General features: G+C 37.4%; 2 protein-coding genes across 8 annotated transcripts; both read right to left on the bottom strand.

The window, feature by feature from the left end:
- Positions 1-22,268: 22,268 nt before the first annotated feature.
- Positions 22,269-38,810, bottom strand: ADAMDEC1 (ADAM like decysin 1). 2 transcript variants are annotated; one of them, XM_023636174.2, is made up of 14 exons: positions 38,556-38,810; positions 36,641-36,759; positions 35,259-35,335; positions 34,425-34,503; positions 32,856-32,932; positions 31,498-31,684; positions 31,210-31,272; positions 30,440-30,511; positions 29,975-30,144; positions 29,532-29,613; positions 28,704-28,834; positions 27,711-27,888; positions 24,212-24,297; positions 22,269-22,979 (listed from the first exon to the last, which is right to left on the bottom strand). In XM_023636174.2, exons 1-14 carry the CDS (start codon positions 38,641-38,643, stop codon positions 22,973-22,975), a joined length of 1,416 nt encoding a protein of 471 aa, XP_023491942.2. In that variant the 5' UTR covers positions 38,644-38,810; the 3' UTR covers positions 22,269-22,972. The 2 variants fall into 2 exon arrangements, with proteins under 2 accessions (XP_023491942.2, XP_005607745.2); XM_005607688.4 differs by having other exon boundaries at positions 22,269-22,982; positions 38,556-38,632.
- Positions 38,811-64,269: 25,459 nt separating this feature from the next.
- Positions 64,270-137,083, bottom strand: ADAM28 (ADAM metallopeptidase domain 28). Of its 6 annotated transcripts, XR_011434337.1 has the most exons (25): positions 136,789-136,991; positions 131,546-131,646; positions 125,701-125,777; positions 124,126-124,204; positions 122,952-123,028; positions 121,073-121,262; positions 117,993-118,064; positions 116,999-117,070; positions 112,307-112,476; positions 109,667-109,751; positions 98,151-98,281; positions 97,107-97,284; positions 95,684-95,773; positions 93,238-93,433; positions 89,731-89,833; positions 87,510-87,669; positions 86,740-86,820; positions 86,341-86,419; positions 78,039-78,520; positions 69,528-69,636; positions 68,531-68,609; positions 67,811-67,876; positions 67,254-67,319; positions 66,307-66,369; positions 64,270-65,755 (listed from the first exon to the last, which is right to left on the bottom strand). XR_011434337.1 is itself a non-coding variant. In XM_023636172.2 (24 exons), the coding sequence occupies exons 1-24, from the start codon at positions 136,859-136,861 to the stop codon at positions 65,735-65,737; spliced, it is 2,418 nt and encodes an 805-aa protein (XP_023491940.2). In that variant the 5' UTR covers positions 136,862-137,083; the 3' UTR covers positions 64,270-65,734. The 6 variants fall into 6 exon arrangements, 4 of the variants coding, with proteins under 4 accessions (XP_023491940.2, XP_023491941.2, XP_070112297.1 ...); XR_011434344.1 differs by lacking the exon at positions 67,254-67,319; XM_023636172.2 differs by lacking the exon at positions 78,039-78,520 and having other exon boundaries at positions 136,789-137,083.
- Between the last annotated feature and the right edge of the window lie 7,096 nt (positions 137,084-144,179).

Below are 144,179 nucleotides of genomic sequence, written 5' to 3'. Positions count from 1 at the left end.
TTATTTTAGATCTAAAGACACACACAGGTTGAATGTGACAGGATGAAAAAGATACTTCATGCAAACAGACACCAAAAGAGAGCAGGATTGACTATACTAGTATTAGACAAAATATACTTCAAGTTAAAAACTGTTACCAGAGCCAAAGATATTATATAAAGATAAAAGAGTCAATTTGCCAAGAAGATGTAATAATTATAAACATATATGCAGCAAACATTAGAGCTTCTCAATATATAAAGCAAACATTGACAGAATTAGAGGGACAAATATCTCAACCACAATAGTAGAAGACTTCAATAATTCACTTTTAATAATGGATAAACAACCACACAGAATATCAATAAGGATACAGAGGACTTGAAAAACACTATCGACTAATTGGACCTAACAGACACATACAGAACACTCAACCCAACCATGGCATAATACGCATTTTCCACAAGTGCACATGGAATATTCTCCAGGATAGAGCAGATATTAGGCCATAAAATGTCTTAATAAATATAAAAATATTGAAATCATACCAAGAATCTTTTCTAATCACAATGGAATGATACTAGAAATGATAGCTAAAGAAAAACTGAAAATCCACAATTAAGCAGAAATTAAACAACACACTCTTAAACAACCAATGGTCAAATAAGAAATCATGAAGGAAATTGGAAAATACCTTGAGGCAAATGAGAATAATAAAGAAAAAATCTCCACAAAGCCAGAGGAATAAAAGTTTACCTATAGAAGAGAAAAATAAAATTACACCTGACTTTTCACTAAGAACCATGCAAGCAAAAAGAGAGTAGAGCAAAATATTTAAAGTGTTCAGAGAAAAAACCCCACTAACCCAGAATTCCATACTCAGTGAAATTACTCTTCCAAAGTGAAGAAGAAATAAAGACTTTCTCAGACAAAAAAAAATTGAGGGACTTTGTTGGCAGTAGACCTGCCTTGCAAGAAATGTTAAAAGAAATTCTTCAGAGAGAAGAAAAATAATACAGATCAGAACCTCAGATCTACATAAAGAAAGGAGGACTATTGAAGAGGAATAAGTAAAAGTAAAATAAAAACTTTCATTTTTTCTTATTCTTAATTGATCTAACAGATAATTTGTTCAAAATAATATTAGCAAAAGTGTATTCAATTACGTATGCTTGTGTATATACATATATATATATATATAATATTGTTGCTTACATGTAGAAGTAAAATGAATGGCAGCATGATACGAGGGATGAGAGAGAGGAATTAGCATTATTTTACTATTATAAGATACACTACCTACAAAGTGATAAAACGTTATTTGAAAGTGGACTTGGATTAGTTGTAAATGTATATTGCAAATTCTAGGGTAACCTCTTAAAAAAAGTAAAAAAATGAAGTATATCTGATGCGCTAAGAAAAGAGACAAAATAGAATCACCTGAAAAGTTCTATTAAAATCACAAAGAGAGTGGAAGACAAAAACAGGAACAAAGAACAATGAAAACAAATAGAAAAGAGTAACAAACACAGCTGTTAACAACTATATCAATAATAACCTTAAATGTTTCAGTTATAAGATGAATAAGTTCTGAGGATCTAATGTAGAGTATGGTGAATATAGTTAGTAATATTGTATCATATAGTTGATAGTTGCTAAGAGAGTAGATCTTAAGCATTCTCACCAAATAAAAACGTAAATATGTGAGGTGATGGATGTACTAATTAACTTGATTGTGGGAATCATTTCACAATGTATGTGTATATCAAATCATCACATTGTGCACTTTAAATATAGAACAATTTTATTTGTAATTTATACCTCAATAAAGCTGGAAAAAAACTTAATGTTCTAAATTTACCAATTAAATTAAAAGACAGAGACTGTCAGAGTCAATCAAAAAACAACACCCAACTATATGTTGTCTACAAAAAATTCACTTTAAATATAAAGATGCGTATAGACTAAAAGTAATTGGATGGAGAAAAATACACCTTGCTAGCACTAATCAAAAGAAAACAGGAATAGCTACATTAATTTCAGAAAGAATAAACTTCAAAGCAAGGAAAGCTGTCATGGATAAAGAAGGGCATTACATTCTGATAAAAGGATCAATTCTTCAAGAAGATAAAGTGATCCCTAACGTGTATGCACCTGACAATAGAGTGCTACAAAACCTCATAGAACTGCAAGAAGAAATAGATGAATCCACTCGATAGTTGATAGTTGGAGACGTAACAATCTCTCTGAGAAATGGACAGGTCCAGGTGGCAGAAAATCCCAAGACATAGTGAAACTCAACAATACTATCAGTAAACTGGATAAAGTTGACGTCTATAGACTACTTCATCCAACAACAGCAGAATATATATTCTTCTTAAGCTCACCAAGCTTAAGAACATTCACCAAGATAGACCACATTCTGGGCCATAAAACGTACCTTAACAAATTTAACAGAATGAAAAACATACAATGTCTGCTTTCAGACCACAGTGGAATGAAACTAGAAACCAGTAGCAAATAGATAACTAGAAAATCCCCAAATATATGGAGATTAAAAAACCCATTTCCAAATAATATGTGAGTCAAAGAAGAAAACTCAAGAAAAATTAAGAAACATTTTGACTAAATGAAAATAAAAATACAACTTATCAAAATTTGTGGGATACATCAAAAGCAGTGCTTAGAGAGAAATTTATAGCATTGAATGCATATATAAGAAAAGAAGAAATCTCTGAAATCAGTAATCTAAGTTTCTGCCTTAAGAAACTAGACAAAGAAGAGCAAATTAAACTAAAGTAAGCAAGAGAAAAAAATAATAATAATTAGAGCAGAAATCAATGAAATTGAAAGTACCTATACCATACTGCCTTGGTTACTGTAAATCACAGGCAATCAATAAAGAAAATCAATGAAACCAAAAGCTGGTTCTCTGAAAAAAAAAACAATAAAATCACTAAGAGTCTAGCCAAGCTAACAAAAAAAAAGAAGAGAGAGGACACAAATTACTAATATCATAAATGAAAAAGGGGACATCATGACAGATCTCATGAACATTAAAAGGATAATAAAGGAAAACTATGAACAACTCTATGCCCACCTATTTGATAACCTCAATGAGATAGACCAATTTCTTGAAAGACACAAGTTACAAAAACTCACACAAGAAGAAATAGGTGATCTGAATAGGCCTATATCCGACAAGGAAACTGAATCAATAATTAAGGTTTACATGGGTTCACTAGTGAATTCTACCAAACATTTAAGGAAGAAGTTATACCAATTATCTACAATCTCTTTCAGAGAATAGAAGCAGAGAGAATAATTCCTGACTCATTCCTTGAGGCCAGCATTACCCTAATACCTAAATCAGACAAAGACGTTACAAGAAAACAAAACTACAGATTAATATCTCTTGTGAGCACAGATGCAAAAATCTTCAACAAAATATTAGTGAGTCCAATCCAACATTACATAAAAAGAATTATACACCATAACTGAATGAGATTTACCCCAGATATAAAAGCAGGTTCATCACTCAAAAATCAATTAATGTAAGTCATCATATCAAGAACTGGAAAAAAAAATCATATGATCATATCAATAGATGCAGAAAAAATATTTGACAAAATTCAACATCCATTCATGATAAAAACTTCTCAGTAACCTAGGAATAGAAGAGAACTTCCTTAATTTGATAAAGACTATCTACAAAAACATCGACAGCTAATATTATACTTAATGGTGAGAAACTTGAAGCTTCTCCACTAAGATCAGGTATAAGGCAAGGATGTTCTTTCTCACTACTCCTTTTCAACATTTTACAGGCAGTTTTAGCTAATACAATAAGATAAGAAAAGGAAATAAAAGGTACACAGTTTGGGAATGAAGAAATGTTCGCAAATAATATGATCATCTATGTAGAACACCTAACAGCCAACACAACCTGGAACTAGTAAGTGATTTTAGTAAGGTTGCAAGATAAAGGTTACTAAACAAAGGTCAATTTCTTTCATACATACCAGGAACAAGCAAATGAAATTTGAAATTAAAAACACGATACCATTTACATTAGCACCCCCAAAAATGAAATACGTAGATATAAATCTAACAAAATATGTATATGATCTACATAAGGAAAACTAAACAAAACTCTGACAAATAATAATCAAAGAGGAACTGAATAAATGGACGGATATTTCATATTCATGGATAGGAAGATTAAATATTGTCAAGACGTTAGTTCTTCCCAACTTGATTTAAAGATTCAATGCAACCACATTCAAAATCCCATGAAGCTATTTTGTGCATATCAACAAACTGATTCTAAATTTTAGATAGAGAAGCAAAAGTCCCAGGATAGCCAACAAAATATTGAAAAAGAAGAACAAAGTTCAAGAATTGACACTACACAACATCAAGAGTTACTATAAAGCTACAGTAATCAAGACAATGTAGTAGTGGTAAAGTAAAATAGAACAATAAGATCAATAGAGCAAAATAGAGAGCTCAAAAGTAAACTCACAGAAATACAGTCAACTGATATTTTAAAAGAGATCAAAGACAATACAATGGAGCAAAGACAGTCTTTTCAACAAAACAGTGCTGGAACAACTGGACATCCACAAGCAGAAAAATGAATCTAGATGCAGACCCTACACCCTTTACAAAACTAACTCAAAATGGATCACAGACCTAAATGTAAAATGCAAACCTATGAAGCTCCTGGAAGATAACATAGGAAAAAATCTAGATGACCTTGGGAATGGTGATGATGTTTTTGAGACACAATACAAAAGGCATAATCCATGAAAGGAAAAAATTGATAAGCTAGACTTTATTAAAATTAAAAACTTCTATTTTGCAAAAGATAATATCAAGAAAATGAGAAAACAAGCCCCAGACTGGGAAAAAATATTTGCAAAGGACACATCTGAACAAAGAAGTCTTAAAATATACAAAGAGGGGCCAGCCCAGTGGCGCAGTGCTTAAGTGTGCACATTCCACTTCAGGGGCCTGACGTTCTGCGTTTTGGATCCTGGGCGCGGACGTGGCACTGCTTGACAAGCCACTGCTGTGGTAGGCATCCCGCATAGAAAGTAGAGGAAGATGGGCACTGATGTTAGCTCAGGGCTAATCTTCCTCAAAAAAGAAAAATACAAAGAAGTCTTAAAATTCAACAGTAAGGAAACAACAACTCAATTAAAAAATTGGCCAAACCTTAAGGGACACCTCAGCAGGGAAGATATGTGGATGGCAAAAACATATGAAAAGGTGCTCCAAATCATATGTCGTCACAGGAGTGAAAATTAAGACAACAATGCCACAGACCAATGGAACAGAATGAAGAGCCCAGAAATAAACCCACACATCTATGGACAGCTAATTTTTGACAAAGGACCCAAGACCATAAAATGGAGAAAAGAAAGTCTCTCCAATAAATGGTGCTGGGAAAACTGGACAGCCACATGCAAAAGTATGAAAGTAACCATTATCTTACACCATACACAAAAATTAACTCAAAATGGATTAAAGACTTGAACGTAAGACCTGAAACCATAAAACTCCTAGAAGAAAAGATAGGGAGCATGTTCTTTGACGTTGGTCTTAGCAGTATCTCTTTGAATATCACATCTCTCCAGGCAAGGGAAACAAAAGAAAAAATAAACAAATGGGACTACATCAAACTAAAAAGCTTCTTCACAGCAAAGGAAACCATCAACAAAGCAAAAAGACAACCTAATAATTGGGAGAAGATACTTGCAAATCATATATCTGTAAGGGATTAATATCCAAAATATAGAAAGAACTCATATATCACAAAAACAAAAAAACAACTCATCTAAAAATTGGGCAAAGGATCTGAACAGACATTTGTCTAAAGGAGATATACAAAAGGCCAACAGACACAGGAAAAGATGTTCAACATCACTAATTATTAGAGAAATGCAAATCAAAACCACAATATCACCTCACATCTGTCAGAATAGCTATTAAAAAGACAAGAAATAACAAGTGTTGGAGAGGTTGGAGAGAAAAGGGAGCCCTCATATACTGCTGGTGGGAACGGAAACCATGCAGACACTATGGAAAACAATATGGAAATTTCTCAAAAAATTAAGACTAGAACTACCATATAATCCAGCTATTCCATTTCTGGGTATTTATCCAAAGAACATGAAAACACTAATTTGAAAAGATGTTTGCATCTCTATGTTCATTGAAGCATTAGTTACAATAGCCAGACTTGGAAACAATTCAGGTGTCTATTAATGGATGAAAGGATAAAGAAGATGTGGCTTATACACACAATGGCATACTACTCAGCCATAGAAAAGATAAAATTGTGCAATTTGTGGCAACGTGGTTGGTCTTTAAGGGTATTATGCTAAGTGAAATAAGTCACATGGAAAAAGGCAGATACCAGTATGATTTCACTCATATGTGGAAGATAAGAAGCAGCAACAACAGCAACAATGAACAAACACATGGATATAGAGATTAGATTGGTGGTTACCAGAGAGGAAGGGGGGGAGGTGAAAGGAATAAAAGGGCGTATGTGTACAATGAGGACTGGTAATTAGTCTTTGGGTGGTGAACATGATGTATTCTACACAAAAATTGAAATACAATGATGTACACCTGCAATTAATAATGTTATAAAACAATGTTACCTCAATAAAAAAAATAAATATTGCATTTATATTAAAACAACAATGAGCTGCACATCTATCAGAATGGCCAGAATCCCAACTGCTGGTGAGGATGTGGAGCAACAGAAACTCTCATCCTTTGCTGGGGGGAATGCAAAATGGTACAGCCACTTTGGAAGATAATTTGGTGCATTCTTACCAAACTAAACATACTCTTTCTATACAATTCAGCATTTGTGCTCTGTGGTATTTACCCAAAGTTGTTGAAAACCTATTTCTACACAGAAACCTGCACATGAGTGTTTATAGTTGTTTTATTCATAATTGCCAAAACTTGGAAGCAACCAAATTTGCCTTCAGTAGATGAACGGATAAATACACGGTGGCAAATCCAGACAATGGAATATTTATTCATTGCTAAAGAGTTGAGCTATCAAGCATGAAAAGACGTGAAACCTTAACTGCACATTACTAAGTGAAGCAAGCCGATCTGAAAAAGTCACATACTGTATGATTCCAGTATATTCAGTCATGCGTCACTTAACAGGGATATATTCTGAGAAAAGAGTCATCAGGCAGTTTCATCATTGTGCAAACATTATAGAGTGTACTTACACAAACCTAGATGGCATAGCCATACACACCTAGGCTCTATGATACTAATATTGTGGGACCATCATCGTATATGCAGTCTGCCCTTGACTAAAACATCACTATGCAGTGCATGACTGTATATTACATTCTGAACAAGGCAAAACTATGGAGACGGTAAAAAGATCAGTGGTTTTCAAGGGTTGCGGTGAGGGAGAAACAAATCTGAAGATCATAGACGATTTTTAAGGCAGTGAAAATATTCCATATAATACTATAATGATAAATACATGTCACTATACATTTGTGCAAACCCATAGAATCTACAACACCAAGAGTGAATACTAGTGTAAACTGTATACTTTGGGCGATAAGGACACGTCAAAGTAGGTTAATCAACTGTAACAAATGTACCACTCTGGTCAAGGATGTTGATAGTGGAAAAGGCTGTGCACCTGTTGGGGCAGGGGTCTATGGGAAATCTCGGTAGCTTCCTCTTAATTTTGCTGCGAACCTAAAACTGCTCCAAAAAAATCAATTCTTAAAACAACCACCACAACAAAAGCCCCTCTTTTAACCTTAGAAAGAAATCATTAAGAAAATGAAAAGGCAAGTGATAGCCTAGGAGGAACTATTTTTAATATGCATCTGACAAAGAGCAGGTGTGAATACATGAAGAATATCAGTCAATAATAGGACAAACAACCCAATAAAAAAGTCTAAGTAATTTGAGCACACATTGCACCAGAAAATAGACATAGCCAGTAAGCATACAAAAATGGGCTTAACAACATTAGTCATTAAGGATATTCAAATTAAAACAATGATGATAATAATACTACATACACAGTAGAAAGGCTAAAATTTAAATAGATTGACAATACTAACTACTGGTAAAGACGTTGAAAACTCAAATCCTCACATATGTCTGATGGGATGTAAAGTGATAATATTTTGGAAAACATTTTGTCAGTGTCTTATAAAGTTAAATATATACTGCCGTATGACCTAGTAAATTCACTCAGTACTTATCCTGAGAAATGAAAATGTATGCCCACACAAAGACTTGTACACATAGGTTCATTGCATTCATATTCCTAACAGCCACAAACTAAAAGCCACCTAAATATCCATGAATGGGTAAAACAAAACAAAACAAAACAAAAACGGATTAAACAAATTATGGTATAGCCATACAATGGTACACTACTAAGTAATTTAAAACAATGAACTATCAGGGCACATGATTAAACAGATGGGCAGTTTAAAATATGTTCACAGGTTCTCTGACCAATGTTTTGTTGGACCTCCTCTTGAATCCGGACTGACCCTGGCGGTGCACTTGCAGGCAACATAATAGAACAAAGGCGAGGCTGTGTAACTCCATGACTAGATCAGAAAAGGCCCCACAGCTTCGGCCTGGTTCTCTGACACTTGCCTTTGGATCCCTGACCTGCCATGTACTAAATCTCATTACTCTGAGGCCAGCATGCTGTGGGGAAGCCACATAGAAGTGTCCCAGCCTATAGATGTATTTGAGATCTCTGCCAATAACCAGCATCAACTATCAGACATGCGAGTGACATCGTCTCCCTGCCCTGGCCCTGGGCATTTAGTCACCCCCAGTATTTCCAGCTGAGGCCCTAAACATCTAGGGCTGTCTCCATTGTGCCCTGTTGAAATCCTGACCCACACAGTCAATGAGCTGACTAAAATGTTTCCTGCCACTAGGTTTTGAAGTGAGTAGTTATACTGCAATAGTAACTGGAGCAATAGATGGAGCGAAAGATTCTGGGCACAAAGAATACCTACTGTATGATTCCTTTTACTTGAAACTAGAAAACACATGCAATTTATAGTTATGGAAACCAGATCCGTGATTGCCTGGCACCTTGGGTGGCTCCAGGGCTGACTGCAAAAGGGCATAAACGAATGGGTAATGGAAATGCTCTGTATTTCGATTGTGGTAGTAGTGACATTTGTCAAAATTTATTGAAGTGTACCCTTAAGGTAAGTACATTTTATTGTATGTAAAGTATACCTTGATAAATTTGCATTTTACAAACAGGGACTGACACACAGAGGGAACTAGAAGCTAGAGAAGGGTGCTATCAACATGCCCAAAGGACAGTGGATTTCTGTAAACATTGTCCATCCAGGGGTCACTGAATCACTCACCACCACATCTTCAGGGAAAGATTTGGGAGGGCCAGAGACAGGCCTTGGGTTGCTTATAATATTTCAACACAAAATGCTACTTCCTTCATACTGGAATTTCAACAGTCAGGAAAAATTGGCTGTTATTTGCTCATTTTCTCCTAGAAGTTTTTGTGTTCTAACCATATTTATTTCTTTTCCATAGGAAAGGCCGGCTAGTGACCAGAGAGTAAGTTCTTGATGTCTGACAGCAGGTGTCACAATTGCCTAAGAAAAGAGAAGAATACTGTTAACATTTTCTTAATACAAAAGAGAAAAAGCACTAATCACCTTAAAATATGGCTTTAAAATGCACTCAGTATAATTAACACGTTGTTAGAATTGACGAAATAGTGAGTGCATTTTCTCCATTGACAAGGAACATGCTGATAAGCTACAGCATTGATTTAATAATAATTACTGAGGGGAAAAAGGGAACACTGCCTTATCAAGTGTGTGCATGCGTGTGTGTGTGCGTGTGTGTGTGTGTAAAAGTGTATATCTAAATATATTACAAGCAGTATCCCAGCTTTATATATAAGTGTAAAACTGTGAAAGGATGTTACCCTCAGCATCTAGGAAATATGGTAACTAGCCACACGCTATTTGCAGGTGAGTAGCACACCCCCCCCACCCCCCCACCCCCACTGCTTCCCGGTTTCCCAGACATCTGACTAGTTCAGTTTCCCTCGTGCAGAGTGTAATTCTGTAGGCTGCCAACCAAGTACCAGTACCCCTGCTAGTCAATGTGTCAAGAAGACTGGAGAATTTTGAGGCCAGAGCAGGGCCTGCGGTAGTGAAGGATGGTAGTGGGGACTGGGTATTTGCTGATGGACAGGGGGCAGTACCCTTCTTTTCATTTGCATTCTTGGGTGGTTAGAAGGGAAATAAGGAACTCTCTCTGCTGCCTATAATAGGAGCCTGCAGCAAGTGCCTACTGTCCTGATAGTTGGTCCATAGTAGGAGCTCAATAAATACAGGGAAAGTGCACCAGCCGACAATCTCTGGGCAAGGACCATCCCAAACCTGGGGACAGACCATGAGAAACTTCATCTCCCAGGGGTCCATGGGAGCTTTTATCTTCCTTCGCTCAAATTCTTAGACAGTCCCTTACTATCAAATATCTTTTGAATGTATTTTTCTTTTTTAAAAAAGTAAATTAGTCCTCAGTTTATCATACATCTCTGCACTTAATTCTGGGCCTCTCATTTTGGCTAGACCATCATATTCCTTTTGATGAATATTCCTCTGTAAGACAAGAGGTCTATACATACTGTGGCAAAGAAAGATGTCGTCCGGGTGTCTGAGCAGTGAAAAATGTCCTGGCACATTCTAGATAGGAGTACTTCGTCCTCAAATTTACTATTTCTCTTGTACTTCTATTTATTCCACATAGGGAAGAAATACTAGCCTATACAATCAAACAAATACATAAACAATAATAGGGTAAAACAGAAAGTACAAATTCTATAAATGATCAATTACCAACGGCTATGGGATTTTCCCACGGAGACTGTCCCCTCCAGGGTACAGGCTGGAAGACCCCTTCTCTACATTGAATTACTGGGCCAATGCTGTTCCCAAAGCAAAAGAGAGATGAGGCCATTGACTTGGACGATGGGGCAGAGAGAGCGATGGTCATATCAGCCTTGTTCTGCGTGAAAGGGTCTTGGAATGGGACAGGAGGGTCATGACCTAGTAGGATTAGGGAAGAGGGAGGCATCAGGATATGGACCAGGGCCCACCCAGACGGAACAAGGATTGGCGGTGACTGAAGCGGCTGCACAAACTGATTTAGGAACAGCCACTGGTGTCTAAATACATGACAAGTCAATGAAAAGCATTGGGGTTTGCAGTCCTGTAGACAACGTACAACAAGAAAAAGCAAGGGTATCAGATTAGCAGGAAAGAGCTCCTAGAATTAATGAGGTAGTTTAGCAAGGTCATGGATAGATACATAGACCAATGGAACAGAATAGAGAGTCAAGAAATTGACTTTCACATATATACTCCATGATTTTTTTGGTCTTACAAATCCATCAAGGAAACTCAATGGGGAAAGGAGAATTTCTTTCAACCAGTGATCCTAGAACAACTGTCTATGTATATACAGAAAAAGTGAACTTTGTATCTTACGTAACATCACACATGAAGATTATCTTGAAATGCATTATAGGCCTAAATGAAAAAGCTAAAATAATAAAAGTTCTGGAAGAAAACATAAGAGAAATTTTTAGCAACCATAGGGGAAAAAGATTTGTTAATACAAAGCAAACAACAAGCATAAAAGAAAAAAATACCATAAATTAAACTTCATTAAAATTAAAAGCTTCTAACTTTGGAAGATAACATTAAGGAAATAAAAAGGCAAGTTCCAGCCTGGGAGAAAAAAAAATATATATATGTAAACATTCAGTTGGCAGATATATATGGATATATAGATACATTATCTATCTATCTATCTATCTATCTATCTATCTATCTATATATATATATAATGAGACGATAGCTTTCCCTTTGAGTAGATGGGAAAGAAAAAGTTTGATGAACCCTAGGACAGGAGACACCATGGTTGGACTAACTTAAATCTTCAGACGGAGCACAGGAGGTGTCCTAGAGATTCCCGGAAGCCCATTAAGTGGAGCGTCCGCCTGAACGGGCTGAGCAGGGTTCCCTCTGGCCGAGAGAGCTATGTCACCTCTGGGCCTGCTAGTCTGGGGACGAGGCCTGAATGTTGGAAGGCTCTGACACATGTCACTCTGGAGCAGGGGGTCAGCCCAAATAATCTGCAACGCAAACTCTGTCTTCTAATCCACTTTTTTTTCATATCTCTGGAAAATAAACCAGCATCTCCACAGTATTTGCCCTTTCCTCGTGTTCCTGACTGTGGTCAGTACCCCCTGCACAGGCTCCAGGGACAGCTGTGTGCAATCTGAGAAAGCTGTGGGTCACTCTCCGGGTGACTCAGGGCCACCGGGCCTGGTGCATGAGCATGTGGGGCTGGGAGGTACATTGGCTATGCCAGAGGAGGCTGTTCCCGGAGCATGCGTGCCCCTCCATCGCCTGTCCTCCTTCAGAGACTCTTCTTAGGTAGAAAACTGGTCAAACCCGAAATGAATAAGGAAGAGGGTCCTCACAAAGTCTGAGTCCCAAATTTAGTTTCAAATGAAAGATAGAAGCAAGTGATTTGGATGAAGGCGAAGTCAACTACTTGCTCATTCAACACTTGACAAAAGAGCAGTTGCTTCTACTGAGTTGAAAGGATAAAGCTCAGCCAGGATGCGGCTTTCAGCCCCAGAAGATCTACTTTGTTAAGATGGCTTGAAGGAAACAGATTGGGCTGGTAATAGAGGCCACAGAGAGGACTTGGTCCAGGGACGGGTCCTAAGCAATTTCTCTGGGGACCTGGGTTTCTCCTCTCTGCCACGGTCGTATTCTATTAACCCAACACACCCCGAGGCCTGCAGTAAAGGCGTTCTCTGAGGGCTGTGTCAGCGCTGAGGCCCTCTAAGGCCACAGAGGATTTGGACACGGGCTCTGCTGCTGTACGCGTCACGGCCACACGAGGGCGCGAAGGCACTAGAAACTGCCCACAAAGGCCGAAGTCCGCTTTGAGCCGACAGACCATGCCCCTCTACGCTTCCAGATTTCAGACTACAGCCCACCCGCCCTTCCTGGAGTCCTCAGCTCGGATCGACAACAGCTCACTGGTCACTGCCCCTCCGAAGCGGGAGAGAAGCGGAGGAGCCTGAGATGCAAAAACAGGGAAAGGCGAGACGTCCCTGCTCCAGGAGGCCCCGGGCTCAGCAGACCTTGCAGGGCCCCTCTGGCAGCACCGGCCCGAGGCCGCTGGGCTGAGGACGTCGGCGGTGACCCGTCCCCGTGCCCGCGGCCTGGGCTCTGAGTCAGAAGCATTCCTGAGAGGGTCTCCTGCAGGGAAGGAAGAGCCTTTCCTGCCAGTTTACGGGGAGGGCCTTGCAGATGGTTCACACGTGGGATTTTGGGTGATGAACAGGGATCAGAAACTGAGAAAGAAAGCTCACTAGGTAGTAAAATGCAATCCCTGCGTGGAAGTAAAGAGGAGGCAGGAGGCGGCTGGGCCGGGCACCTCGAGACGCAGCAGCCCTTTGGGCCGGAGTTCGTCCGAAGAGCAGAGAGCGGCCCGTGGGGAAGCCGGCTGTATTTATGTCTGTGTTTTACACTGCGGGTTATTTCTTGCTGTTGTTAAGTATGCTGTAAAGTTAGTTTTTAGGAAAAGCACTTATTTAGCCCTGCTAAGGGAAACCCAAGAAAGCAGCTTTTGTTTTTCATTATTTAAGAACCGTTTGTAATAGGAAAGGAATAACGGGACCAGGAATTGCCGTGGTGGCTCCACAGGAGAGAGAGTGGCCAGGACAGCCAGGCGCTCTCTTCACAATACTTGAAGAGTTATGGCTTTTTCCCCTTCTCCCCGATTTCTCACTGACTTCTTACATCCCACGGGCCTTATTATACCTGAGAAAAAGCACTTCTCCTTTTACCTCCAAGATGGGCAAGGGGACTCTCTTCCTCTTACAGGTTTGTTTCCTGATTATTGTCATTTATCTATAAAGATACCAAAATCCAGGTTAATCTGATTTCAGAAACAACAAGGGTCTGTCAATTCGGGGCTGTCACTAGGTGCTGGTGGTTTTAGGGATGGGCAAAGCTGAAAAGCTGTAATAGTCTGATATTTTGATATTTGATGGCCAAAGTGGGGAATGATTTTATAGTCACCTGGAACAGAGTGGTGTCCGCCTAGAAAGAGTCTTTTCTGATCCATCTCTTGAGGAGGATGGATTTCTTAAATTCCCCCCTCTCTCTTTCCTCCTGTCTTCTGGTGAGTGTTTTCTGACCCTCTGTTGCTCTGCTTCCATTTGTTTGTTGACTAAGTGCGTGATCACAAGGAAGAGAGGAAAAGGAAATGTAAGGACTGATTCCAGTGTTTCAAGGCTTCCTGAGACACACATTTGAAAGGAGGCTTTTTGCGGGGAAACAGTAGTAAAATCCAGTCTCAAATGTTGCATTTGAGATGAAAGCCAGGCTATTAGAAACCCTAAGTAACTAGGTTTAACTGGGGCTCCACTGAGTCAAGTTGATAGTTGATGCCTTCTGATTTGGAAGGGCGGCAGGAAGAACAAAGGGCTGAAAAATTCACTTTTCAGAGTGAAAGTAGGAAAGAGAGAAGAGCCATGGTTACAGCATCATGGGATATAAAGGAGAAGAGTTTCCAAGCAAGATTAACAATTTCCTCAGCTGCAGAAAGTAAGACAAAGCTCAGAGAAAGCCAGCAGCTTCTGGTAGTGAGGAGCTGTGGGTGGTTTTGGAAAGAGGAGATTCAGCAGTGCAGTGGGGTCAGAAACGTGATGCCCAGGAGCTAAGGAAGGACCAGGCGGTCAAGAAATGAGGTGATGACTGCAGAGTGTTCTTTGCAGAAGTCCCTAGAAATGTAGAAGATGGTCAAGGGAGGTTCAGGATGGAGAGCAAATTTCTTTTAGGTCAAAGAGAGCTTGACACAATGTACATAAATGGTCATTGCAGGAGGGAAGCAAAATGACAAACTAGTGATTTGTGTTTTTTATACAAACACGCCAGTATTATATAAATATTTTATTTAAAATTATTATTAAAAATTCATAAAATATAAATCAGTGAAACTAAACATTTAATATATTTCAAACACTCCCATAAGTGTTTACAGTGCAGAATGTTCTTTTGGCCGCTACTGGTTCTCTGCTTCCTCCAGCTGCAGGGACCCCTCCAGATTGCCCTTGGGTGTAGCTGGTCAAGGAAGGCTCTGGGTCCTTGCCGCCCACTAGCTCCTCTCCATGTAATTTTCAGGACCACTCTCAGGGAAGCTCCTCTCTGGGCAGAGGTTTAGACTTGATAGCAGTTTCATTTCTTTCCTTAGCATCAGTCAAACCTGACAGGAAGGCTCTGCTCTCTGCCTAATTCCTCCCCTTCAGCGTGTTGCCTGCTAAGAGTGACCCTCACACTAGTTCTCTGTTAAGCCTTTCTTTTCTTGTCTTTTCGTTGGGGGAAGAGCGGAGGAAGGGAGAGGCAAAGGACAACTGAAAACAGAGGAGTATCTGGGAGGATTGTGGTGAAGGTGTTAGGAATGGGGACAGGGGCAGGAATGGGGCAGGGAGGGAGGAGTAGTTGAAGGGAGGGCCAAGAATGGTGAAGAAGATTGCTGACCGCTGAAGCCTTTCAAGCAGAAGGAGTCAATGAAGAGGGGAATTCTCTGAAGAAATCTGCATGGAAACAATCAAGAAAGAAGTGGACAGAAAAACAGAACACAGGTGGAAGAGTTTATGATGGAAAAGAAGAGGAGTCATGCTCTCGGAGGCAGCACTGGTGGAACAGCAGATGGCCCAGGTGTTGGGAAGATTTGGTCCTGGCTGGGAGGATGCGGACCCAGAGGTGGCCTGAAATGCCGGTGAAGGAAGATTTGAGGAATGGAATTCCCCCCTGATGCTTCAGTTCAGCTCCTTAGGAGGAGCAGTCCTTAAAGGAGAAAAGGAGGGAGGAGGAGTTAACACAGCCAATATGGTGGAATATGTCAGAAGTTCAACATGAGAATGATTAGAGAAATGTTGAAAGCACTAAGAGCCCTGCTGTATTTAGCATGACTTTGTGTTAGCCCCATTGAACAGGACCTTGCAGGCAATCAGAGAAACGGAAGATGATGACACCCAGGTCAGGTGTGACTAACATGGCAAAAGCCTAACTGGAAGAGATGGGGTAGAATGAGGAGGGCGGCACTGAAAGGTGAATTGTGGGATTTCAGCAGGGTAGCAAAATCCAGAGAGGGAAAAGGTAGAAAGAATAAGAAGGTCAGCACATAGAAGCAGGTCATATCACAGGAATGGACAGAAACAGGAGCGTGTGAGAAAGTAAGGCAGAAACAGTTGTAGAAGGCAAACTCCAGCTTCAAAATCTTAGAAGGAAGTCCTTTTTAATTGATGGCATTCAAGGCATGCTGAAGAGGTGCTCAAAGGGGTGAGATGAAGGTGGATCTCCCTGGTTTTTAGGGAAGTATGAAATGTGTGAAGTTAAACATGTCTGAACGGTTATTGTGTTGCTCTTAAGAAATATTAGAATGTAAAACGTTAGGGAAACACAAGGCAGTTTCTTAATTCTCTGCCTTAGATGGAAGGGTGTTAGAAGTGTCTAGAGAGCACTGAGAGGTACAGTGAGTGACTCTGTGAACACCACAAAAGAAGGAAAGGGGTAGAAGAGGGCTAGATCTAGAAATCATAAAGAAGGGCCAGGAGAAAGCCACTCTCCTCTTCCTCCTTTTGGTAGATCATGACAGGAAAAGTGAGGCCTTCTTTGAAGAAGGCTGAGAGAGATGAGGTGGAGCCAGACCCTCGCTTGTCCATTTCCCGAGGTTTCTTACATGCTGTGATGTGTGATGGAGAAGAGGATTTGGATGCTGAGGCTTTAATGGACTGTAGATCTGATATTCTGCAGAAAAACCTCCTGAGCAGAGAAGACCTGGCCTTGTGCAACACTCTTGTGCCAGAGTTGATGGTAACAAGCCAATCTAGGCGCCTTCGGGTTCTCTCCTCCTCCTGTTTTCTCTCTCTCTTTCTCTCTCCTTTATTTCAATTTTTTCTCACTTCTCAGGAACAATTGAGTCTTCAACAGACTATTACCACAGTACGCCATATTGAGTCCTCAAGTCTGGTTGCTTGCCTAGGCCTGTTCACTGGCTACGTACTTGCTTTCCACAGCTGCCCCCTTACAGGCTGGAATGCACACTTCAGGAGGAAAATAAAATAGTTCATTTTCATGTAGCATTTACCTATTTCTGTAGTAAAATTCTCCCACCACAGTCCATTTCAAGCTACCAATGTGACATCACTGAACACAGAGTAAGAAGAGGTGACAGTATCACAGTTATCTAGGATGTCCCTCACAGTTATGGTAGACCTAAACACCCAGAAGAGCACAGGTTAGTAAAATGGATAATAGGAAGTGATATGTTTTGAGTCTGTCCTTTGCTTTTGTGACGGTTAGTTGTATATGTCTACTTAACTGCACCACATGGTGCCCAGATTAAATAGTATTTATGATTGTGTCTGTGAGGGTGTTTCTGGATGAGATCAGCATTTGAATCAGTGGATGGTAAGGGATGTTGCCCTCCTCGGTGTGGGTGGGCATCATCCAATCTGGTGAGGGCCTAAGTAGAACAAAAGGCAGAGGAAAGAGAAATTCACCTCATTTTTTCTTCCTGCCTGCCTCCTTGAGCTGGGATATCTCATCTCATCTTCTCCTGCCCTTGGACTGAATTACACCGTCAGCTCTCCAGGGTCTCCAGTTGGCAGATAGCAGAATGTGGGACTTCTTAAGCTTCACAACCATATAAGCTAACTCCTTATAACCTCTCTCTCTCCTTCTCTCTCTCATATGTATAATAGATATATGTTCTGTTGCCCTGGAAGACTCTGACTAATATAGATTTTAATATAATTTGTTTAATTATAAACTTATGTGGGTTGGTTTTTAGTAATGGCTGTGTTTTACAACCCACTCATAGTTTTCCTGAAAATTTAACAATTGATACTGACGAGCCAGTACTAGCTGTCTCCAGCTACCACTGCCTATCATCCTTGCAACTCAGGCAGTTGTGCTATAAGAAGCCTCTACCCGAGCATGCAGTAAGGGAGAAACATGCCTACAGAAACCTTTTCTTTCTCAGAGAAATTGGCTGGAAGTTTGTATCAGACCAGTGGACAGTGGTGGTATCAACAAGCGATGCCTTGGGCTGTAGCACGGCTATCAGCAACATCCGACATGCAGCTTCACCTGGAATACTGCTGGTGCCAAACACACGAATACGGGTAAGGCAAGGGGTGGGGACAGCCAACAGCAGAAAGCAGGGCTCTCTGGAAGGCTGTGTGTTTAGAATTATAAGCTCCTATTCTCCCAGCATAGGCATCAATGGAAATTTGAGTAATTTTTTTGAGTAATTGTTAAAAAGTATTTAGGGAAAGAAAGCTCAGGAGGAAGTCTGATCCTCTTGTGTGACCGGCCTCAAGTCATTTCATTTTGGGTATTAAAAATGGCCTTCCTGAGACATCAACAGTAATACAATAATAGTAGGGGACCTCAACACCCCATTAACACCAATGGACAGATCATCCAGACAGAAAATCAACAAGGAAATTATAGAATTAAATGAAAAATCAGATCAGATGGACCTAACAGATATATATAGGACACTTCATCCAAAAACAGCAGGTTACACATTCTTCTCAAGTGCTCATGGAACATTCTCAAGGATAGACAATATCTTGGGAAACAAAGCAAGCATCAATAAGTTCAAGAGGGTTGAAATAATATCAAGCATCTTTTCTGATCACAATGCTATGAAACTAGAAATCAACTACAAGAATAAAGCTGGGAAAGGGCCAAAAATGTGGAGACTAAACAACATGCTACTGAACAAACAATGGATTATTGAAGAAATTAAAGAAGAAATCAAATATTATCGGGAGACAAATGAAAATGAAAACACATCGTACCAAATTATTTGGGACGCAGCAAAGGCAGTCCTAAGAGGAAAATTCATTGCAATACAGGCTCACCTCAATAAGCAAGAAAAATCTTACATAAACAACCTCAAATGACACCTAACGGAGTTAGAAAAAGAAGAACAAACAAAGCCCAAAGTCAGTAGAAGGAGGGAAATAATAAGAATTAGAGCAGAAATAAATGATATTGAAACAAAAAAGACAGTAGAAAGGATCAATGAAACAAAGAGTTGGTTCTTCAAAAAAATTAACAAAATTGACAAACCCTTAGCCAGACTCACTTAAAAAAAAAGAAAGAAGTCTCAAATAAATAAAATTAGAAACGAGAGAGGAGAAATCACAACAGATACCAAAGAAATACAAAGGATCATAAGAGAATACTATGAAAAACTATATGCCAACAAACTGAACAACCTAGAAGAAATGGATAAATTCCTAGACTCATTCAACCTCCCCAAACTGAATCAGGAAGAAATAGAGACTCTGAATAGACCAATCACAAGTAAAGAAATAGAAACAATAATCAAAAACCTCCCCAAAAATAAGAGTCCAGGACCAGATGGCTTCTCTGGAGAATTCTACCACACATTCAAAGAAGATTTAATACCTATCCTTCTCAAACTATTCCAGAAAATAGAGGAAGATGGAGCACTCCCTAATACATTCTATGAAGCCAACATCACCCTGATCCCCAAACCTGACAAGGACAACACAAAGAAGGAAAACTACAGGCCAATATCACTGATGAACATAGATGCAAAAATCCTCAACAAAATTTTGGCAAACTGAATACAGCAATATATCAAAAAGATTATACAGGGTGATTAAGTGGGATTTATACCAGGGACACAGGGATGGTTCAACATCCACAAGTCAATCAACGTGATTCACTACATTAACAAAATGAGAAACAAAAACCACATGATCATCTCAACAGATGCAGAGAAAGCATTCGACAAGATCCAACATCCATTTATGATAAAACCCTCAATAAAATAGGCATAGAAGGAAAGTACCTCAACATAATAAAGGCCATATATGACAAACCCACAGCCAACATCATACTCAACGGACAAAAACTGAAACCCGTCCCTCTCAGAACAGGAACAAGACAAGGGTGCCCACTTTCACCAGTCTTATTCAACACAGTACTGGACGTGTTGGCCAGAGCAATTCGGCAGGAAAAAGAAATAAAAGGAATTCAAATAGGCAATGAAGAAGTAAAACTCTTGCTGTTTGCAGACGACATGATCTTATATACAGAAAACCCCAAAGAATCCATAGAAAAACTATTAGAAACAATCAACAACTACAGCAAAGTTGCAAGGTATAAAATCAACATACATAAATCAGTAGCATTTCTATATGCTAACAATGAACTAACAGAAAAAGATCTCAAGAACTCAATCCCATTCATGATCGCGACAAAAAGAATAAAATACCTTGGGATAAATTTAACCAAGGAAGTGAAAGATCTATACAACGAAAACTACAAGCCCTTCTTGAAAGAAATCGACGACGACATAAAGAGATGGAAAGACATTCCATGCACATGGATTGGAAGAATAAACATAGTTAAAATGTCCATACTACCTAAAGCAATCTACAGATTCAATGCTATCCCAATCAGAATTCCAATGCCATTCTTTACAGAAATCGAACAGAGAATCCTAAAATTCACATGGGGCAACAAAAGACCCCGAATTGCTAAAGCAATCCTGAGAAAGAAGAACAAAGCTGGAGGCATCACAATCCCTGACTTCAAAACATACTACAAAGCTACAGTAATCAAAACAGCATGGTACTGGTACAAAAACAGATGCACAGATCAATGGAACAGAATTGAAAGCCCAGACATAAAACCACACATCTATGGACAGCTAATCTTTGACAAAGGAGCTGAAGGCCTACAATGGAGGAAAGAAAGTCTCTTCAACAAATGGTGCTGGGAAAACTGGACAGCCACATGTAAAAGAATGAAAATCAACCATTCTTTTTCACCATTTACTAAAATAAACTCAAAATGGATCAAAGACCTAAAGATTAGGCCTGAAACAATAAGTCTTCTAGAAGAGAATATCGGCAGTACACTCTTTGACATCAGCTTCAAAAGAATCTTTTCGGACACCATAACCCCTCACATGAGGGAAACAATAGAAAGAATAAACAAATGGGACTTCATCAGGCTAAAGAGCTTCTTCAAGGCAAGGGAAAACAGGATTGAAACTAAAAAACAGCCCACTAGTTGGGAAAAAATATTCCCAAGTTATTTATCCGACAAAGGGTTAATCTCCATAATATACAAAGAACTCACAGGACTCAACAATAAAAAATCAAATAACCCAATTACAAAATGGGCAGGGGACATGAACAAACATTTCTCCAAAGAAGATATACGGATGGCCAATAGACACATGAAAAGGTGCTCATCATCACTAATCATCAGGGAAATGCAAATCAAAACTACACTAAGATATCACCTTACACCTGTTAGAATGGCAAAAATATCCAAAACCAAGAGTGACAAATGTTGGAGAGGCTGTGGAGAAAAGGGAACCCTCATACACTGTTGGTGGGAACGCAAACTGGTGCAGCCACTATGGAAAACAGTATGGAGATTCCTCAAAAAGTTAAGAATAGAAATACCTTATGATCCAGCCATCCCACTACTGGGTATATATCCTAAGATCCTGAAATCAGCAATTTCAGAAGCTCCATGCACCCCTATCTTCATTGCAGCATTATTCGCAATAGCCAAGTCATGGAACCAACCTAAGTGCCCAGCAACTGATGATTGGATAAAGAAGTTGTGGTATATATATACAATGGAATACTACTCAGCCATAAAAAAGGACAAAGTTGTCCCATTCACAACAACATGGATAGACCTTGAGAGTATTATGTTGAGTGAAATAAGCCAGACAGAGAAAGAGGAACTCTGTATGACTCCACTCACAGGTGGTAGTTAACATATAGACAAAGAGAACTGATCGGTGGTTGCCAGGGGAAAGAGGGTGAGGGGAGGGCACTAGGGGTGAAGTGGTGTACCTACAACATGACTAATAATAATGTACAACTGTAGTTTCACAAGGATGTTAACTTTTATAACCTTAATAAAAAAAAAAATGGCCTTCTTTCCTCGTCTCCATTTAGTGATGCCTGGCTGTTGGTGCCAAAACCATTCAATGACCAGAAGGAAAACAGTCTAATTATGTGAGGCTTTAATACCTAACACAAACCTACAACGAAGCTAAGAAATATTCATTTTTGAAAACAACCACACAGAAAATCCTCAAAAAGTTGTGTTTTTATTCATTGCATTATGGTTCATTAAATCAGTAGATGAATGAAGCATTCCTTGATGACTCAGTTGAAATGTAAGCAATGCAGACTTTTGAAAATCATTATATGTAATAGTAAAAGATGTGTAAAGGATTATGCATGGTAAAATAAAAATTTTTATAGTTAATTAATCTTGACATGGTGTAGAAAAATGCCACACTCCTCAGAGCAAGGCCCTGGGACACTATGGAGGAATAAATGGCACATGACCTCGGCTCTCCTTTCTTCCGCTGAAGGCCTCGCTCCTCAAGTGGTCGGGTTTTCTCATGGGCCATCTTAGCAAAATGAAAGCGGGGTTGAAATATAAGTCACTGTACTTTTGCAATCCCGGATGACTCTGCACGATTCAGCGGTGCATTGTGAGGTGTTTTGGTCAAAGGCTAATTTCTTGTGTTCTCCAAAGAGCAGAGCTAAACAATAGCTTCACGATCCTTAAAAATACATTAAAGATCAGGTCTCAGAAAACTGGCACCTTCTCTAAGCCCATCTGTCCCTCTGTTTGCTGGACTTGTAAAAACACGGCAAGGATATTGAGAAGTGCAAAGCAAAATATATCGAAGTGCAAAGGTGAAAATACACGATTCCCGGGGTGTTTAGATTTCTTGACTCTTGTCCTGGCAAGCAGCATCTCGCTGAAGTAGATTTTTTGATTCAGTCTCTGCTTAAAAGAAAAAAAGTTTGGAAGCCATGGTTATTATACATGATTATGTAATAATGAAAATGAACATTTATAGAATTAAAATAATACTAACAACCCTACTGAGACACAATATTATTAGCTCCATTTTACAGGTGACAAAACTAATTAAATAACTTGACTCAAAGTCCCACAGTTGGCTTTGGGCAGAACTAAGAAAAGAATTGAAGTTTCCTGAGTCCAGATCCAATTTTCTTTCTATGCTACTTAATTGCAATCTTGCCCAGTAATGGGCATGCTTATCTTTCGTTCCAAGCCTCTAAAGAGTGGAACGGATACTTTTTGAGATGCTATGCTTCTGGGCTCTGTGACGGAATAAGAAGATGGGCACAATTTCCAGAATTTCTTGCAGAGGGGGTCACACCAGGGATTCAGCAGGCCATGTTAAATGGTGGCTGGTAAAGGAATGAACAATGCTCCTTATCTTATGACATTGCTGGTCCTTTCCTGAGGAAGTGACAGTCGATGGTGTTTGAGTCGATTATTCCCGTAATAGTCTCTCTGTGGGTTCAACTCCAGAAAAGATTCAGGAAGAGGGGCACAATAAATATAATTTATCCTGAGTCTTCCCCCAACTTAGGATTTTTTTTATTATTAATGACATTTTTAGTTTCAGAGACTATTTTTCACTGAAACAAATACCATATACAGATCAACTGGGTTCCCTAGCCCAACTCATGTTGGACTGTATAAAACACAAAAATAATACATAAATTATGGCTTATTGAGACACTGTAAAAGGGATAAAATCGACGAATCTGGTAGTGTGTTCTTAAACATTATTGATTTTCTGACTACCTTGCAAATTAAAACTATCAGCTCTTAACCAAGAATAAAATTTGCTCAGCAACCGAGGCTTTTTTAAAAATAAACTTTTCTTTCTCTCATCCTGGTTTGTATTAAAGTCATTACTACCTAATAGAATTTATACAATTTTAAGCACAGATTTCAGCATTCCTAGTCTCACAAATAACGAAATAGCCATTTTTTCTCATTAGTATATTAGAACAGACACAGCACTGAGTTATATTCATAATAGTGGCTTTTATTTCTTTTCAGAAATTCAGCCATCTCAAAAATGTGAAATAAATTGTGTTTTAGTGTATTATAGAACTCAGTGGCACATCTTTTTAAAATCTGAAATAAAAGTGAGAAACTATTTGGGAACAAAGAAAGAAAAAAAAAGGTCTTACATGATATGGTTCAGAGTCTCTTCTCTACAATCTGCTTCAGATGTTAACTTACAGGCCGTGGCCTCACAGCAAGGATTGGTACATTCCTTTAAGGCACACACACAATAGGAAAGTGGGTTCAGCATTTTTTTCCTATAGACTGAGTTCTGGTACAAGATGGCAATGAAATTTCACTTTTTAAACTAAATTACTCTGCTAGCAGTGGAAATGACCAAGGAAATTTAATAGTAGAACAAATCGTAGAGAGTAAGCGAAACTACTTCTTAAAAGGACAAAAATAGGATTGCCCAAGAATTAACCCCAAATAAATTTGACTTAGATGGTATTATGTGTAAATTAATTTACAACTTCAAGGGAGGATATTTCTATAGTATTTGAACTCCTTAAAGATAGAGAAAAAAATTTTAAATCCTCAATTCATTTTACCAAGCCTTCATAATTCTGATAATGAGAACTGGTAATGAATACACACACACACACACACACACACACACACACATACTGTTCGCCTTGATTAATATAAAGACAAAAACATGAGTAAAATGTTAGTAAAACACCAGTTCATTAATATCACAGCTCTCCATTACAACTATGCTGCGTTTTTTTTCACCAAAAATGCAAGCGTGTCTCAATTGTACAGAATAAAGTAATATAATCCATCATATTAAGAGATTGAGGGAAGAAAACAACTAATATTGTGATAGATGGCAAAAATTAGTTGGTAAAAATTCAGTAGCCTTTATTTGAATTATTTAAGCATATTTAAGTAAACTATGAACAGAATTTTGCATCATCATTATAAGGAAAATCTATCTGACGAACAGCAAAAATATATCTGATAAAATGAAGGATAATACAAGGATTATTTATAGTTTATATTTTTATGGAAATTCTGATAAATGCCATGAGACAAGGAAAACATATAAAAGTCTAATAATTGGAAAGTATAAATCACATTTTCATTATTTGTATGTGATAAAATTCTTGACCCGGATAAAATAGAGAATCAACTCTTGGATAAGTCACTGAGATAGCAACTGAAGATAATAAAATAAGGTCAAAAAGAGTAATAAACTAGAACCTAAAATAAAAGAGAAAACATTACGCATACTAATAGCAAAAAGCAAAACTGAAAATACTTCAGAATAAACGTTCAAAATATGCAAGAACTACAGGACTTTGTATACAACTTTCCTGAGAAACTTGAAAGGCGATTTGTCGTCTACCACAAGGCTTGAGAGAATGACAACACCCGTGGCCGTTAGAGTGACATACGAATTCACTGCATTTCAGAGTCTCAATTGTATTTGTGGGCAAACCAACAAAAAATACCAAGAGTTAAATGGAAGAATGAACACTGAAGAAGTGCCATGCAAATTCTGCCCAAAAAAATACCAATGAAGAGACTTGCCATCAAAGTTACTAAAAGACATTGTAGGGACCGGCCTGGCAACTGGTTAAGACTGCACGCTGCCCTTCAGCGGCCTGGGGTTTCGCCGGTTTGGATCCGGGACACGGACATGGCACCGCTCATCAGGCCACTCTGAGGCGGCCGTCCCCCACAGCACAACTGGAGGCACTCACAACTAGAATCTACAGCTATGTCCTAGGGGACTTTGGGAAGAAGAAGAAGAAGAAAAAAGATCGGCAACAGATTTTAGCTCAGGGCCAATTTTTTTTAAAAAAATTTAAATAAAAAGTAAAATGCATTGTATTGTTACAATTATTATAATAGCATGATGCTAGTGTGGTAATATCTAGACATATAGGTAGAATGATTATTTTTAAAATCTAGGAAAAGTCCTAACTATGTACAGAAAAATAATAAAACAGCATATCAGATCATGGAAAACTGGATTACTAACTAAAGGATACTATATAAAGTATATGTACTACTTTATGGATAAGAAAATAGTTATTTAACAATTCAGTTGTTCATTAGCCTGAAGTCTCTAGTTTTATTCAACTCTCTAGTTTATTCAAACTACATAAGAAGAAAATCAGTAGGATATGGAAATAACATAGGAGCTGGCTGATATACTTAAAGAATCTTATATTTTACGTATCATACAGAGAGTAATTCTCTCTCTCTCTTTTGTCACTTTGCTCTGAACACATGCCATTTGCCTGCTGAAATTAGAAATATGCACGATTATGAGAACCTTCAATTGTCTTCCACCCAAGAAACGATATGGGAATGTAAGCAAGTAAGAATGAGATAAACTTACGCCTAGCTTATTAGAAAGTATCAAATCATTTCTAAAATTCCATATCTCTTTATAATTAACAGATCATTTGCAATATTCTTTACAAGTGAATAAGTTACAACATGCAATCTTCTAATATAATTCAACTGCTTAAAATTTCTGAATAAATAAACTGAAGCATAGAGAGATTGTAGCCTTCCCCCTGGTCATAGAGCCGCTTAAAGTAATGGATGAATCTTGGGTTGCAACAGGCTTCACCAGTTACTAGTTTTGTATCCTTGGAACTAGTTACTTAACTGTTATGAGTCTCACTTCTTCTCTAAATTGGGATAATAAGAAAACCTATTTTTTTTGTTTGCTGTGAGTGATAAAGGAGACGGTGTATATGAAAGCATTTTGCAGATTGTCTGACACATAGAAATTCTCTCCTAATATTAATTTATTTTTTTAGTCTTAAAAGAAGATTCCTAGGGAAACAGAAGGCTCTCTTTTAGAAACCCCATGTAGAATTGCTGGCAAACATTCTATCAGAGACATTCTTTAGAGAACACCGATGTCTTGAAGGAGTCAGATTTTTATAAAGATTAGCAGAATTATAGTAGTTATCTTAGACGTTCTATGTTTACTACCCATTTTCTATGGGTTTTTGTGATTTTTATTTTTTTCTCCTTCTCAGTTTTATTTTCTCTCTGGTTTACACACTGGCTTGATGAGAGGATGCCGACTCTCTCTAGGAGAGAATTTGCTTCTAGATCTGAAGTTGTTACTGCTCAATGAATGATCAGCTGTGACTTTATGTGATTTAGGAATTTGTGACTAACATGTCCAGGGAAGATCATAGTTAACGATTTGCTTCTTAACATTGAACTTCATACAGTCATGTCATAAGCATATCCTGGCTTTTACAATGCCTTCCAAAGATGACTAAAATTAGTACTAAAAACACGGGTGCAGTTTCTTTTTGCTCTGATGCCAAGCTTGTCTTTAGAAAGAATTTCCAAAACAGCTTTTTTTTTGGTGAGGAAGATTGGCCCTGAGCTAACATCTGTTGCCAATCTTCCTCTATTTTGTATGTGGGACGCCACCACAGCATGGCTTGAGGGCTGTGTGTAGGTCTGCACCTGGGATCTAAACCCGTGGACCCCAGGCTGCCAAAGCAGAGCATGTGACCTTAACCACTGCACGACTGAGCTAGCTCCAAAACAACAGGTTTTAAAGAGAAAAGAAAACAATGTAATTCTTGTGCTGCAATAACTCTCTAAGAAATATTTTAACCATGGATATTTTCATACCTTAGGAGACCCACAATCACAATCTTCTCCCACTTCCAGAAGTTGGTTCCCACACACCGGTTGTGTTATTATATTTTCAGGAATTGGAGCTTGCAGCAGGCACCTTGGTTTACGAGATAACATGTACTTTTCAAAATGTGCACGGGACGAGGTACTGAAATCCTTCGGGAATTTTGAACTGTAACCAGAAGAAAAACCAGAAATACCATGATATGCAGTGATAAATGAACATGAGAATCTGACTTGTCTAACTATATTTATTACCTAGTTCAAAGGATTTTTCAAACTTAGTATCTGTTTAGCACTGCACTGTGTTCTATGTGGAGGGCGACAGAGTATGCATTCCATGCTAGTTGGAAAATTCTTTTCCTAGAGCCCCAGTTCTGAAGCTGGAAGGACTTTAACTCCCCCTCTGGATTCAGTACTGTCCTCATGGCCGCAGTGATGAATCTCACCATTTGCTACCATTCGCTCATCTCACCATTGAGGGCTGAGAGGGAAGCGATAAGAATAATGAACTAGTGAAAGGAAATAATCGCAAACTTAGAGGTTCTGTGGACAAATTTCTCTTTCTATTCATAAGCAGTTCAAGAGCGAGGTACGTTTTATTCATTTTTCTTTCCTAAGTCCTTGTAAGGTGCCTAGCATTAGAAGGTAATTAGTAATTATACAAAAATGGATTGATTGATTGGGGATGGAGATATATAAGAATATTGTCATCATCTTAATTAGATACATACTTTTAGAAAATATATTATTTAAAGTTAAAATTATTTTAAGTTAAAATAACGTGATCACCATACTTATAAGCTCTGTCTTGGCATATTTGGAAATCTTAAATAATGAGCCCCAATAGCTGGTCAAACCTAGTCTGGGGGGAGAATCAATGAGATACACAGATCTTGGTAAAAATATCCGTCCACTATGTAGACTGCATCTGAATTCTTTAAGACTTAAGAAATACTTTTTTTCTTTAGGGTGGCGAGGTCTCACCTCAGATATTGATTCATCACACAACTCCCAGAGGGACACTTGGTGTCATAGGGAACATCAGGCATTCCAAGGACATGACCCAACTCATGTGACATCACTGCTACAAGTGACACACTATTCTTGTTCTTAGCCTAGAAAAAATAAAAACTTCTATTACTTATTTTATTCAGTTATTTCTTAATTATTGCCTATGTTCAGTACTAAAAATAGCAGTTTGACAGGTGAAAAATAATGAGTCATTAAGCTCCTTCCCTTGTCATTGGTTATTACAAAATGTTGAGTAAATATTTGAGATGATTGGCTCCTGTGATCTAGCATTGATTCAATAAATACTTGTTGAACTAATAATAAATTTTTGGTAAAACATGGTTAAATTAGGTACTTATAGTCTTCACAGAAAGTACTGAAAGGTACCCTACTGTATAGTCATAGGCCTCCAAAAACTATTGCCATGCTGCCCATTAGTAGTGGTTGGCTGTATGACACCAACATGCACCTTCTCTGATCTCTCTGGCCATTGATACTGGGAGTGCTTAACTTGAAGCTGGCTCAGGCCACAGAGGGCATCTAGATTTCCTTTCTGTCCCAATCTCCCTGTTCTTATTCCCTAACACCATCTAAGAGGGAAGGCTTCTGGGAAGGCCAATGTAAGGAGATACTCTTTTTCATAATACAGGGAATCTTCAGTGTAATGATCTAGCAGTAGGTTCATTTCTACCTTTACTTATTGATTCAGCAGATATTCATTGTGTTAACTGTGTATAAGGCATTATTGCTGGTCTTCAAAGGAGGTAGAACCACAAGGAGCCTTACTATAAGTTTACAAACCTCAATAACAGCAACCGATGATGGGGAACATAAGGAATTCGCGGCTGCCATTCCTGCACGTCGATTGCTGGCGGCAACTCCACTGTGTGAAAGTTACAGATACGTTGTCACAATGTGAGTCTTTGGAGCTATTAACTTTTGTCAATTATGTTTTAGATTTCCCTTGTTGCCCTACCCTTTTTGTATTCTCTAGGCCCCAGAAAAGCTTCTGCTATTCCATAGCGTTATAGTGACCGCAGATAGTTATCCCACGTCCAAGAGGCCATTTTAGTGATCTGACGTGGCTCTCCAATAATCTCACAGATGAATTGCTAATGGTAGAACTTAGGCTCTCTGAAAACTGATCGAGGAGATAAAATTGAACAGAAATCCCTGCCAAGAAACCTTTGGAATAACTCTCTCCTCCGCCTATATACACCTGGGCCTGGCCAGTGGGTGCTCACCTGAGTAGCTGAGCATGGTCGTGGATCTTCTTTTTCCCCAGGTTAGAACGATGCCAATTCAGAAAGTTGTTAAAGGTGACGCCTATGTTGGAGTCCACCTTTATCTTATCACCGTCAGACCAGATTTCCATACCTACCAAGGCTACTTGAACATCTATGGTTTTATAAATCTGTGGGAAGAGCATTTTTCTTCATGAAAATGTTTGAGATTTCTTTAGTGTTTTAGATCTTTTGCTGGCCACAAGCAATGTATAATTGTATCCCACTTTGAAAATAGAAACCCTAGAAGTTGCCTTTGCTGTAGTATATGTGATTTTACCTTGATATTGACCCCGGTTCTGCCAAATTTCCCAAAACTGCTGACCTTAAGCCATTGTGACCCTCCCAACTTCTTATTTGGTGAAACCAGAGGGGAAGCCCCAGGGTCCTATGTGGACACACATGTTTATAGGACAAATATCTTACCACATTGAGTAGATTCATCACATCAAACACAAAGCTTCTTATCAAAGTTAGATTCTTCTTGTACATATTATACTGTAAAATAAAAAATGCAAAGTAGAGTTAGAATCACAAATTAAAGTGAGAAGGCTGATGGGATACAGGATTTCACATTTTAAGAAAATTTATACATTTCAATGTAAATAAACATCTATTCATTCTGTGTCTACCTTTATAAGACTGTGTCTCAACAAATTCTATTTCAAATATAAGAAATTTTGGTAAGAGAAAAATCAGGCATTCATACAAAATTTCAGTGTTTTTCATTTTTAAGTTAAATAAATCAAATTAATTTCAAAGTTTTTAAACAATTCAATATTATTAAAATTTGATATAAAGCAATATTTGCTAGTTAGAAGTACAGATTCTAGTATTTTTGTATATATTTATAATTTGCAAAGTACATATAGTTTTGTATCTACTTTATATAATAGAGTGAGAATTTTAAAATATATTTTAATAACCCATTTTTTGCTGTTTTCCATTATTGTGGTTGATTTGCTGTAGCTATCTGGTATTCGGTATATTTCCAATATCTGAATATTTTGGCAGCAGATGGATATTAAGCTAGTGTGTGAGTAAAACTATTGCTACCAAGGCAGGTAGAACAGACAAGACAACCAAGTGGACAGGCTCTGTATTTCAGCTAGAATAGTTTATTGCTTGTGTTTGCCTGATAAGAAAACTTAAAAGTTAACTTAACTGGCCAAGAAGCACACATATTTCATACTCACAAAGGCATTATCCATCACCAAAAAGAGGTCAATGTATTTCTCAGCCTGAAGAAACTCGTCTTGCTTTACAAAGAGTAAAAAAAAAAAGTTGTGAGTAATTATATTTATCCTAAAAGATTCAAAAGTTTACAGAGAGATTTCTTTCTTTTCTCCAGTGGGAAATTAAATCAAAGGATAAGTAAATAAATGACAGGCTTCACATACACCAGTCATTGCTGAGCACAGCAGTACACCATATACCACTGCGGAGACAACTGAAATCAATGATGACGGGAAAACTACACTTACCTGTGGGCTATTGAGGGACCTGGAGGTGCGAGGGAGGCCTTGTTTCCTGCCCACACTCCTCACGCCACAGGTCTGACGAGCTAGGTCTGGCTCCTCTTGGTTGAATGTGAGGACAGCGTGTTCTTCCTGGTCTGTGCTTTTCAGAGGCTTTATCATGTATGTTTGATTGTGATGTGTGAAGTAGCCCCTGTGAGATCCAGAGACTCATGTTTCAGCATTCTCTGCCACACGGAGTGCTATACGCCGACCGTCATGTGGTGAGACCACTCCCTCAAGCTCAAGCTCACACACAGTTTTCATTCATGGGCCTTTCAGCTAATTGTTACTAATTTAAGTTGTAATCATTATTTGTCAATATTAAAGTGAAGCCTCTATTATTTATCAGAGTATTCTGAACAAGAATTACCAAAATGAAGTTATCTCAATGAATTTGAAATTTACATCATGAGCTCAATAAATATTTTTCACAGTTTATTTATTCACATAGCAAACACTTCTTGGCTTATCCTAGGAATATAATGGAGAATGGAATAAAGAAGTGTTTAGATATCACGAACCCCAGAGGAGAGAACGAATGATTAGCAGATAAGCCAGAGGGACTGATTGGAAATAATAGTAGTTGAAAGAATCCCTCTTATTAGGAATAAAATTAGTTCAGAAATATGAAGTAAATACTTATGATGGAATATTACAAAGCCAACAAAGGTGTTAAAAATTACATCCAGGAAGATATTTTGTGATATGGTAAAAGGCTTATGATGTCATATGGTGTGAACCATATTGGAAGAACAACAATATGTTGCCTATTTCAACCATGTAAAAGAAACATTTGTCTATATGCATAAAAGGCTGTAAACATGGCAAAACATTAATAATAGTGATCACTCAGAGGTAAAATTTTATGGTGGTTATTTTCTTCTTTGTACTTTGTCTTACTTTCCAAATTTCCCCAATTGGCAAGAATTACCTTTGTAAATAGAAGTACCACACACACACACACACACACACACACTTAAAAATTATGTTCAACCATGACAATTGCAGGGTAGAATCTTTAAGAAAATGAAGCAGAACGGTTTCAGGGATTGGGGTGGAAAAACATGGAAATGGATCCAGACATCATCAAGGTCCCGAGTGAAGCACCTGGTTCGTACATTCCAAGGGCTGACTTCTGCCAGAGAAGCAGATAATGAAATGATGCAAGGCTGACACTTTATTCTTCACTTTAAGCACATGTATTTAGCATTTGAATGATGGAGAAAATTTTACCAAGATAGTGAGAAGACATGTCTGTAAAGACTCAGTTCTGTGTAAAAAAACGCTGCTTGATGTTTAATAGTTTTGTAAGTGGCTCTCACCTCAACCCATCACAAGCACTAATACTGGCAACAGAGTCCTTCTCATTTAGGATGTGTCCTTTATAGTAGCAGTGTTCCTAAAGTTGGAAACAAGAAATAATTTTTTTAACTACAAGAATAAATGTATCACAGTTGTGGTGAAAGGTGCTAAATTGAATATGCAGGGAATTTCTTCGAGTGGTGGCTGTGGCCAGACGAGTTCCCAGAAACAAAAACAATGAGAACCTCAGAGATGTTATGGACTGCCCCACCACTGCCCCTGGCAACACTCTGTGGTGGATGTCTGGAGTTGCCTTTCTGATGCTAATTTTCACTAAAGACCAGGGAGGTTGAACCTGAGTGGGCTCATGGTGAAAAGTGGACACTGCATCTGAGCAGTAGCTAGCCCCCTCTGATCTCCAGGACTCTCAGAGAGCTCCCAAATTTAAGGGTCCAACTTCACAACAACACTCTTGTTCTGAGTCCCTAAGACACTGTGTATCACATATCAATAAGACAAAGTACACATTTTTTTAGATTCTAGAGTCCTCAAGAGGCCACACTATCACTCTTGAGCTCCTCACAGTAACTTGTTCAACTCACTATTTTAATTGGTGTGTTAGTGGAATTCCTTTAACGGCATGAAAAATCCGGAGAATTTGTCTACAGCTAGAGATTCAGACATGGATGGCATTCTATATAAGCAAAGTAGGGGGTCACTTGTGTAGAATGATCTAAGAAAGCTAACGAATAACCTCCTGTTCAAAATAAACTGACTTGTCTCAAGGTCTGAGATTCTAGTCGTGTTTTTCTTTTTTTTTTTTTGAAGAAATCTTGTCATTAAAAACATTTTCTTATAGAAGACTTGGAAAAGGTACTGTGTTCGGGTACTGTCAGGCATTCCCACTTGAGCATGAATTAATTTATCAGATACTTTCCTTGGAGGTCAATGTTAGCAAAACTCCAGATATCCATGAGGTAAGAGTTTTAATGCGAGAAGGGAACAAATAGCCATTTTGTGGCAGAAGTCTTGTCTGCTTTTTTTATACAGACGTACATGATTGAGGTGCTAGGGAGGGTGGCTCTGAGAAACTCACTTAGTTTAGCAATACCCCATTATTGAGCCATTTTCTATTGTCTTCCTGTTCTTCCCTTGGCCACGATTCTCTGTGTCTGACTTCTAGGCCTTGACATCGTCTATAGAATGATGTTTTAACTAGATACAAAGTTATGCTAATTAAATAATTGATATTCCATTGCTGAGCTCAGGATAAATGCATATATCATCAGAAACAGCAAATAGTGGTGTGGCATTTCAAGTACCTATAAGGGAGAGTATTTCTAACCCATTGGTAAGATTATCCAGGAGAATGACTTTTGGTTGCTTCTAAAAATGCAACACTTGGAAACCTGCTACTACTCTGACCTTTTAAAATAGCTTTGATTTTTTTCATCTCTTGTCTCATTGTTCATCGATGAGCATCTTGCTTTCAAGTCCTTCAATTTTTTGAAAGTTGTCCTTGCACTTATGAATCTTCTAACGTAAGTGGCAGATTCCAGAAAGAATCCCAGAAAGCACTGGGAACTTACCACATTCTGAGGCCTTGTGGTGATTTCCTCTCCCCTGGGTGAGTAATATGTTTCAGTGTAGTCTGGCCCCAGGAGACCCCTGCAGAGAGCAAAAAGTTGCAACATACACTCAAGGTGTAATGAAGGCTGATATTCCTGCCATGATCTTCAGCACTAAAGGAATGATAATGTCTACAATGAGAAAGAGTTGACATTCTGATCCGTTAATCCTTTTCCAACGTTGGAACTCTGCTGCTGAAGCAAATCAAGACGTTAGCTATACCTACTAGATCTGAGGGAAGAAATGCCCTCAGCTACTTTTCAGCTGCAGATTCTCTATCGTCAAATGGGTTCTTTTGGGATTCTTTGTACCAAGGGCACAGCCTCCACCAGGTCTCTGAAGGGTGCTGGGTCACAAATATGCATAAAGGACCATTGTGTTCAGGGACGAGTTTACTGACTGCTATAGAACTTGGTGGAGCCCCATCCCCTGGGATCTGTCTCAAGCCTGTGGGCCCTGCATAAGCCTTGGATATGTGTTCTTATAAAAGAAATGGACAGTTGCACCAAAGGTCTGAGTTTGTCGGGGGAGAAAATATTTTCAGTAAATTTTAAGAAGTGTCAAGGAAGACAGTCATTTACATTGCATCTCTCTTTGTTTTATACTTTGCACGTGATTTTCTAGGAGGGCATCAGCCTTTTTAGATAATATTAGCATAAACCAACAACACCTAAAGCTCAATATACTTCATGTCTTCTGTTTCAAATCACACTACGTAGAGTCACAAGAAGATTCATCTTTTCACATTCTCTTAATACAATCCAGTGATTAGACTTTTAGGAAGTACGACTTACTTGGTCTTTTCTAGGTGAAGAATGACTTCTTCTCCATTTAATACAATCTGATACTGAAGTTCAGGCTCATGCCTTTCCTAAAAATATTTAATGATGTAATGATATTAATTTCTGAGTCTATCTAAAATAATTATAATATAATGATATATGTAGTATATATAAAAGAATAATTACAAATGCATATAGAATAAAAACAGTTCCCTTATGCCCTTAAACTATGTAAAACGAAACACAAATTGTACATTAAGATGGGTTTCCAAAAAGTGCAATAACTCTCTACTGTAAGTGTAATAATGCTTACAGATTAAACTAACTCTAATGTGTGAGAGAGGGATTTATCACTTGTTCTTATGTACAATATACAGTCCTGTGTATCCTAATGGGTCACCAACAGGATAAGAAGGCATATATTTTTATTACTTTAAAATCAAACCAAATATACTAAAGAAAGCCAATAAAAACCTACTAAGAATTAAATAAAGTACAAAAAATACTATTCATCCCTAAAAAAAGATGAAATCTTGCCATTTGCAACAACATGGGTGGACCTCGAAGGCATTGTGCTAAGCGAAATAAGTCAGAAAGAGAAAGACAAACACCATATGATCTCACTCATATGTGGAAGATTAAAACTACAACAGCAAACAAACACATAGATACAGAGAATAGATTGGTGGTTAGCGGAGGGGAAGGTGAGAGGGTAAAAGGACACATGGGCGCAGTGACAGATGGCGACTAGACTTTGGGTGGTGAGCATGATGCAGCCTATACAAAAATCGAAATATAATGATGTACACCTGAAATTTATATAGTGTTATAAACCAATGTTACCTGAATAAAAAGCTTAAAGAAAAATAAATAGATAATAGGCATTCAATAAACATTTTAATTTAATTTAAAAAATTGTAAAATGAGGGAAATGTTCACAACCATGTAATAGTCAAAGAGTTAATATCCTTAATTAATTAATTTTTTTAAAATCTTGTTAACTGTTGAGATAATGTTGAATTCTCCATTATAGACAAAATGGCCAAGGAAAAGGCGATCCAGTGGGGTCAGGGGGAGGAGACATGGGTTTGGTGAGTTGACAAGGAACATCTCCTTCTGGAAAGGGTTGCCTTTTTTTTTTTTTTTAACAAACTTTGAGAAATGTCCAAGCAGCTTTATTCTTTCTGATCAAGTGAAGCAGTTAGCTCTCTTCCTGCTGCTTAATTGGAAAAGCATTCTGAGAAACCCTCTGCTCTCTCCTGGACAAAGGGGAGCTGTATAGGTGGGTTTCAAGATTCAACTATTAGATGTGACATGTGACATCTCTTAGTAAAAAGGCTCTTTATTGTCTCTTCAGATGATTGTGAAATCCCACGGTCATTCACACTGCTTACCTCTTCACCAAGCTTTTCTGTCTGGTTGTTCTGTATCTCTCTTTTGCGTAAAATGTGTAGTCTTTTAGGACGAACTACTTCATAGAGTTCTAATTCAGGTGTTTGCTTCATGGCTATTGCTAGATAAAGAGAGAGAATATTGATACAAAATATTTAAAGGTTTTTGTTTTGATTTTTGCTTTTGTTGGTTGGTTGGTTGAAATGGCATGGAAGACCGGATGCCCTTTGAGAAGGTAAACGATGAGAAGAACAAGTTCCTCCTTCTACTTTAGCCTTGATAAGAAAAAAAATTTTTTTTTTTGCTCTCTCCCCTCATTCTGGAAAGACATGACAATGATGAAACAATTCTTTGGATGATCTCTCAACATATGCGAACTCTGGGCCGCCATGCTCAGAAAGGGAAAGTCTTAGATTAGAACAGAGATTACAAGAGCCAGGGATTTTGCCTGTAGTAATCCAGTTCCTTCTTCCCCTGCAGTCCTCTTCAAAATTGTGAATTTTTCTTTCAATGTTCTCAGAGATCTCTGTTTTTTCTTTTTATATCTTTTTCCCTCTGTAGTGCAACCCCTGAATACCCAGTGCAAAAATCAAATTTTTCACATACAGATAATACTTCATTCTTAGGAAAGACTCTACTAACAGTTATTTTATTTCTCAGTGCAACAATAAACAATTATGTCCTTTCTCTCAGCATTTGCCCTCAAGATTTTAGATGTCACAGAAAATCTAAAGTTTTTGCTATCTTTTGCTGGAGAAATTTTAAAGCATCAGAGAGCAGCTAGGAAAATTGTCTATAGACTAAGTGTCCTTCTTGATGCACTTGGAATTAGATTACATGGACAATTTCCTATTTTGCTTACATATAGTAGGAAAAGAACTGACATTGGAGCCAAAAGATGTGGTCTTAAGTCCCAGCTAAATGATTTTGTAAAAGTCACTTTGCCTTTCTATCAGTTTACTTATTTAAAATAGAGGTTGGTGTAAAAATTGAATAACATAAAATATGTAAAATTATTTAGCACCAGTCTAGGAAGATGGCAGGCACACCTTATCTATTTTTTTCTTTCAACTGTTCCATCATCCATATAAGGTCAGTCTTATTTTTAAATGCTCCCATTTTCCCAGACACATGTCTGTGCTTAGAGACAGTTTCCCACACAGTGTCACAGTCAGGTTGATCTTAGGAACACAAAGTGATTCTACACCGGCTGATGTGGAGAACCTGGGGGGAAATAATAAAGAAATATTCTCTCCTAGCCAGCCCCACAAAGTGCTGCTGTGATGCTGTCCTAAGAAGGAGTCACTACACATGAAAAGTTCTCCTTCAAAAGAGAATATGGATCCTACTAGTGGAAAGAGTTGTCAGATTGAAGTTAGCGTGCACTTTAATAAATTCTAGTCCCAACTTTAGAACTAACTGTTCAGTTGGTCAATTAATTTTTAATTTTGCTTAATAACACAATTATGTCTAATTTAACTCACGAATCTTCCTTGTCATTCACCTTAGCACAAGCTTTGAACAAATTGTATCTTTGGATAAGTGATTCTCTCCTTATGGTGTAGAAAATATGAATGTTATTCAAGATAATGTTGGAGATGGTTAGGAAATTCTTGATTTCTGGTCTGGAAGTTAACACTCTGGTGTCATTTGGGGCTGTGTGTTTTAGAAAATAAAATGATAGAACTAGTAGGATTATTGAATGAGAGATAAAATTTCAGAGACATCCTAATTAAATTATGTTAATCACAACGTCTTGACTATGAGGATGAAATTTATATAAACTAAGTAAACATGCCACAATGCAAACATTAATGATCTTTGGGTCATATGAGCATGACATTTTTCTCAAGGGTACTTTAAAAATGCATTAAATAATTTGACTTTTGTATAAAATGTCAGTATATTAGTGCTTACCTTGAGTTTGAATGATGAACCAGAGGAGGGAAAGCAGGACCAAAGACATGTTGGCTACTGCAGGTATCTGAGAAGTCCCACTGAGCATGGTCTCCCCAGCTGTCCAGTTTTATCTTCCACTACTTCTTTTTACAAATCAAGAAAGAAGCTAAAAACCTCAAACCTTCTTTACGAGATTAGGGAATGTTTCCTAACGATGTTAGGAAATTTCTAAGAAATTGCAGTGTCGAGATCATGAGAATGTTCCTCATCTATGAGAGGTGTTTATATCTGTGGTTACAGTTTGTTAAGAAATCACATCTGGACAGCTGCTTGGCCTGGTGCTCCTGTGGTGGTGGGAAGGTGCCAACTGAGGCTGAGATGCCCGTGCACATATTTACATACTCACCAACTGAACCATCACTATTGCTGCTCAGTATCCTTATGGAAATTGGTGTAAAAATTTGGAAAATATGTCAGTAGCCTGTACATATTTTGAGAAATTGGCACAGAGAATACGGAATCTACAAAACAAGTACCAGGCAACGTCTTTCAAGCAAACATATTATAATCTCTGTGACCTTCAGTCTCCTTATCTGTGAAAAGGGCATGATGATAGCAATACCTACCTCAAGCTCCCCATAAAAATTCATCTAACGTAACACACACACACGTAAAACTGTAAAGAAATGTGAAAATGTATATTCTCTTGAGAGTGTTATCCTCAACCAAATTATACTGCATATGAAGTAGGTTTGAAGTGCACTGTGAGTTCCACTACAGGAAATAAACGTATTTTTTTCTGATTACAAAAAAAATACTTTTTAACGGTCATAATTATCAGAAGAGTATATTGAGAAAAACAAGTTGATCACCCAGTGGCCCAACATCAAGAAATGACTTCTGTTAACATTTTGACTATTTATTTTCATCTCTTTTCTATGTACTAATAAAATAAAAGAAAAGAAATAAAAGAAAATTAAATTTCATAAACTTTAGTTCTTATTGTATAAAGGGTTTGGGAAACCCATTATTTTTTGCATCCCACTATAATATGTTTTCCTGCTACTGAATAATAAGGCGTTATTTTAAAAACTTTAGAATATTGCCTTGCATGTATATGTTATGTTTGCCTGTGTACATGTATATTTCTTTGGTTGCATTTCTGATTACTCCTTTTGAATAAATTATTAGAAATGATATTACTTAGTTTAAAAAGGTAAATCAATTTGAGATTCTTGGTATACATTGACCTGGGACTTCTTGGAGAGCTAGCACCCAGTTACATTTCCATTGATAAAGTTCTCCCAATGTAGAAACCTATGCTCTTTAACTGCTGAGCTTACTTTTTACTGATACATTTGGGAGTTTGCCCGCATCCGACTGTAAGTTTTACGGTTACCTCTCTCTGTCTGCACTTCTTTTTGTTCTTCAACATTCTTTTGAGTCATTTAAGTTTTCTCTAATTTTATATTTCTTTTGCTGGTCCAGAAGACCAACATTCTACATATATCTTATAGTGGTTCCGTTAAAATTTAGCAAAATACAATCTTAACATTTCTACCATCAAATAATATAAGACCCTGAATGGTTTAATTTATCAGCATCTCACTCCTTGCCACCTTACATGTTGTTGTCAAGTATTTTAGTTCTACCATGATGTTCACCCCCAAGTGTGTCATTACAGATGATGTTAGTCTTGTGTTTTATACAGATGATGCTATTTGAAATTAATCACGTGTCTACTACATTCTTTGCCCACAGGTCCTTTTAGCATCAGTCCTTTAAAAAAAAAAATCTCCTTTCTTAAACATATTCTTTGATAAATTCTTCATTAAAGTTTTCTTATTCCAAGAAAAAAAATTAAAAAAGTGCTTTTTATTTTTTCTTCTTTAAGGGTTTATTTATTTCACCCTATTCTTCTACGGTAGTTTGACTGGGAATACAGTTTTAGGATAACAATTAATGTTTCTTAGCATTTAGAATCAATTTTATGACTTTTTGGCAACTATTGTTGCTGTTGAAAAGTTTGCTTTTATTCTATTAAGTGGAAATTAATTTTATTAATTACACACCTAGTATTGCAAGATAAGTTAAATATTTATTGAGCTCATGCTAAATTTTAGTTTATGCTAAATTAATACTACATTTCTGGGCATTCCAAGATGACCTTCATTCTATCTTTACTATTGAGATATTCCTGCAATACCTTAGTCCAATAATGGAGATAAATCTAGAAACAGATACAGTTATACAAATGGTAAACATTATGGTTGAGGTTTGTGCGTTGTATTCAAATAGATTTTAAAAGTACATCATTTGGTGGGTAGAGAGAGTCAGATAATATTAGCTGGAAAAGAAATAGGGGCATGGGTATTCTGTGAGAGAAAACTATATGAGCAAAGCTATGCAGAAAATCATAATATGTTTGAAAAACTACAATATGTTCTCCATGTCCTGAATATAGCATAAAATGCAATAAGTATATGACATAAGACTTGTGAGATATGCAGGGGTCAAGTTATGGAGAGATAAATGCTAAAGGCCTTAAAGAAGAAGGTATATATCTGAGAAATATTTAGCTCATAAAATTGTCAGACTTTCCAATTGATTGGATGTAGCGGCTGAGGGAGATCGAGAAATCTAAAATGAGTTCTAAGGTGCAGTTTGAGCAACTGTATGAATCTTATAAATGATATCTTCCAGTTTGGTCAGTTGATGGGAGTGGCACTTTATTTACACCCCTTAAAGGAAGGAGACATGTCTCCTGGTGTATCTTCAGGAGCATAGCACCTTGAAGACAATAGATGTTCAAAAATGTTCATTGGACCTACACACCAGGAAAGAAGTATGTAAACTGAAATTTCCTGCCTGGGATACTGATGCTGTTTACTAGATAGTTGAATATGAGGCTACAAATTAAAACTGTGGAAATAACAGTGAAGAGATTGTTTATTTGATGCATCTGGAGGGATTGAGGAAGGATATGTATGTGGACCATTATAAACACAATATCCAAGAATTCACTAAACATAGAACTTAATTTATGGTCATAAAACTAAGAAATTATGACAAACATCCTGACCACAGAGAATTTTGTCCCCATAAAACTTACAACTTAACATTCTGGAATGTTTGGTAACAAAATGTATTTGATGATTGAGGGCAGATGTTTAAACATGGTCTAACTAGAAATTAAAATAGAATAGCGACATGGACAAAAATTACAATAATCCCTGAAAATGTAAAGATTTTCATATACATTACTTTCGTTGGTCATCATAATAGATCTACATAGTCAGTTCAAAGATTATGATTCCCATTTTATAGATAACTCAAAGAGGTTAAGTGAATTACTTCAAATCATCTAGAGGGTCTGTAAACCATGTCTCCCAAGTCACTGAGGTAGGAAAAGAGGTGCTTAGTGTGAGAACTGCAGTATGTCCAGTATTTTATTGCAAGAGAGCCATGATGGCTTCAACTGCCTTAAGGAAGAAGCTTATTCTCAGAATATGAGAGAATAGAAATTAGTGGATTGGTGAGAGGTTTGATACAAGAAGAGAGGGTTTAGAATAATTATTGAGAGCAATGGAAGAGGAGCTGCTACGAGAGGCAGAAAGACTATTTAGTTAGTAGCACTGATGAAATAACTACGATTATAAATCACAGAAAGAATTAAATGTACAAAAGTTTCATATTAGAGAATGGGTTAGGTATCTAAGTTTTCTGAAATGGTAGTATGGCTTGTTAGGACTGGAGTTAAAGTTTTCTTGTTGTGAGGTCCAAGAACTATAATGATAGTATACTTTTTGATCCTTAAAACTGAAAAATTGTAGAAGTATAGCAAAATTTATCACTACAAAGAAGTAACATGGAACATTATTGAAGGCAATTCTAAGTGTAGTAACATGTAAATTCCAAATCTCAGTGGCTATCCACATAATATAGTTTATTTGATATCCAATCAGCAGCAGGGGGCTCTGTTCCACATAGTCATTCAGAGACTCAAAATGACAGAGGCTCTGCCATTGTCTACATGTAACTTGCAATGTTACCATGAAAGTCAACATCCACTTGGAAAGCGGAAAAAGAGAAAGAGTGGAGCATTTATGGGGCTAGGCCTGGAAATGATGACATCACATCCTTGGACCTCCATTGGCCAGAACTCAGCCACACGGTTATGTTTCAGCGTAAGAGAGGCTAGGACAATAGTCTAGATATATGACCCAGAGGAAAGGGAAACGGGTTTGGTGAACAGCTGTGTCACACAGTTTTAATGTGTGATTGTTAGATACCATAAAGTTTTTAGTTATCAATGATGAGTAAGAATAGAAGGCGATAGCTGAGTAATATAAAACTCAAAGGAAGTATAAGTGGGAAAGCAATAGTTTTAAAACCATCTTTGGTGAATTAGTAGTTTTCCCTCTTATGTGGGAAATATGTGGAGTAGGTGAGAAATATCCCTAAAATGTATGCAAGCTAACTAGGTCATTAAATGGAGAGTGAGATTTCAGTAATGATAGATAGATAGTTCGCTTGTAGGTGAATAGATGTTGCAGTAAAGGGAGTCAGAGAGGGTTCAGTAGGATTTGCCCCTTCATTCCACCAGTATTTAGAGTTGTTCATGTTTCAGGCTTTGTATGAGGTTTTGGGGATGTGAGATTAAACAGCAGAATTGTGAAGAAAATGACACTGAACAGTAAGTGGAACAATGCATAAGGGAAAGGGAATATAGAGTAGGGTAAGATGGGGGCATTTTGGGTATCAAGCAAGGAATACCTTGAACTATAGTGGACTACCTTGTATCAACCAGTTCTCCACTGGTGATATCTTAATGAGCTAGAGAAAAAAATACACAAAATCTATTAGAAGTAATTTGAGAATAGCTAAGGCAACAAGGACTGGAAGGTCCAGGATCCCAGAGAGAAAGGAAGTACACAGAGGTGAGCTTGGCATTCCCCTCAACACTTCCCTTCAGGCATTTTGCAGTTCTTAGGTTCCTGAGTTTACGACACTGAGCAGAGTTCTCTGTAGTCTCACAACGCTACAAAGACAAAAATTGGAACTGGAGTCCTCCAGGAAGGAGGTGAGTCTCATAAATACCCCAGGATTAGCTAGGATCTATGAAAGACTGCACTCTATTAGTAAAGGCAAATGAAAAACACTCCAGCCTTTACAAAGATTGAAAATGAGCTTCTGATCACAATATACCGGACTGTGTTAAGGTGATCTATCTTGAACTGCCTGCCAGAAGAAAAGGTGCATTTTGAAAGATATACACAGTGAAATACTGGACAGCAGTGAAAGTGTACCATTTGCTACATGCAAAATCATAGATAACTATCACACACATATTTTGAAAGAAGAGAGGCTCTTTAAATCTACTGAAATGTATTTTCAAACCAAAGAAACTCACCTATGATTTTAGCATCATGTAGTGGTTTCCTTTGAGAAGAGATCTGACTGAGACCGTCAGGGCACTGTTAATGTTACGTTCTTGATGGAGGTGGTAGCTACATGGGGCATATGCCTTGAGAAAATTCATTGAGTACATCGTTATAAACTTTGTATACTTTCTGAATATGTATATGTATATTATATCGCTACAAATTTTTAAAAGCTCCTATATATGTGTATATACATATATATATTTACTTTGAATAGAACATCAACAATTTAAAATATTTAGTTTGTTGGAAGCTTGTTTTTATATTTTTAAATTCTCATTGCTACACTCTTATTTGTGCAATAAAAAAAGGCTACATTTAAAAAATACTCTCTTATGAAATTTCTGGTCTTTAGAAAAACATTTCTGGGAACCACTACACAGTTTAAGCTGTTATTATAAGGGTTTTTACTACAGCAAATTATTATAAGTATATATCATTTCAAATTTGTATATTTTATCAAGATTTATTCCTGGAAAAAACGTAACGACTTAACTCATCCCTAAGACTAGCATCTCTGATAAAACAAATATTAATTACAAGAAAGAGATATATTAAGCCTTGCCAACATGTTTCATCAGTTGAATGGTCCTATAAACCATTCTACAATTGCAATATGAGATGGCTAAATGTGTATTTCATTTTCCTTATGAAAGTATTTTTAACTAATAAAAAGATCCTGAAGCAACACAATGAAAGACAAGAAAAAAGAAAGACTATAAAAAACTACTAGGTCCTAATCATATTTGTGATTTGAACTTTTATAGAATCTACTATACTATTACCACACACAGTGATCAATTTTTCTTATTGAATATCATGTAAAGAGAATTGGATTAATTACAGTACATACTTGGTTTATAACACATTCTTATCAGTCCACATTTTAAATGTTAAGCCCAATTTTAAATAAATTGAGATTAAGATTTAATTTGTTAATGATTCATTTAATCATTGGTAAGTACCTGAGAATAACAGAAGCTACAACCTTTGACAATAGCCTACAGCGAACCAGTATCCATTTAATTGACAAATCTGCCTTCCTTCCCAATCTAAATTTAGCATTGTCTTGAATTCTGTGTTCATCATTTCTTTCCTTTCCTTTCTTCAATAATCTTACTGAATCTATATATGGTTCTACTTATCTATTGCTGTAGAACAAACTACCCTAAAACCTTAGTGGTTTATTATTATTATTATATCTCATGATTCTGTAGATCAGGAATTTAGACAGGATACAACTTATCTCTATGTCCTGACATCCAGAGTTTCAGCGGAACTGACTCAAATGGTTAGGGGCTGGCCAGTTAGTCTCTCTCTGTCTCTCTGTCTCTCTCTCTGAGGTTAGTTTTGGCTTCTTCACAGCATGGGAGACTTAGAGTAGTCAGACGCTTACCACAGTGGCTCAGAACTCCAGGGGATCAAAGCAAAAGCTGTGGGTTCTCCTAAAGCTTTGGCCTACAAATTGTTCAGCATCACTTCAGCCATGCTCCCTTGGCCAGGTCACCAAAATGCAAGAGGAAGGGAAACAGGCCCACCTCTTGATCAGAAGCATGTAAAAGTTTTTGTATCACCCTTCCTCTGTCATACTTTTCCATACACATTTTAGAATCATTCTGAAATTTAAAAAAAAAAACTTCTGGAAATTTTATTGAAATTTTACTGAAGATATAGATCAATTATTGGATATTGATAAATTAAAAATATTGTTTTCCAATCTAAGATGATGGTATGTCTCTCCATTTGTCTAGTAACTATTTCATTACAGCTAAAAAATTATAATTTTCTCTGTAGAAGTTTTTAATATCCTTCAGATTTATTGCTAGTTGCTTGGCACTATTGTAAAAATATTCTTTTAATTACTTTAGATACTTTTGTTGATATTTCTTGCTTTGTTTTTCCATATTTTATGCAACTGTTTCAGCAACATTTTTTATAAAGACTATAATTAACTCATTGAATTATCTTAGTGACTTTGTTGGAAATCAAGTGACCTATGGGTAGGTCTGTTTGCCTTTTTCTTCACAATGCTTCACTGTGGTGATAGCTGTAGCTTTGTTTAAAAAAAAAAACTTCAAATCAAGTAATATGGTATTTCCAACTTTCTTCTTTTACAAGTTTATTTCAGCTCTTCTAGAGACTTTACATTTCTACACCAATTTTGGAGTCAATCTGTCAAATTCTATAAAACAAGCTTAGTGAAATTTTCATTGGAATTGCATGGAATGAATGGATCAGATTGGTGATAACTGATATGCTAACTCTATTGAGTATTTTAACACATAAACACACATATTTCTCAGGTCTTTTCAAAAATTTCTCTCATTAATGTTTTGCAGTTCTCAAAAGGGAGATTTGGATAAATTTCATGAGGTACATTTCTAAATATTTTTGGCTTTTTGATAGTATTGTAATGAAATTTGTTTTTTAAATTTCCTCATTATTTGTTGCTAGCACATGAAAATACAACTAATGTTTGTATGTGCATTATATATATATTTATATATATATCTCCACACATTTATTCTAGAAGTTGATTTGTAGGTTCTCTAAGATTTTCTACATAAACAATCATGTCATCTGTAAAAAACAACGTTTTTACTACTTCTTTCCAAAATTTCTACTACCCCTCCCTTTTTTCTGGCCTTATTAGACTGGTAGGATCAGTAGAACAAATATTTATGTTATAGGACCAAAATTTCACCAGTAAATATGTTACTAGTTATAAGTTTTCCTTAGATGCTCTTTTACAGATTGAGAAGTTTCCTTTCAATTTGTAATTTGTTAAGGGTTTTTATCATGAAAAATGTTTGATTTTGTCACATATTCTTTTGGAATGTATTGAGATGTTTCTATAGATTTTATTTTTTATTCTGTCAATAAAGTAAATCACATTACTTGATATTTGAACATTAAACCAAGCTTGCTTCTTGGGATAAGCCCCACTAAGTTATGATGGAATATTAACTTTATGTAGTGCTACTTTCAATCTGCTGCAATTTTGTTAGGGAATTTTACATCCATGTTCATTAGAGATATTTTCCTACAATTTTCTTTTCATTTCTTTTTAAGATTGTGATATAAGAACATTATGCTTACCTTGTAAAATGAGCTGTGTAGAAGTTCCTATTCCATATTCTAAAAGAATTTCTATAGAATACTGTTACTGTGAAGTCTAGTTTCTTCCTTAATTTTGGATAGAATTTACCAGTAAAACCATGTGAGTGAGAATTTTCTTTGTGAGAAGATTTTTAATTAAAAATTCAATTTTTAAATAGATCTAGGGAAATTCAGAATTTCGTGAGACAGTTCCAGTGCGTGTTTTTAATTTAATCTTTTCATTTTGAGGTGATTGTAGTTTCACAGGAAGTTATAAGAAATAATACAGAGGGATCCCATATACATTTACACATTTTTCCCTGATGGTAATATCTTGCAAAACTCTAGCACAACCAGGATTTTGACACTGATACAGTCCAGATACAGAAACATTTTCATCACCATAAGGATCCCTCCTGTTGCCTTTTTACAGCCACATCCATTTCCCACAACTCCTACTCCCCTTTGACCCCTGACAACCACAAACCTGGACTCATTTCTATAAGTTTGTCATTCCAAGAATTTTTTGTAAGTGTAATCATACAGTATGAAACCTTTGGGGACATTTTTTTCACTCAGCATCATTTTGCAGAGATTCATCCAATGCTGTATGTATTAATAGTTACTTCTATTTTATTCTTGATTAGTATTCCGTGGTGTGGACTTATCATGATTTGTTTAATAACTCACTCACTGAAAGGCAGCTACATTTTCCTAATTTTGGCTGCTACAAATAAAGCTGATATAAACATTCATGTAATGTTTTTGTGTGACATAATTTTTCATTTCTCTGGGATAAATTCTCAGAAGTGCAATTGCTGGGTCATATGTTAGGTACATTTCCAGTTTTTTAAGGAACTGTCAAACCATTTCCAGAGTGCCTGTACCATTTTACACTCCCATCAGCAATGTATGAATGACCCAGTTCTTTGCGTCTTTGCTGCTTTTGGCGTTGTCACTATTTTTAATTTTAGCCATTCTGACAGGTGTGTAGTGATTTTTATTGTAGTTTAAACTTGATTATGATTTTGAACATGTGCTTATTTGCTGTGTATCTTCTTCTAATATATTCTTCAAATATATTTCTTCTTGAAATATCTCTTTACGTCTTCTTTCCATGTTCTAATTAGATTGTTTGTTTTTACTGTTGCAATGTGAGAGTCTTTATATATTCTAGATACTAGCCCTTTGTCAGATATGTGGTTTGCAAATATTTTCTCCCAGTCTGTGGCTTGTCTTTTCATCTCCTTAACAAGGTTTTTTGCAGAGAAGAAGTTTTTCACTTTAATAAAATCCGATTTATCAATTTTCCCTTTTGTGGATTGTGTTTTTGGTGTCAAGTCTAAGAACTCTGCCTGGCTCTAGATCCCAAAGGTTTTCTTCCATGTATTTTTCTCAGTGTTTATAGTTTTGCATTTTATATTTAAGGACGAGATCCATTTTGAGCTAATTTTTGTATAAGTTGTGAAGTTTACAGTGAAGTTCATTTTTTTTGCTTATGGATGTCCGCCTGTTCTAGCAACATTTATTGAAAAGGCTACCATTCCTCTGTTGAAATGCTTTTTCCCTTTTGTCAAAATCAACTGGGCATGTTTGTGTGGGGTATTTCTGAGTTGTCTATTTGATTCATTTATCTATGTGTCTATCCATCCATCAGTCTTTACCATCTAGATTACTGTAGCTATACAATACGTTTGAAGTCAAGTAAATTGATTCCTCTCACTTTATTCTTCCTTTTCAAGGTTGTTCAGCTATACTAGTTCCTGTGCCTTTCTTTATAAATTTTAGAGTAATCTTGTCTGTGTATAGAAAAATCTTGATGAGATTTTGATAGGAATCATATTAAACCTATATATCAGCTTCCAAAGAATTGACGTCGTTACTATGTTGTCTTGCAAACCATGAACATTGTAGGTCTCCTCATTTACTTAAATCTTCTTTTATTTATTTTATGGGTATCTTTTAATTTTCAGTATATAAGTCCTATACATGTTATAGGATCTATATTTATTAGATTTACACGAATATTTAAAAAAGTAAATGATATTGTATTTTTAATTTGTTTCCTTGTTTTTATTGGCAATACAGAGAAATATAACTTATTTTTTATGTTTATCTTGTATTCTGCAACCCTGTTGACCTTACTTATTTGTTCTAGGATTGTTTTGTAGATTCCTCGAGATTTTCTATATAGACCATCATATCATCTGGAAATAGTTTTATTATATCTTTTCTGGTCTTTTTTTTTTTTTCTTTTTCCTGTACTAGCCTTGTTGTACTGACTAGAACTTCTAGCACACTATTGAATATGAGTGGAGCAGATAACCTTGCCTTGTTCCCAATTTTAGGAGGAAACCTTGAGTTTTTCATCATTAAATATGTTATATAATTAAATACAATTTTTGTTGTGTGTAGAAGCTCTTTATCAAGTCAAGGAAGTTCCCTTCTATTCTTTTTTTTTTTTCTGAAAGTTTTCATCATGAATTGCTGTTAAATTTTTTCTCCATTGATTGATATGATCATGTGATGTTTCTTCTTTAGTCTATTAATGCGGTGGTTCATTAATTTTCAAATATTGGGTCAGTCTTGGATTCTCAGAATAAACCCCACTTGGTCATGGTGTATAATTCTTCTTGTATATTGCTGAGTTCTATTTGCTATTATTTTGTTAAGAATATTTGTGTCTACATTTGTGACAAATACTGGTCTGTAGTTTACTTTTTTGGTACTGTCTTTGACTAGTTTTAAAAAAAGAGTAAAAGAACCACATGATCATCTCAATAAATGCAGAGAAAGCATTTGACAAGATCCAACAGTCATTTATGATAAAAACTCTTAACAAAATGGGGATAGAAGGAAAGTACAACATAATAAAGGTCACATATGAGAAACCCACAGCCAACATCACACTGAAAGGCCAAAAACTGAACGCCATCCCTCTGAGAACAGGAACAAGACAAGGATACCCACTATCGCCACTTTTTTCCACATAGTACTTGAGGTTTTGGCCAGAGCAATTAGGCAAGAGAAAGGATTAAAAGGAATGCAAATAGAGAGTGAAGAAGTGAAACTCTCGCTGTTTGCAGAGGACATGATCTTATCTACAGAAAACCCTAAAGAATCCACTGGAAAACTATTAGAAATAATCAACAACTACAGTAAAATTTCAGGGTACAAAATCAACTTACAAAAATCAGTTGTATTTCTATACCCTAACAATGAACTTATAAAAGAGAACTCAAGAATATAATTCCATTTACAATCGCAACAAAAAGAATAAAATATCTAGGAATAAATTTAACCCAGGAGGTGAAGGACTTATGCAATGAAAATTATAAGACATTATTGAAAGAACTAAATGATGACATAAAGAGATAGAAAGAGATTCCATGCACATGGATTGGAAGAAGAAACATAGTTAAAATGTCCATACTACCTAAAGCAATCTACAGATTCAATGCAATCCCAATCAGAATCCCAATGACATTCTTCATGGAAATAGAACAAAGAATCCTAAAATTCATATGGGGCAACCAAAGACCCCAAATTGCTAAAGCAATAGTGAGAAAAAGGGACAAAGCTGGAGACACCACAATCCCTGACTTCAACATGTACTACAAAGCCATAGTGATCAAAACAGTGTGCTACTGGTACAGAAACAAGCACACAGATCAATGGAATAGAACTGAAAGCCCAGGAATAAAACCGCACAGCTACAGACAGCTAATCTTCGACAAAGGAGCCAAGAACATACAATGGAGAAAAGATAGTCTCTTCAATAAATAGTGTTGGGAAATCTGGACAACCACTTGCAAAAGAACGAAAGTAGACCATTATCTCAAGCCATACACAAAAATAAACTCAAAATGGATCAAAGACGCGAAGATAAGTCCTGAAACCATAAAACTCCTGGAAGATAATATAGGTAGTACACTCTTTGACATCAAACTTAAAAGGATCTTTTCAAATACTGTGTCTTCTCAGACAAGGGAAACAAAAGAAAAAATAAACAAGTGGGAGTTCATCAGACTAAAGAGCTTCTGCAAGGCAAAAGAAACTAGAATCAAAACAAAAAGACAAGCCACCAATTGGGAGAAAATATTTGCAAATCGTATATCTGACAAGGCGTTAATCTTCATAATATATAAGGAATTCACACAACTGAACAACAAAAAACCAAACGGCCTGATCAAAAGATGAGCAGAGGATATAAACAGACATTTTTTCAAAGAAGATACACAGATTACCAATAAACACATGAAAAGATGTTCAGCATCAGTAATCATCAGGGAAATGCAAATCATAACTACACTAAGATACCACCTAACACCCATTAAAATGGCTATAATCACTAAGACTAAAAATAACAAATGTTGGAGAGGGTGTGGAGAAAAGGGAACCCTCATACACTGCTGGTGGGAATGCAAACTGGTGCAGCCACTGTGGAAAACAGTATGGAGATTCCTCAAAAAACTAAAAATAGAACTACCATATGACTCAGCTGTCCCACTACTGGGTATCTACCCAAACAATTTGAAATCAACAATCCAGAGTAACATATGCACCCCTATGTTCATTGCAGCACTATTCACAATAGCCAAGACATGGAAACAATCCAAGTGCCCATCCACCAATGATTGGATAAAGAAGATGTGGTATATATATACAATGGAATACTACTCAGCCATAAAAAGACAAAATCATCCCATTTGCAACAACATGGAAAGACCTGGAGGGAATTATGCTAAGCAAAATAAGCCAGACTGAGAAAGATAAACACCATTTGATTTCACTCATATGTGGAATATAAACAAACACATAGACAAAGAAAACAGTTCAGTGGTTACCAGGGGAAGGAGGGTGGGGGATGAGCACAGGGGGTGAAGGGGAGCACTTATGTGGTAACAGACAAGAAATAATGTACAACTGAAATTTCACAATGATGTAAACTATTATGAACTCAAAAATTATGTATTTTCTGTGGTTATGAGCATAATACTCTTTATTAACTAGTCCATAATACTTGCCTAGTTGACAGTGTTGTTCAAATCTTCTATAAATATACTGTTAACATTTTTCCTGGCTATTCTATCAATTCCTGAGACAGACGTGTTAAAGCATCTACTTTGATTGTGGATTTACCTATTTCTCCCTTAATGTTTTAATCTTTATTACTAGGTGCATAACATCTGAGATTATTATGTTTTTGTGATGAATGCCCCTTTTTATTTACTGCTGTACTTCTTGTTTAAAATCTACTTTTTCCAATATTTATATGGCTACACTAGCTTTCTTATAAAGTGTTTGCGTGGTATGTCTTTTTACATTCAATTCTATCTTTATGGTAACATTGAATATATGTTTCTTGGAATATAAATTGAACTTTTAAAAATCTTTCTGGAAAGTTTTCTCTATTTGATCTCTGCAGTTTAATGATTTGTTCCTCATTTTCACCCAGTCTACTATTCATTATATCTATTTTACTCTGTACCTCGACTATTACGTTTTTTATGCCTTATATTTTTCCTTCATCTCTTTTTTATGTTTTCTTGGTCTTGTTTCATATTTGGAATATCTTCCCTTATGTTTATTATTTTTGTCTCCTCTCTCCTAATGCTTCTGCTTAGGTTGGAATCTGTAATCCAATACATTGTTATTCTTTGAAACTCATGCGCTGGCTTTTGGTCTGCCACACATGACACTATTGCTTACTCTGTTAAGGAGTGCATATGGAGAAAGGCAGCCTCAGGTGCTGTCAGCTGGAGAAGCTTAGGGAGCAGGGAGTTGATGAATCTCCCACAGGGCAGAAAACTTCAGATACCAGAAAACCAATCACAGACAGCTCTTAAGTCAGATCTTCACCCTTCTCCAGAGAAACAGCATTAAGAAGATAAACTCCTGGGGGTGGCCCATGGCATGGTAGTTAAGTTCGTGCGTTCTCCTTTGGTGGCCTGAGATTCACAGGTTCAGATCCTGGGCGTGGACCTAGCACCTCTCATCAAGCCATGCTGTGGCGGCATCCCACATAAAATAGAGGAAAATTGGCACAAATGTTAGCTCAGCAACAATCTTCCTCAAGAAAAAAAAGAGGAAGAATGGCAACAGATATTAACTCAAGGCCAATCTTCCTCACAAAAAGAAGAAGAAGAAGAAGAAAAAGAAGAAGAAGAAAAAAAACTCCTTCTTAGATGTTACCTCTTGTTGGTCTAGAGGGGGTGGCCTGAGAAGACAGCTGCCGGAAATTAGTCTCATTTCCCCTGGCTTCACACTCCCCGGGGGTTCTCTATTACCCTGATTTTATCCTGAGCCCACCAGGACTAGTTCCAGTTGCCGCAGATACAGACAGCACTGTGTGTTCAAGGCAAAGGTGGCAAGCAGCCAGAGAAGCACACTAACAGTCCACCCCTCTTTGACCCTCTCACAGACTGACAAAGCTGCCTCCTGTTCCAAGCTGAAGCTGTGCTCAGAAGTCTGGAAACGAACCTAGTCCAGAGGATTCTTCCAGTTAAGTTCTTCTGGAACTAAAGAAAAGGACAGCTGTGCCAAAGCAGCAATTTGCTTGAAACTATTGCATTTACTTTTTAATGTAAACAAGATGTACATGTTTTCTTTTCTCATTAAATTTACTTAGAATTAGATCATTCGGTTGAATAGGTCCTTCAAAACCCCTTTTAAGTATAAAGTCTATTTGCATCAGCCTAGCTTCCTTTCTTCCTCTTTGCTTCTCCATTTTGTGTTTTAAGAAGAAAGCAGAAGTCTAACAAACAGTGCCTGTGTCTTTAGTTGTGAGACAGTGTTGCATGAGGTCGGGCAAGTTGCTGATCAGGGGTTATTTGAGGTCATCTGAGTCGCTCAGAGGGAGATTCACCATCTGAAGAGAAAATAGAGAACTCAAATATAAGTTCTATTGTGGCATTATCTCCAATTGCAAAAAATGAAAGGTTCCTGGATCAGTTTAAAAGGCTGTATCTGGCAAATAAGCACACGAAAAAAAGCTCAATATCATATATCATTAGGAATTGTAAATTAAAACAACAGTGAGATACCACTGCGCACCTATCAGAATAGCCAAAATCCAGAACATGGAAAACACCAAAGGCTGATGAGGATGTGGAGCAGCAGGAACTCTCATTCATTGCTGGCAGGAAAGCAAAATGGCACAGCCACTTTGGAACAAAGTTTGGCGTGAGATACTCTTACCACATGATCCAATAATTACACTTCTTGGTATTTACCCTAATGAATGAAACTTTATGTTCACACAAAAACCTGCACATGGATGTTTATAGCAGCTTTATTCATAATTGCCCAAACTGGGAAGCAATAAAGGTGTCCTTTAGTAGGTGAATGGATAAACTGTGATATATTCAAAGAATGGAATTGTATTCAGTGCTAAAATGAAATGAGCTATTAAGCATGAAAAGATATGGAGGAACTTTAAGTGCATATTACTAATTGAAAGAAGCCAATCTGAAAAGGTTACATACTATACGATTCCAACTACATAACATTTTGGAAAAGGGAAAACTTTGGAGTCAGCAAAAGGATCAGTGGTTGCCAGGGGCGAGGGGAGGGAGGAATGAATCCACAGAGCAAAAACGATTTTTAGGGCATTGAAAATACTCTGTACAGTACTGTGATGGTGGATCCATGACAGAATGTATAATACCAAGAATGAGCCCTAAAGTGACCTATATGGACTTGGAGCAATAATCACATGTCAATACAGGGTCATCAATTGTAACAAATGTACCACTCTGGTGGGAGGTGTTGATACTGGTGGAGGCTGTGCACGTGTGGGGGCAGGGAGTAGACGGGAGATCTCTATACCCTCCACTCAATTTTGCTGTGAACCTGAAACTGCTCTAGAAAATAAAGACTATTAAAACATTTTTAAAAGCTATGTCTTTTCTGTTTGATCATGGGAATGAAGCACAAAGGAAGAAGTGAACCAGGAGCATGCTCTGCAGCTGCTCAGATTACCCACCAATGCTCTGGGTTCTGCTGCAGTCGCATATGTTTTCTTGTTTATGCTTGATGTCCTTATACAAATTTTTTGTTCAGCAGCCACCAAGAGAGAAAATGATAGTCTCAAGTCTAAGCATTGCTTCTTCTTGACTGTTTACATGCTGATTTTTCAATATTGTCTGTAGCCTTTATTTCCAATACTGAACTTAGATTTTCTTTTACTCCAGTTAAAACCCCAAAGTTTTATCAGTAGCACCAATGAAATATCTTGTGTTTAAAATTTAATTACAATGCTTTCGATAAGAAGTTGAGATTACTGAAAAACACATATGTTTTAAAATATTTTTATAATCAAATTACCTTTGCCTGATGGTAATTTGCATGAATAATTGAGATCAATAATAGGAATAGGACATACGTAGCAAATGATGCCTGAGATATTCCCATTAAATCTTTGGTTCTTAATAGAGAGTACACATTAGGATCATCTCTAGAACTTACTAAAAAGCTGATGTCTTGATTCCTTCCTCCTATGTTCAGATTCTGTTGGTACAAAGAGGGGGACTTATTTATTTATTTTTAAGTAATATAGATGATTTCAGCAGCCCTGGTGGTCCAGTGGTTAAGATTCGGCATGCTCACCACTGCAGCCCAGATTCATTATCGGTTAGGGAACCACACCACCTGCTTGGCCTGTTGGTTGTTATACTGTGGTGTTTGCATGTTGCTGTGATGCTGAAAGCTATGCCACCGGTATTTCAAATACCAGCAGGGTCACCCATGGTGGACTGGTTACAGTGGAGCTTCCAGACTAAGACAGACTAGGAAGAAGGTCCTGGTCACCGACTTTGAAAAAAATTGGCCATGAAACCCCTATGAATCACAGGAGAGCATTGTCTGATAGAGTGCTGGAAGATGAGAGGCCGGCGCAAAAATACCAGACAGAGTTCTGCTCTGCTGTACACAGGGTCACTAGGAGTCAGGATAGACTCCATGGCACTAACAACAAATGGCTGATTTCAATGCTCACCTTTGGTCAAGAATCGTTATTAACATGAAGAACACTTTCAATATTGATTTTTGACAAATGAGGAAAATTATATATAACTTTGTTGTTATTTATTTTACTCCAAACAGAATTGATTACTAACAAAATCAATATAGGGGTAAGAGAGCAAATATTGTAATACTCTACACGTAATTTAGTGACCAAAAAAGATCAATGAGCCTAGGAATGACTCTCTATACAAAAAAACTAGATTTGGGATCTCAAATAATCAATGGAGATAGAAACATTCCTAGCTAATGGTTGTGTAGTGATACAAAATATAACCAATGTCACTTAGGGTAAAGCTACTGTGTTTTCAGATATTAAATTACATCAGTGGCACATTTAGATAAGCTATAATATACATTTTTTAAAATTCCTTTAAGTACTCGGAAAACAGGTGGAAATATCTACTTTATTTGTTCTGTGATGATATGAGATCCTCGCTTGAGAAGGCGCTATTACTTGGCTTCCCAGTTCATGGTATGCAGCTTGGAAATAGTTACTCCATGTCCCCTACAGGCGATAAAAGTCCTGGGGAAAAAGTTGGGTGGATGCCCTAGCAGGAACCTATGCACTGCTCCCTGCTGCGGTTCCTGTCTTACTGGGTGCGACCAGAGCACACATTAGGGCAAGCAGCCCAGAGTCTGTACACGTGTGTGAAATATCTAAGGGATACCAGGGTGAGAGCCCAGAAAAGAGGCCAAGTCAGGTTCTCAGTTTGACCCAACAGCAAAGCCATCGCGAGAACTCCTTTCAGGTCTCAGAAGCAGGACGCGCTGTGCTCCTTCTGAGCCATTATTTTTATTTATTTGATTGGTTGATTTTGCTGTTTATGTAGTTTCATTATCCTTGTTGATAGTGTTTGCTTTTACTTTATGGACACTATAAATCTATCAGTCATGTTTACTTCTCTTGTTTACTTTTTTGTTTGTATTTACATAGTTTGGAGTGAACCTTGGAGCTCATACTTCTCGGACATGTAGGGCTGTGTGTTTGGTATTTCACTGGTCTCATCTGACGCATGGCTTCCTGATTTCTATAACTTTCTTGCTTTCCAACTCTCTTAACTGTTCCTTTTTCTTTTGTTATACTTTTCTAAACCTCCTCAATTTGTATATGCACAAATGTGTGTGTATGTTTAATGAAGGGTGGTGTATATAAAGCGACTCATTGAACATAAATAAAATGCTTTGGTTCAGTCTAACCTTGATAAACCTAACAAATCATGATTTCATATATGCTGTTGTTGACCCTCATTATCTCTCTAGAATGCCCTTTTCCTTTTTTCCCTTGTAGGCCTCCTAAACCACCTATAATTTAAGATTTAATGAAACTTCTCAGGCCCTCCCCAGGTAAACATTTCCTCTGTGTTCCCTTGTGCAAGTATTTTAGTGATTTCTCTCTATTTCAGAGATTATTTTATTTCTGTATTTATTTGTGTCAGTCTTTAGAACAAGGCTGTGAGTACCTGGACGCAGGGGAAGAGGTTAATGTTTCTCTCCCCAGTGTCAACATAGGAAATAGGAATTTTGTAAATGTTTGCATTAAAGAACAAAAGTAAATAACCAGGTAATTTTAAGTTGCACAATGCATAAATTCAGAATCTTGAATAAAGAGTTTTTGAGTACTTACCATTTTCCAGGCTCTATGCTAATCACTAGTCATAAGAATGAAGAGGAAAATCAAAAGTGATTTTCAGAAGGAGTGGACAGTCAAGGGGCATAAAATTTGACTGCAACATTAGATAAATTTTCACTAGTAACACTGTATAAAAAAAATTGTAGCCGAAGATAAAACGGAATTTCCCTTCTTAGTATCATAGTATTAAATGTGCCTTTTTGTGCAAAATAGTTTTGCTGTAGGTAGTGTAGTTGTGTAGAACGAACTACATAAAAACTTGGGTTTGGAGCACTTGGGTTTGAGTCCCTATTCTAACACTTAATAGCTGAGCGACCTGAGAAAAATCACCTATTCTCATTTTTATCTTGAATTTCTCATCTGTAAAATAAGGACAGTGATTCTTCACATAGGATTGTTATAAAGATTAAGTGAAATCATAAATGTACACACATACACACAAATTTGTATGAATCATATCACACCCTACAAATGCAGACTATTTTTTGAGGAAGATTAGCTCTGAGCTAACATCCGCTGCCAATCCTCTTTTTGCTGAGGAAGATTGGTCCTGAGCTAAGATCCACGCCCATCTTCTTCTACTTTATATGTGGGGCGCTGCCACAGCATGGCTTAGTAAGCAGTGCATAGGTCTATGCCTGGGATCCAAACCAGTGAACCCCAGGCTTCCAAAGCAGAGCATGCGAACTTAACTGCTGTGCCACTGGGCTGGCCCCCTACAAATGGAGACTTTTACTATTACCCTATGATATTCTGATATTTTTAAAAAATCATCAAGTTTACAATCAGCTGTGATTTCTTTTCTTTCTAATAGCTCTGTGGATTCATTGCTTGTTGATTTCTCCAAAATTTTAATTCAGGGTCATTGCACATGGCAGCCTCAAATCTAGTACAGTGTTTGATTTAACCCAGAAGTTCTGGTTGAAATTTAGACTTGATGTAAGAGGAGGAATCTGAATAGGAATATGGAGACAAATTCTAAAAGCACTTCAGGGGCAAGATAAAACACCAGGAAAAATAGAGGCTCACCGATAAAATATGTACAAAAATAAGTTACTTTGCCTTACATCCTGCCCAAAGATGTGTGAAATAGTAGCCTGTGCAGAGAGGGGCTTCACCCCTGACAAATCCCAGGATGGAGTGGTCCTATGGTTAGATAACCGACAGGTGTACACTATCTACTTTGCTAGACCATGGACATCTCTCTTCTTTTCTGTTTGTCTTTTTATATTTTCATACTGCCTTTACACATTTCTTAGAAAACCCTCCTTGGAAATTGGCAAGTCATGAATTGTTAATTCCATTTCATAGATGAGGAAATTTAAAGAGGCCCAAAGAGTTTAAATTATTTATTAAGTCTAAAAAGCTAGTTGTTGGCAGAACCAGGGTAACTGTCTCTGCTCTTATGCCTGTGTGTTGTCTACCTACCCAACATAACATGTTGTTTTTACTTTTTCTTAATGTCTCTTGTACATTTCCATCAAAATTTCTCGTGATTTTCCCTTGTTTCCCATTTGACACTCTTGACACTCCAGCTCTCCACTGGATCTGCTGAGCCCCACCATTGGCAAATAGGACTAAAGGAGTCTCTGCTTAGAATTGACTCCTGTCGTCTCTGTTCCAGTTATAGTCACAACATATGCCAAAAGACACACAAATCTCAGTGAGCTATTTCACAGCAGTTAAAGAATTTAGAAAGCCAAATTGGTGACATGCATTGACTTACAAGGGAAAAATGCTATGCGCTGAGTTTTAACACTTGGCCTGTGAATCAGGGGCTTTCTCAACAAGAAATGCAACAATTTTTGCAGTTTTGAGGATGAGACCCTCTTTCTCAGAAGTTACAGGATGTCCGGAGGAGACTATTATCTATAGTCATGTTGTCATCACTTCACTTCTCATTTCGATACATTTCTGAACTTCCTTAAATTATTATTCCCATCAGGGTTGCACACCAAGGATTTCAACACTGAACTGATGCAGATGCTTGATAAGGCTAAGAGAGCAGCCTTAGACATGGCTCTTCCTAAGAGAATAGCAATAACCCTGACTTAAAACATGGTTCTAAAATACTAGGAATAATGTGAGTAATTGTCAACTTAAAAATAGTTGTAAATAGTGTTTACAATTATTTGTTATAGTTGTTTTACTATTGTTACAAATAGTTTACAACTATTTGTAAAAGTGTTTACAAAAACAGTGTTAAAAAACACCATCAAAGAAGTACAAATTAAAACAAAGTGTAAAAAGCATTATTTCACTAGAAAATGAGGAAGAATCAAAACAAGGTTAATGTGAATGAGGATGTAGAGATCCAGAAATTGTCTCCAGTTGTTCCAAGCAGAAAATAAATGTATTAAAATGATATTAGGTTATTTGGCCTTAAAAAGGAATGAAATTCTGGGGCTGGCCCCGTGGCCGAGTGGTTAAGTTCGCGCGCTGCGCTGCAGGCGGCCCAGTGTTTCGTTAGTTCGAATCCTGGGCGCAGACATGGCACTGCTCATCAGACCACGCTGAGGCAGCGTCCCACATGCCACAACTAGAAGAACCCACAACGAAGAATATACAACTATGTACCGGGGGGCTTTGGGGAGAAAAAGGAAAAAATAAAAATCTTTAATAAAAAAAAAAAAAAAGGAATGAAATTCTGACACATTCTATAACTTGGATGAATCTTGAAAACATTATGCTAAGTGAAATAAACCAGTTACATAAAAGAAAAAAAATACTGTATAATCCCACTTATATCAAATACCTAGAATAGGCAAATGTATATGGACAGAAAGTAGAATAGCTGGGGTTAGTAGTAACAGGAAGTTATTTAATGTGTACAGAGTTTCTGTTTGAGATGAGGAACAAGTTTTGAAAATGGATGGTGATGTGGTTGCACAGCATTGTGGATGTACTTAATGCCATTGAACTGTAAACTTGAAATTGATTAAAACGGTAAATTTTTTGTTACGTAAATTTTCAAAAAAATAAAGAACCAGATTAAAAAATGGCCAAAGGACCTGAATAGACATTTTTTCAAAGAAGACATACAAATGACTAACAGGTATATGAAAAGATGCTTAATTTCACAAAGCATCAAGAAAAGGTAAATCAAAACCACAATGAAATATCACCTCACACCTGTTAGGATGGCTGTTATCAAAAAGACCAGAGATAAGAAGAGTTGGCAAGGGTATGGAGAAAAGGAAACCCTTCTGCACTGTTGGTGGGAATGTAAATTGCTACAGCCACTATGAAAAACAGTATGGAGATTTCTCCAAAAAAATTAAAAACAGAACTACCATATGATCCAACAATTCCACTTCTGGATATTTATCCAAACAAATTGAAATCAGAATCTGAAAGAATTATCTGCAGTCCCATGATCATTGCAGCACTATTCACAATACCCAAAATGTGGAAACAATGTAAATTTCCAATGACAGATGAATGGATTTTAAAAAATGTGGTATATACATATAGCGGAATATTATTCAGTCTTACAAAAGAAAAGAAATCTTGTCATATGCCATAACTTGGGTGAACCTGAAGGACATTATGATAAGTGAAATAAGCCAGTCACAAAAGGACAAATATTGCGTGATTCCATTTATATGAGGTATCTAAAACAGTTAAACTCACGGAAGCAAAGCATAGAATTATGATTGCTATGGGCTAAGAGGGGGAAATGGCAAGTTGCTAACTAATGGGTTTAAAATTTCAATTATGACGAAATTGAATTAGATGAATAAGATCTAGAGATTGGTCGCACAATATTGTGCCTATAGGTAACAATATTTTACCATACGCTTAAAAATCTGTTGAGGGGGTGGGTCTCATGTCAAATGTTCTCATCACAATCCATTTTTTAAAAATGTATTTAAAAAAGAAAAAGGTATGGACTTCAACATTAGGCATGAGAGAGAAAAGAATTAAATTTGAACAAGGAGATGCCTTCACAATAAACTGCATACCACAATTTTCTTCTGCTTAGGGATTTAGTTTCTATAACACTATTACTTACTTAGCATAATGATAATAGTAGTATTGTATTAGTGTTGGGCGGCAAAGCAGACCATCCAAGGCTAGTTGCTAAGTAATGTCTAAAGTTATCATTGGCAAGGGAAGGCTTTTTTCTGGAAGCAGCAGCAAGGACTAGACAAATTCAAGAGTAGATGTACCAAGATGGTTGCAGATTTTGTTGGTAGAGGCTTTTCCCTAATGAGTCAGGATCTTTTCTGGTGAGGTGGATCTCAGTATCACCAATGAGGCTGTGCCACTCCTGCTCTGGCCCTGGTAGACAGCTTTAGCTAAGGAGAAAAAAGAATCTGGGCAGAGAGGAATATGCAAGATTTGCTCACGGCCCCATCTATTTCCATATCACACTCAGAATGCTAGTGTACCAAAATTCTTCAGCTCAAGCGATGGATTCTATCATCAAAGATATAAAAGCTGAGAATATTACAGGTCCAGATGGGACTTTTAAAAAAACACAAGGGTAATATAATGGTCATCTAACACTTAGGAAATTATGGTGTTTGTGAAAGGTCAGGAACATAGTTCTCAAGTGGCTGAAGAAGGATGTACTTTTGAAAACTACTTACCTTGAGAAGCACTAATGATGTTTAGACAAAATTGGCTTTGTTAATTTAATTTTAAAAGTAAAATTCTGGAAACAAAAGGCAAAAACAGTTAATTGCTAGGTTTTTATCAAACTAAAGTGAGACAGAAAAGAAGAGAATGTTATTAAGCAAATATGAGAAACAATTGTAAAATGTCTTAAAATCAAAAAGGAGGATTGACAGTATGGAACATAATATCAAAAATTTGGAAGATACGCTTAAGGAATTCTTCAAAAGCACTGAGGAAATAGGCAAAGAAAAGTGACGGAGAACACGATATATGAGAAAACTGGATATCAGAGATCTCAAGCAGATAATCAGCACTCCTATAAAAGAGAGAAGAATAAATGAAAGAGGATATAGAGAAAAAGAAAAGTGTTAAGCTGATGGAAGGCCTGTTAAATACAGTGGTTAATTCTTTCTAAACCTGTCCGAAATATTTGAAACATTTGGTCTCTACCCTCCTTATAGTAATTATCTATTGCTGCATAGCAAATTTCCTCAAACTATACCAGCTTAAAAGAATACATATTTATTATGTCACAGTTTCTGTGTTTGTGGAATCTGGGCAAAACTTAGCTGAGTCTTCAGTTTCTCTCACAAGGTGGCAGCCGAGATGCAGCTGAGATGGGAGCCGCTTCCAAGCTCATTCAATGGTTGTTGGCAGAATTAGCTCCTTGAGGGTTGTTGGACTAATGGCTCAGTTCCTTCCTGGCTGTTGGCCAGAGGCCACCCTCAACTCCTTACGACACAGAAGTCATTATTACCAACTTAAATAATAACATAGCTCCACCCTTTCCATGATTTCTGATTGCAACTAAAACTTGCTTTCTTTTCCATGCATACTTCATCATTTCATACAAAGTTAAAAGGATTCCCCAAACTCGTAAACGGCAGTAACTGGGTGAGATGCTAAGACATATTTAGAGAAACCCTATGGTATACCAGTTGTAGAGTACCTGGGAAAGACCATAATTTAATCTGTTTCTTTAAAAAAAGTAGAGACAATAAAGCAGGCTTAGTGGCAGACCTGAGGTGGTTAATGCCTTATCAGTGGAATTCCCTTAAGTTTAGGAAGTAACAGGTCTGGTTTGGAAACAGGATTGTGAAATCAAAGTCTTTTCTTTAAACTAAATTGCTTTACAATTCAGCTCAACAGGACACTTTGTAGAACTTGGGTGCAAAGTCTTAGGTTAAGAGAATGGTTTTCCTGTCACTGTCCTCCAACTGTCTATCTCCATAAGGGACCTATCATACCTCTGCATCAGGAAACTAGTACCATTGTTTCAGAATCTACAGGAATGTTCAGGTTCCACTTCTTGAGAGCATATGTTTTATTTCTGGCTCGGGTCATATAGGTGGCTAGTTGAGGCTTCACAGGTTCATGATTTCCATTTTACCAGCATTTAAAAAAATGAGATAGGGACAGGAATTAAAACAAAACACAAAAACAGCAAATTCATAGATCCGTCACAAGTAAGATTATGGCTTTATGGGAAACAAGGATTTATTTCTGGGTTAGGGTAGGGTCTCCTGAAACCTCACACTGCAGAAAAGCTATACTTTTTAATGTGTTCTTGAGTAAACTCCCATATGGACAGAAAGGCTGTTATAATGCGACTGATCTGATAGGTGGAATCTGGGCTAGCTGGGGATTGAGCTCCCCTTCTGAGGCCAGAACAAGCTTATCTAGAAAACCACACTGCAAGGACAAATCAACTTCTTGTGGGCAAAGTCCCTCATGGAAAGGAAGGCTTACGAGGGCTAGGTCTGTGCTGGAAATGGGTAAAGCAGACCAAGTATTGAAAGTATACATAGCAGTAAGGATGGAGTGGAAAGCATGTGATATAATAGAAGCAACTACTTTATCAGATAGGATGATTTCTGTTGCAAATAAGAGAAAATCCAACTCGAAACAGTTTAAACAACAAGGAAATTTTATTCATCCTCCACAGGAAGTTCCAAAAAAGTGCGGGGTGGCTCCAGCAGTTATTAATCTACCAGTTCAATGACATCATTAAAAGGCCAGGGTTTATTCTTTTATGCCTTTCTGCTCCATCTCATTCAGAATATTAGCCCTGCCCTCATAATCACAACATGGCTGCAACAATACCAGATAGAATATCCGGATGCCAACATCCAGAAGGAGACAAGGATATCTTTCCTAGAAATTCCCCAGCATATTTCTTATCTTGGCTTATTGGCAAAAAAAATGGTGGATCCTGGGGCTGTACACTCACTTCCAAATCAACCATTGGTGGGAAAACAAGAGTATGATGACTGAGAGAGTGATAGAGATTTATCCACAAGATGGAGTCAGGATTGTCTCTTCTAAAACATGGAAAGGTGAACAAAATTGGGGTTCTGAAGGCAGGGAAAAAGGGAATTGTTTGGTAGACAACCAAGAATGTTTGTTCCCGCACCAGTCAACTAAGCTGGTGGTTGCTAAGGGCAATGTGATTCCACTGTTGACATACTGATTACTTTCAAAAAGCTGGAAATCTGGGTGTTTATGCAAGATCTCCCAATTTTTAAATATTGGCAATAAATTCAAAACATTTTAAAATTCTTTGTAGCCAAAATCATTCAGGCCAAGTAAAATAAATCTGCAGTCTAGATATGTCATGCAGGCCACCAGTTTCCAACCTCTGGTTTATGCTATTAATTTATTTAACTAAAACCTTCTCTAATTAGAAAATGAAGTTTACTTTAATCTTGCCATTAACTGAATTATACAAATTTCTATGAAAAAAATTTAATTAATAAACTTTATTCAATTGTATTAAACCTCAAATGACATAGCTAATAAGGATTACAGAAGGACATGTAGGAAAGAGATATATAAATCAGAGAATGTTTATATAATGTTCTTCTTAACAGAAGGTTCTAATTTGACAAGATAATGGTTAAAAGATTCAAGATGTTACTAGTCATCTAATGATGAATGCACAATTTTCTATCCCCTCCAGTTTCCTGTGATTCCTTGTTTTTTGTTTTCATTAGAGGATGAATTAATTTCTACCAAATGATAATATCAACGTGTTCAAAATATTAGTTAACATCACAGTAAAGAAAAGAGCGGAGGAATGACTAAGAAAGTAATCTAATTAGAGATCTCAGTTTCCCAGCTGTTTCTTTAGTCATCTTCCTTTCCATTAGCATAAAGAATAGAAATTTTAAATTCATACTAACATCCTCAAGAGTATATCTCTCTTGAAAAATTTTGCTTAATCTCTTCAAAGCATAACATGAATCAAGAAATGTTAACCTCCTTGGGTTTCAAGAACAAATAATAGTGAGAAAGTAAGTACATTTTTCTTCTAACCAGATTGTCCAGTCTTCCAAGTTGATTATTTACCCACCAATCCTTGCTTAGCTGTTGCTTCAGACTTTTGGGTTGGAGCCCTAAAAAAGACAAAACTCTTAAATTATCAATTTTTCCTAAAAAGTTAGATATTCTATAACTTTGAACTATTAAGAAATTTAAATCAATTCTCTGTAGTCACATTTTCTATTTTATAGATTATTTGATCTATCACAGTGAAGGAGTGGAAACATGAGAGGATACGGAAAGAAGGTGAGGAAAATACCACGCTGGGATTCAAATATCCGTCTGGCTAATTAGCTTGCTGTGGAAAGGCTAAGGGATCAAGAGAAGAGTCATGAGACACTGAGTGATTATTCTATGGGAAGTTTCCTCCACCTCACTAACTCTGGGGAATATTTCTGAGAAAATAAAGAATATTGGGATCATCATCACTTTTTACTAAGACCTTTCCATCTTCTTCCTCTTGCTTATTAGCCAAACTCAGAAGAAAGACATGTGTTAGCACCCATCCTGCCATCATACAGATACTGTTCTTAGGGAATATATTCTAGGAAGACATGTTCAGAACTTCTCTCCTTGATCCTAGGCGTGCTACCAGATTATCACAGTTGGGCTATAGATTTCTTACCTGAGGTGTAGACACTGGCTTATCCTTGAACAAGGGGGACGGAAGTACTTTTGTGTCTTTATACTATATTAGGGACAAAAATAATGATAGGTCATTAGAAACACTATTCACTTTCCATCTTAGCTACACTCATTTCTTTATTTAAATCATTCCTTATCTCCTTGCCACGCATTTAAATTCTATCTAACTCTCAGGGTTCAGTTCAAGTTCCAGCTACTTAGCAAATGAAACTTCCTCTTACTTTAACCACTCCATCCCCATTCATTTTCCTTTCACCACATTCTTCTCATCAGTGTCACCTGCTTTGGCACAAATAATAGGTGAGGAATTAAGTGTTCCATATGTATATGACTAGTTTTCCCACTAAAAATGTAAAAATTCTTGAAAAAAAGACCTTAAACTTTAGTTCTTTCTCATTTACTCACAACAGAGTACCAACTCTGAGGAGATACGCTCAGTAACTACTTGAGTGAATGAATTCTTCCTTTTACTTCATGAGCACCTGACTACTATTCCAGGTTTGCCTAGATGTGATCTGTTTTTCATACCCTACATGAAAATATGTAGAAAACTGTGACTAATATAGGCCTTATTGTATCTATAATAAGAAAGTAAAATATCATTTATAATAGAATTTTATAACCTCAAAAATAAGCATATAAAACCTATTCCTTGAAAGGGACAGTTTACCCCCTACTACAAAACTATTTATCATTTCTTAACAATTATATAACAGTAAAACAATTTTCTAATAATAAAAAATTAATACCCATACTAATTTATAGACAGTAAGTAGGCCTTTCTTCCTCAGATATCCCTATCTGTTCTGATATCTCAGCTTAGCCTAGGGAGCACCTATCCTGATAAAGAACCCACAGATTCAGAGACACTATTCGCATTGGGCACAAAAGATTGAAAAAAATCCCCAGTGACCATCTGATACTTACAAGTAAAGAGGAAGATGATATAGCTGTAGGAATTGGTGGTGGTGGAAAATCTGGTTTTGTAATTAGCTGGTAAGAAGGTAAAAAATTTTAATTCCAAATGGGGCCTTGAAAATAGGCGTGCTTAATGGAAAGGCTTAAATCATTTTCAGAAATGGAGAACTTATGATCCCACCTATGAGAACAGTCTAAACCTGTAACTTCAGTTGCTTTCATTTAGTGTACATGTACACTTCAGAAATAAGTCCAATGCCAACAGACGTGTGACAAAGATAGCACTCTATGAAGCAGATTGGGACTCTTCCTATGATGAGTTCTCAGCTTTTCAGACCGGGTAACTCAGGTTTAGGTGTTAAACTTAGGAGTATAATGGAGAGGCACACATCCTCACATTTTGTATTTTTAAAAAGTTTTCCAAAAGAGTCTATATTTAATATTCATATTCACACAGATTTCAACATTCTTCTGAAGCAATAACTGGGCTTTATGGGTTATGTCTTTCACTAGTATTTCCCAGAGGTTAGTTTGGAAATGATATTTAAGAGAAATTGCTAACTCACAAAAGAAGCTGGAGGATCATTGCCCTCTACTGGCAGGTCAGGTGCATGAAGTTTCATTTGACTCATCTAAAAAGAAAAGATAATATTTTAAAATGAAATTATCAGTTTCCTAAGTTCATCTTCCAAATAAGCAGGCCTTTCAAGACATGAGAGATCAGGACTAAGATGACACCAAGAGATCAGAGGGGAAATCACAGTGGCCCAGCTGCTACATTCCAGAGCTATTAGAGATGGATAAGTTTTCCATGAACATTATTACAAGCGTCATTATCATTAATCAGCTTCTGCTAAACTTTCTAAACTTGCAAGACACAATCAGGGTGTTCAGGATTATACATGTTACATATGTTGTCAAATAAATATACAGATTATTGTCTTTACTGGGACATTTGCAAAAAGGATAAAGAATCATCCTAGAGTAAGAGAGAGAAAGAGCCAGCTGGCATCTGCCCTCCTTGTTCTTTTTATTCTCTTTGCATTTTGTGAACCTCAGCAAAGCAGCTGCTGCATTTTAAGGGGACTCTTTTGCATTTAACAAAAGGCAAAGGAGAACTTTCTGAATGTGTAGTTACAGAGCCCACAATCCTTGCTACATACTAACTGGTGAGGCAGATTTGTAACACAGTGCTGAGTAGAAATGATAGCTGAGTGGCCAGGAAAAAAGAGCAAGAGAATCACAAACTGGGACCCACGGCAAACGTGGTACAGACTGTGTTTCACCTCTGGGGGCCGAAGAGCCTTCCTCGTCTGTGGTTTCCTCTTCTGTTTGCCTGGCCTGGTGCCCGCGGTAGACAGTGGCCTGTGTGTGAAAGCATATCATACAGATCGACTCAGCAGTTCCTTCACCATGAGTTAGCCAATTTCCTCTGCCCACTGTGTCATCTTGGTTATTGACTTGGTTTTCCTCTGCTCTTAGGACGCTCCTCGGGTTCCCTTGTCCTGTATTCTCTCATCACCACCACTGATTTTCTTCCTGATTCTCCACGGAGGCCCTGATTCCTAACAAGATGGTGTCGAGTCCAACTTTTATCTAATTACGTCATTTAATTAGCGATTCACTTTATTCATTCACTATTTATTAAAAGCCCACTATGAGTGAATAAATCAGTCTTTAAAAAATGCTAGAAAGATACTGTAGTGTCAGGACCATGTCTGAAAGACTGACCCATGTAGGTGCAAAGCAGGACTCCATCACTCACTTTGCAGGACTTTGAACATGTTTGTTAACCTCTCTGAGTTTGTGTTTCCACGTCTTTAAAAGTATGAAGTGCCCGACCTGGCGGCATTGTTGTAAAGGTTAGCATACAGCACCTTTTCATCTATACAATGGAAGTAACAGTTACTACCTCATGAAGTTCTTGTGAAGAGTAAATGAAATAACGTATGTAAAAGGACTTAGCCTGGGGCTTGTCGTAAAGATAGTGATCAATAATGTTAGACATCGTATTCTTATAATGAGTGTAAAAATCTTTAATAATGAAAGTTATGATTACTTGTTATTAATTATAACTGCAGTGATTAATGACAGAAAAAGATACACTTTGCTGTGAAGGATTTTCAGTAAAAGGATACCCAGCCTCTGGTCCAAGAAAAATGCATCTAGACTTATTTCTAAATATTTGAAGTAAATCAAAATGAAACTTAAGAATTTGATCAAATCCTTAAATTTAAAGTAAATTAAAGGCCAAAAAGTCCCCAAAGCCAGACAAAAGCCTACCTCTGGAGTTTCTTCTGCATTCCTCTGGTGCTTTGATGCCGGATTACTATACCAACCACCACAAATATGACAGCCACAGGGAACAACACCCCAACCACAATGGAGAAGTCTGCAACAAAGAGGAGATGAGAAATTCACAAATATACATCACACTAGTCCTTATTTCTTTATTTATTACTAATTCCATTTACCCTCTCCCCAAAGAACATGCATTCCCTGGAAAACCTTTCATAGCCAATAAAATAAAAATGTATTTTGGTCGTGATCATTGCAATATTACTTAGAGGAAAAAAAGGAGAAATCTATATAAAACATTTCATATAATTTAGGTAAAGCATCATACAACTGAGAATCCTTAGAAGGGTTGATGTTTGTAATAATAGGAAAATGAAGGGCTGGGAGATCAGAGATAATATGAAGTAAGGAAGATGGCAGAAAAGGAGTGGAACATTTTTAAAATTCAGCCTCAGAGTAAAACAGAGAAAAAGAAATTGAAGCCTTAAAATCATATTCCTGTCAGCAGCAAATAAGGAGCTGAGATGTGAATAAGAGAAATGATGGAGACGTTAGTGAGTGGCCTACTGATATTTGCTCTATATTGGAATTATTGTAGAAAGAAAAGTAATTATGTGGCCCTGTGAATTTGGAAATAGTTTGAACAAATTTCCTGGGTCTATATGGTGTTTTCTCTTTTACCTACTAATCTAAGTAATGAATATAACTTTGATCATTTCCTATCTCAAATACTCATTTCTCATATAATAATCTGAAACCCCAGACACCAGGAGGTACAAGTTTGAAGAGCCATGCAAACAGCTACTGCTCTCTTATTACAGAGATCAGCAAATCAATAATAAGGCTAGGGGCTGGCCCCGTGGTGGAGTGATTAAGTTCGTGCACTCTGCTGCAGGCGGCCCAGTGTTTCGTTGGTTCGAATCCTGGGCGCGGACATGGCACTGCTCATCGAACCAGGTTGAGGCAGCGTCCCACATGCCACAACTAGAAGGACCCACAACGAAGAATATACAACTATGTACTGGGGGGCTTTGGGGAGAAAAAGGAAAAAAATAAAATCTTAAAAAAATAAGATTAATTTTTCATAAATGCAAGAAAAGTTCACAAGTGCACATACATGCAGACAGAGGTAGATACAGCAGAAGCAGAATTCTAGGTAAGATAATAACAGCTCAAATATCTAATACTCCTCACCCTCCATAAAAATTCCTATCCAAAAAGTCAAAGGAAATGAAGTCTGAGGCATTTCTGTTAGATATAGTATAGAATGTTTTCAGAATGAAAACAATGTACTTGCACTAACGTCAGAATTGTAACGACTTTCAGAAGAGCATCATGGTACCTGGGGGAATAAAGAGGAACTTGGCAGTACTTCACAAACACCCCTCATCTGAAGGGATGTGACCTAGAGGTGAAGCTGGGGTATAAGACAGATGGAGAGCATTATAACAGGAAGCAGGTTTGCAGCTGAAGGTGGAAATAAGCGAAGAGAAAGTACAGCCTCTTTTGTTTCTGGTAATTGTGGTTGAGGAAATTGAAACCAAGTCTTCCACTAAAAACAACTAAAATTTTTACTGAAAAAAACCCCAACTTTCTACAAGCATGGAAATACTAAAAAAAAAAATAGGAGAAAATTACTTTGGAGAGATTAGTGAGAGGGCAGGAACCTAGAAAGAAAGGAAAATGATTCCAGATGAAAGTTCAGAAATACAGAAAGGTATAAAAAGTAAATAAACCAAGAGTGAACCCTAATGTAAACTATGAACTTAGGGGGAAAAATCATGTGTCCATGTAGGTTCATCAGTTGTAACAAATGTACCATTCTGGTGGAGGATGTTGATTGTGAGGGAGGCTGCGTATGTGGGGGTCAGGGGTACATGGGAAATCTCTATACTCTTTTCTCAATTTTGCTGTGAACCTAAAACTGATCTACAAAGTAAAGTCTATAAAAAAAAACTAAAGTAATAATTTTTATGATGGCCGCTAAAAGAATATAAAATAAATACATAGTCTCCAAATTAATAAAAAGAAAAATGGATTGATTAAAATCCTCAATAAGTCCCTAAGAAAACAAGAAAGAAGAGAAAAAAGATCATAGAACAGGCAGGAGAAGTAAAAACCATAAAGATCATGAGACTAAAATGTTTTAAAAATGTGTATGCTTTTTTTTAATTAAGGTTATGAAAGTTAACATCCTTGTGAAATTACAGTTGTACATGAGTATTAGTCTTGTTGTAGGCACACCACTTCACCCCTAGTGCCGTCTCCCCACCCCATTTCCCCTGGCAACTACCGATCAGTTCTCTTTGTCCATATGCTAACTACCACCTATGAGTGGAGTCATACAGAGTTCGTCTTTCTCTGCCTGGCTTATTTCACTCAACATAATACCCTCAAGGTCTATCCATGTTGTTGTGAATGGGACAACTTTGTCCTTTTTATGGCTGAGTAGTATTCCATTGTATATATATACACCACATCTTCTTTATCCAATCATCAGTTGCTGGGCACTTAGGTGGGTTCCATGACTTGGCTATTGTGAATATTGCTGCAATGAAGATAGGGGTGCATGGAACTATTGGAATTGCTGATTTCAGGTTCTTGGGATAGATATCCAGTAGTGGGATGGCTGGGTCATAAGGTATTTCTATTCTTAACTTTTTGAGGAATCTCCATACTGTTTTCCATAGTGGCTGCACCAGTTTTCATTCCCACCAAACAGTGTATGAGTGTTCCCTTTTCTCCACAGCCTCTCCAACATTTGTCACTCTTGGTTTTGGATATTTTTGCCATTCTAACATGTGTAAGGTGATATCTTAGTGTAGTTTTGATTTGCATTTCCCTGATGATTAGTAATGATGAGCATCTTTTCAGGTGTCTGTTGGCCATCCGTATATCTTCTTTGGAGAAATGTCAGTTCATGTCCCCTGCCCATTTTGTAATTGGGTTGTTTGATTTTTTATTGTTGAGTTGTTTGAGTTCTTTGTAAATTATGGAGATTAACCCTTTGTTGGATAAATAACTTGTGAATATTTTTTCTAAATTAGTAGGCTGTTTTTAGTTTCAATCCTGTTTTCCCTTGCCTTGAAGAAGCTCTTTAGTCTGATGAAGTCCCATTTGTTTATTCTTTCTATTGTTTCCCTCATGTGAGGGGTTATGGTGTCCGAAAAGATTCATTTGAAGCTGATGTTAAAGAGCGTACTGCCGATATTCTCTTCTAGAAGACTTATTGTTTCAGGCCTAATCTTTAGGTCTTCGATCCATTTTGAGTTTATTTTAGTAAATGGTGAAAAAGAATGGTTGCTTTTCATTCTTTTACATGTGGCTGTCCAGTCTTCCCAGCACCATTTGTTGAAGAGACTTTCTTTCCTCCATTGTAGGCCTTCAGCTCCTTTGTCAAAGATTAGCTGTCCACAGATGTGTGGTTTTATTTCTGGGCTTTCAATTCTGTTCCATTGATCTGTGCATCTGTTTTTGTACCAGTACCATGCTGTTTTGATTACTGTAGCTTTGTAGTATGTTTTGAAGTCAGGGATTGTGATGCCTCCAGCTTTGTTCTTCTTTCTCAGGATTGCTTTAGCAATTCGGGGTCTTTTGTTGCCCCATGTGAAGTTTAGGATTCTTTGTTCGATTTCTGTAAAGAATGACATTGGAATTCTGATTGGGATAGTGCTGAATCTGTAGATTGCTTTAGGCAGTATGGACATTTTAACTATGTTTATTCTTCCAATCCACGTGCATGGAATGTCTTTCCATCTCTTTATGTTGTTGTCGATTTCTTTCAAGAAGGTCTTGTAGTTTTCGTTGTATAGATCTTTCCCTTCCTTGGTTAAATTTATCCCAAGGTATTTTATTCTTTTTGTTGTGATCGTGAGTGGGATTGAGTTCTTGAGATGTTTTTCTGTTAGTTCATTGTTAGCATATAGAAATGCTACTGATTTATGTATGTTGATTTTATACCCTGGAACTTTGCTGTAGTTGTTGATTGTTTCTAATAGTTTTTCTATGGATTCTTTCGGGTTTTCTATATATAAGATCATGTCATCTGCAAACAGCGAGAGTTTTACTTCTTCGTTGCCTATTTGAATTCCTTTTATTTCTTTTTCCTGCTGAATTGCTCTGGCCAACACCTCCAGTACTATGTTGAATAAGACTGGTGAAAGTGGGCACCCTTGTCTTGTTCCTGTTCTGAGAGGGACGGGTTTCAGTTTTTGTCCGTTGAGTATGATGTTGGCTGTGGGTTTGTCATATATGGCCTTTATTATGTTGAGGTACTTTCCTTCTATACCTATTTTATTGAGGGTTTTATCATAAATGGATGTTGGATCTTGTCGAATGCTTTCTCTGCATCTGTTGAGATGATCATGTGGTTTTTGTTTCTCATTTTGTTAATGTAGTGAATCACGTTGATTGACTTGTGGATGTTGAACCATCCCTGTGTCCCTGGTATAAATCCCACTTGATCACCCTGTATAATCTTTTTGATATATTGCTGTATTCGGTTTGCCAAAATTTTGTTGAGGATTTTTGCATCTATATTCATCAGTGATATTGGCCTGTAGTTTTCCTTCTTTGTGTTGTCCTTGTCAGGTTTGGGGATCAGGGTGATGTTGCCTTCATAGAATGTATTAGGGAGTGCTCCATCTTCCTCTATTTTCTGGAATAGTTTGAGAAGGATAGGTATTAAATCTTCTTTGAATGTTTGGTAGAATTCTCCAGAGAAGCCGTCTGATCCTGGACTCTTATTTTTGGGGAGGTTTTTGATTACTGTTTCTATTTCTTTACTTGTGATTGGTCTATTCAGATTCTCTATTTCTTCCTGATTCAGTTTGGGGAGGTTGTATGAGTCTAGGAATTTATCCATTTCTTCTAGGTTGTTCAATTTGTTGGCATATAGTTTTTCATAGTATTCTCTTATGATCCTTTGTATTTCTTCAGTATCTGTTGTAATTTCTCCTCTCTCATTTCTAATTTTATTTATTTGTGACTTCTCTCTTTTTTTCTTAGTGAGTCTGGCTAAGGGTTTGTCGATTTTGTTAATTCTTTTGAAGAACCAACTCCTTGTTTCATTGATCCTTTCTACTGTCTTTTTTGTTTCAATATCATTTATTTCTGCTCTAATTCTTATTATTTCCCTCCTTCTACTGACTTTGGGCTTTGTTTGTTCTTCTTTGTCTAATTCTGTTAGGTGTCATTTGAGGTTGTTTATGTAAGATTTTTCTTGCTTATTGAGGTGAGCCTGAATTGCAATGAATTTCCCTGTTAGGACTGCCTTTGCTGCGTCCCAAATCATTTGGTACAGTGTGTTTTCATTTTCATTTGTCTCCTGATAATATTTGATTTCTTCTTTAATTTCTTCAATAATCTATTGTTTGTTCAGTAGCATGTTGTTTAGTCTCCACATTTTTGGCCCTTTCCCAGCTTTATTTTTGTAGTTGATTTCTAGTTTCATAGCATTGTGATCAGAGAAGATGCTTGATATTATTTCAACCCTCTTGAACTTATTGATGCTTGCTTTGTTTCCCAAGATATGGTCTATCCTTGAGAATGTTTCATGCGCGCTTGAGAAGAATGTGTAACCTGCTGTTTTTGGATGAAGTGTCCTATATATATCTGTTAGGTCCATCTGATCTAATTTTTCATTTAATTCTGTAATTTCCTTGTTGATTTTCTGTCTGTATGATCTGTCCATTGGTGTTAATGGGGTGTTGAGGTCCCCTACTATTATTGTATTGCTGTTGATGTCTCCTTTTAGTTTTGTTAATAGTTTCTTTATGAATTTTGGTGCTCCTGTGTTAGGTGCGTATACATTTATAAGTGTTCTGTCATCTTGGTGGAGCGTCCCTTTTATCATTATATACTTAGCCTCTTTGTCTTTCTTTATCTGTTTTGCTTTGAACTCTACTTTGTCTGATATAAGTATGGCAACACCTGCTTTCTTTTGTTCATTATTAGCTTGGAGTATTGTCTTCCACCCCTTCACTTTGAGTCTGTGTTTGTCTTTGGGGCTGAGGTGTGTTTCCTGAAGGCAGCATATTGTTGGATCTTGTTCTTTGATCCATCCTGCCACTCTGTGCCTTTTGATTGGAGAGTTCAATCCATTCACGTTTAGAGTGATTATTGAAACGTGGGGGCCTACTGTTGCCATTTTATCACTTGTTTTCTGGTTCTTTTCCATTTTGTCCTGATGGAGAGCTGTTACTTTGTGTTATTGTCCTTCTGCTTATCTCCTTTGTTCTGCATTTAGTAGCCCCTTTCCTTTTTTTGATTTTTCAGGAATGAGGTTCTTCCCGAGCATTTCTTGAAGAGGAGGTTTTGTGGTGATGAACTCCCTTAACTTTTGTTTATCTGGGAAAGTTCTTATTTCTCCATCGTATTTGAAGGATATTTTCTCTGGGTAGAGTATTCTTGGCTGCAGGTTTTTGTCCTTCAGAGTTTTGAATATTTCATCCCAATCTCTTCTAGCCTGTAAGGTCTCTCCTGAGAAATCTGCTGATAGCCTTATGGGATTTCCTTTGTAAGTTATTTTCTTCTGCCTGGCTGCCCTTAGTATTTTCTCTTTGTCGTTGACTTTTGCTAGTTTCACTACTACATGCCTTGGGGTTGGTCTTCTTGTGTTAATAAAGTTTGGAGATCTAATGGCTTCTGTCACATGAAGTTCCATCTCTCTTCCCAAGTTTGGAAAGTTCTCAGCTATTATTTCTTTGAACAGGCCTTCTGCCCCCTTCTCCTTCTCTTCTCCCTCTGGTATACCTGTAATCCTTATGTTGCATCTCCTAATTAAGTTGGATAATTCTTGGAGAGTTTCTTCATTTCTTTTTAGTCTTAGTTCTCTCTCCTCCTCTGTCTGCAGCATTTCTATATTCCTATCCTCCAAATTGCTAATTCTGTCCTCCATATTATCGACCCTACTGTTCAGAGAGTCCAGATTTTTCTTAATCTCCTCCATTGTGTTCTTCATCTCCAGTATTTCTAATTGCTTCTTCTTTATAGTGTCAAGCTCTTTTGTGACATAGCTCCTGAACTCATTGAGTTGTCTATCTGAATTCTCTTTTAACTCGTTGAGTTTTTTAATAATGGCAGTTTTGAAATCATTGTCATTTAGGTTATAGATTTCATTGTCTTTGAGGTTGTTTTCTGAGTGCTTATCATTTTCCTTCTGTTCTGGAGATTTAATATATTTTTTCATACTGCTTGATGGCGTGGATTTGTGCCTCCGCATAGAGATAGAGTTTAGTCGCTGCTTCCACTTGTTGTGACTGGTGTGTGTGTGGGGGGGGCAGCTGTTTAGACTGCACCAACCAGGAACCCTGTCAGCTGTTACTTACTGGACCTGGACCCCTCCTCATAGTCACAGTGGTCCTGTGGGGTCCCTCATTGGTTGTGGAGGCAATCTCAAGGGGGCCTCAGGTTGCTGGTGCCTACTGTTGCAGCCCACTTAGACATGCTCCCTCCTTGTGGTCTGCAGTGGTGTTGTGGACTTTCCCAGCAGCCAGGAGCAGGATCACCTATAATCGCCGCTTTGTCCCTAACAGAGCCCACAAGATCACACTTGTCCACTATAGGTCCCAGCAGAGCTATGGGTATCTTCTGCAGTCTGTCGTTAGCTCACCTAGCTGTGCTGCTTTTGCCCCAGGGCCTTCCCGCCTTGCGGTTGCCAGTTGGGACCTCTCCACTAGTGCAGTGCAGAGGCTTTCGCTGAGGCTGCTGTAGGAACCTGGAGTTCCCCTCTGGGCTACGTAGCCATTTCACCGGAGCTCCACTCTGCCCCACTCCACTCTCACAGGTTCTCTGGGAGCCCCTTGCCTCGTCTGGGACATGGCCAGAGTCCGTGGGCCTGGTGGTGGCTTGTAAGCTGCTGCCTTGTGGGGAATTCTGCTCTAGGGAGCTTCCTGGTGCTCCAAATGCTGGACGGGGCCTCCCTGCCAATGGCGAGCAGAGGCCCTCCCTCCTGAGGGGGTGCGGGACCCTGGAGCATCCCCCCAGGTGGCAGAGCCAGGTGTTGGAGCTCCACCCAGTCCCCAAGCACGTCCACAGGAAGTCCGGGCACCCCCTGCGCCAGAGACCGTGGACACAGCAGCAGCTGGTGGTCTGGTGCAGTGCCAGGGAATCTGCCCGCCGGGAGCTTCCTTTTGCTCTGGATTCTGGGCAGGGCCTCCCAGCTAATGGCGAGCAGAGGCTTTCCCTGCCGGGGGGTTGTGGGACCCTGGAGCCTCCCCCCAGGCTGCAGAGCAGGGCACTGGAGCTCCAACCCTGTCCCCAAGCACGTCTATGGGAAGTCCGGGCACCCCCTGTGCCGGAGACCATGAGCCCAGTGGCAGCTTGCGGTCTGGTGCCATGCCGGGCCCTCCAGGAGCTTCTCTTTGTTCTGGCTTCTGGGCAGGGCCTCCCTGCTAATGGCAAGCAGAGGCCTTCCCTACTGGTGGGTGCAGGACCCTGGGGAACTCCCCCTGGGCTTAGGTGTGATCACGGGGACTTGGGTAGGGCTGTTGTCACCTGTTTCCACCGTCGCTCCACTGGTGAGTGCACACTCCTACCCTTGGTATGTGGCGATGCTATGGGGGAGTCCGCTGGAAGAGAGCCTCCTGCAGGAACTAGGCTGGCCGGGGGTCGGGGGTCAGGAGTCGGAGAGTTTTCACCTATTTCCACCTCCTCCCAGGGGGAAGTCCATCCACCTTCCGATGTATAGTAATACTAGACTCTTAGGCGTCTTGAGATGCTATCTGGATATCCTTAGGTTGGCTCCCGCCTGGCCAGCTGAGAAGCTCTGCTGCTCCCAAAGGTGGCTTTTTTCCTCTCTGGCCAGAGTTACTGCCTCTTCTGCTTTCGTCAGGACTGTCCCTTGTCGTGGGGGTTCTTTTTATCCAGTTTGCAGTTTTCAATCCAGGGTGATTCTTCCTAAAATTGTCGTAACCTGGTTGTGTTTGTGGGAGGAGGCGAGTTCAACGTCTGCTCACAGCACCATCTTGACGAGAACTCTGCAAAAAGGAGTATGCTTTTTAAAAATAAGAGACAGATATAAAACATGAGGATTCAGAAAGAATGGAAGTAAAAGGACATAAAAATGTTATGCCAGCGCAAAAGAGACCAAAAGAAAGATGGAACAGCTCTATTAGTCTCCAGGAACTATAGACTTTAAAAGGCAAGAAGACTAGAGATACACAGAAGTATTTCATAATGATGAAAGTGTTAATCTACTGTGATGACATATTAATTCTAAACTTTTACATAGATAGTAGCATGACCTCGAAATATATATAAGCACTGATAGAATCAGAAATCACAGCTAATTCACAATTATAGTGGGGGATTTTAACACTCCTGGCTCAATAATTGGTAGAACAAACAAGTTATCAGTAGGGATTAATATATGTACACACAACTAACAAATGTGGTATGAAAAACATGTACATTTTTTTGTTTGCACATTGCACATAACTTCAGAATACATATTTCTGTATGCATAACAGAATACTTACAAATATGGGCATATGCTGAGCCATAAAGCAAGTCTCAACAAATTTCAACATATCCTCAACACAGTAGGTTCTCTGATCCCTGTGTAATTATTCTAAGCACTACTTTAACAATAGCTAGAAAATCTGCATGTGCATGTATTTAGAGAAATACATGTCTAGACATTTCAAGGGTCTAAGAAGAAAGCAAATGGAAAATAGAGAATAATTTTAACCAAATGCTAATGAAAATGTCATTTACCATGTGGGCTACAATCAAAGGAATTCTTAGAGGAAAATTTATAGATTTGTAATCTGAAGAGGATGTATTTAAAAAGAAGCCTGAAAATTAATGAGCCAAGCATCCATTTCAAGATATTTTTTAAAAGATGAAAAAAATTTAAGGAAAGGGAATGGAATAGTATAAAGCAGAAATTAAAATAGCAAACAAACGTGAAAAAAGAAAAAGCATAAAAAATGATACAAATTTTAAAATTCTGTTCAGATGATATTAAAAAAAGAGAAAACACAATCCCATAGATTCCATTGATATTAAAAAGTTAAGTATTATTAATAATTTTAAACTCAAAATTTTAAATTTAGATGAAGTAGGAAAATGTCTAGAAAAACAGAACATATTAAAACTTACATAAGAAGAAATAAAAAATCTGAAGGGTCTTATAACTTCTAAAGAAATTGAATCGCTAATTTAGAATAGTCCTCAGAACTCTAGGTTTACATGGCTTACTGACGAGTTCTACCAGATATTTAGGGAAGGACCTTCCATTCTTATACAAAGTCTTCCAGAGAATATAAATAAGTGAACACTCCCCATTTCATTTTATATGACTAGCATAACTCTGATACCCAAAATAAGCAAGTAAAGTATGAGAAAATTACAGGCCAATATCACTCATGAAGATAAAATAATAGCAGACATCATCCATCAATTATGTAAGATGCTATTTCCATGTTGAGTTTATCAAACGAATGCAGAGTTAGATAAACGTTCAAATATCAATCAATTTATTTTGCAATACCAACAGAGTAAAGTAAAGGGGCAAAACATTTGAATCAATAAATAAAGAGAAAGCATTTGATAAAATTCTCAGCAAACTAGGAATAGAATTGAACTTCCTTAATCCTATGAAGAGGATCTAAATATGTACACAATACCTTCAGATAACAAGGCAAAACTCAAAGCCTTTCCTTTGAGATTGGGAAAGAAACAAAGAGGTGGTTATCACTATTTCTATTCTGCATAGTACAGGAGGTACCACTCAGTGAAGGAAAACAAGTACAGGAAATTAAAATTGTAAAGAAGATTAGAGAGGAAGAAAAAAATTTTTCACTTTTCTGAAACAACATGATTGAATATGTAGAAAATCTAAAAGAATCTACAGATAAATTACTAGAATTACTAAGATAGGTTGCCAGAGGTATTTAATACAAAAATAAATACACAAAAATTTGGGGCTGGCCCCATGGCCGAGTGGTTAAGTTCACGAGCTGCACTTCGGTGGCTCAGGGTTTTGCCAGTTTGAATCCTGGGCACGGACATGGCACCACTCATCAAGCCATGCTGAGGCGGTGTCCCACATGCCACAACTAGAAGGACCCACAACTAAAAATACACAACTATGTACCAGGGGGCTTTGGGAGAAAAAGGAAAAATAAAATCTTAAAAAAAATAAATAAAATAAATAAATACACAAAAATTAGTTGAATTTCTATATTGTATTAATAATTGAAAAATGCTTTTATCAAAAGATGAAAATTCATTCCCCCAAGTAGTTCTATAGATGTGGTATACACTAAATGAAAATCCCAGTGGGAATTGTGTGTGTAACTTGAGAACCTGATTGTAAAACATATATGAAAGTACAAATAGCCAATAGCCAAGACATTCTTTCTTTCTTTTTTTTTTTGCTGAGGAAGATTTGCTCTGAGCTAACATCTCTACCAGTCTTCCTCTATTTTGTATGTGGGTCGCCACCATAGCATGGCTTGATGAGTGGTGTAGGTCTGCACCTGGGGTCTGGGCCTGCGAACCCGAGACACCAAAGTGGAGCACGCCAAATTTTGACCACTAGGCCATGGGGCCAGCACCACCTCACCCCCCAAGACATTCTTAAAGAACAAAGATAAAGGACCACTTAAAAGATATCAAAATTATCTTAAAGATACAATAATAAAAGAGTGTTATACTGGCACACAAATAGGACCACCAGAAAAGAATAGATATCCCAGAAAGACACACATCTATGTACACGTGCTTTATTAGAGAGGTGGCCCTATAGAGCATTAATGAAAGATGACCTATTATGTGATTGATGCAGTGACAACTGGGCATCCATTCAAGATAAAAATGAAATTGAATACATGCATCATACACAAACAATTCCAGATAGATTATAGAGTTAAATTTGAAAAGGCAATACAATAATCTTTTTTAGAATGTAATATATGGATATATATTCATATCTCCAGGATAGGGAAAATTTTCTTAAAAAGGACACACAAAGAAAAAAACCTAACCATCAATGAAGTAATTAACAGATTGACTACATTACAATTAAAAACTTCTGTTAATCACATGACACCACTAAGAGTGAGAAAACACAGAATGAGGGAAGTTATTTACAACATGTATAACTGAAAAATAGATTATATCAAGAATACATTAAAACTTACACAAGCTAATAAAGCAGCCAGAGGAGACAACCCAAAAGAAAAATGAACCAAGAGGTTTGAAGAAATACTTCACAAAAGAGGAAATACAAATACCCGGAAAATAAGAAAAGTTCCTTTTTTTCTTATTGTTAGTTATATAGAAAGAAAATTATAACTATAGAAAGCAAATTAAAACCCCGATATGCTGTTACTACTAACCCACCAGAATGGCTAAAATTTAATAATTCTGCTGATGCCAAATGGCTTAAAGGCTGTAGAACAATAGGAACTTTTATTCTCTGCTGCTAGGAGTGTGAATTTGTGCAACCATGTGGACACAGTTTGATGAGATCTAGTGAAGTTAAATAGATTTGAATGACAGCATTTATAGGAACTTTTTTTCATCACAGCCCTGAAATATCCATAAAAGCAGTAAAAAAGGGAAAGAAACTGTCATATATCTATATGATATTTACACCAAAACATGACAATATTGTCATATTATGCACCACGGCAAAAATGAATTCACTCGGGCGACCTGTTAAGAACATGGATTATGAAAACATAATGTAGAGGAAAGAAGACCATGAGTACCAATAATGACATAAATATGAACTTGAGAAACAGCAAAAAACAGAATGCATTGTTTAGGAATATGTATTTAGGAAGGAAGACTATGAAGAAAGTAAGAAAATGTTCATAATAAAAGACAAGTTAATGATTACCCTTTAGAGGGAGAGAGGACACCAGCACTGGGACGAGGCTGCGGGAGAGGATGCCGGGCAATGTTCTGTTCCTCCGCCCACAGTGCATTGTATGAATGCTCATTTTATAAAATTTATATTTCATTTATATTTACATATAAATGAACGTATGCTACATATTATAAATATGTATAAATAATAACACATGCTATATTATGTGTATTTATATGTTTTTCTGTATATGTTATATCTCACAAAAACTGGTTTTAATTAAAATAAATAAGCTTGAAAGCCCATGGCTGTGCACGGCCATGCTGTGGAGCAGGAATTTTGACCATTTTTTGTGGCACAGATCACTTTGGAAATCTGATAAAGCCTATAAATTCCTTCTCTGAATGTTTTTAAATTTGTTAATAAAATGCATAGGATTAAAAATAAAGCTAGTTACGTTGGAATACAGTTGTCAAATACTATAAAACAATTTGGGATATAGTTAAATATGTGCTTCTTTATTAACCCCTTAAGTTATCAAATCTACTAATGAATTAATCACTACCATAATTTCAAACCAGAGATACGCATGTATGATATTTGGAGACATATGTAGCAACTGCAATGTGATGTAAAAATATTTGTAATTCCTATTACAAATCATGAGAAAGTCATGATCATTACAAAGTCATGAGAACTACTAATATTGCTGTTACTTCTGTGGTTCGCTGCCTTACATTCCTGTAATTGCAGAAAATTCTAAATTTTAGTTAGAATCGAATGTAAATAGAGATGTAATTTTTCTCATTCAAGTTTAGATTTAGAAACCAGGCTATTGTGAAAACTAGCCTCAGGGATCCGTCCTTTTGGTGACAAGACAGTTTGATGAACTAGGGACTTTCCTCAGTTGGTGGAGGCTTTCCTTGGTGTTTAGATCAGAAGTAGCACCAGAAATGGAACCAAATTCAGCAATACAGTGCCCCAAAACAAAAAGAAAACCTGAGGGATAAAGTTGAATCCTGTTGAAACAATAGTTTCAACAAATAGAATAAACTATTCAGAGAAAAACCTCCCCCACTTATTCTGTGAAACACTCCAGCTGCCTCCCTGAAGCCCTAAGGACATAAATTTAATGTAATAGAATGCATCTCCAGTCCTCCCAAGTGAACATTTTTAGGAAATACTTTAACAGTGTGTGTCAGAATTGATTCTACTTTATTGGATGATAAGTAATTATGGAGAAGAAAATCATAAAAAGTATGAAAAGATTAGATGTAAAATAATAAGTAGAAACAACATATATTAAAATATATATTTTAGAAAAAATTATAAAAAGAATCAAAGTAAATTTATGATGGCATCTACTTGGTACTCTCAATAAAATTAAAACATTATTTTTTTTAAAAAGATATGAAATAAGAGAAAACAATAGGCTGGAATGAAAACATTTCAAGGAAACACAAAAATGCCACTGAATATTTTTAAATGTCACTATAACAAATAGAGGTGTTAACATTTTCAAAAATTCACTCTGCGTTATAGAGAACGATCTTGAAAGACTTTCCAGAACAAGCAGAAAAGGACAATGAGAAAAAAGATGACATGAAGCCACACAGTAGAGATATGTCATACAAATAATTTATGTTTCTGAATTAGAAACCAGAGAAGTGGAACAGAATCAATTTTAAAACTTGTAATAATAGAAACATTCCTTGAACTGAAGAAAGAACCACATCCTCAATTTGAGAAGCCTCGCTGGCTAACAATCAAGATAATGGAAAGAGGGCAACGCTCAGCCATAGCATGGTGATTAGTTTTCATTAAGTAGCAATTCTAAAAGCATTAAAAAAATAAAGCTAATGATTTTTAAAGTGGTTATTTAACAACGACAAAATCAGTGTAGCCTCAGTTGTTTAACATTACACATCAGTATCTGCTTCAAGAGAGTCATGAAATTAAAGCTGTGATTCAAAAAATCCAATCCAATCCTACCTGTTCTTCACGTTTTCTATTTAGCCACAGAAATAAATTCTCATAAATGCAACTTAGAAAGTTCAATGTAGAAAGAAAGAAGAAATTACTCATGGAGATGATTTCAATAGATGAGTCAAAATTAAGAGTTCAAGAAGAGGGAAGTCAAACTATAAAAGGATTTTTAGTAAGTATTGAAACAAAGAGCTTTCTAATTAAAGTAGTTGATTATGTTCCTCCATCTATCCCCCTACCCTATCCAAATCCTAGATGACAAATGCTTGATAGTGGTTGTATATGCATATGTGTGTATGTATATGTTTATTTAATAAAATCATACAACAGTAGAAAAAATAGTAAAGAATTTTTGGAAATTGCAGAAAGATCGGAAGTAAAGGAATTTAGGTGGGCAGAAATAATAAATTATAGCTCTAAACATCAGAATTAAATGTTATTCTTTCTTGGGAAGTCTAACAAAGAAAATGAAAAAAAATTTAACAAAATAACCCAAACATCAGAAGTAGATGTTATTTTGAGGGGGAAAGTCAACAGAGAATCTGAATTTGGGACAGATGGTTCATTCAAACCCATCCTCATCTGTATCCCCACCCACATCCCTTGTGTACATAGAGCAAGAGTGGTTCATGCTTCAGGAGAACGCCCTGAGAACCTCTCTCCAGAAGCAATGGGGGATGCAAGAGCCTGAGAAGCAGAACAGAGGCTCTGTACATACCCATACTATATCAGAGACAGAGAAGGGGGAATAAAGGAGAGAGCACTGAAGAAAAGCAGCTCTCCCAGTAGGTAAATGGAATGAACTCTCTCCTCAGAGCAAAGCACTCCTCACCATGGCGATTAGAGGTGAGGATCCCCACACTTCCTACTTCTCACCTTGGTGGCCTGTAGGAAGATCTGTTATCTACTGATACAGCTCATAGCTAGATCTTCCATCAGGAGAGGTATTGGTAGGTACAACAAGCACAGAAACATGTAAAGAAAACCCATGTGAGCTAATTCAAGTCAATCTAATTCCGCATTGAACTAAGCATCACATATCCTGATGGAAAAAACACAAGGAAATACGAGACAGGCTGAAAAAAGAAAAACAATCAAACCCAAAAGAGGTAGAGATGATTCAGGGAACAGAAATGAACTTAAAAATAATCTAAGTGGATTGGGGCTGGCCCCTTGGCCGAGTGGTTAAGTTCGCGCGCTCCGCTGCAGGCGGGCCAGTGTTTCGTTGGTTCGAGTCCTGGGCGCGGACATGGCACTGCTCATCAAACCACACTGAGGCAGCGTCCCACATGCCACAACTGGAAGGACCCACAACGAAGAATATACAACTATGTACTGGGGGGCTTTGGGGAGAAAAAGGAAAAAATAAAATCTTAAAAAATAATAATAATAATAATCTAAGTGGATTGGTAGTTACCAGAGGGGAAGGGGGAAGGGAGGAGGGCAAAAGGGGTGATTAGGCTCATGTATGTGGTGATGGATTGTAATCAGTCTTTGGGTGGTGAACATGTAATCTACACAGAAATAGAAACATATAATGATGCATACCTGAAATTTGTAAAATGTTATAAACAACTGTTACCACAATTAAGAACAGAAAATAAAATAATAGTTGAAGATTAAAAAAATAATTAAAAATCTAAGTCATATTCTTAAAGAGTTTTATGAGGATCTTATAGCTACACATTAAATAAAGGCTGCTATGAAAATGGAACAATCATAAAGTGAGAAAATTTGGGAAATTAAAATAAGATTACAAACGTAAAATTTGAGGAAATCTTTTTGTATGTAGAGTAAAAACATAAGGATGTGGAAAACATGATTAAAAAGTTGTTAAAAAGACTTCGAAGATTAATATTGTGGATTCAATATCTACAGAACAGGAATTCCAAGAGGAGAGGAAAAAGGCAATGAAATGTTGTGTAATACGAAATAAAAGCTTGGAGGAGGAAAGCAATTTTCTCAGGTTAGACATGTAATGTAACCTACGGAAGACCACCGAGGAGTCATCGCAGTCAGGGGGCGCCCATCCTTCTTTACACTGACACTGGAGCTCGTGGTCACACACCTAGGGGAGCAGTGACCCTGTTAGTTTCCACACAGGCTGGCCACCAACCCCAAGTGCCTATTCATCAGTGCTGAAGTCAGTTCTGAAGAAGAAACAACCTGCTCTGCAGCCTGGCACCTGGCTACAGAATGTACGAGTTCACAACTGGAATTTCAGTCCCAGGTTCTTAGAAGAAAGTTCTCATGGAACCAAACTACTGAGAGGTTAGACAAAATTACTAATTTTAATCATTTAATGCTGACACATTACTTTAACATCATCAAAACTAACCTAAAATTACATTGATTCAGCAAGCTTGGGAAAACATTTTCAAAACTTACAGCGTGTCCTTTGCACTTAGAGGAGCAATTGGTGGCTTTGTAGGCTCTTTCAATGTGCACACATTCTGCATTGATGCAGACCTGAAAGGGATGTGAAAAACACCAGGCTGACATCAGTGCCCAGCGGCTTCAGCTCTGCAAATTGGTGACTCTTTGGAATTCAGTCTTGCATTATTAGTCATCACGATTGTTATCAAACTTACCTTTTTATTAGAGAAATCACAGCACTCTTTTGAACATAGGAAGATGGGCTCTGGATAATTTTTATAATAAAATATTTAGAAAGTCCTCTTTTAAAGAAGATTCTCTAATTTCACTTCATTCTTCCCGGGTCATTCTCTTACTCCTCCTCGTCAGTCCAACTCTTAAGACTGACATTTACCACTGAACTAAGCATTGCACATGAGACAAGTTACCCATTCCAAAAAATATTATGGAAAACACGCTACTATCCCATCATCTGCAATATTAAAATAATCATTTATTTAAGAATAAATAGTATTGATATTATTCTCTTTATAATTATCAGAGTTGCTATCATTTATTGAGAACCTACTGATTTGGGGTCAATAAAATCTACCTAAGTTTAACAAACTAGTGCTAAGCACATATTAAATAATATTGAAGGAGTGAATGCAGGCATGCATAAATGAATGGCATAAGCATTGCTTTGAAAAGTGTGCTCCGTGAAACACAAGGAGGCCTTGAGAAGCAAACAAACAAAATTAAAAAAAAAGGACATTTGAGTAAAAACTACAATTTCAACTTACCTTCTTGTTTCCACACTTAGTTCCATTGGCTACCATGCCTATTTCTTCACTGAAGTCTTCAGGTTCAAATGTTTTGCATGTCAGGAAAGTTATTATACGTCCTTTCCAGGGCAAATTATCTGAGCCACCTTGACAGAACAACTTCCCACACATGGCATCACTGAGAAAAAGCCAGAATTTGCTGCAGTTGAAATACCAGGATCCAAACTGCTGTTTTATACAAATGTAAATCAGCTCCCTATCAATATTTAACTAATGGTATTTCTCCCTATAGAAGAGACTGCTACTTCTCCTTTATATCAATTTTCCCTTTATCCTTCAGTAATAGAACCCTTGAATATTAGCTGTAACAAGGCACATCCTTGCTCAAAAAAACCCACATTTCCCAGATTCCTGTGCAGCTAATTTTGGTCAATTGTCTAAGTTCTGATCAATGGGAAGAAAGCAGAATCTTAAATGCAAATTCTTGAAGGTGGCCTTATGGGAGGGAGTATGTCCTACTCCTTAATTTTTTTCCCCTTTTGCTTGTTGGAATGTGATGGCTGGAGCTGGAGAAGCCACCACAGACCAAGAGAAACACCTGGGAATGGGGTCATATGCAGGATGGAGCTAGAAGATATAAGGAAGATGGAATTCTCACATCCTGTAAAACCCCTTGGAAATCAGTTTCTTTCTTATTTTAGCTAAGCTTACTTATTTATTTTCATGAATTGCAGGAGAATAATTCAACCATAGTTCTGTTAATATAAGGCTGAGTGAGCCCTGGTTGACACTCCAAGACACACGCAGGGTTATGGAAAGAAGACTATCTCCCTGCAAACACAGATCAAACTGCTCAGGACTCAATAAAGCCATTCATTTACTTGCCAAGGTGAATAAAACCAATGCCAATAAAATTGGAGCTTTATACAGAATTCAGAGGAGGGCTGTGAAAAACTATTCTGGGAGAGATGGAATCAGATTCTTATGATGTCTCTGGTGGCTATTAGAAAATATGATGGAGGAGTGGAGAAAGGCATGCATTCTTCTAAACTTGAGGGCGTTTCTTAAAATCATTAGGTAGAGCTTTATAAGGAAGGCTCTAGGGCACAGGAAATGACAGGCTTTCTCTCTATTGTAGCCAATGACTATTGAGAAGTGACTGGGAAGTCAGCCTGTGAGAAGAATGAAATGTTTGTGCCTCCAGTCACAGAAATTATCCAGTACTCATACAAACAGTTATACAGGACAACGGTATGTGCATATGCTACAGAGGAAGGCCGAAGCTACTCTTCTCTCTTTCCCCGCTCACTCTATCTCAAACTACAAAACCCCCTCCCCATAACACACACACATTGCTTTTTACATAGTTTTTTCCCTTTTGAATCTGCCCTGATTTCTTGTAATGGAGAGACCACAGGATATGATTGTCTTTTAGGCCCAGACTCCCCAAGAGATGACCCTATGCCTAAAATATAGTTTGTTTGGTAATATCTATCATCTTGAAAAATTATTATTCATTGAAAAAGCTTTGAAAATGCTGATCTTGTTCAATCTCTTCTTATATATTACTTTGTATGTGTAAAATTTGAAGCAGGTACAAAGTTTAATCCATTATAATTTGAATTTTAAAAGTCATCTTAAAATTGTAGAATCAAAAACCTTATAGAAAAATCTCAAGTTCACTGATGATCGTCTATAATTTTTTCCCGAATATCAATACAAAAAATAAAACAAATTCTTTAGGTGAATTGTCAATCTTTCCTCTTACTGTATTTTTTTCTTTATGTAATGCCATGGCAAGTTTAAAGAAAACTGTACAAAAATTGTATTGATTATTCCTCTGAGTAGATAAATATTTCTACCCCTAGAATCGTAATGAAAGACACTAGATGGAAAAGCACCTAAAGTATCCTAGAAAATCCATGTACAAATTTCCAACCAGGCCCATTCACCATTGCACGTTCCATCTCAAACATTTATTCTATTGAACAATGACTGTACTTGATGTCAGCTGAAGCATCCATAAGGGACTAGAAAAAAGCGCTCATTTCTTATTTGTCTTTTAACTCAGTGCGTAGCCTAAAACACGTCACATAACAGTCACTCCATGAATGTTTATCAAGTGAACGATGTCCAAATTCACTTCCTCTTTACATGAAATAAGTCAGAAGGTGTGCCTGGAAGTGAGCAATTTCCCTAGGGTTTGGAGCAGGAAGGTTCAAACCACAATGCCACTTACTCTGCTTTACAAGGAATGTGTTTGTCGTCCACTTTGTGACAGTACCCGTACTTTGAGCCACCTTCATTCCTGCTGTAACACGACTCATCTGCAACCTTGGTTTCTGGGACCGGGCACGATCAGCAGTGACATATTTGAAAAGAGAGAAGAAGTTCAATGCTACAAAGGATTAATGAAATATAAAATTAATGAAATACATAGCATGAGAAGTAGTATTTTAGCATAATCTCATTGACCATTCTCAGAAATATAAACTGCAACAATTTGATATCAAGAGAGCTGGCTGGAATTACAAATAGTCTTTAAATATTCTACTTTTGAATAATGGCTATCTAAGTATTTGGAAACATGTGGATGATTTGCTGAAGGTTAAAAAAATTCATCTAAATATGAAGACTTAGCCAGGAAAGCCACAGTCATTATGTTACCAGCCCACGGGCAGATATCGGAAAGCTATTCTGCTGATACGTGCTATGGAGGCAATTCCAGGCTATGCTTAGTCAAACTTCTACTCTGTACCGGGACAGTGATAAGCATCATATATTTAATTTCTCATGTGCATTTCCTCAGATCCCCACCAGATGGACAACAGAACATAGTGTTGAAGAGCTCAGGCGTTCAGTGAGACTGAGCACCTGTGTGACCTTGGGCAAGTGACTTACCTCTCCTTTTGCTCTGCTGTAAAATGAGGATCTGTATAATAGTACCTACCTCATAGGGTTGTGGTGAGCATTAAAAGAGGTAAAAGATGTGAGTCACTGGGAATGGTGCCTGGTTAGTAGTACATTGTTAATACATATTAGCTATTCTTGTTATCCTTCTCATTTTATCAACAAGGAAATAAAGGATCACATCGATTAAAGTCACAGAAAGAGAGGAAAAACCAGACTTCACCCCCAGTTCTATGTGACTCTAAGACGTATGCTCCTTCTCTGTCCTGGGATGTCCCCTTAAAGATCAATAAACAAGACCGGGAAAATTTGAATACAGTCTTTGAAAAAACAACAACTTGGTTAAAAATAATCACAAACCTATGAAGATATTGCACTGGTTTCAAGAAAAATTACTAAACCTATAATGGTGATTTATAAACTCAAACCATTTTAAATGAATTCCATGTTTCAATGCCCAAGATGATAAAACGAGTTTTATTACCATATTTTCTTGATTATTTGATCTCACTAACATTTATAATTTCCTTATCATTATAATAAAAGATCTTCATCGAAAACTTGAATAATTAGCTGAATAATTAGGAAAAAGCATATTCATAATCCCAAACTTCAGAGTTATTGCTGCTAATATTGTGGGAAGTATCATTCATGTGCCAGGTATCACACTGCTTCAGAAGTTACTTTTTCTCTGTTAACAATATACCTGTCCTTTCCCCAGGCATTAAATACTCTACAATATCATAGCTGTAATACTTGCATTGGATAGATACACTATAATTTATTTGACTAATTCTTATTCCTAGACTTTGAGATGTTTCCTAATTATCCACTACCATTTAAAAAAATGTTGGCTGAAAATTCTTTATAAATAAATATTCCTGGCTACAATTGCTAGGGAAAGCAGTACATTTTCTTTTTAGATTGTACATACATTTTTCCAAATTCTCCCTGAAAAGAACATGCTAATTTATATTCTTACCAGCGTGTGTGCAACTAAGTGTTTCTTCACATCTGCACTGACTCCGAGCAGGAATTGTAACAAAGCTTTGCCAATTTAACAAGCATAGAAGATTAACTTTTCATTCATCTTTCTTACTCTATGTCACACTCCTGATGCGTTAATGGTATTTCGCACATTCTGCTCTTGAGTTACAATGCTTGCAAAGTCTATTAGACATTGTTCTTTTTGTTTATGATGAATTGCCTGTTCATGCCTTGGTCACATTTTTCAATATTTGGAATTCCAATTGATTAAAGAAATGATTTGATGTTAAAGAAAGTGATTTTCCCCCTTATATATAAGACTTTTCAAGCTTTGAAGGTTAATTTAAATATGTGATCCCTTATGAATTGTAAAAATTGGAAGTTTTTTAGGCAAACCTATTTCTTTGGCCTTTATAAGGGCTTCCTTTAAATGTATGATTTAAAAGGGCTTCCCTATATTAATATCAGATGGATATGTTCAACATTAATTCAATAGATAATTTTACCAAAGTCAGACACTGTGCTAGGACACACTGGGAATACAACTGTGAACAAAGCAGACAGTTTCTAGGTGCTAGGAGATTTACAGGTTTGTCAGGGAGTCAGATATTGAAGGGTCAGGCACAAGAAGAAAGGAATAGTATTTATTGCAATGATTTATTACCAAATAATAGAGGGGATGCTCAGAGCTTCGCCCCTGTGCTGAAGATTCCTTTTCCCAGGGCTCTGCCCTATTCTGAGGTTGACCAAGGAGGCAGGGGCTCTTTACCGGCAGAGCCATCTTTGTCTCCAACTGTAACTCAGTGTGTCCATCCCTAGACTTCCACAGTCAGCAGGAAGGCTGAGGCCTCTCCCAGCGAGACAGGGCACTTCCTCACGCTCTGATGCGTCAAGCTAGCTCCTCACACTGTGTCTCGGTCCACCCTTGGCTGACACAAGTGGTTTTATTCAGGAATCTTTCTGGGTTCTTGTCCATTTGTTTGCTAGGTTTCTTTTCTCTGGCTGTGTTGTGAATCAGTGATTTTGGGGGCTTTCTCTAATCTTGTTTTATGCGTATTTTCAGGAATAATGAAAAGTTTCTGGCATGTGATAACCCTCTTCAACTACTCCTAGGAATATGTATTTTCCCTATTGAAAAACAATATTCCTTCAGCCTTTTAAGTAGGAATCTGGAAGTGCGGCAGAAAAGGATATGAAAATTAATCACATGTACACAATAAACATTATATCCAGGAAGGCAAAGACTTGATATTTTTAAAATCGCCTTTCTGATTAAGCTATTTAGCACAATTTAGATTTTGGCTTAAAGTTTTTGGAGATTTTTAAGTTATGATTTCATTTTTAATTTCTTTTTTTATGGTGTACCTTGCTCTCTGCCTAACTCCCAGCATCCCTGTCACCCCTGCCACCCCTACACACACACACACACACACACACACAGACTTCCAAGGGTTTACTTATCTGAATAGGATCTTGGTTAGTTGCCAGATAAGGTACAGGACACCCAGTCACATTTGAATTTCAGATAAACAAAAACTTGTTTAGTACAAGTCTACCTCAAATATTGCATGACACATACTGATACTAAAAAAAGCTATCAATCTGAAATTAAAATTTAACTAGGCCATCCTCATTTTTATTGGCTGTATCTAGCAGCCACCAAATTGATTTTAAGTCCTAAAATGTACTTATCCAGGATTTTGAGCAGCAGCACAGTTTCTAAGAAAAAGGAATAGGACAGAGTGCTACTTTGGTCATTATTAAACTCTGTTGCATGGAATAATATGATTTTTCTGTGCAAGTGCATAGAGAGGCAGGAAGGCAAGCAACACTGGGGTGTGTCTCCTACCTGGTCCCCACAGATCGGCGCACTGCTCCTGCAGTGTGGGGCACATGCCCATCAAGCAGTAGCCCTTCCCATTTTGACAAGGGAAGCCATTGACTCGGAATCTATCATCAGGGCAAGTACCAGATTTGCCGTCACACATTTCCGGCAGGTCACACTCATCTTTTGCTGGTCTGCACACTACGCCAGCCTTTTTAAACTGTAGGAAAATAAAAATGGAGAGAAGGCTTTTTTCCACCTGACTTATCCTAATATCTCAAATTAATGCAAAATTCATTTTCCCTTTGGCTTTCTTCTGGCAAGGTAGTTAGTTACAGGCATCATTCTATTCTAGTCTACGTTTGCATTTTATAAGCTAAAGCCATCTCCTATTATATTACTGCTGTTGAATTTGACCAATGCCCTAAGTCTTTAAGTAAATAATATTTCTGAATTTGTAGTGCAAACATTGTAGAAATATCAAAAAGAAGACTACAGAAGAAAACAAGCAACGTCTTAGAATGCAAAGAAGGAAGTTATTTCGCCCTTTGTTGAACGCTTCTTTGTCAAGATTTTCAAGGAGATTTAAATCTTCTACTTCGGAGATTTGCTGATGAAGTGAGTCTTGCGTATAAAGAAGAAGTGCACAAGCACAAAAGCAGCATGCTCTGAGGCTTTCCCAGGCATCACATTTCCTAATCCTTAATTCCTTTTAATGTACTTTCAGATATTTCTTTTCAACTCACTTCTTGTTATGGATTGATCTATCTATGAGGGAGAAATAGCCGAATATTTACTAGATGCATTAATTCCATTGCAATCTTTTACTGTAAATCTTGCTCTTACTACCTCAGAGAAACCTTACTAAAACGAATTCTGCCATTCACGTGAATCTAAAGAGGCCTGTGTGGACACTGGAAGCATATATTTTCCTAGTTGAAGTGAGCAAGTATGCTCTCATATCATCAAAAAACTTTCACTATCTTAATGCTGGCAACAGAATAAAGTCCTAATTTTAATTGGGGCATATGAGACCCTCCAAATTCAACCCCCACTGCTCCAGCCAGACTAGCTTTCTTTCCAGCTGTCACACGAAACATGCTTATTATACCTTCTGTTCGGTCTGTTCTTTCTGTCAGCCTCCTCATTGGGAAAAGCTTTCTCTTTCTGTCTGCTTATCTAAAATCCACACATTACTCTCTAGACTGGGAGAGCCTCAACTTCCGCAAAGGCTCCTCTGGCTTCTTCAGTGCAAGTCGCTGATCCTGTTTTCCACCTGTGGTGGGGAAAGATCTCCGAATTCACATTTGGAAGATATGGGTCTGCATCTTGGCTCTACCTGTGGCTGGATGTGTAAGCTTAGAAAATAGATTTAATCTCTCTGAAAATCCATTTATCCATGTAATATCTACTTTACAAGGTCATTATGAAAATTAAGTAAAAATATATGTGGAAAGTATTGCACAAAGGGCATATATCATTATAATATCTACTTGAGCATTTAATTATGCATTATATTTTCATCTGTTTCAGGTGTGCATATCACTGCCCTAAGGAAATCACAAGTTCTTTGATGTCAAGGCTCCTTTCTTTTTATCTCCCATAATCTCTAACAAATAGCACTTGCAACACTTAGTGAATACTACCTAAGTTCTCAAATTTTCTTCCTTTTGGCCTCCTTTATTTCTTTATTCTCCCTGTGACATTAAGAAAAAAAATCTATTCCAAACACTACCTTTAACCTGGTAAATAATCCACAAGTTCATTCTACAAATGGTTATTGACTATTTAAAATGTAGGAAATTCTGTGCTAGGTGAGGATAAATCAGTGCCCTGCCCTTAGATGTCAATCTAAGGAGACAGACACAAAAATAAACAATCACAATGTAGAACTCTATGCAACAAGAGAATGTAAAATGCTGAATTCTAACTTGAAGGGAAACGCAAAAGAGCCCTACAGAGGAAATGACACGGCAGTCTCATTTTATGTCTTTTTTCTAAGAATTTCACCCTAAGTGACTTCAAAGGTTGATGATAGGGAAGCCCTCACGTTATTTAAAATAAAAGCTTTTCCACCAAATCAATGGTTAAAGACGTATGCAAACAGCTATGAGATTTTGTCCAAGAACGCCGTGTGGCATCTGAAGCAGCAGCAGACAGAAGCAACCAGCACCGGCTCTGGAGCCGGGCGTGTCTGCAGTTTGCCTACAGCGGCTCTGTTATTTTGCACGTTGTCTCTTCTGAGCTCCCTCGAAAGCAAAATGAGATAATAATATCTACTTCTTAGGGTTGTTGGAGGATCAAATAACCCATGTTTGTAAAGAGGCCTTCCTAAATGGTAGGTAACATTATTTCATAGACAGAAAAATATTACTTTGCTTATTTCATTTAACGTAATCCCTGATATTTTAACATAGAAAAAATAAAGAGTAATCATAATTATTAATATAGAACAAAATAACAATCTCACCTGGCATTTTTCACAGCATTCGCCTAATGCACATTGAGAACTTGCTTTGATTTTACACGTTTTAGCATCGCAGCAAATGTTGGCACATTCCTAAGAAACAGCACAAACAAACACAGAGGTTGGATGACTTTTGATCCCATCTCAGCACAATTTGTAATACAATTCATTCATCACATAGACTGTGCTTTAGTACAGTCTGAAAGTAACTTCCAAAAAAATAAATGATAACAAAGCGTAACACCAGAAAAATGAAGATTTTGGAGCACCTGGTGGTTTACTGGTTATCTGAATTCTACTTACATTTTTTTTTAATTTAAATATCTCTTCTAATTTCCCCAGTCACTTATAGCAATAAGGAGAATTATCTCTTTTTGGTAAAAATAGAAGAGAAAAAAAGGAAAAGAATAGTTTTTTAAAGAAATAAAATTCATCCAAATAGTTAAAGAATGTAATTACTTCAACTCATCAGGTTTGAACCCATTCAGCAATAATTTTAATCTCTAGAACATGTAATGAAAATCTCAAAATATAATAATTTATCTAATTTTGACATTTAATTCAGCTCCGTGTAAAGCAGTACACTTTGTCTTGCTCTCTCCGCCTTCTTTCTGAGAAATCAGCCACTGGCCCAGGCCGTGGACAGTTCCCTCCCTCAGAAGCTTCCCCCTCAGCTGGCTAGATTCCTAAAGGAATGATATATTTGAAGTTACAACTTTTTATGGTTAAAACTCTTGCCCTTATCTCAAGTATAAACATCATTTGGGAAAGATTACTCTTTCTCAGGGAATGAATAACTTCATAATCCTATTTTGAAGTTACTGAAAAGCTGACCCTCTGAGAGCTTGAGGTAATACTTATATTTAGTGTTACTAGGAGGGAGGCAAAGGTCTCACTCAGAATCCTGGCTGCCCTGTGAACCGGTGGGATCGGGGCAGACACTTCCAATGGTAACGACTCCTGAGTCGCAAAGATGGTGCAGGATGGGTCTGGGATCCCTGAAACAAACACAACTGAACCCACAGCTTGGCTCCTCCATATCAGCGTGGTGACCTTGGGCAAGCTACTTACGCCCTGAGCACTATCACAGCGCTGTGCCTGAGTGACTGCTTAATGTCATAGGCACATAAGAAACCTGAAGTATTTCTGCCAGAAAGAGAAGATGAGGAAAGAAAGCCCAAGGTGGTGAATGGCACTCAACAAACAGGGAGTGAGGAAGCAACCCCAAGAAGGAAATCAGGCTCGTCTGTTAAAAAATGTAGTGTTTGTTGTTAGAAAGGCTGGCCTGACAAATCTCTACAAATGAACATATACAAAGTTACAACAAACATGCAATTTTATAGTAAAGCGCACTGTGTAGTTTAATGGTTTATCTTCTTAGCAATTGAAAAACAGACTAGGTCATTTTAGAAAGGACATGTAGTACCTCGGGGGTCCCACAGTCACAGTCCTCTCCCATCTCCACCAACTGGTTCCCACAGGTCGGGCTGGATATGATATCTGTGGGCAATGGAGCGTTAAAGAGGCACTTGGATAATTTATCTTGGAAGAACTTGTCGTAGCTGACACGGCTGCAGGAACTAAAGTCTGTCGGTATGTGGAAACTGGAAAGATAAGAAAAAAGAAAATGGAACACAGTTACGCTGAGCACGTAGGGGCGATCTCAGGCACACACCCAAACCCTGAGCCCAAGGATCAAATCCACTCCACTGAGCAACTGCTGAATTCTGAGCTCGAGCGTGTGCTTGCATCAGCCTGTGTGAGTGGACACAAACACCTCCAGCTTAACGTGCAAATACAGTCGCATCTCAAAGTGAAGTGTGCAGGCTGCTGTTAATGAAACAGAATGTTCCTGATTTATCCAGATCATCTTTGTCAGCCTTAGGTCATTTTGATTGTAATGTCCTAAAGGCAATAAAATCATATTTATTCATACGCCTAAGAATTAATTTTCCTGCAGAGGAATTCCTATTGACAGAATTTCTTAATTCTACAAACAACGATGAGGTTTAAAACTGCAGTAATACCAGGGAGAGGTGACGTAAGATATGTGACTGGCGCGCAGCCATATGCTATTTGTGGAAGGGCATGGGAGACTAACCCCAGCTTGAGTGAGCTGGGAGAGAGAAATAGAAAAGAGGAAATGAATCTATAAAAAGGATTGTGGAGTTTTTAAAGATAAAATTCCCTGGCAATTTTGCCTAAGGCAAGGCAGGAATGTATAATCTCTTTTCACAGACTCTCTCTTCATGCTTCTGTGAGAACTTTCTTCTTTAATTAGATTTTTCTCCTAGAACTTTTTCCCTACCACGAGCCAATCTGAATTCATTGAAAATTTGATAAATGCTAATGATTTTCTGAAACCAGGCCTTGTGTAGAAAACATAAGTACAAAATGATATAAAGTAGAGTAGCACAGCCTAGAGTGAACCAAAAACAGGGATAAATAGCATCTTCCCAGGAAGCCTCACCTTAGTGCTTTGTCCATCACGCATACTGTAGAAGGGCACTTGCAAACGTAGGAGTCATGGAACATTCCAAGGTTATGGCCCATTTCATGTGCCATTGTCCCTGCAACTCTAAGCACGTTGTTACTGTGGTCCTAAGAATGAGAATAGGGAAACAGAGCCTCTGATTTGCAAACTGAATTATCACTCAGGGTGTAATTAAATATTTTTACTTCAGTCAAGTAGAGTAGAGACTGATTTTAGTTTCAGCCTTCTTATCCTACCCTTTCCCCCTTCCTCTCCCCTGCCTTTCTCTGTCTGTCTGTCTTGTCTCTCTCTCTCTCACACACACACACATACACACCCCTTTTGGTATTGAATGACCATCACAGGGCATATTGCCTGCTCTTTGTTATTGTGAATGGATCCCTATAATGAGGAAAATTTTTGTGGTTTATTGTCATTAGAGATAATGGCAAACTTTCTTCAACAATGATAAGGAATCAGATTTTTTTAAAACTGATTTACCTCCCTCCCCCATGGCTTGCTTTTCAACGCCTTCTAATTTAATTGGAGGTCTTTGATGTGTTTACCTAATAGAGATCTAAAGTGCTTATTAACCTAGAATTTTAGTACCATTGGTATCTTTTTCAATTCCATTACTGCTAAGACTAAACATTGGTCAATTCTAGACTTGCCCCCTTGCATGAGGTCCAGCCAGTAGCCAACTTCATTAGCAGACTGTTTCTGACTAAAGGTGCTGGACTGGGGGCTCCGAGTGTCCCAGGAGCAATGAAACAATATAAGAGAATACGTGTTGGTTGTAATTTCCCACTGGGGAAACAGAAATCTGCCAATAACACCCATCCACAGATGCTAGATTCCCTTATCCACTTCATTTCAAAGAACCAAATAAAGAGTTCCATAAGGAATAGTGTAAGACCGGCAAACAAGAAACACCTGTGTAAGATGGGAAGTCAGTACCTACCATTCATGATACTGTTTCATCCTTTTAAGATGAACCTCGTAAATCTTGCTACCTAGTAAGATGGAGTTCTTCAAACAAGGACAAAAACAAACCAAAAAATTTCAGAAAAATGGAAATGTGTTTAAATAGAGATTTTCCAGATTGCCTTATCTGAGATTCCTTCAAATTTAGGGTATCTTCCTTTAAATAACTATTTTCCTGACTTAAATGTTTTTTTCCCCTGGAATGACCTCCATTCGCTCTTCTTTTATATTTTAACTATGATTTTCTTATATTATTAGCTATTAATATTAAGTATTGCTTTAAGTAAGCAAGTTTCTCTTCCAATTTTATGGTAAGTTCTTTCAAGGTAGAAAATATACATTTTACTTCTTTTGTTCATCCCATGAAACTTATCACAAACCCAGACTCATAAGACATATCAGATATAAATATATTATATAAATCATTCTACTTTTACCTAGGATGTAGAAAGGTGGAAAGAGCATTATTCTTGCACTAACAACAAGGAAAAGCCAGTTTAACTTAAACAATTATAATTTTTTTAAATTCATAAGTCAGTTGGGGTTGCAGGACATCAAAAGAACCTGAAAAATCAGAAGAGACAGGCCCTCCCAAGGCCAGGTGGGACATGAGCACTGGCTTATCTATGGCAGAGTGTGGAGGAGGAGGTGCCAGGAATCCTGCAGGTGGGGAAGAGTAATTCAGTTAACTTCTTATGGGTCAGTGCAAGAGTCTGGAATCCACAGGACCTCAGAAACAAGCGTGCTTTGCACACACTCACAGGCCCTTCTCCAGGGACCTCCTCCAGGAAGGACAGAAACCCATGCTGGGCCACATCATTAGAGGTCTCTACCATCTGGTAGTGGAGCAGGATCACCAGAAGGACCCCAGACACTAAAGGACACTGGCCTTGCCTAAGACTGAGGCTTAATGAGAACAAAAGAGAATGCTTTCCTCCACCCAAAAGTCTAACAATAATCCAGTAAAAAGTAACAACCTATTGGTGGAAGAAGCAGAAAGGTATAAAGAGACTTTCTGTGAGGTGCAGTAAAGACCTAAACATGAGTGTGGAGCACACATTGAGAACTCTCTGGCAAACCAAGCTTCACCCTAAACACAAAATAATGGGAGAGAAATTTAAAACCTGTGATGTACTGAGGGTAGCCATAGCAACAACAAAAATATCCTAAATCCAACCATAAACTCCTGCTAGATTGACTCAAACCTTCACACTAAAGGCCCAGTAGAGGGAAAGAAGTGAGCATTTCCAGGCAAGAAAAAAAATTATCTCAGACTTCTGTCTTTCACAAGATGTCTGGCTTTCAAAAAACAATGAGGCGTCCAAAAGGAGAGGGAAAATAATGCCCTGCCAATCAACAGAATCAGGCTCATATATGACACAGATGTCAGAATTATCAGACAGGTGATGTATAATAACTACTATTAAGACGTTAAAAGCTTCAGTGGAAAACATGACTAGCATGCAAGGCTGGATGGGAAATTTCAGCAGAGAGCTGGACATCATAATAGACAATCAAATGGAAATGCTAGAAATGAAAAAGACAGTAACAGATGAATAATGCCTTCAACAGGCTTAACAGTAAATCCAGAATGTCTGAGAAGAATCAGTGGACTTAATAGTTCAACAGAAAGTATCCAAATGGAAACATAAATGAAAAATAGATAAAAATAAAAAAGCTCAAACAAACAGAACAGAGCATACAAGTTTTTAGGGCAGTACAGAATGGTCATACATATGTGTAACTGGAATCCCAGAAAGAGAAGAGACTGTGAATGGAATAGAAGAAATATTAACAAAAATAGTGGCTCAGAATTTTTCAAAATTAATCAGAGATAACAAGTCCAAGCCCAAGAAGCTCAAGGAACACTAAGCAGGATAAATTACCCCTCACTTAAAAAATCACATAATTATACCATTATAATAAAAGCGAGAAAAATTAAAGACAAAGGGAAAATCTTGAAGTAGGAAAAAAAGGCTCATTACAGAAGAACAAAGATGAAGTTTACAGCTGACTTCTCATCAGGGAACTTGGCAAACCAGCAGACAATGGAGTGAAATTATTAAAAATGCTGAAAGAAACACACTGTCAACTCAGAATTATAAACCCAGTGAAAATATATACAAAAGTGAAAGAGAGACCAAGTCATTTTCTGAAAAAAAGAAACCTGAATTTCATTGACAGAAGACCTGTATTATAAGAAATGTTAAAAAAAAAATCATCTGGAAGAAAAAAATATTAGACCAAACAGAAACTTGTATCTATAGAAAAAATATGGAGAATGTTGGGAACACAGTAAAAGTAAGCAAAGGGAAGGATAAGATAAACATAAAACTAATTTTTTTCTTACTTATATTGCACTGAAAGAGGACTGTCTAAAGAAAAATTAGCAACAATCTTTAGGTGTGCTCTGCTTCAGCAGTCTGAGTTCTATTCCTGGGTGCAGACCTATACCACTTGTCTGTCAGTGGATATGCTGTGGCAGCAACTCATGTACAGAAAGAAGATTTGTGGCAGATTTAGCTAAGGGCTAATCTTCCTCAGCAAAAAAATAAAATAAACCCACAAACAGAGATATCAATAAAAAGCTAAAAATGGAGATAAATGAAATTATTTTTTAAAATAATTAATCCTAAAGAAGGCAGAAAGAAATAAAATAGATGGAATAGACAATTCCTAGCAAGATGGTAGATTTTAGTCCCACAATATCAATAATTATATGACATATACATGATTTAAATATACCAAAAAAAGACAGAGATTGTCATATTGGATAAAAAGTAAAACTCAAGTACATACTGTCTACCAGAAGCCTTCTTTAAATGTAAAGAGATACATATGTTAGAAATGAAAATAAAGAAAAAGTAGCATCAATCAAATTTTAGCCTCAAAATGTTGGAGTAACTATATCGATATCAGACTAACTAGACTTCAGAGCAGGAACATTTCAAGGAGAAAAAGGAACATGAGATGATAAATGGATCAATTATCCAAGAAGACAAAACAACTTTATTTGTGTATTTGCCCAGCAACGGAGTTTCAAAACATGTGAAGCGAAAACTTATAGAATGGAAAGAAGAAAGACAAATCTGCCATTACACTTGATACTTAAACTCTCTCCATAAATGATTCAAAAGAACTGAACAACTTTGTAAGTCAACTTGACATAATTGACATTACAGAACATTCCATTCAATAACAGCAGGAGACATTCCTTTTCAAGTTCAAATAGAGTACTGATCAAGAATAAACCTCAAAGAAATTAAAAATATCAAAATTCTACAAAGTGTGTTCCCAGACTGTTGTGAACTGAATTGTGCCACCCTCCCTTCATATGTTGAAGCCCTAACCCCCAATGTGACTGTATTTGGAGACAGGGCCTCTAAAGGGGTATTTAGGGTTAAATGAGTTCAAGAAGTGAGGCCCTAATCCAATAAGACTGGTGTCCTTATGAGAAGAGGAAGTGTCACTAGGAATAGGTATGCACAGAAAAAAGGTCATGAGATGCCATGTGAGGCAAAAAAGGTGGTTATCCTCCAACAAAGAACTCCCTGTGCAGCACACCAGAACACCTGAGAGACTCATACGTCTGCACATCTGAACATGTGCGGACAGGACATCCAGGAGGCAGTGGAACCGGGGGAGTAGCACCCTCACACTCCTCCAGTAGAGGTGATCCAAAGGCAGACACCCTGGCAGTGGTAGTGGTGCCCTCACCTGAGGTTTCAAAAAGTGCATTGCAGCTGGAGACCAGAGGCTACAAGAGCAACAATGGTGTTCACAGCTCAGTCCCTACACCTCCCCCAGCAGGGGCAAGTGCACTTGGGACATGAGATTTTAGGACCCACAGCAGTACCATGACCCAGTCCCCAGTGGCAGCACCCCTGACATCTGTCCTAACAGCAGTGGGGGCTGCATACAAGCCTCTGGCCCCTGGCAGTGGCCACAACACTCATGAACCTAATGCCCCCAGGAGTAGTGCTGCCAGCACCCCCAGATAACCCAAAAGCAGCAGTGTAGCATCACTAGATGCCATGGAAAGCCAGTGGGGGAACATGAGACCCAGACAACCCTGGAAGCAGCAGAAGTGCTCACAGCTTGGTGGCCCTGGTAGTGACACCTGAGACTGCAGTGACATCATAAGTAGCAAGGCACCAGCAACCTTGGAGGCACAACTAGCACAAGGAGGGCACTAATGACACCTCTGACAGAAGCAGTGAAGGGTGGAAAGTGAAGGCTGTCCAATACAACCAGAAATAGCTCAGAATCAAAGTAACCAAAGCCTTACCCAAGGGAGAAAGGTGTTTGCTACCACAGATGTGCTGCCAGAGGAATAACTCATCAAGCACCATGAAGAACTACAGTAACATGGTAGAATAGAAAGAAAAGTGACAACTCTCCAGAAACCAAACTTGAAGTCATAGAAGGTTGTGATCTAACAGAGAATTCAAAATAGCTCTCATGAAGAAACTCAATGAGTTACAAGAAAGCTCAGAAAGACAGTTCAATGAGCTCAAGAATAAAATTAATGAGTAAAGGAGCACTTCAACAAAGAGACTGAAACTCTAAGAAAAAAAGCAAACAGAAATTCTGGAAATGAAGAACAAAATTAATGAGACAAAAAAAAAAATAAAGTAGAAAGCATTGGAAATAGAGCAGACCATATGGAAGAGAGAATTAGCAAGCTTGAAGATAGAAATCTAGAAATGATTCAGGTGGAAGAGGAGAGAGAACTAAGATTTTTTAAAAATAAATAAATTATATGAGAAATATCTGACTCAATCAGAAAAAATAACTTAAGGATAATGGATATCCCAGAAGGAAAAGAGAAGGGAGAAAGGAGCAGAGAGCTTGTGAAGGAAATAATAACTGGGAACTTCCCAAACCTGGGTAAGGAACTGGATATACAAGTACATGAAGCTAACAGAACTCCTAATTGTCTCAATGCAAAATGACCACCTCCAAGGCACATTATATTAAAACTGTCAAAAGTCAATAACAGAAAGAATATTAAGGGAAGCCACAGAGAGGAAAATAGCTTACAAAGGAACCCCATGAGACAGTCCGAAGATTTTTCAGGAAAAACTCTACAGGCTAAGAGAGAGCAGAATGATACATTCAAGGTATTGAAAGACAAAAACAAGAATACTCTAACCAGTTAAGTTATCCTTCAGATATGATGGAGACATAAAGGCTTTCCCAGACAAACAAAAGCTGAGGGAGTTCGTCATCACTAGCCCTGTCTTACAAGAAATGTTGAAAGGAGCCCTCGTACCTGAAACAAAAAGGCACAGGCTTACAAAGCTTTGAGCAAGGTGATAAATAGAATCAGAAAATTGCAGCTTTAGATCAGAATAGGTTAGCAAACACTTAATTATAACATAAAGGCTAAAGGGAAAGAAAGCATAAAAAATCACTATAAACTCATCAAATTTGTAACAAACTCACAATACAAAAAAGGATAATCTGTGACAACAAAAACAGAGAAGGGGAAGAGGAAAAGGATGGAACTTGCATAGGCTAATGGAGATAAGACACTATCAGCAGAAAAAGGAGTATCACATCCATGAGATCTTTTATACAAACCTTGTGGTAACCACAAAGTAAAAATTCAGAGCAAAGTTGTGAAACATAAAAAAAGAGGAAATTGTGAAAAACATCACAGAACCTATCAAACTGAAATGGCAGACAGAAATACTAGGAAAAAGAAACAATGGAAACATAGAACAACCAGAAAACAAAAGATAAAATGGAAGTATTAAGCCTTCAAATATCAATAATCACTCTGAAAGTAAATGGAATGAATTCACCAATCAAAAGACACAGAGTGGCTATAGGGATTAAAAATAAGACCCAACAATATGCAGCCACCGTGAGACCCATCTCAGCTCTGAAGACAAATGTGGGCTCAGACTGAAGGGATGGAAGATGGTATTCCAAGCAAATTGCAACCAAAAGAAAGTGGGTGTGGCTATACTTATATTAGACAAAAAGGACTTCAAACCAAAAAAGATAACAGAGAAAGATGGAGATTATATAATGGTAAAAGGGACATTCCACAAAGAAGACATAACACTTATGCATAACACATATGCACCTAACATAGAAGCCCAAAGCAACTATTAATAGACCTAAAGGGAGAAATTGACAAAAATAAAATAACAGTAGGGAACTTTAATACTCCACTAACATCAGTGGATAGATCATTTAGACAGAGTCAACAAGGAAACATTGACCTTAAATAAAACACTGGACCTGATGGATTTAATAGATATATATAGAACAGTCCACCCAAAAGCACTGGAATGTGGATTCTTTTCAAGTGCACATGGGACTTTCTCAAAGACAGACCATATGCTTGGAAACAAAACAAGTCTCAATAAATTTAAGAAGACTGAAATCCTCAGAAGCATATTTTCTGTCTACAATGGTATGAAACTAGAAATAAACCACAAGCAGAAAGCTAGAAAAGTCACAAATATGTGCAGACTAAACAACATGCTACTGAAAAACTATTAGAAGAATGAAAAAAATCTAAGGAGAAATAGAAAACTACCTACAGACAAATGAAAATGAAAACACAACATATGAAAACTTACAGGATGCAGCAAAAGCAGTATTAAGAGGAAAGTATATAGCAATACATGCTTACCTCAGAAAGCAAAAAATCTAAAATGAACAATACAACACTATACCTAAAAGAACTAGAAAAAGAAGACCAAGTGAAGCCCAAAGTCAATAAAAGGAAAGAAATAATAAAAATCAGAGTGGAAATAAATGAAATAGAGATTAAAAGAGAATAGAAAGGATCAATGAAACTAAGAGCTGGTTCTTTGAAAAGGTAAACAAAACTGACAAATCTTTAGCTAGACTAAATAAGAAAAAAAAAGAAAGCTCAAATAAAATCAGAAATGAAGGAGGAGAAATTACAAAAGATACTGCAGAAATATGAAGGATTGTAAGAGAATGTTATGGAAAGCTATATGCCAACAAACTGGATAACCTAGAAGAAATCAATAAATTCTTAGAATTATACAACCTCCCAAAACTGAATCAAGAAGAAATAGAGACTCTGAATAGACCATTCACAAGTAACAAGATTAGAACAGTAATCAAAAAGACTCCCAAAAACAAAAGTCCAGGAGCAGACGGCTTCTCTGGTAAGTTCTGCCAAATATTCAAGTATTTAATACCTATCCTTCTCAAACTCTTCCAAACGCTGAAGAGGACAGAATGCTTCCCAACTCGTTTTACAAGGCTGGCATCAGCCTAATACCAAAACCGGAAAAGGACAACATAAAGAAGGAAAATTACTACATTGCTGATGAATATAGATGCAAAAGTCTTCAAGAAAATATTAGCAAATTGAATACAACAATACATTAAAAGGATCATACATCACAATCAAGTGGGATTTATTCCAGGGATGCAGGGATGATTCAACATCTGCAAATCAATCAATGTGATACACTACATTAACAAAATGAAGAATAAAATTCACAGGATCATCTCAGTAGATGCAGAGAAAGCTTTTGACAAGATTCAACACTGATTTATGATAAAAACTCTGAATGAAACGGATATAGAATAAAAGTACCTATATATAATAAAGGCTATATATGACAAATCCACAGCCAAAATCATACTCAATGGTGAAAAATTGCAAGCTATCCCTCTAAGAATGGGAACAAGACTAGGATGCCCCCTCTCACCACTCTTATTCAACATAGTATTGGAAGTCATAAGCAGAGCAATCATGTAAGAAAAAGAAATAAAAGGGATCCAAACTGGAAAGGAAGAAGTGAAACTGTCACTATTTGTGGATGACATAATTCCATACATAGAAAATCCTAAAGAATCCACCAAAAAACTATTAGAAATAATTAATGAATGCATAAAAGTTGCAGGGTACAACATCAACATTCAAAAATCAGTTGCATTTCTATACACTAACAGCAAGCAAGCAGAAAGAGAAATCTAGAATACAATCCCATTTACAATAGCAACAAAAAGAATAAAATATCTAGGAATAAATTTAATTCAGAGTACAGGTACATTGTACCTGGAAACTATAAGACATTTTTTTCTCTTTTTCTTTTTGAGGAAGATTAGCCCTGAGCTAACATCCATGCCCATCTTCCTGTATTTTATTTGTGGGACGCCTGCCACAGCACGGCTTGATGAGCGGTGCTACATCCACACCTGGGATCTGAACGGGCGCACCCTGGGCTGCCAAAGTGGAACGTGTGAACTTAACTGCTGTGCCACTGGGCTGGCCCCAAATTATAAGACATTTTTTGAAAGAAATTAAAGAAGATATAAAGAAATGGAAAGATATTTCATGCTCTTGGATTGGAAGAATAAACATAGTTACAATGTCCATATTATTTAAAGCAATCTACAAATTCAGTGCCATTCCAATCAGAATTTCAACAGTTTTCACAGAAATAAAACAAAATATCCTAAAATTTGTATGGAACCACAAAAGACCCCAAATACCAAAGGAATCCTGAGAAAAAAAAGAACAAAGCTGGAAGTATCACACTCCCTGATTTCAAAATATACTCAAAAGCTATTGTAACTAAAACAGCATGGTACTGACAGAAAAACAGACACAAAGATCAATGGAACAGATTGGAGATCCAGGAAATAAACCTACACATTTGTGGACAGCTAATTTTCAACAAAGGAGCCAAGAATATACAATGGAGACAGGAAAACTCTTCAGTAGACAGCGCTGGGAAAACTGGACAGCTATGTGCAAAAAAATGAAAGTAGACCATTATCTTACATCATACACAAAAATTAAAATGTATTAAAGAGTTCAATGTAAGACCTGAAATCATAAAAATCCTAGAAGAAAACAAAGACAGTGGGCTCTTAGGAGTATCTTTCTGAATACCATGTCTCCTTAGGCAAGAGAAACAAAAGAAAAAATAAGCAAATGGGACTACATCAGACTAAAAAACTTCTGCATGGCAAAGGAAACAAAACAAAAAGACGACCCACCTGGGAGAAAATTTTTGCAAATCATATATCTGATAAGAGGTTAATGTACAGAATACATAAAGAACTCATATAACTCAACAACAAAGAAACAAACAACCCAATAAAAAAATGGGCAGAGGGTATGAACAGACATTTTTCCAAAGAAGATACACAAATGACCAACAGGCACACAAAAAAGATGTTCAGCATCACTAATTATTAGGGAAATGTACATCAAAACTACAGTGAGATATCACCTCACATCTGTTAGCATGGCTATTATTAAAAAGACAAGAAATAACAAGAGTTAGAGAGAATGTGGAGAAAAGGAAACCCTCATATACTGCTGGTGTGAATGTAAACTGGTGCAGCCACCCTGGAAAACAGTATGGAGATTTCTTAAAAAATTAAAAGTAGAACTATCATAGGATCCAGCTATTCTGCTTCTGCATGTTTATCCAAAGGACATGAAAACACTAATTCAAAAAGATATATGCATCCCTATGTTCATTGCAGCATTATTCACAATAGCCAAGACTTGGAAACACCCTATGTGCCCATCAATGGATAAATGGATAAAAAAGCTGTGGAATACAATGGAATACTACTCAGCGATAAATAAAGATGAAATCGTGCAATTGGCGACAACATGGACGGAACTTGAGGACGAACCTTACTATGCTAAGCAAAATAAGTCAGACAGAGAAAGACAATTACCATATGACTTCACTCATTTGTGGAAGATAAACAAACAAACACATAGATTCAGAGAACAGACTGGTGGTTACCAAAGGGGAAGGGGGCAGGGGGAGGGCAAAGGAAGTAAAAGGGCACATGTGTATGGTGACAAAACTAGACTTTCGTTGGTGAACATGATACAGTCTACAGAGGTCGAAACATAATGACGTACACCTGAAATTTATATAATGTTATAAACCATTGTGACCTCAATAAAATTGTTTTTAAAAGGTAGTCATCTTCAAACCAAGGAGAGAGGCCTCAGGAGAATCTAAACCTACACACACTTTGATCTTGGGTTTCCAGCCTCCAGAACTGTGAGAAAATAAATTTCTTTTGTTTCAACCACACAGCCTGTGGTATTTTGTTATGGCTGCCCTAGCAAACACACACACACACATAGCATAATTCGACTGAAATATCAATAATAGAAATTATTGCATAACACTCACACATCATTTTATGTGGCCAAGTTTACCCTGACATGTACCCTAATAACAAAATCTGAAAAATGCCTTATAGGAAAAACAACTGCAGGCTAATAATCCTCGTGAATACAGATGCAAAAATCCTCAAGACATGCTAGCATGGTGAATCTAGCAATCTATGAAAAAGGTAATACATTATGACCATGCTGGGTTTCTACTGGATATACAAGACTGATTCAACATTTGAAATTCAGTCAATGTTATTACCATGCCGACAGACTAAAGGAGAAAAACTACATGATCTTCTCAACAGATAGGGAAAAAACAGCATTTGACAGACGAACTATAGAAGGAATTGTTTATCTTCAAACAAACCTGAACAATGCCAACAGAATGATATGGAGAGCACATTGTAGACATGAAAGCAAGGCCCACAGTTGTTCCAGAAAGTTCTGTTGCCCTGCAAGAAAGAAATAAATTGACATAACAACTATGATTCTAACCTACATCTTCTATAGACAATTCACCCAGAATCTAAATGATTAACAGAGAAACTCACAGTGTGAATCATCACTCTTAAAGATTTTCTTCAATTTTTGAATTTGCATAAAGCCATTGTTTTTTTATACAGTGATTGTCATATCACCTAAATCTGAGCACCTGGATGTAATCACTTGTAATATTTTATCTCTCATTCGTAGTTATTATACTTTTTATTGTGGAATTCATTCCTTGTCAGAAAATAAAGGGGACTGTTTTTGTCCTAATAAATATTTTTGTCATATATATACTTATTTTGATATTAGTATTCTCACATAGGCTTTGTTTTAATTAATATTTTCCTCATATATTTTTATATCCATTTACTTTTGTTTTCCCTTAGCATGGCTTTAGTTATTGTAGTATCTGGAGTTTGGGCCCATTCTGAGAGTATGTGTGTTATTAAGGCATTTATATTATTGAAGGAGTTGTCCTACTTGAAAAGGGATTCGACCCACTTGCATTTATGTACATAGATGATATGTTTGGTCTTTAGCAATTTTAATTTCCTTTTTTGAGATCTGTTTCATTTTGTCATTCTTTCAATTTGTAATGATTCCATGTACTTTCTTTATTATTCTTCTGCTATCTGTTCAATATCCTGGCCCTGGTTTGTCTCTAGAAATTTGCAAAGTAGGCATCATTTTTAAAACTTCCTTAGTAGATGCTTTGACATAAAAAGTTGAACCTATCTTTTTCCCACTTATCATCATCAAGAATGGAGAGTGTTGATTTTGTCGTGCAAAATCAGGAAATTAAAGAACTTCCTTCTACTTTCCATTTCCTGTGGAGTTTTCAGATACCTGTTATCTTGAAATGACATTTTGCATCATATGTGATATTTTAAAAATGTATGGCATTTATATTCTCCTTTAAACATGCATTGTAAAATTATACCCAAGTCTACATTTGCGTGGGTTCAATACTGAATACTAGCTCATTTATAAAGAATACAATCTCCCCCCTCCCCGTGGAGCTGTCTTTTTTGGTTCCTTTTCTTAGCAGAGAGAGAATATTTGGACTCAAAGTTTCCTACCTTGGTGTGTCTATGTATAGGGATCTTTTGTCCATGTTTGTCAGGTAAATGGTAAGACTTTCAGTTTACAAGGGAAAGCACAATTATTTCCTTCCATCAGATCTTTTTAGTGCTTGTACCCTTTTATTCTGATCTGTTCAGGAACTCTACTCTTGACATTGGATTGCAATTTTTTATCTATACATCTGTCATCTTGTCTATGATTGTTATGCCTCTACCCTCTTACTTCACAATATGGGAATACACTGCAATTTGCTCATGGCTCTGGAGCCAGTTTGGTAAGAGTTGAATTCCCTTACTTCTTACTAGCTTTGAGACCTTGGAAAATCACTAAATCTCTCCAAAAAATGAGCTCTGTTCTGTGGTGGGCCCTTGAGTCTGGAACTCACCTTTCCAAATTAAGGAACCTTGGCTGCTACTGTTCAAAGATAACCTCCAACGAGCCTTGCGGTATTCACATCCTGTGTAGTGCCTTCCCTTGAATCTGGATAGATCTATGACTTGCTCTTGAGCAACAGAATATATCAGAAGTGACACTGTGATTTTGGAGGTTGGGTCATAACAAGCCTTGAAGCTTTCTCCTGAGCTTTTTAGAATGCTTTTCTGGGGAAAGCTAGTCATCTTGTAAGATGTCCAAAACCCTGAGACTGCCATATTGGAGGAAGTCCATGTTAGCTGCATGAAAAGCTGTATATACAGAGAGATGACCAACCAGACCCTCTGCTCTAGTCAAACCAGGCAAGGCACCAGACATATAAGTGAAGGAGACTTATTTTAAGCCAGTAAGTTGTTGGCTGATGTGTTCTGCAGTAATGGACAACCAGCACCGAGTATTAATTAATTCCGGCAGGACGTAGTCCACTTATTGAGTGAAACTCAAGTAGCTGCTTCCTTCCATCTGATTCCAGCTGCAAACTATCTGGCAGAATTTTCCTGATTCCTTTGGGGTATATGCTCAGCAGTCTTGTGGAATGTACAGTGCTTAGATTTATTTCCCACGGTTTTTTCTTTTTAATTAGTCATGTCAGCAGCGTGGTAGAGGTATGAGATTAGAATATAGTAATCCATTTTCCTTCCATCCTTGAATTTTGTCCTGACTAGCCCTTAAAGCTAATTAGTTCTTTTAAAATATTGAATCTAAATTCCTCTTGCCATTATCTAAACCTGTCTTTCCTTCCTGTATACTCAATCAAAACAGACAAACTTCTTATGCATCACTGCTAATTATTAGCTTCTCTTTAAAAAAAAAGAAAAACTTGAATCAAAAGTAAGAGCATATTCAACATGAGATCCAAATGAGTACTTTTTAAACTTTTAACTCCCTATGTATAAACCACTTCCTCTTACCCTATACCCCAAAATACCACTTGTTCTGCCAAGACTGAAAAGTTTCTATGTTAAAAACCACTCAACATACAAAGGAGAAAATCTGTACATACGTGATTAACTGAGCAACATCGTGATGCTTTCTCCTTGGGAGGACACTCCCCCTCCAGTTAGAAAAATTTTCCAAGGTAGAGCTTGCATTTGGGGTTATCTTTATCTTATCCTCATCATTCCAGATTTCTATCCCAACTAAGGCCACGTGAGTATTGAGCTTTCTATAAAGCTGCCCAAAGAGAATAAATGGCAAAGTGACAATTCATAATGGTGATATTATCTTTTATCATTTTCAGATACTTTAGATTTTCACACTTATTTATAATAGCACTGTAAAAACCTTCTTTCCAAACATACTTGTGAAATGGAAGTTACCATCCCTATTTGCATAGGCTAGCATCTTCATTCTTAGGCAAGGCAGACAGCCTCAGATATTTCAGGTCTGTGAACTCCTTTTTTTGGAGCAAAGATCCTATTGAATCAAACTTTTTCTGCTCGCAAGCTCAAGAAATCTAATTTTCTGTTAGTAGTTCATTACTACAACTTTACTTCAAGTGTATTTACTCAATGCTTTGTAGCATTCTCAGAGTCATAATATTTCAGAATTAACCAGGTTGACTCAGTGCTGGTTTGGACACTAGGAAAGGAACATGCTACACGAACAAGTTCTGCACCTGGAAGTCACAATAAACTAAGTGTTCCTCTAATTCTAAAACCTGGACTGAACCCAATAATCTACAGTGCACACAAGATCACCTTTAGAAATAACGTGTTAAGTTTATGAGACCATACACTTCCTTTAAAGATAAAAGGTTAAGTTGCTACTATAGTTTATAAAACTGCACAGTATTGGTCAAAGAGTACACATTTCCAGCTATAAGATGAATAAGTTCTGGGACCTAATGTACAGCATGGTGATTATAATTAATAACACTGTATTATATACTTGAAAATTGCTAAGAGAGTAGATCTTAAGTGTTCTCACCACAAAAGAGAAATGGTAATTATGTGACAGGTCGAAAGTGTTAGTTAACCTATGGTGGTAACCATTTTGCAATATATAAGTGTATCAAATCGACACATTGAACACTGTAAACTTATACAATGTTATATGCTAATTATATCCCAATAAACCTGGGGAAAAAACTGTACAGTGACAGGCTTTCTCATGGGGCAACTGTCTATTGAGAAACCTGAAGAAATTTTTTTGTTGAAAGTAGTTTGGAAAATAATAAAAGCATTGAGGAATGCAGTTATGATCAAAAGAGAAGTAAAATCTAACCAGACTAAAATCCTCCCCTTGATAATTCCCTCAGCTTCCTTACTGCTTTCTTGCTTTATTTTACTCACCTGACAAAACTCCAATCCTGATAATACTAACTGCCCCACTCTGTCTCTCCTGCACCACTCCCTGGAAGACGGACGGGGAAAGAACACCATGCTGACGGCTTGCACTTTGAAGCCGTGATTGCTAACCTCAAGTGGTCTTCACAACTCTCCAGCACACCTGCTGCATTTCCAAAATCCATTCACCCTCATAGCCTTCTGCACATTTTTTTCACACTCACTTTTCTTTTTTAGAAATTCTGACACTTTCATTTAAATTCTCACTTTGAGCAGTTGTCCCTCCTACCAAATTCACCAGGAATATAGAGGCAATAAGAAGAGAACTTCCATGAGCTCCCACCACCAGCCTACCCAATGGGCTACACCTGTTCAAACCCTGAGCTCCCCTTCATTACTATACGAATGAATGGTCTGTGGGCTGAAGGCCAACTTCTCCACTTACGCCCTAGACCTCCCATTTCTCCCCAGATCAAGGAGAGTATTCCAGCAATTCTTCCATATTCTTTGCATTGTCAATGCTTACCCTTCTATGGAATTGTTCTCATCAGAATAAAAAGGATGACCCACTATGGTGAGTGATGAATTTCTCTTTATGACCCTTCCCCCTCCAATTATGCCCCATTTCCCTGCTCCCATTTATAGAAACACGTCTGGAAGGAATTTTCTGAATTAGCTGTCTCCAACTCCACTTCTCTCATTTTCTCTTGGACTCACTCTAATCATGCTTTCACTCCTACACTCCACAGAAACTGGCTTCATCCACATGTTCAACAACTTCTGCCTTGTTAAATCCAATGGCCAATTCCCAGGGCTCAAAAGCATTTAACATCATTGATCATTCTTTCCCTTGATAGATTTTTGTTTCAAGTAGCTTCTAGAACAAGAGTCTCTCCTGGTTTTCTTCCTCCCTCACTGTCTACTCCTTCTTGGTCTCTTTGTCAGTTTCTCCTCCAGTCTGACCTCTCCTCAAAGAAGTACTTCAAGGATCTGTTCTTGGATCTCTTCTCTGCTTATCTACACCCACTCCCATTGTGATCGTACGCCAGGGTTGCCAAACTTTTCTGTAAATATCCAGATAGAAAATATTTTAGGGTTTGAAGCCCTGTGGTCTCGGTTGCAACTACTCACTACCTCTGGCATTGTGGCAGGAAAGCAGTCATAGGCAATGTGTAAACAAATGGTAGGGCCTGTGCTTCAATAAAACTTTATTGTACAGAAAGGCAGCAAGCCAGAGTTGGCCCAGAGGCTACAGTTTGCTGAGTCATGTCTTCTGCCATCTATATGTACTGAAGACCTAGATTAATAGACCTTGCTCCTGAACTCCAATCTTGTATATCCAGCATTTCTACCTGGGAATCTTTATATAAAAAGATATGTCAAAGTTAATATATCAAAACAGGAGATTCTGATCTTTCCTCTGAGTCACCATCCCCCATCATTGTTCACCATTCTTCTTCTTCTTTTTTCTTTTTGGTAAGGAAGATTGGCCCTGAGGTAACATCCATTGCCAGTCCTCCTCTTTTTGCTTGAGGAAGATTGTCACTGGGCTAATGTCTGTGCCCATCTTTATTTTGTATGTGGGACGCCACCTCAGCATGACTTGATGAGCGGTGTGCAGGTCTGTGCCTGGGATCCGAACCTGTGAACCCTGGGCAGCAGAAGCAGAGTGCACAAACTTAACCACTATGCCACCAGGCCAGCCCCTACTCCCCGTTCTTGAAGTTGCTCAGGTCGAAACTCTTGATGTTACCCTACTCTTCTCGTTTTCTTATACTTTTCTTCTCCCACTCACCTCGTAAACTGTTGACTCTCTCCAAAGATCAGCTATTCTCAATAGATGTACTATCACTGCTTTTCCAAGCCATCACCATTTCTTGCCCTGATTTATGGTGCAATTTCCCTATCTCATCTTGTTTCTGCCCGTGCTTTCCTCCAGTTTATTTTCAACATAATGGCCAAGATAATCTCTTAAGAATACACATTTGAACACGTCACCCCTCAGTTCAGGTTCTCCATTGTCTTCCTCACTCATGAAGAATAACAAAGTCCTAACGCAGGCCCACGAGGGCCTTCAGGTTCCAGCCACTGCTCCCTGTGAGATGTCATCTCCTCCCATCCTTGCCCTGGCTTCCTACATTCCAGGTACAATAGTCTCCTCAGTGTTCCTCAAACATGACAGTCTAGGTTCTGCCCTCAGGTCCTTTGCTCTGCCTTCATACCCTCCCCTAGAGTCAGACACTTCTTTCCCTTCCTTCAAGTCTCTGCTCAAATGTCATCCTGTTGGAGAGGTCTTCCCTATTTATCATAGCATCCAAGATGAACCTCTCTCTCTCTGTTTTAAAACTTTTTTACCCTGCTTTATTTTTCTTTATAGCATTTATCACCATCTTACATATTTATTTGATTTGCTTATATTTGGCTCTCTGAATAAGAACGTAAACTCCTCGAAGGAAAGGATAACTTCTTGAAGTAAGAAATATTTCCCAGTTTGATTTCCCTCTTCATTTCTGCAATCTAGAAAAGCACTTGGCACGAAGTAGATGCTCAATAAATATGGCCAGTTCTTGGGATTCCTGAAGAGGAGTGGTGTGATCTTTGTGATGAGAAGACAAGCTATGACCTTGGTCATGGAATCCACCCTCATTTTCTTTCTATCCTGTAGGATTTGCAGGACACCACAAAGTGACTCACCCATTTCAGCTAAGTATCCTAACTATGTACCAAGACACTAACAATTACGATTTAATTAGGAGGAATAAAGAAATCATTTTTAGAAAAGATTTTGGAAATTAGATGATAAAATCATGTTCAAAGAATAAATCCAACAGTTGTACCATCAAAATGGACTTTGAAATCTGACAGACCTAAGTTTAAATCTTATCTTCACCATTTGATAACTTTGTGATCTTAAGCAAGTTAACTCACTTCTCAGAATCTAATTCCTTAACTACAAATTAGGCTTACTAATATCTTAGGGCTGTTTTGAAGATGAAATGAGATAATGTATATGAAAGATGTTATTGTGCCAGAACTTAGCTTATTTTGTGTGAGGATTTTGTTCTTTTTTTTTTTCAGTTTTCTTCCTCGATTGGCTTTCCACTGGTATTTTCTTTTTCGGTATTTCCTTACTGGACTTTAGAAAAACAAAAACCATTCAAACAAAACCACTTTTTATATCTTCACAGACCTGAAAACAGTGTGGCAAGTAAGTGAGAAAAGTCTTTATCATGTAATGTTAATATTCAATTAAATGGCAAAAGCCGTGGTCACCTTTCAAGAACCGGTCAGCAACACTAGTCTCAGGAGCACTGACCCCCCTTCCCTGCTTCGTGAGCATTCATAGAAACACCCAAGGACACCCCATAGCAAGTGCTTAAAACTACATTTAACAAAATGTCTCATACCATGTTGATGTAGTTGGCCATCTCAAACACCCTCTTCCTTATTTCCTCTGGATCTTGATTGTACTTTTTAAACTAAAAAACAACCGAGACAAAATATGAGCATTACCAGAAATGAGTATAACTGGAAGGTAAAAAAGGTAACCTCAGTTTATATTGTGTATCAGTGGTTATAATTAAGAATCGGTTATAAAAGTTAACACTTAAAAGTTAGAAAAAAATTGCTTCCTTATTTCTTTAGCTGAATTAAAGCAACGTGGGAGTAGAGACGAGGTTTTGTCCCCTGAAGTACTTGCTCTATGTAAAGCCCTAAGGAGTCATTCCACATGTATTTTCAGTTAAATACCATGGTTTCCTAAGCCGTACAGAATCAATGCAAGGAGTAGCTTATTCATTAAAAAAATATATGAACAATAAGTGAACTTAGTATAATAAGGGAGGCCATAGCTTTAGGGCTTGAACTAATTAATTTACTCATATTATCAAAGTGCAAAAGTTTTCCTTTTGAGATTATATATACGGACCTCAGGCTTGGAACACCCAATATATAAAAATGCATTCTTATAAAAGAAGATAAACAATGAACATTACCAAAAAGAGTTGCCTTTTTCAGAAGATTCCATTCATTAGATTTTTTTATTTACCACTTCCCAATGATCATAAGTTCTAATTTTCCAATGATTTAACTACTTAATAGAAGAAAAATGACAAAGGAATTTAGTTGTAAACTAGATTTAGAGCTCTTAAGACAATAAGAAAGGAGTGTTATAGTGCCAAAAATTTTGTTTGTGCATATCATATCAGGTGCACATTCCTGGAAAGGAGAAATCATCTCAGTCTAATTATATGTCAGATTTCCTAGGTTCAGAAAAACTTGTTTAAAAAAATTTCTCGTATTCATGATTTTTCAAAACTGAACCATATTTTTAATATCTTACATAATTAATGAATTTAGGTAGAAGGGATTTTAAAAGACACATTTGTCTGATATAATTACCTCACCATTATCCACGACCAAATAATATTCTATATATTTCTTACGTTCCCAAGCCTTCTGGTCTTTCAATTTCTGTAACAAATATAAAAAGCAAAATTACTAAGACAGCATCTTTCTCTGCAAGAGGCATCCTTCATGTGAAACTTGTGATTTTATAAGAGATTGGTTGATATCTGGAAATAAAAGAAAACAATATTACCATTTTAACTCCGACTAATCAGCCAGGATTATCTGTAGACAAGATTCAGAATGTTAGAGCTGGAGGAGTCATCTGTAATATTCTAGTGTGACTACTTCAAATTACTGAAGAGTTTAAATAATTGCACAACTAATTAACAGAAATGCTGCAACTAAAACTGAAGTCTTCACATTTCTGGAGCAGTGCCCTTTCCTCACTAGCCTGCCATGAAACAGAGAAACTCCCTTCAGCTCTGTTCCAGTGTTTTTTAAGTAACCTTTTGTTCCTATCCCAGCGAATATCCCCCTTTACAAATGGCACAACAACCAGAGCCACCGTGGCACCTTGTCTGCTCTCTTCTCCTCAGGCAGAGCTGGATCTCTTTCCCACATTCCAAGCTTCCTATTTTCTGTTCCTTTGTTTCCAAACAAAATCAAAAACACTTCACATTTCATCGTGGATTGGCCCATTGAAAAATAGCAGACACATTATTTGTACTAAATAATAAGCCACCAGAGTTTATGATGTTGTATTTTTGGAAGTGCTTGTCTTTTGACAGGTGAATAAGCTTCCACTAACAGGAGCAAATTACTGAAGGTGGACTTTCAGATGTCATCTAATGAGATGTGTAATTACCTCTCACCCTCCACAAGAGCAACACCTTTACTAGCACTTAATCTATACCAGCAGTGCTCTGGGTACCTGGGTACAGCAGTAAAATAGACATGATCCATGTGCTTAAGGAGCTCACGAGAGACAACCAAACATAGATACATCAGGCGGTAATTAGTGCTATGCAGAGGGTTAAATGGAGAGATGTGATATTGAGTGACAAGGTAGTTATTTCAGAATAGATGGTTAGGGAAAGTGCTAAAGAGTTTGGCCCTGAAGCAGACATATTAATGAAAATGAGAAGCCAGGCAAGGGAGATAAATTGGAAGATAATTCTAGCAAAGAAAAAAATGAGCAAAAAGATTCTCAGGTGAATTGATATTGGCATGTTTAAAGCACAGAAAAAAGTTTCTGTTTGTCAGAACATAATAGCGTAAGTCATCAGTAAGTGAGGAGTGGAAGATAGGAGGATATTAGAGAAGTAGATGGGGGCCAATCATACAGAGATTTGTAACCCATGGTCAATATTTTAGATTTTGTATTAAACGTAGTGAGAAGGCATTAGACAGTATTAAACAGAAAAATGATATGATGTGATTTACAATAAAAGAATCATTCCACATGTTGTATGGAGAGCAGATTCTACTGAGGCAGGGACAGGAATGAGAGTGGAAAAGTCAAGTCAGGTAGAGGCTGCTGTGATAATTATTGTGAGATGGATGGTACTGTGTGGTCTGGCATGTGTGGAGGCACTTGCTGACCAGTACCATATGAGGAGGAATGCAGGAAAGTGGAATCAAGGATAATTTCTAGATTTGGGTCTGAGCAAATGAGGAATGGTGGTACTGTTAACTCAGATGGGAGAGACTGAGGGAGAAGCAGGTTTTGTTTGGGGTCTGGAAATCAGTGGTTCTATTTTGGCCACGTTAACTTTGTGATATTAGACAGTGAATGGATTCATGAAGTAGGTAGTTGTCATAACAGTCTGGCCTTTGGTGGGGAGGCCAAGGCTGGAGATTACATTGGATAGTAATTAGTGCACGGTTCCTATTTACGTAAGGCACAGGGTGAGGTTGCCTAGGAAGAATGTGTAGATAATGGCACCCAGTATTGAGCTATATGAAGGCCTCTAAGACTTAGTGGTCAACCAGGGCAGGGATAAGAGTGAGAGGAACTGAGAAGGAGCACTAGCGAGGTAGGAGGAAAACCAAAACAACGGGATGTCATGAAAGCGAGGCTATTCACACATGGCTGCCAAGGAGTTGAGACAGGAACAAGAGGCCTGTACCAAGCTAAACCAGGAGGTCAACACCCACAGGGACATATAGCTAAGTGGTTCTTCTGGGTTCTTAGAAAACATAGCACTGGTAGAATTTAAACCCACAACAAATTGAACACACCAGAGATTTCATTCAGATCAATTCTGCCCAGCGCTTGCGGATTCTGAGAACATTTAGAAGAGATGATTTGATATGAAGTGGATTCTGAAGGAAATGGGAGTAATAATGACAAAGATATTTTCATATACACTTTACAGTTTCAGCACAAGCCATATTCGTTTTTCTTCTGCGACTGGAAGTCAAATTCCATATATGAAAGAATATCCCAAGTTTCCATGGGCATATCCTATACATTTTTTGCTCACTGCTACATTTCCAATACTTTTGGCAAGATTTTAAGATTTTAAGATTTTTTTTTTTCTAGAAAGATTAGCCCTGAGCTGACATCTGTGGCCAATCCTCCTCTTTTTTCTGAGGAAGACTGGCCCTGAGCTAAGATCCACACCCATCTTCCTCTATTTTATGTGGGACACCTGCAACAGCATGGCTTGACAAGTGGTGCAGAGGTCCGCACCTGGGATTTGAATCCACCAACACCAGGCCACCGAAGTGGAACATGTGAACTTTACTGCTGCGCCACCAGGCTGGCCCCTAAGAAAGATTTCTTGAATGAGTTTATTCATCATGACAGCAGAATATTTTATCTCAAAATAATAATAATACCTTTGTCATATGTTATAGTACTGTGAAAGTTGCCAGCTCCTAGAGAGCAAGTATTATATCTTCTACTTCTTTTTTTAACTTTACACATTGCTGTTGATAATAGTTGATCTATAAGTACTTATTAAACAATCATCAATGTACAACAAGGTTTTAGTGACTTGATAGCCTACTAATTTCAACAGTTAGTATAAAGCTTCAGTCAACCGCGGCTGCTAAGACGAATCCAGGGCAACCACAGTAGGATACATGAAAGCATTGCAAATAAAAAGTAAAGATATGAATACAACCAGCCGGCGTGCAGGTGGGGCCATATTCTGCCGAGATCCACGTGCCCACAATATGTCATCCATCTCACAGGTACTATTAGCTTTCTTTTCGTGGGGATCATGCTTGAAGAGTGCATGCTCCTGTTCATCCTGATTTGTGGGGCCTAAAGGTTCAATGAAGTAACCTTGATCTCCCTGACTGAAGTAGCCCCTGAAAAACATGAGGATTCAGGCTTAAAAATGTTCCAGCATTTTAGTTCTGTAGACCTACAGACTCCAAAACGGTACCAATGCCGAAACATGCCACTCACTGCGGTGCAATATAGTGTAACGTTATAGCTGAAGACACTCTTAGGGATTACCTGAATTTATTTTCTCTATGAGGAAATGGGAGCTACTGGGGAGAAGTGAGGACTGTAATATCATGTAGTTAAACTATGTCAGAGTTGGCACTAGAATGGAAGTTTCCTGACTCTCCATTCAGGGTTCTTCCAATTTCCATGCCAGGTATGCTCTGAAGGTAGACTGAAAATGAAAGAAACTTCAGAGTCTTAGAGAAAAGGGTTAAAATTCTGAGTCTCTCACCTATTAGCTCTAATACCATGGGAAAATTATTTTAAAATATTTAAAATAATTAAACTATTAAAATTATTAAATAAACCTGGCCTCAGTTTCTCCATCTATAAAATAGGAATAATAATACCTATCTAATAGGATGGTTGTAAAGATTGAAGAAGATAATATGTAAAGCACATGATCAGTGAATATTATCAATTTCTTCTCAATTCTCTCTGCTGCAGCTCTGAACTGAGATTCATTAAATGAATATTTAGGGAGCACCCATTATTCATTAGGCTTTGGACTAAGGGCAGACAGTAAAAAAGAAAAGAATCATGATCTCTCCTCTCATGGAGCTTGTATTAAAATGGGGAAGATGGATTTGGATCAAATAATCACATTTGATTCACAAATATATAAAATTGTATAACATATTCATAATAAACAATCACAACAGATAATTGCTAGGAAGAAAAAAACAAGAGCATATAATAGGGAGGCTGGATTAAGTATACATAGAATTAGAAGACAGCAAGGATGGATGTGAGAAGATAACTCAGGGGGTTTATTGAAACGGTCTGCATGAAGTATTAGGATGGTTTGGACTAAGATGTTGCAGTAGAGAGAGAACGTAGTGAATAATCTCAGGAAATGTTATGTAGAACATAAGAGCAATAGAACTTGATCATGGATTGAAAATGAGTAATTGAGAGACAAGAAGTCATGAAGGAATCTAGGTTTCTGGATTTGGCAAGTGGTTGGTTGATTATATCATTTATTAAGATAGGGAGTGCCAAAAAAACAATAAATTTGAGAGAATATCATTAGTTTGATGTGGGGCATATAAAAACTGAGATTTCATTAAGATATCCAGATACAGAAGAGATATGGAGACATGCAAGAGAAAATTAGACAATCAAGTCTGGGCATCAGAAGAGATATTTTACTGTAGAGAGATGCATGGGTAGTCATTAACAAACAGAAAGGAAGGGATGTCATAGGCAAGGATAAGACAAGCTAGAGAGGGAGTTTAGAGTGGAGAAAGAAGGTGGAGGGGAGCTTCCAGTCCCTAAAGATCCTTGCCCTAAAATTGGGACTCAAAAACCTATAGTTTGAAAGTAAGCGAACCAAAGAAAATAATTCTTCAAGGAATTCACATGTGCAATTTATCAACCACTATGAAGAGAAGCCATGTTTCCTTCAAATTTCAAAAATTTTGAGCCCTTAGGATTCGTATTCTACTATAGTACAATTAATTATATTTGAGATTCTTCAGGTTTATTAAAACGCACACACATACCCCATCATTATAGGTATATCCAAACCATTCATCGAGTCTTACCTTAGACCCCTACACGTGCTGATGCTAGCATCAGAAACTTTTTCACTCATGATGCGTCCTTGGTAATAACAGTCATCCTAAAGAAAAGGGTAAAGGGGTTTTGTAAAGGAAAGTATGTATGTTTCTTGGACTCACTGCTAAATTTGAATTTGAAATCTTGAAACAGGATCTATAATGTTTTTAAATGATTTTATGTTGAATAACAGTCAACTTGGAGATGTAAAAAAAAGAATTTTAAAGAAGCTTTTTAGGGTTAAAATCTTCAATATCTGGTTAATGATCCCAAAGGCTTAAAGAGTGTCAGCTAAATGTTGGTGCAAATGTTGGTGTTGCAGAAGGAGAACAGGGGTGAAAACAGTGTGGAAGAAACATGCTTACATGTGTAAGTTTAAAACTTGAGCCCCCAAAACATCAGACATGCATTCTTTCCCTTGACTGACTGCTTATTAATTTTTTTCTACCATCTACAAGCTCTTTCCAATGAATGGGTTATTCAGAGTGTGTTGTTATTGTTTGATTTATCCAAAGAGTTCCACCAGACCAACTGCATTAGTACAACATCCCTGCCTCCACTTGGAGCAAAATGCTCAATCCTAATGCTTTTCCATGTGGATGTACTTCAGTCAAGCGCAGTTTTCTACTTTGGGACAGATGAGGTATTGGCCCATGTAAATCTCTGTGTCGTGAAAGAAAGGCCTTCCAATAGAAAATAGAGCTCAGAAAAGACGGCAAAGAGAAAATACCTCTCATGCTACTTCACACTGTCACCTTCTCTGAATAAAACTTGAATGGAAATTACTTAAGGGAAACATCGCATTCTACAATTCTACCATTGACGAAATAGTCTTGAGTTTGAGAGACTACATAAGAATTGATAAGCAATGACTAAGACTATTTAATTCTTCACTTTTCTTATGAAAATAAAAAGCTCTTTCTAACCACTCTCCTATAGGGAGCCCTTAAAGCCTGGAAAGTGTGACCACAGTTGCCAAGAAAAGCCTTTGTTCTCGTCAAATTGCAAGAATGTTGGAGGATCAATTAAGAAATTACTCCGGCTGAAAAAAGTGCCAATGCCAAAAATGCTCTTTTACTTTCACTATTTGTCTGGCAATGACACGGCGTTTGGGTGCGTGAGTCACCCCTTAATTAACGAGTCTAGGATACTCTGTTTTACCATGATCTGTGGGCTTGTGGTGACCTCCTTTCCAGTGGAATTATAATGTGTTTCAGTGTAGCCTGGTGCAAGGAGATCCCTGGGGAAAAAAAATATCATGGTTATTCATGCTAATGGCAAAGTCCAGTGATCAAAGGGAGAGCTTGCACTGGGGATGCAGAAAAGTTTTAACTCCTGAGCGCCTCCTGCTAACCTCTCAAGACAAGTCCAAGCATGAAACGGATGTTTAAAATGGAAACACTGGGAGGGGCAGGGACATTCTTGAGTAGCGTGGAACAATGTCTGCTTTGTCATCAGGCTTTCATACTCGTCTAAGGAGAGATTTGAGGAAGAAATGGAACTGAGAAGGTCAAAGTTGATAAAAATGACTTGAAAGAGCAATGCTCCTCACCAGTTTAGGGTAACTGCATTTGCACCTAGTACTTTTCAGTTACCAGTGACTGTTAACAACCATAGCAGTCAAATGCAATTGACTTGCATTTGGTAGTTAGGGTCCTTCAGCATTTTCACTGAGCTCTTAAAATTCTTTCAATTACCTACTAGAAATATAGGAATCTGAGTATGCTTTTAAAAGAGGCAGGGCAACGAGAAAGGAAATCGCTAATATGTATTAAATGCCATCTCTATTTTGGCCTGGGTTAGACATGTAACATGAATCATTTAATTTAATCCTTTCAACAATCCTACAAGGTAAATATTACTCTCCTTATTTTTTCACATGAGATTAAATAGTTCAAGTGGTAAAGAATCATATCTTGGTCTGCCTGAATCCAAAGCCTTTACGATTTCCACTAAGGCACACTGTTTCCACACTCCAGCTAATTGTGAATTTTCACAAAGGTGATAGTCTATTTGAGTGAAACAAATCCTACTGTCCGGTATAGAATGATTCAGGGATTGAAAGAGCTTGAAAGCACGGACTTAGGACAAACTGCTTTTGAAGTAGTCTAGATATGGGATGATCAAGACCTGAGAGAGCTGAGGCAGTGAAATCTGAAAAGAAATGTTGAATTTAGACGAGCTGAACAAAGAGAATGAAGGAATAAGAGGACAGTGTAACGTATGAGAAAAACGGACAGGTTAGTGGATAGCTGGGTAAAAAGCAGTGGTGTTGAATCAGGAGAACCCAATTCTGCTTTTACCACTGCCCTGTTCTTTGGTTCTAGGGTTTATTTAACCTATATATGTCTGGTTTTTATCTGATGGGCATAGTTGCAAATTGTTTTAAAATCTAATCTTTCAGTGTTAGAATAATAAAATACAACAATGTGGGGGAAGATTTAAAAATCTACCTGCTATTTCATAGAATTTGATAAAATGTACATCTGCGTGCACCTCAATCATTGTGTTTTATTCCTAGAAGTATCCAAACACTAGTAAACTGTTGTTTTATCCCATGTGTTTCTACTACGTCAGTAGAAAACAGATTTTAGCTCAACCCCATGGGTCACTTGAGAGCAAAAGCTGATTAACCAAGGTTTGTGAGAGCCACAAGTAGTAACATACTCAGTTAGCCCACTTTCCACATGCTAACTTGCTGTTGATGAGGATAAAATCAGAAGTAAAGACACTTACTTGTTCTTTTTCAAATAAAGCACTGCGATTTTTCCATTAACTGTCATTTCATACTTCAATTCAGTTTCAAATTTTCCCTGCAAAAATGCACATTTACTGATAATTAAAAACACACACACAAATATTCAGTTGGCTATGTAGATCTTTTTAATCACTAGCAAGTAATGCTTGTTTTTCTTTAACAATAGTTTGCACAATACCAAATGTCTGTTTCTACCACTTTTAACAAATTAGACAACTCTGCCAACTGAATAGACAAATTATCTGAGACCTTTCTAGCCATCCATACACACACACATTCTACTAGTATTATCTGAGTGCTGGTTATATGCAAGACAGCACTTGGTTCTAGAAATTTGAATCTAAGCAAGAAAAATTGGTACCTGTTGTCAGAACGCTTACAATCTTGCGGAAAGACAGTAAAAGTTAGTTATGTTGTATGATAAAGGATATAAAGATGGAAGCAATATAGGATTTCTGACATCTTAAGGACATGAAAGGCTTTCTTGAGGAAGTAATGTGTAAGCTAAAGTATGAATAGCCAGGTGAAGCTGGGTGGGGAAGTTGTTTGAGAAGAAGGATTAGTATGCTCACAAATTCAAAGGCCTCTGAAACTCTCACTTGATGGTTTTTGGTCTGGAGTTCTTCTCAAGTCTAAGTGGAGATCAGAATATGAGAAAAATAACAGAAATATGTACCCTAAGGTAGGGAGCAGTCATCAGGAAGAAAACATAGTCTCAGGTGTTCAGAAAGAGAAAATATCACTTGAAGTAAACCACGTGGAAAAGGAAAACCAACCATTTAAAGTTTACATTTACATATACAGGAAGAGATAGAGAGGACTACACAGAAGTACTTTAAAGAGGATGTTACTGGGGACTGAGTTCTGACCTGTTCTAGAAAACAATGTTGTTAGCCATGATTATACCCAACATCCAGAAATTCACTGGGAAGTGCCAGATGTTGTTACTAAAGAGATCTGAAGATAACAAAACAAACATGAGTGAGACCCACATCTCATGGACTGAGTGCTCTTTCCTCTGCTGTGTTGCACCTAAGGCCAAACTTTCCATCTCTCCTCCCTCCCCTGGCCAGAACAGTACCTGAGCTCATTGAAGGACAACAGCAAGTTTGAGTCACTGAGTCACAGGCATTGTTCAGGGACTTGCCATCTCCAAGGTCAGTTATTTTGGTCCATTTCTCTTTAACTTAGTTATTGGAGTTTTCTATGGTGTCAAAAATCCCAGGCTCTAAATATCCTATACTATGGCTTACATGAGGAGAGGCTGCTGCAATTCAGTTCATTGTCACGAATAACAGAGCTGCAAAAACCTTGAGGGTTGACAATAAAGTCACAGGGAATCACTGTAACCACTTCTTGTTCAGATTTAAGAAAGGCCAGACAGAATGGAAATGTGAGGAGGATACTAGATAGGACCTTCTAACCAGAAGAGACTTCCAGTCATCTGTTTCCTGTCAGCAATGGATTTTCAGTGGATCTTCACCTAAAACATTGTTTGGAGGTTATTTTAGAAAAGATCTTTGTTTTTGGAGGGGGAGATTTAGCTGACCCTAGCATAGAGGTTACGGATGAAAGGAAACAGCGAGGAAGAAAACCAGAGTCTCTATGAAAGATAGTGCACTGGGTGATGTTATAACTGTACTGCTCAAGTACTGCTGAAGAGAGCAATGCCTACTAAGAAGAAGTGTGCACTATTTGTACTCTATTTGGGTTCTGAACTCTGGGTTAGCAGAGGAAAGATACACCTTGCTTTGGAGACTATCCATTAGAAAGAAATGATTTGGAGTCCGTTGAATAAGATTGTCTGGTCACAGGGATATATAAATAAAATTTTCCTCCAGGAAAAAGCACCACGGGTAAAGGTTTAGTGGGTGAATTGGGAAGGCCACAGTCCTAGATGGTCTTATGAAGGGATCAGATCTGTAAAGTAAAGATGATGCTCATGGGCACACAGGAAATAGCAAAGTAAACCCTAGAAGTCCCAGGGAGGTTCTCGATTATAGTAGTAGAACTGTTACCATAATATAGAGTAATCTGAAGCCTCTAGAAATCCTGGTGGACCTAGCTAAGGCCTGAAATTGCTCCCAATGTAGGGGAGGCATCGTGCTGCCAGATGTTGTATCTCATGGGCCAAGAGCAGGACAGTTTTGGCCTCTAAGGAAGTGAGTGATCTTGAGGCCAAATCCTAGGAAGAATAGTGACTGCCTCTAGAACATAAGCTCCCAACATGGAGACCTTGATTAAGTATTAGTTGAAGACATATTTATGCAGATATATGGGTAATGTACTCCAATTATATTCATTCATGCATTTGTCAATTTGTTCACTTCTTCATTTGCTCACTTATTCAACAAACATTTATTCAGTTCCCTTTATGCCATGCATATAAAATACAATTAGGAATACAATCAAGAATAAAACATTCAAGGTTCTACCCTAGCTTTTAGTGCCCCCTCCAGAAAATTTTTCAAAGAGTTATTTTATTCCAGTTTGAATCTTATGTAATGTGGCTAGGCACGATGAAGTCAAAAGATGTGGCCGTGCTCCTGGCACAGCTGCCAGGTAATGCCATTGCCTCAGTTCTCTGGTCCAGTAGAGGGCACAGTTGCATAATGATGAGTACAAGAGTCCTCCTTCTCGTCCTCACCTTGAGAAATGATTAATCTAGACTGAGGCCTATGGAGATACAGAGATCCCCTTGGTCACCCACATTATAAATTCTGGTGTTTCAAGTAATTGCTAATCAGTTATTAGCACAAGGAAGAACAATAGACTCAACAGAGAAACCACAAGGATAACTTCTAAGAACTTGGCTGATACCTATAAGACAGCGTTCTTGTTCGTCATAAGCTGTGCCTGAGCCCAAAGAGAAGATTCCATATCAGGAGAAAGAATGTGCCTGCTGCGTGGCAGATAAGCATGTCACTAGCTTTTCTAGTCTATGCTTGTAGGACAAGTGTCATATGGCAGAACTCAGTAACCCTGACAGGGCAGGACGGAAATATGAGATATGCAGCAGCATGGGGCCTTATACGTGTAGATGGGCCAAGGGCTGGAATTTGAGATGCTCACAGGGAGACAACAAAAAGCCACATAGCAGGATAGCCTGATAAAGTACAGAACACCAGTTAAATTAGGAGTCAGATAAACAAGGGACAATTTTTTAAATATAAGCATGTCCCATACAATATTTGAGAATACCTATACTAAAAAACATTCACTGTTCACCTGACATTCAAATTTAAGTGGGTACCTTGTATTTTTATTTGCTAAATCTGGATATTCTACATATGGTAGAGTCCATGAGATACAAGAAAGGATGGAAACTAGGCATCAATGACTCGAGAAAGGAGGTGAGATTCTGAGATAGCACAGCATGGGAACCACAAGCTGGAAAAAACAGATGAATTCTTTTAGAACGTTTCTTTAGCCAGGAGTTACTTCTAACGGTTCAATCTCATATTTGCTATGGGCTACTTCAAAGGAAACAGCCAGCACCAGAGGACATCAAAGTCACTTGAATGCTAAAAAAGTAAACATGATTGAACTATATGTGCTTGTGAGACAATGTGGAAGCATTCAGTGCTCATCTCGTATTACTTATCACGCCCAATAACGTGTTATCGTCTACCCTCCACAGCTAAAGGGAGCAATGGGAAACTTGCAAATACACTAGATAAAACCACAAAAATAAGAATAAGATTCATCATATAAAAAAGCATTAAAATAATCAAATTATTTAGGCAAATTTTTCTTTAATCCTCTGTGGGATTTGGTTTAATGTTTTCATTTCCTTTAAAAGATAAAATTGATGAGTTTTGCAAGGATTCCTTTGAATCGATGAGAATTCATGGAACGCCTTCCACAGGACAGGGGTTGAGAGAAGAGGGTGAAAGAATGGCAGAGACATATTTAAGACTTAGAAAACACTTTCTTTATTCATCTTGGGAGTTTCAAGCCAGAAGAGAAGATTATATTCACTCCTATAGACACACACACACATACACACCCACGTATACACAACATCACTATGGTAAAATCAATATTTAAAAAATACATATATATCAAGAGCCAAACAGTGTAACACTGACCGTGACTGAAGCACGACTTCAGGAAAAGGATCTACCAGTACACATACGAATATTCTGACTTGGTGTCACAAAGAATGCAAGACCGGCTGGGTGTTGCATATAAAGAGAACTTTTTAAGTAGCAAGAGATCCAGAAGAAAGGACATCGAGGGAGAAACAAGCTTATTATTAAGAAAGGATTTGAGAATACTAAGGCTGACTAAAAAGGAGGTTATGCTGAGAAACAGAAAGAAAACAGAACGGCTTAATAAACCATCATGTTAAGCACAAAGAGCCTGGAAAGTTAGTTGTGAGAAGAGGAACATGATGGGTTATATAGGATAGTGTCGTAGCGTAAATTTGAACAGTGAGTTAGTAATTGCATCCTGTATTGCTTTTCACATAAGTTATCTCAAAACAACCAATTAAGATAAGCATTACAACTATTATCTCAACTTTAAGACAGAATTTGAAGTTTATGTGCGTCTAAATTTACACAGGGAGAATTAACAAAGCTAAGATGACAATACAAACAAGCTCCCTGAATTCAGATCCTTTACACTTTGACTGTGGATCAGGAAAACACAAGGATCGTATCAGCCAGTTAACCGAGTAGTGATAAATAATGTGCTACTCAATCATTCCAGTAATTAAGGCTGATCATCTAGTATGAACTAGTAACTACTGTGTGGATTTTCATAAAAATAAATTATTCAAAAGCTTAAATTTATTTTTACAGTTGTGATGAAATCGCTGCATAATTGTGATTAAAAACGCTGGACCTGTATTCAAATTTTCCTGAAAATATTCAGTGAAAAAAGGTAACTGGCATTTTCAAGAGACTGCCAACTACTAAAGCATTTGAGGCAAGCCTATTTTTGGGGAATCCAATGCGTTTGGATCCCATTTAAATTTAGCAGAAACATTTTGTTGAATGGTAATTATTTTGGGAAACAGAGTCCATTACAGATTCTGCTGTTACAAATGTGTTTGTGTTAGAAGAAATAATCCATGAGGAACCTTATTCAGCAGGAATATGTGCTCCCAGGGAGTTGCTTCTTACAAGGTTTCTGTAAGTTGTTATTTATATCTCATTTATCTGTATTTTTCTGGCTCCCAGCAGAAGACTTCTGGGTGAGGGTAATTAATAAATTGTCATTGAATGAATCCTCATGTTTTAGCTTTCCTCTTTTGATTGAGAATGTGTTGTTTCATTAAGTAGTAAGAATTATACAAACTTTAATAGCTGCCTATTTAGAAAAGAGAGAGGTAGATTTCATGTTCAATTACAGTAATCCATCCTAATTTAATATGCAGGTACGCATGCATTCCTCTACAATATTTTATTTCCTACTTCAGTTTCAATGGTAATGGTTTTGTTTGCATGTGTGTATGTGTAGACAGATTAGATAGATACACACATAGATAAAATAAGTTATATCAAATTTCCTTGGAAGTACACCGAATAAATTATGAATTACCATAAAAATATTAAAGTTTACTGTCTGTGTGACCTTGGACAGTTTATTTCAACTGTCAGAAGCTTAATCGTCAAAATGAGGGTAATAGTAGAATGTTTGGTTATTGTGAAGATTAATAAAGATAAGATAGGTCAAAAAACAACCACAAATGTGTGTATATATGTATAAATATAAATGTGTATAAATATTTCTACATAAAATAGAGTTATGTATTTATATGTATATCATACATATATATATTTTCAAAATTCTTTGTTAAATCCAAAGCTGTACCTGTTGATCCGGCTCCTTGACGTTTCTTTTCTGTAGAGGATGAAGTCTTCTGGGATAAACCACTTCATACTTTTCTCCAGGGAGTTCTTTTATTGCATTTACTGAGGAAAAAAAAGTAACAGAAGATTTTGCTGAGCTGAACTATTACAGGCTGTTCAGTAATGATCCTCCTTATTGCATTCTGATGAGAGATGCCACACACAGGGGCTTTAACTGAGTTATGCCAGAAAGTTATTAAAGTATAGATTCCAGGAGAGAGTGACAAAATCTGGAAACTACTCTTCCTCTCAAATCTTTACTTTAACCTATATCTTCAATTATTTCCACCCTGAAAGTTTGCGAGTGCCTCTTTAATTGGTGAGAATATTTCTTTTGAATTTCCCGACTTCTCTTTGCTATCTTGACTCCCCTGCAGAACAGCAAGCACTACAGGTAAAAGCCGGAACAGGAAGGCAGAGGCCAAACTAATCCTCTAAGAAGCTTATCGGTGTCAGAATAATTGAATTAAAGCACTCTGAAAACTACAGTGTTATAAAAAATGAAATAACCAGTGTATGCCATTTCTGATTCTAATATATTTTTCTTGGATTTTTCCAATAGCAATGTTTTACACTCATGCAAGAAACTAAGACACAGTAAGACAAGGCTCCAATACTAGCTGTATAGAATGGGCTGGCTTTTGCCGTACAGGTAAACCTTCACTTTGCATACAAAGCCTGGAAAAAATAAAACTTAGAGAAGCAGATAATTTGAATTTTATTACTGGCCTGGAAGGGAAATTTTTGAACCTGTAGTCATATTGAAAGAGAACTGGACAATTATCTCATCCAACCTTTTATCTGCATTTTGAATTCTCATCCCAACATTGCTTCTAGAAGTTATTTCTGAGACAAATTTAGAGTTTTCCCAAAGCTAAACACTGAATTTTCTATTTTCTTTTTTATTGGTCCACATAGGCTAGCCCCTGATCTTTTAACAAAAAAAGCAGTAATTTTTCTTAGTCACTTTGGATGACTGTACACTCATCTCAATGATGCTCCAGAGAACGAAACACTTTTTTTTAAAAAAGTTTTCTGCAGAAACTTTCGAAAATTGTTGGTTACGATAATTTTCTTTTATTTTTGTAGATGGCTTTAATTCATTTGGCCAGTCAAGAGCCATTTACATCTAACTTTGAAGAATAGAAAGTGGCTGAATTGGCTAAAAACTCATTGGGTCAAAAATGAGGTGTTAAAATGAAAAAACAACTTTTCTTTCAGTGGCTTGACATTTACTTTTAAAAAACATTTCAAAAACACTTAAAGCCATGGCATCAACACTAGAATACCTTAACTTTGGGTTTAGTTTGAGCTTTTTAATTGTTTGAAAAAAGGGAGCAGATTAAGTGATCTCTAAGGCCAGTTTAAGCGGTTTACAATTTTCTGCAAACGAATGCAGAATTCCCCATAACCTCTTTGAAAGGGGGGTGATCATTTGGATAAAGTTCTAATGAGTTGTGATTAAATAAGTCCCATTACGTAGTCACATCTCAAGAACTACATTACAGGTCCCTCAGTTACTTCTAGCTGTTACAGAGATAATTGTTGGGCATCTTTTATTTCTATTTAATTAATTTTTGGTAAAGAAAAATAATAACATTAGTTATAGAACAATTTATAACAGAAGTTCAAAAGCCTAAAGTAATACTAAATCAATCATTGTTTTCTATCAAGTTAACATTTTCATAATGATTGTAATTATTTCAAAATAATAAGATGCCAAGATGTAAGAAATTACTCTTGCTGGAAATTAACGGATGGTACTGACACAATTCCCTGAGGCCTCCTGTAACTCTGTGACTCCAAGCAAACGAATCACCAGGCCCCACATGCCGTGGGGTGGATTATGTCAAATCAGTGCGATTAGTCCCATTTTTATGGAGCACAGGAGGCCTGCATGCATTAAGGTGGCATCGAGAGTAACTTACAAAAATGCTGTTGAAGAACGGTTTGCATCCATAACACACATTATTCTGACAGGAAGTATTCCTTCAGGCTGCCCTCAGGTCACAAAATAATAACTACCCAACTGACTCCTTTTATAAAAGCAGAAAGTGATAACAAATACATACACAGACCCCATTTAGAAGTGGGGAGAAGGGAACAGGCCAGTGCACCCAACATAAATTTTCTCTGATAGACACACTTGTCTCCACTCCTCTCTTCAGGATCTGAATTCTGTTTCATGAAATTGGAAGTTACCAACTGACTCTTAAATATGGAGTTGAAATATGTAAATTATTGACGAAATTTATTTCCAACTCTCTGTTAGATGGCCAAGCACTTCCAAATGGCAACAAAAGGAAATCCATAAATAAAATAAACTGGAATATTTTTTTAAAAGCCTCTGGCAACCTCTCACTTTCTTGAGTTTGAAATGAATGCATTTCCAGCTCCACAAACTCTTGCAACACAGTACATTCTCTAAGGAAAACAGATAGAATTTCCCTTAATGGCCCTTATTTTTCTGAAACCAAGAAGTCCCCTGAAAGAAAGAGATTTGAGCTATAACAAATCTCAGTTAGAGAGATGCAGCAGACCTAAATATTATTGGGCTCATTTATCCTTAATTTTGATGGAAAGGATGCAGCCTCCTCCCAGCTGAATAACATCGGGCTAATTATTTTGAAGCCTGTGGGACAGACTCAACTAGCTGCCATGTGGGGCTACCAAACGCAAGCTGTGACACAACGTTTCCACTCATTCATTTTAATCCCTGTTTCCTCTCTGCCACAGAACTCACATGTCGCATTAGTTTTGACCAGCAAAACTGGATGCGGAAAAAGAAAACTGTTATTTTGGTTTGGATTAGATCATTTTTTTTTACTGTTTGTTAGTTTTAGAAAAGTAAAAGGTCATTGACAAGATTAATATAACAGGCGCTGGCCCGGATTGCTGCTTATTTTTTAATGTGTTGGGGCCATTTTGGAGGTTAGCAAGTTTTTAGATAGTATTGACATTTTCATTTTTGCTCAAATCTTTTCAAAACTATTTAAAGCAAGGTCTTTCCAAACTGAATACATGGCACATGACAGTAAGCCCTGAATCAGAATTTATGCAACAACACTGACTTAACTTCTGGGATTCTCTGTTGCCCCTCAGACTATCTGGAGATTTTAAACTTCATGTAGTAAAAGTAAGCACGAATACTGAGGAAAAAACACAGCCTAATTAAGTCTATGATGTTCACTATTAAGATTAAATTACATATACTATTAGGGTCTTCTGCTCACCTTACGAAGGCATGTAAGAATTACTAATTGAAATAAAATAATTTCAAAAAGTACTGCCTCCTCTGGATATTCTGCTGGAACGTAGTTAAGACCTTTCTCCTTTGTCACTGCACTTACTTCCTCACCCCTGAACACCTGTGGCATCCTTTTAATATTTATTTTTCTTCTTTTCCTATGATGAACTCCCCTAAGAAACTTTTCTCAGGGGATTGCGAGGCTTATTACAAACTGTTGGCCTGATTTTACCATATTCTTTTATTTCAGGTAGATGGGGACTGGGTAAAAGTCATGCTCCAAGGGGTGCATATTTATTTTTTGGATGATGGGGGCAAAGAAACAAAAAAGGAAGGATAGGAAAATGAAAATTGCTTTACTTTTTACGTTCTGGCTAGGAAATAAAGTCATGTGGGAATAATATCAGGGGCATTTCAATGACCAAGGAGACACTTGAAAATGCAAGATGGAAGATAGAAAGAGGGAGCAGCTTTCTTCAAGATGGAAGATAAGGATGGCAGCTTTCTGTCTGTCACCTCCGTTCTCACAAGAGCCACCTCAGAACCTCTGTTCCCACCACCACGTACCTAGAGATGTCACAGTTTTAGGCATGACTTCCAAGGAAGTTGTATTTCTTGGTGCCATGTTGTGAATGCAAAGACGAGGGGAGCAGAATCAGTTTGCATGCCCCGTTTCACTAAAAGGGCTGTAATGTGGGTGGATTCCAGTGTTAGCTACATGATTCTATTAATGGATCCAGCCTGATCTTCACTCTATTGCATAAAGCCAGTACCCAAGCTTAGTTGGATGGCAACTAAGTACCCAAGCAAACCTATGTTTCAACTAAGCGAAGGGTCTCAAAGAGTCTGGGTGATGGTATTTTTAAAGGATGTAGGGAGAAAAGATTTATATTAAGTTTGACTCAAAGAATAGGTATTTTAAATCAATAACTTAAATGCCTAGCACAGTTCTATACTTAAAGATATTAAGTAAAACTTTCACAAGTCTGGAAAACAAATCAGAAACCAGGAGCAAGGCAAATCATTTATAGTGACAAGGGACTGAGTGAATGCAAGGGAAGGGAATCTGTCCCTCCCTAACCCCATACTTCTTGTGGATAGCTTGTTCCCCTTCCTAAGACCCAGCAAGCATTCTAAAACCCATGAAAAGGTTTACCAGGAAAGGATTCCCAGGCACTGAAGCTAACGTGCTGACTTAAATAAGCTCTAGAAACAGAAATAAGCTAAGGACATGTGTTAACCGATCTAATTTAACCAAAATCTAATTGGAGAATTTACCAGAAACGTCACATGCTAGATGGGATTTATTTTTAGGAAGTAGAGTTCCTCTGCTTTTGAATTCCTAAATGTTTGATATAACCAGCAAAATGGAAGTAAATTATCAACTTAAGCCAATAACAACATTGTTTTGGTCAAGTAATATCACAACGATTTATAAATGTGAAATTGGTCAATTATTTGCTTCCAATTAATTATATTTATTATCACCAGTAATAAAAGGACTAAATATAAAAATGAACCTTCTAAAGGAAGAGAATGAGCTGAGCTGGTCCCAATAATAATGGCAGCTGTTTCCCGAAGCATTCTACCCAGCGATAACCAGTCAGATCAGCTGCATCTCTACTGCTCGAAAAATGACAAAGTGAGGTTTGATGAATTCAACTTTTTGACTCAAAGGTCATATTGATTATTTGAATAATGCAGTATTAAATCCTCCATTTGATTTTTATCTATTCTAAGATCAGACATGTAAATACTGATTCAAGATGTTTCCCTGCCTTTCCCTACACTGAGTGTTTACATCAGCCACAGCCCCCTAAAAACAGATTAACACCAGTCCAACTGGTTAGTAACATTGGTTCAAAAAAAAAAGAAAAGAACAAAACTACTGGGAGAAGATGAAAAGCAAGCAGCTCACTGATGTATTAAACAGAACCTGAAGGAGGTTAGACACCTACCTGGAACTGGAGAAAGGAGGAAAGTGGCCGTCAGAAGTAGCCCTTGTAATGTGCTGGGTGATCCCAGGAGCATGGCGCCACCCTTCTTGCTCAAACAGACCACAGACGTGCGCTGCTTTGTCTGTCCCTGCCTCCTCTCAAGTGAGACAGAATGGAACTCCCAGGTTCATTCTTGTCTCTGCTTCAGGAAGTGTTTACTAAAGGTGTTGCACAACCTTGAAGCCCTGGTCCTGCGACAATGGCACAGCAGGCGGAAGTTCTGGCTGCCTCCTGGCTCTAAGGTTCCTTCATCATAGATTATTGTTTCTCTTTCCTTCTTCTCCACATTCCCCACTCAAAAGTAGTACATTTCCAATATCTTATAGCCCAACAAGCTACCAAGAGATAACGGTTTCAATGTACCTTGATAAACATGTTTTATTATGTATATAATAAATGTATATAAATATAAATGTATATATTTGCTATGTTGACAAAAATTTATTGAGAATGTTATTCTTCCCTTGCATACATGTGTGGTTCAGCGGAATAATTTCTAATCCACTCCCATTATTACATAAACTTCTCTTTTGCAATAATTTTGTATTCTGCTCTCACACAACGGTACTCTCAGGGAGCTTGAACTGTGTATCCTGAACTAAGAATGTATGATAATACAAGCTCAAGGTTTTTCAGATCCCCAAGGGTATTTGTATCAGCACCAACAACCAGCAGGAGGTGAAAGCCTTCAAAACCCAAAGGATGTAATTTCCAGGAAACTTCAGAAGCTGTCACTGGTCGGTAGTTAGGCTAAGTTGGCATGTCCCAATATCAGACTGTATGAGTAATAAAATAGCTAATATTAATTGAGTGCTTACCAAGTTCCAGGTCCTCTATACTTATTATCATACTAGTTCTTAGGACGCTTACGACTATGGTGTGATAGATACCATCTTACTCCCACTTTGTAGATGAAAAAAACCAGGCTTAAAAAGATAAAAGAATCAAAAAATTAACACTCAGTTGTCCTCATTTTATAGTATAAGAAGATTAAGCAGCTTGCCCAAAGTCGCTTATCAAGAAAGTGGCAGGAGTGGAATTTAATCTCAGTGTTATCTGAGCTCCTAGTCACATCCTTTAATCCTTCCCACTTACATAGCTAATTTATACACTGAGTCTTCTTTCAGTTGAGAAATATACATGTAATATATGTGTGTGTATACATACATACATACATATATATATATACATGTATACATACAATTCCTATGAAATAACCCTGGGGTTGTTACTACAAAACCTATTCCTGGTCCACTAAAATTATGCATCATTTTGTGGATTCTGAAGCACATTCTTATAATAGAATGATCTCAGTGAAAAGAGATTTCTATAATGAACACACAGGCATTGACTAACAACCAGAAGAGAATTTTAGAATCTAATTATTGAGCATTTCATCCATCAGAATTGAGAACCTCACAGGTTTCTTGTTTCTTCAATCCAGGTTCTACTGTTTTGTCTTTTTCAGGGAACAGAAAGGACACATTCACTTTTTAAATTGTTGCATGATGTTCCTCCATTAACTCTAATACATTCATTAGTACATGTTATATGTAAGACACTGAGATCACAGTTGAAAATACTGTCATTTCCTTTGAGATGCCACAGTCTGGTGAGGGAGATAGGCAAGAACAGTTACCATGAAGTTGTGCAAAGTGAGTACTACCTGTATCTCGTAATATACTGTGTTTAGTGCTATGATAGATTTAGGCATAGAGGTCAAAGGCTACCCATAGAAGGGCAAGGAAAGCTTCCTGGAGGCAGGAACATTGAAGTCAATGAAGAATTAACTGTAAGAAGAAATGAGTAAGATATATCTTAACACACTAGTTTATGGCTGGTAGTATTTTGGTACTGTTGGAGCAAAAAGTGCCTGAGGGAATAGGAAGAGATCCTACTGAGTATAAAAAAGTTCATGTTTGGCTTTGTCCCTGTGGGGAATGGGCACCACTGATGGGTTCTAATAAGGGCAGTAACGTGCACACTTGCCTGTTGGGGTGGGACGTGCATTGGAAGTGAGGAATAATCGCAGTCTGCGTAGCAGTGAATGTGGCAATTTTTTCTCTTTTTTTTTTTAGAGTATTGACCTTTTTCTAAAAAAAATTCATTTTTTCCTTTTTCTCCCCAAGGCCCCCGGGTACATAGTTACATATTCTTCGTTGTGGATCCTTCTAGTTGTAGCATGTGGGACGCTGCCTCAGCGTGGTTTGATGAGCAGTGCGGCGTCAGCATCCAGGATTCAAACCAAGGAAACATTGGGCCGCCTGCAGCGGAGCGCAGGAACTTAACCACTCGGCCACGGGGCCAGCCCCTGAATGTGGCATTTTAAATTGGCAATTGCTCTTCACTTCTCTTCGGATCTCCTGTAGCCATGCTATGCCTTTAACTACATTTTCTTCTAGCTCTCATTCTCCTAAGTCTGTGCCAGTCTGCATAGCCTGGAGTTATATTATAACGTCCTTTAATATAGAATAATTTATACCAATCTCTAAGTGAGTTTTATTTTCTGCTTTTCTGGTTATTTCTTTGAAGATATATCAAGCAAGCATAAAGGTTTAATTTTGACATCCAGCTTAATTTTGTTTCTTTGTTTCCAAAGAAATTGTTTCTTTGTGATAGGTGCAGCGTTATCACTTATATCTTTTATCATTATCATTGGCCAAACTCTGTCAGAACAGAAAATAAATAGCAGAAAGAAAAGCTACATGAGTAAACAAGATACATGTCATAATATGGTAAAACAGAGTACTGCAGTAGTATGTGCAAAAGCATAAACTAGCACTCAGACTGTGATAAAACACATTTATCAATGATGACCTGTAGATATATATATATTTAGGATATATAGATATAGATATACACACATCCATACGTTTAGGATATATAGATATAGATATACACACATCCATACGTGTCTTACATACACACAGGTATACATATACATATCATTATTATTTATTCATTACATTATTTAAGCATATATGTACATATATACATGTGTGTGTTTGTATGTACATATATGTACATACATAATATTATATTTGTATATATACACACACTTAGGATATTACTTCAGAAAGACAAATAACATTACAAGGTGTAAATGTTGCAAGGGAAGTGTGCAATAGTATAAAACTGGATTTGAATTTTAGAACAATTAGTTTGGCAGTGGTATAGAGAATGGTTGAAGCCAGGTCAAAGCAGAGAAAAGGAACCAGATGGAAGTGAAACCAAAAGAAGATTAAACAGAAGCAATAGGGATAGAAAGAAGGGGGAAGATTTTGCAATATTTATGAAGCAGAATTGGCGAGAATTAGTTACTGATTAGTTACTAGTAATACTTAGTTTTTAAGGGTGCCCAAATTAAGAAGGTTTATTTATTCATTAAATATTTATTTAGTATCTACTACGTGCCACCTACTGCACTAAGGCTTTGGGGATTAAGCTGTGAAAAGAGACCAAAATTCACACATGCATGGAGCTGAGTTTAGTTGGAATGAGAGAGTGGACAAAATAGGTGCTATGAAGAAAATAAAACTAGGTGATAAGTTCTGAAGGGACATCCACTCCTGTCTCTTAACGCTTCTTCTTTGGGAAGGATATTGGCAGCATAACCTCGTGGCCCCTTTCTGCCCCTTCCCTTGCTCTGCCAGGGGAAGTGGAGTGACTCATCTGCCTGGCCCCCACGTCTCCCCCTTCTCTTGAGAGCTAGACGTTCACAGGGAGAGAGCACATGTCTGCTCTACTTCTCCAGGCCTTCAGTGTCTGGGAGGCAGTGGAGACCCGTCCTCACATGGGTCAGAGGATGCCTGCCCTGTGGTCTTCCTGGGGCGGGCAGGTGAGCCCACTGCATTCTGGGATCAGTGTTAGCAACCACGCTTGCCCACAGTCATAAGTTACATTTCCTGCACTCAGCTTTACCAGTTATAGAGAGGCTACCTTAGTCATTAACTGCCTTAATTTTGCCTTATTTCTCAGATGGCTCGGAGACCTGATGGGGAAGATGAATGTTTTTGATTGATCTATTTTAAAGCCCAGCAAAAGAGGAAGAAAGGGAGTAGAGCTGGGGCTACTTCTGCCTCTATCAGGAGGTAACATTTACGCTGGGTTCTAAATGTTGAGAACGCAGACATGGAAAAATGTGAAGGAAGAGTATTTCAGGCAGAGGGAACAGAAAACGTGAAAGGTTTGAGATTGAAGTAAACTTGACAAAGCCAAGAACAAAAGGCAGTGGCTGGTGGAACTGAAGGGGAAGAAAAGAGGCTGTTGGGGATGTGGGCAAAGGGCCAAGTAATGTTGGGACTTTAAGTATCTTATTGCAGTGCAATGGGACGTCCTTGGTGGAACTTAAGCAGGGAGCAGCATAAATAGTTTCATGTTTCTCAAGATTATTCTCACAAGAGAGAGGGTAATAGAGTCAGAAAGAGATCAGGAGCAGAAGAAGACCAGTTAGGAGGTTACTAAGGCACGTTACCTAAGAAAGAAAGGACCAGTGTGGCGGCAGTGAAAATCAAGGTCGGAGCTCAGGTCAGTGACATGTTTAGGAAGCAGAGATGCTAATGGTTTGCCTTCCCTGATCTTTATATGGCAATCCAATTGCAGTGATGCCTGAGAGAGTGGACTCATGCAGTAGAGCAGGGAGGAATAAAATGTAAGTTCAGTTTGGGATGTGCTACATATAGGCAGGATGTCCGCTCATTAACTAGAAAAATAGATCTGGAACTCAGGCTAGAGATTTATTTATTTCCAAAGTGTATTGAGTTCTTATATGTGAATTAACACGGCTTTATCCTCACAACATTCCTGTGAACTAGGAATAGTTTTATCATCATTTTAAAGAACAATATACTGAGGTAAAGAGAGGTTAGGTAAAATCATACAGTTATTCTGCCGAAGAAGCAAGATTTAGACCCCTACACACCGTCTCTACAGGGCCTTTAGAACTTCCTGGCACAACTTCATCTCCAATAAATTTCTTTGGATGAATAAACATATGTGCTATCTTGAATTATTATTTTATTCATTAAAAAAGAGTCTCCAGATAGATTTTAAAATCTCTGGGATCAGCAACCGTGTTGCAGTATTTGCTATGATCTCCACAATCTCTTGTATCCCAAATGCTTAAGGAATTTTTATTAATCTATTTTTATGAAACATTCTCTCACTGCAACTACTCCATGGACCATGAATATCTCACAGCCTGTGATTTGGGGACATGGTCATTTACTCCTATTGAGCCAGGTAGTATAGTGTTATCCCCCTACTCAGAGAGAAAGAGCTTCCTTTATTGTTACTGCTCTGTGCACATGAATTTATAACAATTCTCCAGATTAAGATTGCAGCCATCTTCCAAGGGATTCCTAATTTTCTATCCACAGAAATAACATTGTTCTAATAGCATAATAGGGTAGTTTTGTTCAGAAAAGTAATTAGGTTTTCCAAATTCACATTTCAAGATGTTATCAGACTAGAGAACTACACTACGAAAACCCTCTCATTTAATAATACTAACAACAACAACACTAATAATGGTAATAGCTAATTCTCTGAACACTTACTACTGCCAGAAACCTGGCTAATGCTTTAAATATGTGATCAACTGAACTCCTTACAAAAATCTGACGATTACAGTAGTAGATGTAACTGCAGGATCCTGAGAAAGAGCACAGGATCATGAGTTGGAAAATACAGGTTCAAGTCCTTACTATACCACTTGCCATATCGTAGTGGGAATACAATTTTCTCTTAAAAGCTGATCATGGATAAAGTTCCAAAGTCATATAATAAATAACTTTTGCTTTACTGGAGTTTTAAGGACCAAACAATACTATTTATTTGATAAGCATTTATAAAAATGTATATTTTATTCTCTATTCTACACAAACTTCTTTTAGTTAAATATCACCTAAAAAGAGATTCTAGCAAGATGATGCACTTTTAACCATCTGATTAAAAATAGCAGAGGATGAAATGTGACCTAGATGCAGATAAGAGCATGGCTGCTTTGAGGCAGTGTTCCAAATTGTGTGGTTCTCACATACTGTAGTTTATGAGATATTGGGGAAAGCCCCTTCCCTTTAATATATGCCTGATACCATCTGAAGTACATTGTTGTATACAGTGTCCCTAATTCTTATAAAACCTTTTCAATGTAGGTATCATCAACTCCAAGTTACATATGAGGAAACTGATGCCCAGAAGTATGAAGGGAGTTGTCTCAGGGACTCCAGCAGTGTGTAGATTATGAAGGACTGCTTATTCATCAGCAGGGTTTGCCCAGATCCCAGCTCCAACCCTCTGGGGATACAGTTCACTGGGGAATGATTGTCAGAAAGAGAAAATTCTTTAGTATGCTGGCTGGGGAGAGACTGATAATGAAAGGATCCTGTAGCACCAAGCAGGAGATGGATAATGAGGATTACCATACTGGGGAATTTGTCGTCTTGAGCACTGTCTCTTTTTATCTTTTTATTGTGGTTGTAATAGCTTATAACGTAGTCAAATTTCAGTTGTACATTATTATTTGTCATATACCATATAAGTATGCCCCTTCACCCCTTGTACCTACCCTCCACCCCCCTTCCCCTGGTAACCACTAATTTGTTCTCTTTGTCCAGAAGTTTGTTTATATTCCACATATGAGTGAAATCATATGGTGTTTGTCTTTCTCTGTCTGGCTTATTTCACTTAACATAATGCCCTCAGGGTCCATCCATGTGGTTGCAAATGAGACGTTTTCATCTTTTTTATGGCTGAGTAGTATTCCACTGTGTATTTATTTATTTATTTATTTATTTATACATCACATCTTCTTTATTGAATCATCAGTTGATGGGCACTTGGGTTGCTTCCACGTTTCGGCCTTTGTGAACAATGCTGCAATGAACAAATGAACACAGGGGTGCATAAATCTCTTTGAATTGTTGATTTCAAGTTCCTTGGGTAAATACCCAGTAGTGGGATAACTGGGTCATATGGAATTTCTGTTTTTAATTTTTTGAGAAATCTCCATACTGTTTTCCACAGTGGCTGCACCAGTTTGCATTCCCACCAGCAGTGGATGAGGGTTCCTTTGTCTCCACAACATCTCCAACATTTGTTGTTTTTGTCTTGGTGATTGTAACCATTCTAACGGGCGTAAGATGATATCTAAGTGTAGTTTTGATTTGCATTTCCCTGATGATTAGTGATGTCTTTTCATGTGCCTTTCATGTGGCTATTGGCCATCTGTATACCTTCTTTGGAAAAACGTCTGTTTATATCCTCTGCCCACTTTTTGATTAGGTTGTTTGTTTTTTTGTAGTTCATTTGTGTGAATTCTTTATATATTATGGAGATTAACCTCCTATCGT

The sequence above is a fragment of the Equus caballus genome, chromosome 2, assembly GCF_041296265.1.
Source record: "Equus caballus isolate H_3958 breed thoroughbred chromosome 2, TB-T2T, whole genome shotgun sequence".
In the NCBI taxonomy this organism is placed as follows: domain Eukaryota; kingdom Metazoa; phylum Chordata; class Mammalia; order Perissodactyla; family Equidae; genus Equus; species Equus caballus.
The sequence above is the reverse complement of the archived record's forward strand: the minus strand, read 5'-3'. Positions and strand labels throughout refer to the sequence as shown.

What these genes read in the sequence shown, in the direction of transcription:
- ADAMDEC1 (XM_023636174.2), bottom strand. Translation starts at nt 38,643, where the DNA reads ATGCTCAGTGGGACTTCTCAGATACCTGCAGTAGCCAACATGTCTTTG. An exon ending in TGATGAATCTACTCAATGTG is followed by an intron (nt 30,145 to 30,439) that starts GTAAGATATTTG and finishes CTCTTCCCACAG; the next exon opens with ATTTATAAAACCATAGATGT. An exon ending in CATCGGTTGCTGTTATTGAG is followed by an intron (nt 28,835 to 29,531) that starts GTTTGTAAACTT and finishes TATTTTTTCTAG; the next exon opens with GCTAAGAACAAGAATAGTGT.
- ADAM28 (XM_023636172.2), bottom strand. Translation starts at nt 136,861, where the DNA reads ATGCTCCTGGGATCACCCAGCACATTACAAGGGCTACTTCTGACGGCC. An exon ending in CCTCCTTTCTCCAGTTCCAG is followed by an intron (nt 131,647 to 136,788) that starts GTAGGTGTCTAA and finishes TTTTTTCCTCAG; the next exon opens with TAAATGCAATAAAAGAACTC. An exon ending in TGGCCAACTACATCAACATG is followed by an intron (nt 112,477 to 116,998) that starts GTATGAGACATT and finishes CTCTTTGGGCAG; the next exon opens with CTTTATAGAAAGCTCAATAC.